The 121,896-nt window shown below is 42.0% G+C and overlaps 1 protein-coding gene across 3 annotated transcripts; it reads left to right on the top strand.

The window, feature by feature from the left end:
* Positions 1-566: 566 nt before the first annotated feature.
* CYRIB (CYFIP related Rac1 interactor B) lies at positions 567-78,082 on the top strand. 3 transcript variants are annotated; one of them, XM_086608841.1, is made up of 13 exons: positions 567-606; positions 36,564-36,642; positions 47,643-47,679; positions 60,590-60,672; positions 66,509-66,630; positions 68,360-68,465; positions 69,565-69,701; positions 70,333-70,410; positions 70,509-70,625; positions 71,729-71,808; positions 72,991-73,117; positions 73,917-73,987; positions 77,256-78,082. In XM_086608841.1, the coding sequence occupies exons 4-13, from the start codon at positions 60,600-60,602 to the stop codon at positions 77,317-77,319; spliced, it is 975 nt and encodes a 324-aa protein (XP_086464967.1). In that variant the 5' UTR covers positions 567-606; positions 36,564-36,642; positions 47,643-47,679; positions 60,590-60,599; the 3' UTR covers positions 77,320-78,082. The 3 variants fall into 3 exon arrangements, with proteins under 3 accessions (XP_086464967.1, XP_086464969.1, XP_086464968.1); XM_086608843.1 differs by lacking the exon at positions 60,590-60,672 and adding an exon at positions 59,480-59,562; XM_086608842.1 differs by lacking the exons at positions 567-606; positions 36,564-36,642; positions 47,643-47,679 and adding an exon at positions 59,528-59,562.
* The last annotated feature ends 43,814 nt before the right edge of the window (positions 78,083-121,896 follow it).

The following is a 121,896-nucleotide window of genomic DNA, read 5'->3' as shown; positions in this document are numbered from 1 at the left end:
GCCTTGAAAAAATAGCAAGATCACCCAGCTGGCTTAAGCAACAATCCGTAATTTAAGTTAGTAGCTTTAATGAGCTGTTGGTGGAGGCTGGGGAGGCGGCGGGGGGTCTCAGCCCCGCACCCCGGGAGCTGCGGGAAGATGGCTGCCCCCTTGGGGGGGAGCAGCGGCCCCTTTAAGGATGTTGACCCACTCGCCGCCTCGCCTGCCCGCCCGCCTCTGTTTCGCTCTCCCGCCCCTGCCCGAGACACTCGGAGTCGAAGCAGGTGCATGCGCAGTGCGCTGGCAGCCTGGCGCGCTTGCGCAGTCACCTGCTGGCCGCCCCCCCCAACCCCCCCCTCCTCTCGCCGTTACATCCGGGTCATCGCACGCCCGCCCGCACGGCCGGTCCCCCGCGGTGCTGTGCAGCGCTGCCCCTCCCCCTCCTTCCCCCCTCCCCCCGGCGCGGGCGGCTCCGGCGCTGTCGCCATCCGCGCCCTCCCCTGCGCGGGGTCCGGTCACGCTGCTGCTGTCGCTGCCTCCGGCCGAGCGGGGGGAGGCGGCGGCTCCGGCTCCCGCGGCGGCTCCGGCTCCCGCTCCCGTCCGCATCGCCGTCCGCGGGGCGGCTCGGTGAGTGCCAGCGGCGCGGCGGGCGGGGGGCCGGGCGGGGCGCCTCGCTTCATCCCCCGCGTTCCCCTCAGCCCGTTCCCGCCGGGGCCCGGCCCGCCCCTGCTGGGACGGGGCTCCCCTCGCCCGCCGCCTCGGCTGCCATCTGTTGCTCTCCGCCCTCCCCGGGCCAAAGCCGGGTCCCCTCAGCCCTCCGCAACTTCTCCGCGTCCTTGCCCTCCCCGTCCCGCCGCCGCTTCGCCCCCGCGGCGCCGTCCCCGCTCTGCCCGCGGCGCCCGGCAGGGCGAGGAGGGGGCTGCCCGCCCGCCTGGCCACCGGCGCCTCGCGTCAGGGCGGGAGGGAGAAGTGGCGGCCGCCTCCCTCGCCTGGGGAAACCATGCTCGTTGCCGGGGACCTGCCCTGTGCCAAACACCTTCCTCTGGGTTTCCTCCGCTCGCCGGCGGGGCTGCTTCTCCGTACCGCGGCGGGTCGGAGGCGGAGGATCCGGTTCGCTCCCCGGTGCAAGTGCGGGCAGCTCCCCTGGCGACTGCAGCTCGGCCGGCTGGCGGCGGGAGCCGGCGGGGGCTGAGGAGCGCCTTCTCCCCGCCGGCCTCCAGCCGGGGCAGCCCCGGCCCCGGCGGGATGCAGGTAGTGCTTCGGGATGCGGGGAAACGGAGTGACAGTGTTCCTGCTTAACCAGGAGGAAACCTCTTGAAGGGACGTCTGCAGTCCTTCAGACTGTAGCTAAAACATGCAGTGAGTTAAGCAGAATGCAGAAATCTCTGCGAATTTGTCCTAGTTAGGGTGCATCCTGCAGTTTCGTGAGCTGTAGTTGTGACGCTGGGACTGTAATTCCAGGTGGGGTTAAGGTGAATTCAGCAGCTGGAACAGGAGTTTCAACCTATTCATTAAGTAGCTGATAAAATCACATTTTAATTGGATTTTAATTCTCTCCTGTGTGAATCAAAAATAAGGACGCGTGCAACTTAATTTTATTTTGTTACTTTTTAATCTGATATCGTATCTTATGTTGTAATAAAATATGAGAAGTTTCATCACAGAAACGTTTCGGATATCAGAGAAATCAAGAGACTGTGTGTCATGAAGATTTTGGAAGGGCTTTTCTTTTTTTCTTTTTCTGTTCCTTTGCATCAGCATCCTGGATCCAAATGTCAGTGACAGTGTGACAGCTGTCTTTCTGCTGTGATAGTGGAGTCTTACTAACATTTAAAATGTGTCATTCTGAAATTCTGATAATGTAGTATGGAAATAGAAATGTTGATAAGCATGTATCAAACCAGTAAAATATTTTCTAGATTGATCGAATAATCTGTGTTCTCACTTCTTACCGTTTCCGTTGTTATAAACTGCAAAGTCTGTTTTGCTCAGACTTTTTTTTTTCCTGTTTACACAGTTTTCTTTCTTGTGGTCTGACTACTTGGACTTTAAATAGATTTGTAAATTAATGATCATACTGTATAGTAGGTTGTGTCAGATTCAAGTATTGGACAGGAGACATTTAGCAATTAACCAGAGGTTACTATTGTCGAGGTTGGAATGTGAATGCAAACATAGAAGGTTCCACCTGACCAATGTCTTCATTTAGCAAGGTCTGGCATACAGAGAGTATTCCGTTGTTGAAACAGAAGCTTTCAGTAGAAGAGTAGATAGCTTTTTATCCAAGTCAAACTGTCAGCTTTCTTATTGCATAAATGAGCTGTCAGAGAGCAGGGGCTGTAGAAAGAAGTGATCCCAGAATCTGTTTTAAAATACCCCTGTCAAGAAGTATCATGGTTGTATGAAAGTAAGGAATGAATTTGATCCCCTCTGTTACACGACTTCTATTTGTTGTCAGGTGTTCTAGATTTTCTTCATTGTTTGCAGTTTAGCTGGGACCACCTGAGGTGACGGATTATTGAAGAGGCTGTCTTCTGAAATTCCCTGCCTCTTCATGTGAAACCTTTCCTGCAGGAACCTGGCTGACTGTAGAAACGTGATGTTAGCCGGTTCTGTTCTTGCATACATAACTGTCCTGAGCCTTAGCTGAGTTTTGCGGGAGTCTTAATGTCTGGATAAAGAGAAGGAGGAAACTGGTTTTTTATTTTGTGTTTCAGTAGTTACATATCTTAACAAAATAATTAATTTTGAAATTAATTGAATGCAATAGCTAAAATAGTTTAGGGACAGCTGTGTGAGGAATTTAATTCAAGGTGTCTGTCATCAGACTTCTAATGGTGCTTACTAGACACCTGGAATTATTCTTGTAAAGAGATGGAAGGGTGAGGGATATTTGTATTGCTAACTGTTACTGGCTAATACAGTCACAAATGACTATGGCTCTGTCGTTTGGAAAAGCAAATGTAGGGACCACTTTGGATTTCTGTAGCTGCTTAAGCATGGTAAATGTAAATGCATGTTTTTTCCCCTCTCTGTATATCTAGGAGAATACAGATACACAAACAGCCTGCAGGACCTTTTTTTTGTTTGTTACTGCCGTCCAGCTGGGAGCATAGGTGGAACTAATGCATACCCTGTAGTAGAGACAGGCAAAAATAAAGCTTATGGGCAAGAAGTCAGTTTTAAACAGTCAGGTTTGTGTGGGTTTATTGTCTTAGGTTTTTGTTTTGTTTTGCCTTTTTTTTTTTAAGAAATTACCTTGATTTACACTAGCATCTTTATCACCTTTGCCTATCCTTCCTAAAAGCTTGATCTTTTATAATTACACCAAGAATTTTAGTCATTGATGTAGACGGGCTTAGGTTGAGATGAATAACTCCTGTTTTCCAAGGTAATGTTAACTACCCTGAAGTACATGATAAATCAATTTTATGAGACTTATTCATCATAAAAATGTTTGAAAATACATCTGCAAAGCTGAAATGTTTTGAGTGTTGTCAAATTGCATCTCATGGACTGTCAAGCAAATGGGTTACTGGCGAAGTGTGCAGTCCTAGCGAATATATGTGCTGAATCCACATGAGGCTTGAATGTCAGTGCCACATTCCTGTGCTTAGTACCAGGACACAGAGGTCATCCTGGTAGTCATTTTGGTCCAACTGAACCCCTCCAAGTCTGTCAGCGTGGCTTCAGAGATGATAAGAGTGAGGGGACTGGGAATATGAAGGAAGTTGTGCCTGGATTGTAAAGAGTTAAGTGCTGGGAATCGTGAAGCTTGGCATTACTTAATAGCTGTGGCACCTGAAATATATGCCTGGGTTAGGCAGAGTAAGATTTACTTACAGTAAATACTTTACAGTATTTTCCAGGTGTAAATGATGAGCAGTTGTGTGCACCTTTTGATACCTTTTCTAGTCCCGTTCATTTGCATGTATCAAGAGCACTTGTAAGTAAATGGATGGTCCTCTTGTATCCCTCATATGTCTTTGTTTAACATTAATCTATGGATACATAACCTTAAGAGTTATTAATATTTTCTTCCTTGGTGGAGAAGTTAACACCTGTAACTACCCAATGTGGAGAAGTCTGCTTTTCCCTTTGTGTGTATGAAGACAGGGGCTTATTTGATTGCCTTTAATTTCAGGATCTATCATAAATTCACCTCAGTTTCCCCCCCCTTCTGTGATTCGGGAATGTTCTCTCAAGTGCCACAAGTTGGCTGCTGCAGCTGGCAGAGTGTTTCAAACTGTCTAAAATTTGCTGAGAGTAACAGACTCTCTTGTATAGGCACTGCTTTACACTGGCACTTCCAGTACTTACTGGCCGTATATGCACTGCAATTACATAAACAGCCGAGCTTGACAGAAACCAACAACAAACAGTGATCAGTTTTAGAACTGACTAGGTGAAGCTGAAAGTATTTTCAGTTGTAGTACTTTCTCCCGTGTTCCTGGTCTCCTGTGGCTTTAATTGCATTCTGCTTTTTAGAAGCGGCGTTTTGTCTCCTCTGTCATGTGGAAGCCTGATGCACAGAGAGTGCCTTCCCCGTGCAAATAGTGAAACTGGTTACAGACAGCATGCGGAAAGGTGCAAGTAAGACGGTGTGTTCTTTTGCCTTCCACTCGTGATGGTTTGAATTTCAAGGTAGTTGTAAGACATAGATGTGAGGTAAAGGCTGACAACATCCTGCTCAGCATGTGTGTGTGTGTATGGCTTATGCACTCACGTCTGTTGTTACAACCTTTCTCATCTGGTTATGCTACCAGCTTCATTTACCCTTGCGACTGAATTGCGTGGTCTTGGTGAGATGTTTAGTAATTTATTTCTGGTTAACTCTCGACATGTTAATACCTACCATGAGATTGATTGGTAAAAGGACTTTTGGTACCAGACTTACTATTTTTGAATGTTTTTACACTACTTTCTCAGCACCTAGAAAAATAATTTTTATGTTTCTAGTACCTGGAAAAGCCTTGGCTAATTTGTGTGTATCGGGAGAGATTGTTGTTTGCCTTATTTGCACTAATCTAAAGTTCTAGTATTGCATTTGGGGAATGAGGTATGACTGACCAAACCCAGTGTTTTTTTTTCCTACTACGTGGAATTGTTGTGTGGCTGTAGGAAAAACTGGAGACTATCTCTTCAACGAAGAGATTGTACTTATGTGCAATCTTCAAGTACATAAAACTAGTTTCCTCTAACAATGTTTGAATGGGAGGATTTATTTTTATTCTTTTACTCCTGTCCAGTGGAAATGCTCTATGGTTTGTGGTCTTGTTTACTAAGTGGTTGGCTGATTCTCTGGCTTATCTCTGCAGTACTTGGGATTCCCAGGTGGTCTCCGTGCAAATAGCATAATTGGGTCTGGGACAGCTTAGCTTGTGAGATTGAGTGCATTCAGTTTGGTGTGGCTGTAGCTACAAAAATAGCATGCCTTGCAAAACAGGCCTCCTGTCTGCCACCCACACCAAAACCTAAAGCTTGATCCTGTAGGCAGTTAATACCTTTGCCTGGAAGGCTGATTCCCATCAGCAGACGCTTTACCTGAATCGGTGACCACCAGGCAAAAAAAAATTTTGTATCGGTAATCACTTTATATATAAGAAAGTGCAGCAGAGCTGCCCTAGATACATTTTTTTTTTTTTAAAAGCACTTTTTACTTCAGACTGAGGCTTAACCGTTCCGCTGTTAGCAGGAGACCACTCTGTGAGCAAATTCTGTTTAACTGGCGTAGTTCAAAAGACTCTCAAATTCAGCCATGAGGCAATTCTGGTTCTCCTTCAGCATCAGATGATTAAATTAAATGGAGTGTTAGCGTGAGTAACTACTTCTGGTGTACTATACAAGGGAATAGATGAGTTCCTAGGAGCCCTAGTTGTAAATTAGCTGACTGGAAAGCCCTGTTTCTGTGACTAGTGGCTCTAGCAGTTTTATAACTTCAAAAGTTTGATCTAATTGCATATGCTTCCAGTCAGGTGTGGCACTGGATGATGGCTGGTTCTCTTTTTTTTTTATTACAGCAGTCTTTAGAGTAACATCCTCACAGGGAAAAAGAATTCTTCCCTTTTGGTGTTGGACAACAAAGGTGTTTGTTTCAGCTTCTCATGTTCAAATCAGTTTGACCTTTCTACTGAAAAAAATACAGTTTTCTGAATTCTAGCATTGCTAGTCTGGGGAAAAAAAAACAGCTGTAAGAATTAATAAGAAATATATTCATAGCTCTTTAGGAAAAAAACAACAAACCAGCACTGTCTTGTTTAGTGTCCCTGAAAGTGAAGCTTCTCAGGCAAAATACGTTCTGGGCATGAAAAGCCATTTCATTTCTCCTTCTTATGTTTGCACCTTTTATGTGCTGAGACATATGGTTGTTTGAAACTGTTCCTTCTCGATGTGGAAGTGAAGCATGTAACCACTAGACTTCATGAGGCTTCCTCTCAAAGATAAAATTGCTGACCTTTTATAAAAACGAAGATCATACAGACAAGGCAGAGCGTTATGTAAGGATTGCTTATGGATAGTAGTTAATTGATTTAGAGTTTAGATTTCCTGCTTCTGGGGAGATGTGGATTTGTCAGCTGAACAGGCAATTGAATTGTAATGATAGTTGTGAAATTTTTTGCTCTGGGTACTTCTTGTGGAAGATTACTTGCTGCTTGTTCCTGGGTGTGACTGGCTAAAGTCATATTCTCCAGAACACTAAAGTATTACTTTAAATGCTTTAACTGTTCGTACCTTTGCCTCTCTGAGTTGAGACCTGAATTCATTTCTTAGCAGTAGTAACAGAGCAACATGACCTAGCTGATCATCTCGGAGCTTGAAGTTCAGAGAATGATCTTACAAGAGCTTTCAACTAGCCTAACAAAACCCATGTTTTCCTATCTTTTCTGAAGTTTCTGGTTTTAGCAATGTTCAAACTTGTTATGGAGAAACTATCCGTTGTTCTGTAACTATAGATTCTTCGTAGACACGAGGTAGAATCATGTCCTAGTAGGGAATTCACTGTAGGTGAGACTGGCAGCAAAGTGTAGTCAATGGCAGTGTAAGAGGCTATTGATTTAAGACCTAATACCTTGAGCAAATAATGTTATATAATATTGATGTTAATATTGTCAGGTTTTCAAAGGAATTCAAGTCAAACTACTTCAGTGGCTGCCAAAAGTGAGGCTTGGAAACACATGTTGTAACTTCAGTCTTAAAACTTTCTGACAGCGCTTCACACAGCTCTAGTGTGTCTCAGCTTTGCAGCAGAGTGATTTTTTGCAGGTCCTATGCCTTTTGCTTTGCTTCTCTCTGTCCCTAGTCCAGAACAGGCCTCAGTTTGACCCCATTACAGTCCTGTGAAAACTCATGCTCTAATAAACATGTATCCAGCCAGGCAGCATGGGAGAAGAAACAGGTTTGGATGGAGAGGACAGCTGAGGTGAGGAGTGATGGCAGTTAACTAGGAGAGGAGAAGCAGCTTGCTTTGAACTGAAAGCGGGGAATAATATTAATTAGAAACCGAGACTGAGCTGGGGACAAGTTGTTCAAAAACTAGCGGAGTGGTTAGGCTGGGAGCTTGTTGCCTGTGTGGAGAGTGTCAGGTACTGAGGGAGTGTGTGGGAATGACGCTGCCTCTCACCCAGCCTTGGGGACATCAAGGGAAATGAGTACTTGCTAGACAAAGAAAATATGGAAAAAAGCTGATGGGAAGAAGGCTGGACAGGAGAATTAAGAGTGGAAGCTGGGATTTCGTAAAGAAGGCAGATATGTCGGTCCGTTGGACAAGGAACTTGGGATGGTAGTAGAGTCAGAAAAACTGTAAGGGAGGGAAATACAGTGAAATAAAACATACTGAGTTTTGTCCATTGCCATCAGTAGCCATCATGTCCTCACTGCTTCTGCTTAATACGTATCTCTAAGTGATAGAAAGTGGAATCGTGAACAAACGGTTCTGATTCTGGCGATGTGCCATGCAGCTACAAGGATGAGATGTCCGGGTTCATCTCCTAGTTAAGAGTTTATACCTGGTCTTTTCTGTTAGACTGCAAAGCAGTGCTCTAAAGTAAAGAAACTGCAGAGAGCAAGCAGCCTTGAATGCATAACTGTATACCATTTCTTCCGTTAGGACCCTTGCTTTATCCTCAGGATGAAGTGGCTGGTGCTCCTTCCATGAAGAAGTGCTCAATAGTTTGTCTTCATTGCTTAACATCTACCATGCACTTGCTAGATTGCTCCAGAGATGCAGTTAATTTCCTTTTGGATAGTCCGGTGCTGCTTTCTGTACAGTTCTTTATTATCAGAATGGTCTAGTGAGATGAGGAAGTGGTTTGCTTCCTATTTTACACGAGGAGCAGAGGCACAAAGAAAAGTTCAGCTAGTTTTGCATGGTTAGAAGTGACTGGATCCTGGGTCTTTTTAGACTAGTTTACATATTGCAGCCACATCCCCATTGAACTCGCTGCTTTTTTCTTGCTATGATTCCGTTTTAATACTATATTCTAACTTCACAGTTGCTTCCTTTGTTGGTTTATAGTCTTTTTCGGACACATATTGGAGAACATGGCAGCGCTCAAGGTCTGTTTTATCACAGCACCAGAACATGGCCACTTCATTTTGTCAAAAAGGCAAAGTTATTTCAAGATTTTTTTCTGGAGTAAATATGTTGCTTTTTCAGAAAGATGAGGAAGGATTAATTCTGGCGTTGTGTGGCTCTCAAAAACTCATGCTGCAGTATTAGTAATTCCCACAAACTTTTGGTATTGATGCAGAAGGTGGTGGTTCCTACATTCCGTAGCTGAACTGCATTCACACAGCTTTAGGGCCAAACTAAAAAAGGCCAGGCTCTCATGTGTTGTAAAAAGACATCTATTTTTAGTGTTTAAATGTTACAGGTAAGTCGAAGTGGTGCAGTTTTATTAACAGAGTGGGTGGGCAATTAATTCCTTTCTCTCCTTTATAGTGAAAGAAGGAGGAGTGAGCTGATAGTTATTTTTCAGTTGGGACTCTCAGTTGTCCGCATTGCTCTGCTTAGCTGTTTAATTTGACAAATAGTTCTGTCCTACTTCAGCCACTGGAAGGGAGGAAACATAAACTCTTTCTGTTTTGTAGAGCCTTGTGGCTTCTCAAGTTTCTCTTTAGAAGAGAAACCGTATCAACCAATGTAGGAAGTATAAAGCTGCTGTTTCTTTTGTCATTAGAATGAAGAACAAAAAACCTTTGCTACCCTGTTGTTTTTTTGAGTTTTGTTTTGCTATTTTTCTTAATCCTCTTACTAACTCATCACTCTTAAGTGTTTTTTTTTGGGGGCGGGGGGGAGCTTCTGTTTAGAGAAATACTATGTATGGGGCTTATGCTGATTAAAAAACTGTATAATATTTAAAAAAAGAAAAGTGTGTTTACTCTTGGGTAAAGAAAAGAGCAGCAGCCTCTGGAGCTGTGTTTTTTTGCCTTTTTGTGCCAGGCCTACTGAATTGGCTTATGTTCAGTTAATATTTGGCTGATCAGCTTTACAGCTGGCAGCACTAGGAACACTTTTGCTGTAGATTAAATTTGGTGGAGACTTACTTTATCTCTAAAGATTTGCATTCATTGGTAGCAGATTTCTTTTTGAGTCTTAAGGTAGAGATTTTTCTCCCCTGTCAGGGTTTTCAGTGCTTGTGATCTGAAAACTCAATCTGTACTCTGGGTTTCTTAGAAGCACAGCTGGCTTCTGATGTGATACTGAGTATGTGACAAACATTACTGTTCAAACTTGAAGAGCTTTCATGTGGAAAAGGACACAAAGATTTTAAACAATGAGAGCCATGGGTGCTGTTTTCTGGCCTTTTGTAGGCTTTTTGTGTGTTTAGTTATGTGTCAGCTCTGCCGACCTTTACTTCTGTGGATGGATTTATGCAATGTAAGTATCTTCAGGTAAAAATTGTAGTGACAATTTATAAAAGAACATGAAGTGCAACATGCTGAAGGATAGCTACATGTGAGTCAGGAGAGAGCTGGGAGTAGCAGCACAAAAAAAGAGAGGAAGTACAGTCATGATAAAACTTTGTTTGAAAAAACAAAAACACCCCAACAAACCAACAGCCACCTGTCTCCAGAGGACAGGAATGCAATAAGGTCATACAGTTCTTATAGTTACTCTGTGTGCGTAGATTTTTGTATGCATGTATGTATCTACAAAAACACTTGTGCACCCACGTACTTGGGTGTGTGTCTGCACGCTGTCAGTGTAGTTAGCTATGTTATGTCTTGATACAAACTGCCCTACTTGAATACTGTATCCTAGGCAAATCGGAGCTAACATAGAACCCACATGAATTCTTAGGAAACTAATATTTTAATTGCTGGCCAAAATACTGAAGTGATATTCAAGCCTCTACCTTGGCATACCGGTGATAAAGGCTTTACTTATGCTCTTGTTCCATCTCTTGAGGATAGATCCTCTCTGGCAGGGGACAAGCATGTGGGCACTCACTCATCAGGGCACACTATGTGCTGCTGACAGTTGCCGGGAAATAAAAAATACCCAGTACAGTATAGTTCAGTTTTCACAATGTGTTGCCTTTATAGCACTGCCAGAATGATTCAATGCTGCTTAATTTCGTGTTGTTGATGTATATGCAATAGTGTCAGAAAAAGAGTTAAAAATCACTTACAACTTCAAGTAGTTTGTGTTTAGCTTCCACAATTATATATCTTTAACTTCCTCAGAGAACGTGTTGTCTTCGATCTTAGTATTTCTGCATTAAAAAAAAAAAAAGAAAGCCTAATGCTTTCTTTAAAATGAAAAGCATAATTGTTGCGCTTAGAAATGGTGTATTTCCTGGTTCTGAATCAGTGCGTTAGAAAAAACTCAACTAAACGTATTTACTTTAGTCCTGGTAAATCGTTGTCCTCGGCAAAAGGGTTGGGTGTTTCATTTTTATCGTGTGTTGTAAATGAGCACAGATTTGATTTAACAGTTCAACATATTTCTTAATGATGTAATCATAAGAAAAATAAGCTATTTTGTGTTGGCACTCAAGTGTATCTTTTTTTCAAGGATAGTGTTTGCTCTTAATTTGAGCTAGTGCTACAACTCATCTTTGGACATTCAGAGAAAGAAAAAAGAAATTGAAGAGTAAGTGCTCTTATGTAGTTTTTTTGTTTCATTTAAAGCTATTTTAGATAAGATATTCTTTTTTCTCCTTGCCTTAGGAGATCCCAGAGTACAGATTTCTACGCTTCATCTGCTGCCCTTCGTTGAAGGAGGGCACCTCATAAAAGTATTTTTTCTTCATCAGCCAGTTATTGTGTGTAACATCATCTCTTCCTTACTTCTGCCAGCTGTGCTCTGCTTCGTAAATTGCTGAGACTGCTGTTACAGGATGGGCTTGTAACGGAAACACGAAGTGGGGCTGTGTCCTGCCTGTGAACGGTGCAGTAGAAGTAACTGGAAGGTAGGGTTCATGTTCTTGTCTTGCATCCGATCAGATAGTTTCACTCTGCTCTGTCCTTTCTAATCCTCTGTTTATTTGGCATCTATGTGGAAAGTTCTTCTTGCTCGTACTTCAGGAAATATCTGTCATAGGTAACATTCTTTGTGTTTCCTTTTGCTTTGACCAACCACATTTTTCTCTGCTTTATTCTCCCCTGAACACTCATAAGAGCAAAATGTTTAGAGTAGCTGCTACTAGTAGCATCTGATTTAGTAGTACAATAGCTCTGGTTATTATCTTAGTGCTTCTTTCTTTTAGTATCATTAATGCTTGTAATCATCTCTACAAAGTCGAGGCTAGAACTGCCTGAAAAGGAAATTGTTTGAATTTTGTCTTAGAACTTCTTGAACTTAACTTTTTTTTTTCCTTTATCCCCCTCCTCCTGACTGAGCAGGTTCAGGGATCCTGAAAACATACTCCTTAGTCTGTTTTTCAGCTCTTAATGTGGGGCCAGTTGGGCCAGAAGTCGGGACAGGTTTTGTTTGAACTGTGCTTTGGGATGGGAGGTGGCTTGTTGAACAGGACATGGCTTCCCCTCCTCCCCCTTTATGCTGTGGTTCTCAGGGTTTCTCAGTGCTTGTAACTGGGGCAGACTGCGTGCCTGTAGTAGTCTGGTTTTCTGACAAATGCTCCGTTTGGTTCTGAGTAAAGTTTACAGTGCAGAAGCGAACCTTTATTCTTTGTGAAGAGCCATGAGCACTGCCTTTCCAAAACAGTGCTTCTATAAGAGGAGGATGAAATTCTCACTTTTGCAGTGAAACTGATGATCAAAGTCAATACTTCAAGCTTTTCTAGTATGATCTGAGTGCAGATAATACCTGTTGAAAGATGCAGCTCTCACTTGTCGGTGTCTGTTATTGCCTGAGGCTTTATAGTGGCATATGTTTTTTAGTTATACGAGAGTAACTCTGAAAATCTGGATGAGCTTTTGTGGTTCATCTTGAACAAGTTTGAAAAAGGTGATCTTCTATTCTTAGACAGATGGATGTTGTCTGTCCACTCCCCTCACCCCACTTCCATTTTGTAGGTTAATTATGAAAAGAAAACTTTTTGGGGAAGTTTGTTTCTGAGATGGTAGCCATGCCCTCAGCCCGGAAGCTTAGCGATTAGTTCCTTCTTTGCTGTAGCACCTGTGCCAATTGACTCTGTACCTTGCAAAATGCCACTGATTTAATCTTTAAATAGAAATGGTGTGGTCATGTTTTTTGAATATACTACGTTGTTGTTACAATAAATAGCTAGACTTCAGAGAAATTATTATGGAATGTGTTTCTGAAAGCTACAGCCCCAAAGCTGTCCCATGCTTAATGAGACTTGCACCTTTTGCAATCGATTTGCATGTATTAGTTTTATCTAAACCTGTGTTTATAGAAAACCGTGGTACATCTTGAGACTGAAACAGTATATGAGGGCCTTTAGCCTATCCAGAGCAGAAAGGATGGAAATGCCTCGTCTAGTCTGTTTGCCTGGTAACGGGATCAGTTCTGTCTGCTTATCACGTGTGTAAGAAAATTATTACATTTGCATTTGTCTCATTGCCCAGCTTCTGACTTAGTGGAAGGCGTGGATAGTAATCCGTAATCTAATGTGTAATAATACAAACATAATATTGATAATATATTACTATAAAAATACATATTTAAACACACAGTATTAAATACTATGTGAGTAACTGTTTCGCAATCTGATAGATGGAGTATGTCATGGAAAGTTGCACTGGCAAAAACAACAGCACCAGCAGAGCTGGGATGTTATTTCATTGTCTTTGTTGACTGAGGTGCTCTAATCCTGATTGCTGCATTGTTCTGATCATACAAGTGTGTAGCACAGATGATTTGAAGAGGTCCATCCGTTTCAGTGCGGTGAAATGAACTGTATTAGTATGTTGTGTAAATAGAAGTATCTGTCCAAAGCCTGAACTTACTTGTTTTAACAATTTTACTTGCCCCAACCTGTGTAGTGGTTGGGCTGTGCAAAAACAGATTTGACGAACTTGTCCAGATTTCAAACAAATAACTTATGGGGTCACAGTAGTTTTAGCCAGGGAACTTGCCCACGTTAACCCAGTGATGTTGGTGTTGGTACAGCAGACGAAGTAAGGCAAGAACTGTTTCTTCATCTGGCAGTCATGGCTTAAAATATAATAGGATAAAAACTTTATTTTATTTGAAGTGCTAGAGAGACCAAAGGAAACAAATACAGATCTTGATTTTATACTGAACTTGCTCTTTCAAAGGGCATTGTCTTTAAAGGTGGTTGAACCTTCTGCTTTCTCCTGTATGTGAGGATTTTGGATTTTTTAATACAGTAATCTCAAGGAATTTATTTTCACTAATTCGCTCCTCATAAACGTTAGTGCCTTTCATTTATCTCTAAAATCCTTTGACAAAGTTGTCTGGCTGTGAAGAGCACCAGATTTTGCTTCTAACAGGAGAAAAGGTGTGCAGTTCTCTTGTCTGTGTCACTGCAGAAAATGAGTCAAAGAATTGAACTGTGGCCTGTGTCAGTGCTGTACGTTCTTTTGAATGTGAGACTTCTCCATTAAAGATTTTTTTTTTCCCTTCTAACATGGTTTGTTAGCTTTCTAAAAGGAGACCTAAGGATGTGACTCAACCTTGCAGAAGGAAGGAAACATGAAATGTAGGCTGTTCTCTTGTTCTGAATTTACAGCAAACCTTTGCAGAGCGCTCAGTATTGTTGCTAAATAAACGCAGAACCGCTGTGCTGTGTATGGAAAATAAAGAAAGCATAGCTGTGCGTGAGTGTTCTTGGCTTTATGAAAAAGATATTGCAGTTAATGACATCTTGCATGTAAGTCAAACAAAAAAGCAACCTATCCCCCAGTTTAATTAATTTCTTTCCAAAGGAGTGTCAAGTCCTGTTCTTCCCTCCCCCTTATTAGGATGTGGGAACAAAACGCTGTGCGTCCTGGTTGGTATGAGATGGGAGTTTGAAATGGTAGATTCAGGTTTACTGACACTGGTGTGCAAACAAATGAAGTGTGGACAGGAGGATGATAATGCTGCTAGTTCACCGTTTTTATAGACACTTGAATTGTTTTGTCGTTTATAGATCTGAATATGATGATTCCTATCATCTGCTGATCCAAAATGAATTTGTGCTCAGTACAAATTCAGAAGCCAAAGTGGTGAGCATCAATAGTAAACTTACTGTTTACAGTAGACTTTTTTTGTTTAAAAGTAGTGTGCTAGCTAAGGAGTAGAAGATGCAACAGCCAAACGTTTTATTCCTTGTATTGTACAGTTAGTGCTGAGTAGACTTTTCATGGTCATAGGAATGCTATGGGGTATGAACAGTGTACTGAAGTACATTTTTTTTTTTAATAACAAGTAAAAGAACAACAACAACAAACTCAAATGCCAAAAAAAGATGCCCACCCCACAAAGCACAACTGGTGGTCCCCTCTGAGCCAGAGGGGAGGCTTGCACAACCATACAAACAGTTCTAGTGACATTTGTTGCAAATGAGGGTGGAAATTCCCAGTACATTGGGTAGGAACAAAAGGTGGTGATGTGACTAAAACATGTGACTGACGACTGATCCAGAACTTCTGCCCTGTGTGCTTACTCTTGATCTGTTATGCTGCTCAGTATGTCTGCAATTGGAGTGATAGGCTAAGTGAAGAAGGGGAGACCTTCAGGAAAGCAGAGATGGGATCGGAGAGCAGGTGGCAGAAGATGGACTTTGTTAAAGGTGCAGCTTTGTTGGCTTGATAACAGATTAATGGTTTGTTCAGATGCTGCTCTCAGAGTACAGTCATCCAGGGCACTAAACTTATCAAGGAATTAAAGAAAAATCATGAAGCTTCTGAAGAACAGAATTTCTCTGATAAAGGCCGAAGAGTTAAAACCAGCCAAACAAACCACCATGCCATCACCGCCTTTTTCTGTTTGTTTGCCGAGATTGAATCTGTGTGGATTTCAAAAAATGGTTGACTTAGTTTCTTGGCTAGTAACTTAACAGACATGCCTGCTTTCTGTAAAATCTAGTCGTAGACCAAACTAATGTTAAGGTGATTGAAAATCTTGGAATATGAAGATGGGATACTAACCTAAACTTTAGGCCTTGATTTTAAGGAAATTGAGAGGTGATATGATAAAGGTATATGAAATAAATGATATAGCACAGGCTGACAGTGAATGAGTAACTTTTTTTTCATGGCACCTGAAGTTGGCACCCAGTTATCAGGCAATCAGTGTAAAATAGATCAGGGTTTGTTTGTTTTTTTTTTTTCCCTTACCACACACCTAATTGGATGGTGGCACTTGCTGTCAGGATGGACTGAAGAGGAGACGATGTGCATAGCTGTCAAATGTGCAGATACAACTTGTAGTTGAGACAGTCTCTGCACTACCTTTGAAGTGGTCCTGAGGATATTTCCCTAAATACCTGCTGTTGGACTACGTGAGTGTTTGATGTGGATGATTTTGGCTGTTCATTCCTTGCCAAAACACACCCATCTGCATTCAATAAATGTGAGTGTAATGGGTAATAGTCTATGTTCAGTGTCAAGATCCTTTAACTTTTAAGGAGAAGGTTCAGGGCTTTTGTTTTTCCTCAGATTTTTAGTAAGTATAAAGGCAAAGAAAATATATTCCAGGAGAAAAAGGAAGGCTTCTGTTACGAAGGGGGTATTCAGCTTTAACACCCAAGTTCATAATTTCTGTAAAAATCAGAACATGTGTGTCCTTATTTTTGTATCTCTGCTGAAAATCACTGTATTTAAAGTTAGTGATAGTACTGGTTGTGATATTGATTGTGAAATTTGTTTTTGACACCAAAAATTTGAGGGAGAAGGAAGTTAGTCTCCTTACCTTGGTAAAGGCCACTAAATGTGGGATTGTGTACTTCAGAAGAGCTGCTTCTGAAGCTGTCCTAAATCAGGGTCTAGTGTCCTTCCTGTGGTAGTCTTTGTTATTAAGATGCTGAGTGGTGGTTCGTTTATCACTCTTCTGTGTGGAATGTGACTTTGTAAAGCTGCTGATGTGGGGCTCTTAATGGATCCTCCAGGTCACTTGAATGCTTGCATCAGGCCGCTAGTTAGCATCTCTTGCTCTGCAAGTCTGGATTTTGTGGCTGAGGTAAACTTCAGTTAGTCTCTTTTGCTACTGTGTATAGCAAGAGAAACAGGTTAATTTGCTGAATGGAAAATAAACAGGTTCTCCCTCCTTTTGTTTGTGTGAAGCTAACAGTGCTAGAAGGGGGAAAGAGAAGGACGGGAAGAATGTACTTGCCGATTAACAGATACTGTAGTTTTCAAACAGGGCTGCACTTAACGTTATTCAGTGTTGGACAGTCTTATTTAGTATGGAATTGTACAATTCCGTGTAAAGATAGTGCTTTACTTATTGTGTGGTTACTTTTCCGTGCCAGTGTTGTTTTTCTTCCCTTTAGGGAGAGTACTATAAAAACTGGATTGTTGATACTGGTCTGAATGAAAGTGAACTTGTTGGTTTTTACGGCTTGAAAGTGGGGTTTTTCTCCTTGCAGGTGTAGTTGAGATTGGTTTTCAGTTACAGTGATTCCTGTTTGTATTAAAATATTGTGTAAACTGACTTTTTTTAGCTATTTTGGTGGCATCACTTTTTCCTGAAGTTAATAGCCTATGTGTAGAGTAGCATGCTGCACGAAAAAACAAAAGCAAATGTGTTGTGAAAGCTACTATCTATAATACTCCCCCACCCTCCCAATTACACCACCACCTCCCACCCACCCAACCCCCTATCTCCATCACGTTCCTACTGTGAGTTTAACCCCACCTTCCCACCCCAGTGCTGACCCCAAGAGCTGGGCGCTTGCTGGATTAAGTTTGAATAGGTGATCTTCCTCTTTCTCCACTGCTTTTCTGGCCTGCCAGGCTGGGGTGGTGGCAGGTCCATCCCTGCATCCCTTCATGGCTCCTGGGGCCCCATCCCAATGGTGTTGAATTGTTGTAGGCTCAGAACCGTGTTGGAGGTCTTGGGGAGCAGCTCTGTGGGCAGTGACAGTGAGCTGATGTTGCACTGCGAGATGGCTCCGCTGGTGCTGGAACAGTCCTGGTGGCTGCCCAAGGAGAAATCCAGTAATGTTTCCTTAGGCAGTGGAACGTCTCCTGCTGGGTCCCCAGTGGCTTGGATGAGGTGGGTAGAGCAGTGATTGAGGATGTTGCTGCCTGGCTGGATGTTGTTGCTGGGGGGTGTGCCCACAGGGGTGACAGTGTTGGAGAGACTGAGGCCTGCAAGCAGCCTGTCCATCTCCTGGTACCTGGGAGAGTGCTCAGAGGGTGCCCAGTGTTGCAGTTGGCTCTGGGGGCTCCCATGGGCCACCTGGGCTGGAGTGGTCTCGTGGCTCCAGGCAACCCACAGGGCAGCACCCAGCAAGTTGACGCTCGTCCACTGCATACAGAAGACCTTGGGGTCAAAAAAGCAGCCACATGGAGGCATCATGAGACCTGTGAGGATGAGTGGGAATTGTGTTCGGCTGGGATGATCCTCCAAGGGCACCCGTTGAGCTGACCCTGATCACTGATGTCCCCCAGCTCTGTGCCAGGCCTGTGGGGAGCTTGTGGCCATGGCGCTCCCCGTGAGGTGAGCTGCTGTGCTGGTGGGACGGGGTTTTGCAGATCAGGGAGGAGACTCGCTTATAGCAGGTGAAATGGGAGAGATGGCCCCGAGTGTTTGGGAAATTCTCTAATTACATTTACTGGGCACGCATCACCCAGGTAAGGGCAGGGATGCTCGCTTGGAATTGCTGAGCCCCCATGCCAAAAATGCCAGGGGCATGGAAGTACTGGGGATGCTGAGGGTGTCAGAGCGGACAGGGGTGCCATACCTGCTCGGAGTGCCCAGGGTGCCGTCTCTGCTGGGGGTGCCCAGACCATGGAGAACGGCTGTTCCTGCCTGGGCAGTTGGTACGGGTTTGTTGAGCCTGAAAGAGACAGGAGTGATCGCCGGTGGTCGCCTCTGCTCTTGCCCCCAAGAGCATCCTCAGGCTGCAGGGGCTGGGTTTGGCCCTTACCTTGGGGGTAGAAGGTTTCAGGATGCATGACCAGCTGAAGCAGCTGGGATATCGGGAGGGCCACGCAGTGGGAGCTGCAGTGCTGCAGCACTAGTCTGTGTGTGCTAAGGGCTCTGCGGTTGCTGGGTCGGGCGTTCTGTGTGAGGGTATCCCAGTAGAGAATGTAGGGGCTCCACGTGTTCTGCCCTGCCCCCAACAGCCTCCCCAGCTCCTCATGGGGAGGGAAAGGGTTAAGTGGGGTGGGGGGGCACCCCAGCTCCTACAGGTGGCTGTGGGTGCTGTGGCTGCAAATGTCTTTGGCTGGAAGCTGTGGTCGTTCCCAGAGCTGTATGATCGTTATTAGTGCGATGTGGTGGAATGAGTCCCGTGGCTGGAGTGCTGGGATGGAGGGCTGCAGGCTGTTTGGGGGTGGGCAGGGCAGGCAAAGCGGAGGTATCGCACTGTGCGTAAGGGAGAGGTTTGATTGTGCAGCCCTCACAGCGATGGTGGTGTTGAGAGCCTCGGGATGAGGATTAGGGGGATGGAAAACAAAGGGTATGTTGTAGTGAGTGTCTGCTACTGATCACCCAGCTGCTATGTAAGCACTAAGGAGTTACTCTGTAGGCAATTAGGAGAAATCTCTGGATCCGATAGTGCTTGTCCTTATGGGAGATTTCCAGACGTCAACTGGTGTTGTGGTTTAGCCCCGCCGGCAGCTCAGCCTCCACGAGGTCGCTCACACACTCCTCCCCCTCGGGGAGGTGGAGAGGAGAAGAATGTAAAGAAAGGCCTGAACGGTGAGACAAGAACGGAGGGATCACCCACCGACCATGGCCCCGGGCAAAATGGGCTGGCTTGGGGACAAATCAATTCGTTAACGGCTCATTCAGAGAGGATAACAAGAAACAAAGCCAGATCTTAACACCTCCCTCCACCCCCTCCTTTCCTCCCGGCTTTACCTCCTTCCCCAGCAGGCACAGGGGGATGAGGAAAGGGGGGGGGTTGGAAGTCAGGTAGCCACACGTTGTTTCTGCTGCTCCTTCCTTAAAGGAGGAGGACTTCTTGTGCCCTTTCTCCCTGCTCCAATGAATCCCCTCCTCATGGGACAGTCCAGAGACTTCTCTAATGTGAGTCCGCAGCCACCTGCCCAGGAGGCGAGCCCCCTGCCTACCCCTCTCTTCAGTGTAGGTCCAGCCCCCATTCGGGCTCCTTTGTCCCCATCCTAGATGGGGCATTTGCAAAGGTGCTGATCGGCTTGGCCCTGGCCAGAGAGGATGGGGGGATCCGACCTGACCAGAGGCCAGTCACTGGTTTTGGAGTGGGGGTGGGGGTAGAGGGGTGGGGTGAGCTTTTTGCAGCTACTTGACAGGGGGCTCTCTGCAGCTCCTCCCGTGCTGCCAAAACCCCATCCTAAACTCAGCGCAACTGGGAATACCATAGTGCTGTGATGAGCAGGTCAGGGAAAATCTTGAAGTTTGTGGAAGATAACTTCTTGTCACAATTACTCAGCCAACGAGGAACAATGCTCTCCTAGACTTGCTATTTTTGAATGGAGAAGGACTCCACGGTCCCCACAACGTCCTTCTCTCTGAATCATTGAGAGATGGATTTGAAGTGTAGGCTGTTTGGTGGATAAGGAATTGACTGGATGGCTGCATCCAGAAAGTAATGGTCAACGACTCAATGTCTGTATGGAGATGAGTGGCAAGTAGTGTCCCTCAGAGGTTCATACTGGGACCAGTGCTGTTTAATATCTTCATCAATGACAGAGTGGAATCTAGTGCACTCCCAGCAAGGGTGCAGATGACACCAAGCTGAGTAGTGTGGTTGACATGCCTGAGGGACAGGATGCCATCCAGAGGGACCTGGACAAGCTCAAAGAGTGGGCTTGTGTGAATTTCATGAGGTTCAACAAGACCAAGTGCCCCAGACTAGGGGATGAATGGATTGAGAGCAGCACTGCAGAGAAGGATTTGGGAGTACTGCTGGATGAAAAGCTGAACGTGAACCAGCAATGTGCACTTACGTTTTCTTGTGATATTATGCTACTAGTGGAAGTAGCCTGGGAAACTGTAGGCATATGTAGTGCTGGCAGTTAGTGGAATATCCTAAAGATCCAAGATTCTGCTGATTTATGTTTCATGTTAAGCAAAAGCCCCTCCCAAGAAGTTAAGCAGCACTTTCTTTTAGGTTCAGATCTGTTTCAGGATAATGTTGCACTTCTGATCCCTTCAGAAATCTGTTACAAATGTGACTTGCCTCTGTGCTGCCGTCGTTATTTAACACCTTGTTTTACTAGCTGTTGTCTCAAAGCAAACTTGGGATCAGTATAGCCTCCCCAGATAGCAGACAAACTGTTTTGTTTCAAGATAATTGGGAGGCTTATCTTTGTAGTGGCTTCAGATTCACAAAGAAACCCAAACCAAAACTCTAAACTGTATCTTAGTGTAAAACTGACATAAATAGTGTGTGTAATGAAACAGTAATTTGGCAAAATAAGTATTTGTTGATGCTTTTTTTTTTTACAACTTAAAAGAATTTTGATTGCTAAGCAGTGGCTTTTTGTGCGTGTATGTAAAGATGAGCAGGAAATGATTGCTGTTCCAACTGTATGGCAGCTTACTGTGCTAGCTACTGTAAAAATAGCTGGCATAGTGCTAGAAATGGTATCTGGGGAAATGTAAAAAATTTTACGTATTCCAGCAAATTCTTTTTGATGTTATCTCTTATTGTACACTGACGAAGTCTTTTTTTCTTTAATATCTCAGTATTCATTAAGCACCGTTGTTTAGATCTGACTTTAGATGGCTGCATCTAAAACTGTCTCGTGACAGTGGGCAGTATTTTTCTTCCCATGATATAGCTGGAAGCTGTGTTAAGTAGAAGGAGTAGGCTCAGCTCTATGAAAGATACAGTGGAAGATTTAAAAAAAAAAAAACCAAACCCTACCACCAACAAAACCAAAACTCGTTGCTAATAAATCTCTGGTCTGTAAAGTCAGAAGATCAGACAGTCTCACTGCGTAAGTGTAGTGTTCCTGGTGACAGAACTGAGCTTTCTGGGGAGCTTCTGACTACTTAACAGTCTTGGTGCTGTTAGTCTCTAAAGGACAAGGCAAATGAGAGAGAAGTTTTTGTTTATTAAGAGTTGGGAGGAATTGTGTTGAATAAGCATACAAAGTGAAACCAAAAGCTGTTTGAGTACTAACAGTAATGTATTGACTGACTTTCATGTATTTTGAGTTGAGGGCTGTGTGTTCTTGGGATTGGAGTTACTCTGAAGCATTGTTATTTGTAAGGAGGATAAAGTCTTCAGAATAAAAGGTTGATGAAAAGTCACGGTTTTGACTCTTAACGTGCCAGCAAGAGAGTTGAGATTATTTTTAATGGTTAGATGGAGAAAAGCTCTAAGTATTTACAGATATTAAATCCTCCAAGTGCTTGACAGGCAGAGCTCCTCTGTTACAGTGCAGAAGTTGATGAAAGTTTGACTCCAGTAAAGAGACAGACTGCTACCTAACCCACAACTACCACTGCTTTATTGGAACCACTTACAGTTCTCTTCTCATTTATATTGTGGCTCTAACTGTGTTCCTGGCATGACAGTCTGCCTCCCCTCCCAATTTTTTTAATGTTGTGAGGTTTTTTAATTTCCCGTTCTTTCTCGTAGCTAACCTTTTTGTGTTCTACAGCAATAAAAGATGTCTTCCTCTCTTCCCTGGGGAGATAATGGAGACAGCTGATAAAGCGGTTAATATTACCTCTGTCTGGTAGCTCCTTCTAAGCTTAAATAAATTTGTATCAGTTCTTGTCAACGTTTATAGTTCATTATGTTCACTTTCAATTTCACATTTTTAAGTCTGTGTATCTCAAGGCTTCTGATGGTATCAGGCTTGTAAAGGAGTGGCAGTAATTCTTACTAATCCAACTTCGATAAATTGTTGTCACTAACAAGTTACTCATGGGGGACCTGAAAGGGTTATGTCTGTAACTGGCTTACGAAATTCCATCATCTTTCCTGCTTTTGGATGGTGTCTAAGGGGAAAAAAAAGCTGGTAATTCAGGCCAGCTGATATTTCTTTTGTGCGGAGGAGAAACAGGCATTTTCAGGTCTGATTAAAAAAATGGATCTTTAAGCTAGGAACCACTTACTATCTTGCAAATACCTACTAAAGGATATCTTCCCATCAAAGTTGCGAAGGCAAATGCCTTAAATAAAAGTTCAGAGATAAATATAATCCTGTGGTCTTTATCATGAGCAATCTCCACTCTCAGCGTGGATTCAGAAATAACATGGGATTGATTGCCTTGATGCCTGCCTTTGAGTTCTGTGCATTTATGCCAATTGATTTAATACTAGTTTTGTACGTACTTTAGGATGTAATGGGAGACTCCCCTCACCTACAAGAAGGTATTTAATTCACACTTTTGCGGTGCTTGTTCGTATATGTACAACAAGATCGCATACAAACTGTAAGAGCAATCTCAACATTGAAAGCATCCAGGAATGGCATTCCTTGATTTTTCCATCTCCTTTCTGTCATGGAAAGGAACAAACTGCCAAGACTTTTCTGCCCATAAAGAATGCTTTTCTGCATTGCTTTGTGAATTGAGCTATATAGAGACAGTGTAAATTGAAGAATGCTTAAAACCAGAAGTACCTTTTTCTAGACTGATGGAGCAGATATTGGATCTTCCTTAACTTCCCCTTTTAGTCAAGTAACAGTGGTAGGCCTGCATGTTGTGGTTTTAATCCCAGCTGGCAACTAAGCCCCACACAGCTGCTCACCCACCCCTGGTGGGTTAGGGGAGAGAATTGGAAAAGTACAAGTGAGAAAACCCATGGATTGAGATAAAGACAGTTTAATAGGGAAAGCAAAAGCCATGCAAGCAGGCAAAGCAAAACAAGGAATTCGTTTATCACTTCCCACCGGCAGGCAGGTGTTCAGCCATCTCCAGGAAAGCAGGGCTCTATCACACATGGCAATTACTTGGGAAGACAAATGCCATCACTCTGAACATCCTCCCCCTCTTCCTTCTTCTTCCCCCAGCTTTCTATACTGAGCATGCTGTCATATGGTGTGGAACATCCCTTTGGTCAGTTGGGGTCAGCTGTCCCAGCTGTGTCCCTTCCCAGCTTCTCGTCCACCCCCAGCCTCTACTCACTGGTGGGGTCAGAAGCAGAAAAGGGACCGTGTAAGCACTGCTCAGCAGTAACTCGTCTCTGTGTGTTACCAACACTGTTCTCAGCACAAATCCAGAACATAGCACCATACTAGCTACTGGGAAGAAAATTAACTATCCCAGCCAAAACTAGCACACCCATTTAACCTTGACACAATACAGTAGTATAATGTTTTGAATAGTTCGAAGTTGAGATGTATAAGAACAAGGGTGGTAGCTGCAGATACCTGAGGTGCTAGGGAGAATGAAGAAGTAAGTTCAAAGTTGATCTCATACTTTAATTTGCCCATGTAACGTTGGACAAGGACATGCTTCTATATGCAGATTTCTCCTAGAATTGTATTATTTTGGCCTGGTCTCTCTTCCTCAAATAATTGTAGGACAGTTTTTTATGTCTTTACTAAACCAAGCGTCTGGAACTGCTTGTGCTCTACCTTCAGAAATGGGAAGAAAAGATCTATGCATGTGGACAGGTTTTGGTGTCTCCAGCTTACAGTAGTGTCTATTTTAGTCTCTGAGTATCTATTTTGTAAACAAGGAAAAGTAGGCTTGGTTAGAATTTTTGAAAGCAGAAACGAAATCTTAAAGGTCAGTCACTTCAGAAGTGCTCATTTTTCCTTAAAATATCCAGTTAGGCATTTTTAAAGAGTAAACAGGCCAGAAAAATATATATATATATATTTTTAATTCCTCGACACAGGGCTATAGGCTAAGGAAAAGGCTGAAAGCTATGAATTTACTTGCTGGGATCAGTGTTTGCAGTAGTGACTTTGAACTGTGTTGCAGCACTGCTGAGTGCTTTACTGATTTGAATATTTCTGATAATGTTTGCACCTCAGAGAAGCCTGTTGAGGATGAGTAAGTGTGCAGCTTGACAGCATGTGAAATTAGCTGGCGACAGATTTAAAATCATGAACAGTGACACAAATAAAACTTATTAAAAACATTGTTAATTCTTAAGCTTTCAAAACACTTTATTGTTAAAGCTTTTGGGAAGCTCTGATTTCTGACAAAATGCAGTGGTAAGTTCTGATTAAAACACTGAACTATTATATTGTTCTCTTATAGAACACGTTTCTGACTGTCAGCTCGTGGAGGGCACTGATGTGGCTGAGTGAAATTTAAGACTAATTTCTGTGTAAACAGAGTGAGTTGTTCAGGGTTCTTTGCCTCACTCTTTAGTTCCTCTGGAAATACCTAAAATGGTGCAAGATGTGAAATGGGTGTCCCATATTTAAGCATTTTATTTACTTAGGACACACAACTGAACTTTGATACACATAAAATTTATAGCATGAAATACTAATTCAATTTAAAGGAGGAGTTTTGAAGCTGCTCTTTTGTATGTGTGAGCAGCTTTATGAGAGCCCAGGGTACTCTAGAGTATAGTGACTCTAGATTGAAAACCTTTTCATCAACAGAAGCATTTAGAAGAGCAGAATAGGTCAGGTATATCCATCAAGGGGGGCTAGTCTCTGGACTTAAGTGCGCTTATCCATTTCACCTTGTGTCTCTTTGGAATTTCCATGTCATTGTGCATAAGCGTGACTTAATGCTACTTGAGTTTGGGTGCTGGGGAATGATCCCTTTCGCCTTATCTCACCAGTGACACAGACGTCTCGGAGGGCATGAAGTAAGTATTCTGCCTTTGGCCTTGTGGAGTGTGGGCTTCTGACAAAAAGTAGAAAGAGCAGCAGTTGGAAGGACGTTGAGAGTCATTGCCTTTAGTTAATAGCTTTTATTGGCTAGCAGAGAGGTTATAACTATGTTTTCTGAAATAAATCTGTTTCAGTGGCTTGGCACTGGCCCAGTGTACCTTTTGAAACAGTGATCCTTGATGTGAGTGAGGGCTGAAACAGCTCGTTCCTATTGTGGGCAGAGTGCTCAGCGGCAGAAACTAAATGTCTGTGAAATGCTGTTTGATAATTCCGTACGATAATCAAAATTTTGATAGTGCATGTACATGGGTTTATGGTAATGAAGGAATTGCTTCCTCGTAGTTGAATTTTCTACTGTGCTTTGCTTTTGGAGTGCTGTGTATGTGTGCAAAGGCAGTGAATGAGGCTCAAGAAACTGTATGACAAATGTGATGTTTCTCACAACTGGCAGGAATTAGTTTTTATCAATGTTTTCATTGATAAAATGTTTACATTGATAATGTTTTCGTTAGTTTTTATGAATGCTGTTTTCCAGTGTCAGTAGGATGTGATACCATCTATGGAAAGTTCTGTATGCATAAATTTACTGCTTTTGAAACCACTTCTTGTGGGAGTGGTAGGTTTCAGTTTCAGGTTTCATAGTTGGCAAAAAAGCACAGCTGCTAAGAGCTTCCTCTCTCACTAGGAATGTGACATGGAAGCCAGAGTTAGAGAGATACCACCTTTCTGAACTAGCCTTGTTCTCCCACTTAGTTACTTGAAAATACTTGGGCTGACCAAGAAACCAAGCAGCTGGTTGTACTTTTCCAGGAGTGGTTTGCTTTTCATACTCTTGGGATATGAGATAGTATAAAATTTGTGGATCCTGTTAGTGGTTTGAGTCTAGCTCTGCATTGTCGTCAAGACCACAAATTTGTCTTTGACTCTAAGGCTTCCCCATGGAAGGAGTTTTTTCTATAAATTTTATTTAAGTGCACCTAGTAGAATGAAGATTATATTCTTACACTCATTTCATCTTAAAAAGTTATCCTAATGTGAGTTTGGTGTTGTCTTTTAACAAGTACAATCTAACTATGTTACATCTTCCGGCACACCTCTAGTAACCCAACAGAAACCACTATTACAATTTGTTGACATGGATGAAACTTTTTTAATCTCAAGCATGTTGTGTTTAACATATACATATTTTCTTTTCCTTTTTTTATATGTTGATTTATAATCTCTGTGAAAGGATAACCTGATCAGCAATTCGGGACACCTGCATGATGGTTTTTTGATTCACAGTAGTCCCAATAAAAGATTTTATGGGTAGAATTGTAATACGCATATTGAAGTCACTGTTTGTTTTGTCCAGGATTATACTGGACTATCGCAAATGGTTAGTGAACTTCTTACTATCTGTAAGGCCTAAGAAGCTTAAGTGTTCAGCAGTAAAAAATAACTTCCCCTGTTTTTCAGGTTGATGCATGACAGTTTAACACGAATATATTTGCTGGACAGGAATGCCGTATGTGACTTTTGGAGTCTGCACTGCTCCGGCAACTTCTGTTCGTAATGCAAAGCCGCGCAGAGATTTCAGTGGTGTTCTGCATGTGTGCTCCACCCAGCGTGTCCTCAGTAACTGCCTTGAGGGTCACTAAACAGCCACTTCGGTGCTTATCCTCTGCAGGATTAATCCAATGCTGCACTTACTGACTCTTGCTGTAGCAGAACTCCAAGACTACACACCTGGCTAAAGCCTTACTGTGCTTCGTGTTGTATGTTTTGCCTCATTACAGATCAAGTGTGGTACAGCGATGTTAATTACCTGAAAGCAAATAGAAAGTCTGTAGGTAAAAACTGACATCACATGCATGTTTCTCTATTTACTGCAACATTAGACCGAGTTTCTGTAGTTGAATAACTCCTAAAAAATATATATTTATAAGCTAGGAACAAGGTTAGTAATTCCCTGTGAAACTCCTTTAGTTTCTGTGCAATGATGCATTGACTATGAGTATATCCGAGTGAAAACCTTTTATTCTCTCAGATCTGGTAGATCTCACTTCTTGTTTTTTTTATACTGTTTTTGCTGATACTTGTATTTTTAAGCAAATAACTGAATTTCCACAAAAATATGACAGGCGAAAGCACAGAAGGCCAACATCCATTTCTAGATTTGGGTGATAAAACATTGAAAAGTTAATATATGTCTTGTTATTAAATCTTTGAAAGCCAGATTAATTTTTATTGAAAGACAAAAAAGCTACTGAAAGCCACTTGATTAGCCAAAGGGATTTTGCATTGCGCTCTATGAAGTTGGCTTCCCTGTTTTAGTATGCACTCTGTGATGCTCATGGCAGTGCCATAAGGCAATTTTCTAGTTTAGCCACACTGACAAGCGTATCTTTATGAATGAGATTTATAGTTATGTAAGTCTTCTCACTTCCTCTGTCTTGTCTTTGTCATATTCCATTGTTCAGAGATTGGTGGTAAATGTCTGCTGTGTTGGAAAGTTCCTGCTATAGGAAGTGCTGCTTCATAAATCATCCAGTTCTTCAGCAACGTCTTTGCCATGTGAGATGACTCTGACAGACTGCATAAGTTCATGAATGGCAATGCAAATAGTTCCATAGCAGGTAGTGTTTGTTCTAGCCCGTGGTAGGCATGACAAGCCTCAAATGAAACCTTGTCTGTCTTGAAAGTCAGCTAGCTTCGCTTATTCCGAGACTCCTTACAGCAGAGATGATATGGAAGGTTTCTGTAGTTGTACTGAGTGAATCTGAGGTCAGGGCGGCTTTAATCCATCCTGGTGTAGCAGATGATTTGACTTCTCTGAGTGCTCTTAACTGTTTGTGTGTGTGTAGTAGCCGTTTCCTCTCAGCAGCCAGACACGTATGTGGTGTACAATTCATCTGTGCATGTGTACCAAATCCAACACACCCTGTAGGCACTGAATCACAGTCCTTGAACAGATGAGTACCCCAGCACCACATGACAGATCCACTTTCTTCCTAGAAGGCATACATCTATGGTGGATGTGTGCGCGCCTTCATTTGTACCTCTTGCCAAGCTGGAACTCGCTTCTGTTACACAATTCACGTAACACTTCTCTGGGTACCATGTTTTTGAAGGGCTCAGGAGCCTCTGCTTTTCATTTTGTTGAACGTAAACCTCGTGGCACTGCCTATGCTCTGGTTGCACGATGCAGTAAGGGCCCTGAGGGTTTCTTACCAAGGAGCAGCCTAAAGCACGCTCCACCTGTAGAGCAAGTCCCTCGTCACATGGTTTGAAAGCACTTCACAGATGGAGTCTCTGATCTAAATTTGGAGGTTGCAGTGGCCAGGCATCTTAATTTCAAGTCTAGTTGCACTTACTAGTACATTTATCCCTGTTATCCTATTATTCTACTACTCTTGAAATTCATGGTCTTAGGACTTTGTCGCAATGCCTGCAGCTATGTGCAGTGCTTGTTCTGAGGATACTCTTGTTGCGTGTGGTTGCATCCGCTTGCAAACTTAATGGCAAGAGGATGAAGGGAAGCTGCTGCGTATGCCTGCCTCTTGTTGGAGTTTTACTTACGTACAGCAACTTTGCGTCTACCAGAATTCTGCTGGGCATGACTCTACAATGTGTGTTTTGTGCTATTATGTGAATTTGATGTAATGCAGTGCCTTAGTTTCGTGTGTGTGTTTAACTTCAGTTCTATGGTTGCATTTCTTCATGAAATTCTGTACTTCAGAATCCGTTAGTCTTCACGTAAGTCTTTCTAGCCTTGTAGTAGCAAAAAAGCTTTGCAGTGAGACCAGTCCAAATAAAAGCAGGGTTTTTTTTTTCTACTTGACTGCTGTTCCAGGGTAAATTTGATTTGAAAAGGATGAACTGACTCCCTTGTTGCAGTTCCTAGAAAATATATGTGACTGTTTGAATGTTGGTGTTTGTTATTTCACTTCAGCAGAAAAATGTAAGACTTGTTCTTAAATGCTTCCTTTGTTTCTCAAAATAGAGAGTAATATAGAAAAATTATTGTGCTTCTATTTTGATTGAGGTTGTAACACACACATTAAACGTAGGAGAAGTGCATCTGGAGATGATGGCATCTGCAAGTACACTTTGAACAAAGATCTTGTGCTATCTCAATACAGACCTAAATGGGAGGATGTAGGAATGCAAGAATGGCTTGAAGTTAGTCAGATTTCCTGTGCAGAAATAGGAGTCCAGTTGCCTTTAATGGCTTGCGAGTGAGAAGCGGATGTAAAAGCTGAGACATTCATGCAGACAACCTTCTGAGGGCGAGACTTCCTACTCAAGGTCTCAGACATAAGCTCTGTGGTATCTTTTTTTTTTTAAGCAAATATTGGATTCTAAAAAGATCATTCAGTCTGTTTAAGCTGAGAGCTTAAACTATTTACACATCAGATAGGGAAAGGGGCTGTAAACATGGCTAGGAGCTGGAAGTAATGCCTGCCTCTCTGTGGACTAGATAACAAGCTTGTCTAAATCCAGCTGATTAGGAAATGTGAAAAAAGGATATATTGACCAACTACCCAGGGCTTCATACCATCTCTCCTCCCTCCCTTCAGAGTTGTTAAATTGCAGACTCTTTTTACATAATAACCTACTGATTGTAGTGTAAGGGAAACTTTAATCTCTGTTTGAGGAGTCTTGAATTCAACATCTGCTTGGGAGCCAGGCTGGTGCCTTGCTCAGCTGAAGCTGGGACACTTGATGAGTAGAGGTTTAAGGGGTGGATCCAGGAAAGACTAAGCACAGCAGAAACTGATGAGAAGGATTTTTTGTGGGATGGAAAAGTCCCTGGGTTTAGTCTTTGCTTACAGTAGACCTTTGTCCAATGGAAATCTTAAACTGTTCGTGGAGGTGGGATGCGCAACTTCTATCCTCTCGTTACAAGCCTTAACTTATTGAAGAGTCTGAGTAGATTGGTCGTACCTTTAACTGTTACACTAGGCTCTTTGAGAGCAGTCCTACTGGCCTTCTGGTTCTGGTCACACACAGAACTTCTTTTATTGTGCCTCTCTAGAGAGCAGAAGAATTAGGACTGGTGTGATGTTTATTCCATGGGAGAATTCCTGGTTTCTACCATGTAATTCAATCCCTTGGTCAGGTGTGGTGTATCCAGGGAGAAACATGTATTAACTGAGATCTAGGGTTGAAAGATACATGGCATCTGGACTTCAGAACAAAGAAAACAGCTATATCTGTTTCTCTTTATAGCTAAAAGTTTGCAAGTCAAAAACATATATATCAATAAGTTGCTCCTGACATCCAGTTGCCAGAATTGTCAGAGCTTTTGCAAGGATTGCGTGTTTTTGACCGTTTGTAAGTTACGTGATCTAAATTTGTTGTCCTCCTTTGTATCAAGAGCAGCCTCGCACCATGAGTAGGAAAAGATTACTGCTGTTTCGGTCTGCGTGTAATGGTACGTACCTGCCCTTTCACCCTGCTATGGAACCTGTTCCATAACTCATCTGGGGGACATCATCTATGTCATGCCTCCTCATCTCTGCGTTGAGTCACTCTGAGGGCTTGAGTTTCTCTATAAGGAGTAGCTCTATTTTAAAGGGGAACTGAAGAAGATATTACTTAAGTTTTTTCAAGTCTTGCCTCAAATATATTCTTGACTGTCCGTAGTCAAACTGTGTGTCTTACACTGAGTATTGAAATGATTGTGATCAGTACGGTTTTACTTGCACTTCCACATTTGTCTTTGGAACAGAGGAATATGGTCGTTGTGTGGTTTAATGGGATAGGTATTTAGCAGTTTTGGTTCTGTTTTCCACAAGAGCTGCATCTTTCCTAGTGCTGCTTTTACAGTAAATACAGGCATAGGTTCCTGTGCTCCAAGAATCTGAGTGAGTGAGAGCTTGAAGGTAGGAAATAGTCTGATAGTAGTCAGAACTGAAGTGTGAGCAAACTCTCATAGATCTGGAGCACATGCTTTTCCCAATTGTAATTAATAAATAATTAAAAAAAGCTGATAAGGGTGTCTTCTAAGATTCAGCCCCTCTGTAATACTTCAGAGTTTTTTTGAAAACCTCTGTTTTTAAGGGAAGTTGTTAAACCATGCAACGCTACTGAGCTCAAAATACCAAGTCCAGTGTTTGAAAACTGAGTTACGGCACTGACAGCAGAAAAAGCGTTGACAGTTGGAAATTCTTTCCATGACTTCGGAGTAACTAGCAGAGGAGAGGCTGATCAGTGTTCTGTTTGGTAAATTTCACTTCAGTGAATGCGTTGCAGTGGACTAATACTTCAAACCTGTGCCAAAGGTTTGCTGTGAGGACAAAGGAAGGTTATATGTGAGTCTTTTCCCTCTCTGTCTTTGCAACTCTTAATTAATTGAACACTTTTCATTTACGCACAAAATTAACTTCTAGTACATGAATACATTTTGATGCTTTCCAGCTTGGACCTGCAAGGAAGGTCATATTAAAGTGCTGTACCTGAGGCTGTTCTGGTGAATGAAATAAAGGAGTAATTTGATGTTGAAAATGATCCGGGTATCTCTTGAGTGCTGTAGTGTTACACAGAAGCAGAGCTGGGCAATCTTCTGGAAGCAAATAGTTTTAACTTTATGATGTGTTGCAGCGTCATTGTTATTAACTGTATGATGTATAGTGGAAGCTCAAACTATCGAGTTTTAGTGTTGCTATTTTCATCTTAAACACTCCGTTTCATTGCTGTCCTGAAAATAAACGCATGAGAACTTACTTTTTTCAGCTGTGTAGAAGTAAACTACTGGGGATTTTTTAATAGTTTTCTGACCACCAGTTCCTCAAATCACAGGAAAATGTCCTCTTTCAACTGAAAATTAAAGTTTTGGCAATACATGTTGGTGAGGGGGGGAAAAAAGTAGTCCATATCATTTTAGTGAGGGATAAAATTCTCAAACAAGTTTTGTTTGCCATGGATCTGTCTTTGCAAACTCTAGTATTTATAGGTTTTCCTATTTTTGTAGGACACTGTATATGTTTTTTTCTGTTTCTTTTTTCATAGCTGCCCTGTTATGAAGAATAGTCTGTCAGAAGCTCTGCGGGGATTATTTTGACTGCTCGTTTTGCGTGCTGTCTTATGTCTGGCAATAGAATTCTTTATAAGCTACCATAAGCCTTCTGGCACTTTATGGATCTTTATGATTTTTCTTCCCACTTGTTTTGTATACTCTGTTTTTCAGACATGTCTTAACCTTTTGATGGGCTGTTGTCAATAGCAGTCTGTTGCAATCTGACATCACCTTAAATCGCCATTGCTGTCTCTTCTGTGCTTTCTATGTTTTGGGCTAAGCAAAGTCAAGCATGGGCAAAGGTGGTGTGTGTAACGTGAATTTAAATGTGGTTCGTATCTGTACGGTGTTGGGTATACTGGCTAATTCTAGCTGGAGTTATTCCTAAATGTACTTTAGACAAACCTTTTGAGTTGGAATAACCTGCATATTAAGTTGTGAAATCTGTGTTTCTCTGGGCTTTTGAAGATGCTGTGTAAGTTACAAATCACAGAGGAAATGAAATGGCATCTCAGGCCACCCCAGATGGTCACCTCGGTAGTGTCCTTGGGAGGCGAGTGTCTGACTGGAGCAAGGCATGGAGCTGGAGCATGGGTTATTGTGTCGGCAGTCGAGGGTTTGTGCAGAATTTAAGGAAATGGTTTGACCTGTTTCCCTCTTCGTCTCAGCCCTGAGTCATCCCTGTTGCCTGCTTTTGAAGGCTTGGAGCCAGCTCCAACACAGGGCTTACCTGGGCTGTAAGTGCCAGTCTTGCTGTAATGGTGGCAAAAACTGGAAAAATATTCAGGATCACTTTAAGCCCCTACCTAAAAACTGCTATATTTGGCAATAAATAGCTGTTTCACCACAGTGTTTCAGGAAACTGTCTTGCATGGAGTATGCTGATCTCAGTAAAACCTGTTAACCCCTGTGTTACTGCTTTACCGTTCTCTCCTGAGAACATAGCCGTTCAATGCGTTTCTCAAAAGCGTTATTCCTTGTAGCTCAAATGAGTGCAAAACTTGGACGCTTGGGAATCAGGGGCCGAGATTCTGCTTGTTGAAACACGTATGCCCCTGAAAAACAGAACACCATGTGATTCACAGAAGGCTCTTTGCGTCTTTATGGTTCATAGTTTGCTTGAGCATAAATTTTGTATGGAGAACAAGATCTAATCAGGTGCTGTACTTCAGAGTTTAATTCCACCTTTCCCTTAAGTGACAAAGCTAATGAAGTAAAGGATGGTTGCTTAAATGAATAGGTGAAGTCTCCCTAATTTACCAGGAACAAGTGGATTTATAGTTTGCTTCCTTCTTTTGAACTCATCATCCTCAGAAAGCTGTGCCAACACAGTGTGTGGAGGGCAGGCAAGGATATCTTCTGAGAATGAGCTTAGCCTGTCAAAGAAACAGTGTTAATTTACTCAACAAAGGTTTATTGAAGTAAAGAAAATTAATTTTTGAAGAAATATTGGCTGAAAGCTAAGATGGCAGCTTAGTTTCCCTCAACTGTGTTATTTATACTGTAGGTTACAGTTTAGAGAACCATTACATAAAAATAAAAAAAGAAAGCTCTCTTGACAGGTTTTATCAACCAGATTAGTTTGGATCATGTATAAGGAATGGTTTCCTTGGAAGCTAGGGAGATCTTCCAAAGGGACCACACGTCTGCAGCTCTCTGTGCGTGCCCCCACTTCGGCACCCCTCTCCTTCGAATGTACGGTGCTGCCCTGTTGCTCCTGGCCAGCACGCCTGTGCAGCAGCCTCTCTCCTCTCCGGTTCCTCCTGTCACACCAGCCTTTATTCTTAGCCCAGCACTGCCAGGTTACATAGTTCCTCTGCATGCAGATGTTTCCATGATCCCTCCAGTCCACTGTACCTATTGCTGTTCTGCCAGATTGACTTTTTCCTCCCAGAATTGCTACTCTGCTGTAGCTGCTGGCGCTGCCTTCCTTTTTCTCACTTGAAGGCCAGTCTGCAGGAGCGGGTTGTTCATTCGCATCAGTGGGAGGAGAGGGAGCAACGCAGAGCTGTGTGGGACTGGAGGGACTGAAGTGTCTCCAGCAGGCTTAGGTACTGCTTTTAGTACAACAAAACCCTGCCTGCTACTCTACGTAGTTATGAGGAAGTTTAAACATTGAAATTTGATGGCAGGATATGTGAGTTGGTCCAGTGGAAGTGTAACAGAAGCTTTCGGTTTAATGAAATGATCAATCATGCTTGAAAAAAATCCATTCTCTGATACTGAATAGGAAGCTTTTCACACCATAGTGTAATAGGGTCGAAGGAAATATTTTTGTTGAGTGTGGTGAGGGAATTTGCACATGTTGCAACTGCATAAATGGTCACTCAGCCAGCAAACTTTCAAATCCTGTTACTAGACTCTAGACAGTGATAGTGCTGCTCTGTTCGGTGACGTACCAAGCAGCGTGTGAGTATAAGACCTTATGGCTTCCATTCAGAAGTTTTTAACTGAATTGTTAGCTTTGTACAGTTGCTTGACAAGAAGACCGTGAATGAAAGGAACTGAAATAGAGTAGTGAAACAATTGTTAAGACAAAGCCTATGCTTTAACAAAGTGAACAAGGTGTCTTGGATGTTCTTTAGTTTTTCCCTTTCTGCAAGAGTGAAACGTAGTGCTTCGTACATTTGCAGGGGAAAACCGTATTAATATGCCATGTCTTAGATGCTGCCAATGAGGCAAGTTGGCAAAAGTTACCATTGACTAACATTACTCTTTTTGGTTTTACTTCTGAACTGTTGCAACTATTTGCTTCAGTGGAGCTGCAAATAGGATCCCTTGACTTTATTTTATCGATTTTATCATTTTATTGATAATTCTTATGGGTCCCTTCCATCTTGAGATCTTCTACATTCTATTTGTCAATTAAATTTTGCATAGTAACTCAGAGTTCTTACCTTCTGCTCTTCTCCTAGCTGTTCTGGTCACAAGGTTCTCTTGTGGGGGTCAGTGCGGGGAATGGCTGGTATCTTTTGATAGTAGTTTTCACTGTGACTAAAATCTTCCCTCAGCCTCGATACTGCATAGCTCTTCCCCTTCCCTCCACCTTTCCCAAGCTGGGGCAAACCAGTAATATCAATGCGTTTTTGATGAGAAATTTCATGCAAAGCAGCGTGTTTTTTGTTAAATGCTTGTTAATCTGGATTATGTGAGGTAAGAGGAGCTGCTGATAGCTGATTAAATACAAATCAGCATTGAATATTTCATGTCTCTTCAGCTGGATTGCAAATGTCATTAACATGACAAGGCTTTTGTACTTCTAAAACAAGTTTATGCTGAAAACAGATGCTTTGCAGAACGTGCTTGACTTTGCTGTAGAAGCAGAAAGAGAATTATAGTTCAAAAAGGGAAGATCACTCTTTAGAAGAAACCTTGAGATGTGAAGTATTGACAGGGTGGACTCTGGTACCAGGAACAATACCTGAAGCAACTGTGGTTTTACTGGAGACAGGTTAAGTGATGACACTTAAGTACTTAAATTAGCTGAAATCCCTGAAAAAGAAGCAGCCTGCAAAACCCCAAATGGAAAGGTTTTATGAACCTTTCACCACAACAGAAGGGTGCTGGTTGTGGCCACTTTATCATCCTATTACTGTACTGAAAAAGATACTGTTTGCTGCATAACCCTACTACAAGTGAGCTTAAACACCCTTCGAATGCTTGCATAAAATCTCAGTGTTGCAGTTCTGTGGGAAATGCTGTTCTGTCTGATCATACAAATACTAATTTTCTAATCCAGAAACTTAGTTTTGAAGTAGAAAATTTAAGTAATCTTAGAGTAAGTCCAGAAAGGTAAAAACTGCCATTGGCCAAATTTGTTTTTAACTGATGAAAACTGTAGCAATGAAGTATTTTTTTTCCTTGTGCGCAATATATATGACACTGTAAATAAAACTTGAACCGAGACCTACTTTTTTCTTCTGCAACTGTGTGTAATTTGGCTCGGTAATGCAGAGATGTAATGCTCTATTTTTTGGTGCTGTAACTATGTGCAATTTAACTCAGTAATGCTGAGATGCAGTGCTCTATTTCTGATGCTTGCCATCATGGATAGCTAATTGCCTTACTGACTCAGAAGTTTGCAAGGATGCCTCTCCATTTGCTTGTAATGCCACTTCCATAAAATCTCAAGTGTTTTTGAAATTGTCATGTTTTAATTTGCATTCCTAAATAATTATGTAGGTTCCTTGGCACTGCAGGATTAACTTTGATTTACACCTGGCATTGGCTTATGTAAGTGAAATACTGTGTGGTGTTTATGTTTAATGGGATTCTTCTGTTTGTTCAGATTCTGAAGACAAGCTGCTGCATCGGCCACCTGAGGAAGGGAGTTCTCGATTAAGACTACAAGACGATTCTACCAACTGGTAAACACTTCCTTAGATGTCTTTGCTTGTAGAATGTTTTATTATTTTCGGTAATATTTTAGGCTAAGGAGTACAAAGGATTTGATCTATTGAAAGCAAGAAGGAGTTCATGCAGAATTTTTATTTTTGTAATTAACTGCAGCTTACCAGACAAAAGGCTCAGTAACAGTGGATAACATGTGGGTATTTAAATTGGAATACAAAGTGATTAAATTCCTGCTCTCACAGTAGGAGGGAAAAGACTAGTCTTTTGTCTGTAGTGGGACGTTAAACGTTATCTGTTTGCCTTTTCCACTGAGACTAATACGATGTGTCTGTACCTCTTACTATATAAAGACTATTTCGCGTGTGATAGTGTGAACACTGAAACTTCAAATCTGATGCTTGAGAGCCTGGTGAGAAAGGAAAAAAAAAACTTTAACAAAATCTAGTTTAGAAGTTGAACATGGCTAAGCGTGTTAATTAAGTATCCAGGTGCTTTGGAAGATACCATTAATGTGCTTTTAGTTATTCTATGGGTGTTTGAGGCATAATTTTCACTGAAAATAATAATAAAACTAAGGATGTATCATAATTCACAGGCTTTTAAAATCAGCTGTAGGTTGCCTGCAGGTTCAGAATGATAAAAGGGTCATCAGTGAAGAACTGTGACCTCTTAGTAGCAGTTTACAAGCCCGTAAGTTAAGATGTTCAGTTACACTGTTACAAGACAATCACAAGAAAACATGAGAATTTAGAATATCTGAATATGTCTTAGCATAGCTAACTCACGTGCACATTGATAGTAGGTACCAGATTTACTGCTGGCTTCTCAAATACTTAATGTTTTAAATGGAGTAGCAGTCTTTGGCATGGGGGAAGACGTTCACAAAGTTGTAAACTAAACATGCATTCTGTTTTCCTCTGTGATTGCATCTTACTATATACCTTCTGTAATGCCTAAATCCTACCCTTCTGTTTCCTACTACCATTTGAGGGACTCAGCTAAGTAAACTTGTGTGAGGAGAGGGTTGAGTGGGGTGATGCAGCTGGGTCTAAGAATGAACATGGAAAGAAGTAGCATCCTAGCCAGTAAGGAAATATTAAGCTTTTATGACTCAAATATCTACTGATGCTTTATTAATCTCCACATACCAATTAATTTGCCTACATTTTATAAGCAATCAAGGATAACTTTTTGAAGTTGTATTGTGTAGCTGTTGCTAATAACCAGAGTTCACAGAGAATATTAAAATACTTTGTTCTGTTACTCTGCCATTATGCCAAACCTATATTAATGATAGGAGTTTTGAAGGCCTATAGTAGCCAATAACATGCATCTGTCAGGAATGACATCATGAAAACAATGTTTGACTTTATGCAATCCTTTTTTATATCAAGATGACTCGTATGTTATAGCTATTTGTGAGCAATTATTTCAAGATCTTTGTTGCCTGGCTCTGTAAAATAGCAGTACCTGACACATGAATGTGTGTGAGACTCCTTCCCAAATACCATTTGAAAACGCGTATGTCTCAGTATACAGCAGAAAGAACCACTGGTGTGTAGTATGTCACAATTCGAGGTACCAAAGCACCAACACAAGTTTTGAACCACATTGTGACTGTCCAATAGTATTTTTTAGGTTAATCCTTTGGATTATTCTGATTGTATAGGATGTGAATAAATAATGTATGTCTTTCACTAAATTCGAGTGCATAGCTTGCCCTGTACAGAAAATTGAAAAGCTCATTAGCCTAGCAGTGAAGGATCCTCTGTCCCTTTCCCTGATTCAGCTTCCCTTCCCACAGCATCATCCCCTCCATCTCTCTCAGAGGGTTTAACAGGGTGGCCATGCTGTCTGAAGCGAGGTAATCCTAGGAAATAGCTCTTTGTCTGCAACTGTGGTAAAGTATTTGCCTTAATTCAGCTTTTCCTTTAGGATCAAGAAGTGCTTGTTAGCTTAGGGGTAGTGCTGCACAAATTTGATTTCACTGTTTCCGGCATTAACTTTGGTCTGGGAAGACATGAGCTAAGAGCTTACTGAGCTCCACTACATTTCTAGACCTGACCCAGGTCTCAGTTCAGGTCCTCAGCTCTGGGAATTTGCTGAAAAGAGAATATGAAATGTGAACACTGTGCCCCTTGGGGCAGAGTGTGTCTGGATCTTGCATGACTGGTACCAAGATGGAAATTAAGCCAACTGGACCATGGTGTGATGCAGAATAGCCCAAATGGTTGTATAAGACATGCCTACCTATTTTATCCAGGTAAATTTCTTTTGGTTATGATGTTGTAGCTGTCCATTAGCACAGACAGTGAAGGGCATGTAACGTTTTAGTGTTCACCCTGTTTTTCTTGTAACAGCTTTTCTTTTTCATTATGTTAATTTACTTGTATGGGATTATTTTCCCAGAGTATCAGTCATTCAGAAAAGATCTTGATAATCATCTCCTGCTTTTGTGTAGAATATCTGATAATTATTCTTTTTTATTTTATAGCTTTATCTCACATGTGCAGCTTGAACTTGTCTGCATGCTTGAAGATTTAAAAATTTTTCCATGCAACTTAGAATTTTTCCCCTATAATGACGATGGGGACATGTTTCAAGCAAAGTGATTAACATGCTTGGAGTCCCTGTTCCAGCACTGATGTTGCAGTGCTTGTGGATTAACAAGTTTTGCATTTTGTGCTAATTTTAAGAGATGAAAACACCTTCAGTATCATGTTTGCAAAATGGAAGCAAATGCATACCTGTCATTTTCTTATTAATTTTGAGAAGGCTTTGTTGTGGCCTGTATAGCTCTTGTAAGAGTAGCCTTTGTCTGGCTGGCAAGTCTTTAAATGTTCAACTTCCTTGTGAGGAGGATCTTTAAAATCTCTTTGTTAACAATGTCAGTGTTTTAGTGCAAATCCCTTAATATCTGCTAAACTTAAAGAGCGGGAAAGTTTGTTTCTAGTTGTCTCCGTAGCTGTGTGCCTACAACAGATAAGTGAAGGACCTCGTGCAGAAGAGATACTGCGTTGAGTAAGGCCATGTTGCATGTGTTGTGGACTTGTATATGGCTTTGACTGGGAAATTGATATAAAGCCAAATGTGCTGCAAGAAATATAAAGCAAGGTTCTGCTTTGTTTTCCTTGATGGTGAGTGTTTCCTCTATTAAAAGATGAAATAGGCATTAAAAAACGTGTAGCTTTTAATGTGTGTTTTCAGAAGGACTTTTTCCATTTGAGGAAACCTATGTAACCGACATAAAGTGGTGAAGTTGCAAATGCTTCTGAGCAATTTGAAAAGCTTTTACCACAGAGCCAACCAGATACCAGCAGTAGGGTAGCACGGGAACCACTGAGGGTAGGAGAGTAATCCATCACAATGAGACTATATGCTGTAAATACATGAAGAAAAACGAATGTCTCTCTTGACAACTGAAACCACTTTTACTTCCTATTTGTGCCACAAGTTAAAAACAATCTCCTTTGGTGCTGTTGCTCTAAATATATTGCTGTAGGTTTTCCTGTAAATTCTATTTGCAGTCCAGCAGAGCTTCTTGAATTGACTTATAGTCCATGTGGAAGTCCATTGTTGAAATGGTTCTTAGTGTATGGAGGTTAAGTACTTTGTGTGGTTTTGACACTCACTGTAAAATAATCTGGTAGAAGTTCTGATGGTTTTACTGATATTCTACCAGCCTACATATATTTTGTATTAATGCTGGTATCTAAGGCAAGAAAGAGGAATAGCTGGTGGCTTTGGGGTTTTTTTCAGGCCAAACTGAGTTGTATCCTATTTATTTGCTGTATTTTTACCTCGAGGCTTGTTCAGCATGACTGATTGTGATAGCATGGGAATAGATTAAGGGGCTAAAAGCTTTTGTGCAGTCCTGTGTTTTTTAAAGTCTAATAGTACATGTTAGCAATCAGTGTAAATAATCTGCTGGTACTGAGGCAGCGTAACGTGGTAACTTAGAATTACTTAAAACCTTGAGTTAAAACAATAGTAATCTGCAAATGATCAGTGACGGGGTGTGGGTTTTTTACTGCAATCAAGCAGAATTCAGTGTAGGGCTCTTTGAAAATATCCTTCCTTTAGTAGAGTAAGTTTAAAAAGAAGTGAGTTCTGAATCTAGTTTAGTGGCTCATTTAGTAAACTGTTCTGCTTGAGACTTCAGCAACGCCGATTTGTTCATGACAGTAAAGCTGCTGTTTTTCTCCACCTGTAAACAATTGCTCAGGACAGGATGAACTGTTTGATTCTGTTTGTCCAATAATCCTTCAAATCGAAGACATTAATTTAAGGGTTGTTTTGACTTTTTGAAAAGCCACTTTTAAACAGACGAGCAAGATACATAAACTTGTCTCATCAGAAAGACATTTGACCTGAAAAGCTGTGCTCGTTGAGACAGGTGACTGGACTTCTGTATTACGTTTTATGTGGTCTGTTCTATTAGGTTAATGTCAGATGTTGCTTATTTCACTTCCTGACTTGCAGAAGCACTTTTAATGCTTGTTAAAGGAAACGTGGAGGTTTTTTGTTGGAGTCCCTCTTGCACAGTGTTGCCCCCTGGTTTGTGCGAGTCGCTACTGCAAAGGAGCTGCCTCTACCAAGACTCGCTTTGTCTGTGGACCTTTGGGAGAAGGAGCTGTAAAGCATACTGCTTAGCCCTCTAACCTGCTCAGCTCTCAAGTCCATGAGAAGCAGGTGGAACAATTTTCTGCTGTTGGTTTCTGTATCGGAAGAGCTTTTCAGGCTTTTAAAAAGCTAGTCTGTGTTCTTTGAAATCTGGAATAAACAAATCCATTGCCTCTGAGCAGCCGAGGTGGTGTCTGTAAAACTTCTGTAGCTGTAGCCTAATCAGCTTAGGTCTGGGTTCATCTTAGCTTTATCTATCAGCGTTTAACTATGGCTTCAGCTCGCAATTTCTGAGACTGTTGAGGGACCAGTTCATGGTTAGAACTCACTAAAACTAGTAAAAAGATGTTTTAGGTGGTAAATTACTCTCTTCCCTGCTTGGTTTTCTTGGGATTGCTCAGAGCTGCTAATATACTACGAAGTGTTGAATGGGAAAGCCCTTCTGACCTTTTCTTGTCTTACTGTTCCTATTACGCAAGTGGGTGAGTATTGCTGCAAACTTCCTGGGACAGGGTATGGTTTCATTTCTCTTCTGCTGATACTGAGCCAGAACTCTCAGTCTTAAACTTTGCTGTATTCCTAAGAAATTATATCATTTGTATAGCTGAGATAAGAAAGCTGTTGAATCACTGGGTTGGTATTCAGGAACACTTTGCAACTGGGTGTTTGCACCATAACATCAAAGGAAAAACAGCAATGCTAAGTAGTCATAGGGAAGTTAAACATGCAAGAGGTAGCAAACGGCAGTATCATTTAATGTTGTAAAGGTATCCACTATCTTTTCCTAGCTTAGGAATACTTAAATTTTTTTTTTGAGAAGTGAAAACCTGAATGCTATGTAGTTCTTCAAAATTCTGCTTATATAATGTACCTGGTACTAAATGACCTTACGATTTAGATTTATGAAAGTTCAAAAGGAATACAGGAGATAAAATGGTACCAAAAATAGCAAGTTCAGTTGTTCGAATAATAGACTATTAGATAAGGGACTTGCTTCAGTAATTCTTGAAAGCTTCCCCCCTCACCCCCAGTAAAACAGAAAGTTGTGTAGCTTGGACTAAAATATCACAGTTCTACCCCCACCCCACTGCCAAAACATCAACTACCATAAACAAACAAAAAACCAACAATTCTCAATTAACCCAAAGAAGTCCCATCTCTGTTTTCCTAAAAGTCCTTATTTGTCTTCAGGTTACCCAACATTTGATATTCTCACTTGCTTTGAGGAGTGAAAAAGTATATTTGGAAATATTTAAATTAACTTTGTTTTGGTTAAAAAATCCCTTGTACTTGGTCTTCAACTTGCAACTTTTTTTTTTCTACTCAAAAGCTTTGACAAGATGAAAAAAAGAGGATTATGGTAGTTCATTTTACTGTTTCCACTAAGCCAGGTAATGGTTTGTTGTGAAAAACATACCCGTAAGTGGATGAAATACAAATTTTCATGCTGATTATTAGTCTCGTGTATATGTGAATATCCTCTTATGCCATACATACTTCTCAATTATCTGTGATTTTCCCTTTTTTTTCTTAAAAGGAGTATATGTATATAACCGTGTCCCCCTCTTGTTAATCTATAGTGCAGCATCTAAACTTCCTCGAGATATTTTCTTCAAAGCAAACCTGATGGCCGTGCTACATTCCTTTTGAAAACAAATCTTCAGACTAAGCTTTAGAGAAACTGAGAATGCTTTGTAGACCTCACTTGGAGTCTGTTGAGTAATTAGTTGTGCTCCAGACTTAGCAGGTGGAACTGGGAGTGCTGCTGGATGTTTGGATGCACAGTATGAAGAGCTGTATGCCACTATAGGTGTGTAGAATGGGTTACTTTGGCATAAATGCATTTTAATCTGTAAATAAAGGACAGAAAGCGTAATGTTCCTTGCAGGGGGGTTGGACTAGATGACCTTTGAAGGTCCCTTCCAGCCCTAACCATTCTATGATTCTATGTGCTTTTGGCAGTTGTCTAATACAGGTTGAGAACTGCCAAGAAACCTTTCATGCCAGATCACTGTTTCTATCATTAAATTATAAACTTAAAATGAATTGGAGTGTAGCAAGTAATATGAGCTACTATAAGACAGCATTGAGAAGTGATATAGGATAGGATTATATAGGATATGGAAGGTGTCCCTGCCAACGGCAGAGGGGTTGGAATTAGATGATCTTTGAGGTCCCTTCCAACCCAAATCATTCTATGATTCTAAATAGGAGAAGACTTAATATAACACATAGACTTTTAAGATACAGTTTAACTTTGGAAGGATAAATTAAAATTAATGGAGAAGAAAGATGTGAGCTGAAACTTTCTACAGTTAGAAGTCAGAAACGTGGTTTTATAGCTGGCAACCGGTTGATTTGCTTTCTTATAAAGAACTAAGGTCACTTTGCAGTGGTGATAGCCTCCCTCTGCATAAGCTTAATCTGATGTTTGATTGCCGCACAGATATAGCAGAATCTTCTTGTAGAATCACTGATGTTGATGTTGGAGTTTGCATCCATTTAGCATTGAACCATGGGTTCATCTGCAGATGCCCTCAAAGTTCCTTTGAAACATTATCTTAGCTCTGACTTATTCTTTGTAGCTTAGACATCTGGTTTTGTTACTAAGGTAAAAATCAAGTCTTGTTACTAAACATTTCTTAGCATTCTCTTTTTGTTACCCACAAGATGTGGGATGTATTTGACTTGCAGTTCTATTTTTAGACTGGACTTGTTTTTTAGGGTTTAATGTGTGCTTCTAAGAGTAACCAATTTTTGGAGTGGTTTCCTCAAACTTAATTTCTAGTCTGTAACCGAAACAAGAGAGCAGGAGTGTCTAAAAATTGCCAGAGCAGTGTAGTCTTTGAGGTTCTGTTCAGCAGTGTGCAGAGGGCAGAAGGTTCATGGACTGAGGACATCTATGCTGTAGTTCACCTCTGGCTCATACAGAGTTCAAGCTGGTGATGCTCACCAAGGGAAATCCTAGTGCCAGCTTGAACTTCAAACAAGCGATTTAAACATTTGCTGTGTGAAAGCAGAGTGGATTGTGTTTTGAAGATGACTGCTAAAGCCTGGGTGTACTCACATGGAGTACATGAATCCTGTGCAAGCTTTCTTTAATAACTGTCGGAAGCTTTATGAAGTAATTCTTTCTGAAGTTTCCTGAAAAGCTGAGGTACCAATCGAGGACACAGAAAGTAATTTAGATTCTGATTGCAAAGTTGTTGTTGATTCTTTCTTACTGCTCAGTGTTTTCAGTTCTTAATAGACACAAACCCCCAAGTGTTGGAAAGCCTACAAAATCACCGTTCTTGTAGCAAATCTTGACTGGCAGTTGCTTACAAGTCTATGCTTGTGTGTTAGAGGCTTCTTAATTATTTTATGAGTTGAAGACATTGGTTTCATACTGGAAGTTAATGGTTAGCTTTTCTCTTCTGAAATCTGTTTTCATGTATTGCCGAGTTAAGCAGCATCAGTTCCAATATGAGGTGGATGCCCAAAACACAGAGCTTATTCAGTGGTTAGCCAGTTAGTAGGGTTTTTTTTCTAGTTTCGTTATCCACAATGATGCCAAGTTTACTTAGCGCATCTTTTATGTTTGGGTACCATTTGACTTGTGTCAGCTACTGACTTTTCCTGTGACAAACTGGATGATGCTTGGTTTTGTTTTCTCCTAAAAATGAATAGCTGCAGTTCAGATGGTTCACTGTCCCTCTCTAATGGCTGTAGATGTTTTTCCATATTTGTTCTCCAACTGTTGTGGTGGTTCTTTGAATTCCTGTTGTAGTTGGCCTGAGGTGTTAGCATATGCTTTGACCTTTTTCTGCTCTGGTGAAGTTAGACTGCAAGTCAAGGTGTGGGGCTATGTGTGACAGAGATTCCTAGGATGGGATGCATTAATCTTTCTGCTGTTTGACTCCACAAAGTGGTATTAAAAAAAAAGCTAAGCAAAATCTGAGAGCTATTAACCCATTGAATAGAAGGTAACTTTCCTGCTCAGAGCTGCTTCTCTCTGTAACATAACGTTAAATACTTGGCTGCCTCAGGTTTGAAATTGAAAAATGCTTGGTTCTGTATTATTCAATTTTCACAACCTATTAAATTATATAGTATACGTGTCTCATCTTCCGTCTGTTGGTACTCTTTCTGTATGAATCGGCAGATCCAAACCTTGAGAATCAGTCAGAAGAGAAGGAAGCTCGGATGTTTTGCAGATCCTCTGTACTAACTGGGAGAACCCACGTAATGCACTCTGAACCTGACAATAGGCGATTGTTCATTTAGATACTCTCGTGTCTGAATTAAGGTGCATCCGGAAGTGCAAAAGTGAGTTGTGTAAAGAATCCATCCCACCATTAATTTCCTGTCTGGCTGTATTAATGGAGGCTCACTGATTATTCCCCACTGACTGCTAGAGACCTGCAAGTCAATTTCTTACCCATTTAGATAGTGCTTTATTATATTGCATGGTGCTAACCTCTAAATTTAAAATATCGTGTGATGTGAAGTCACACTGTATAAAAATCAAATATCTGTCAGCTTGCCACTATAAACCAAGTCGATAGTGTGATCTGAACTGTTCTGCACGAAGGCATGCTCATGGGCACTAAAAGATAGGAATCCAGTTAATGGATTCCTGTGCTAGCCTCTCTTGGCCTGTTATTGATGATAGTCCAACTGACCTATAATTCCCAGCTTTCCTGGTTGCTTCCCTTTTGCCTAATGGCTCTACTAGGCCATTCACTCACTCATGAAGCCTTCAGGATAAGCTACCTGAGCATCAGCACTCTTTTGTTGCAATTGGTAAATGCTTGTGATTGCAGGTGCGGCGTTCTGTGTGGAAAGATGTAAAGAGCTGGGCAGTTTTAGGTTTTTTTTTTTTCCTCTAACAATTTTTAATCAGTTGGAAATTCAGACACTTATGTTTAGTAAAGAACTAATGCTGTTAGGAAACATTCTTTAAAAGTCCCTAGCCGTGCTGCTATAGTGGATTTTTTTTTTTCCTCTCTGTTGCTCTCATATTTCTATATTCTGGTCATTGTAATGAATTTGGACTTGGTTTTGTTTATAACTCAGTGAATTAAGTTGGACTCCCACTCAAAACCATCTTAACGAGACCTCTTGAGTACCCCCCCCCCCCCCCCAAAATAAATCTATTTTTAGGTAGAATTTTTTAGTGTTCTTAAAAGTTTTGTCCTATTTGATTTTTCTTTCACTTTTTCAGGAAATTAGCTTTTTGAAGTCATGTTGGGTCTAACTTTGGTTTTGATTTCTCTATTCACAGTGTTGGTTATGTTCATCCCTGACTTGCAGGGGACCAATGTGTTCCAGTCAGTGTTTGATGATTTTTTTTCTTTTTTTTTGCTTTGTCTCAAAGCACGAACTGAGCAGTCTGTAGTCATGAGGATGGAGAAAAAAAACATATTTAAAATATGCCTAGTGAGAGTGGTTGAGTTTTAGGGAAGTTGCAAAAGCGTTTATGAAGATAGTGCTGTTAAACATCTTTTTGTCCTGTGAAGAAGTTGTCCTGAACTACCAGTGGTTGCCTACAGCTGAGAGTGGAAAGGGAAACTGAAGCCAACTGGCAAAGGAAAAAGCAGGTGCTACTCAAACTTAAAGAAATTCTAGTCAAGAGAGAAGCCTCTTAGAGAGACAGATACTCTAAAAAGAATGGAGAAACAAATTTCTACAGTTGTAACAGTGCCCGACAGTCGTCCTTTTGCTTGTGTTCAGGTCTGCGGGCTGTGAAGAGTTGTTCTCGCTCAGGGTCTTCACTCTGCTTCTTGCCCATGGTGCTGTAGATCTTCAGAGCCTTTACTAGCTAATGTAACACTTATTTCCTATGAAACTTGGAGATAGTGTAGTACTCTGTATGTTCTCCTTCAAACTGTACTATTAATATAATTAATTATTTCACCAACCTTAAGATGGCGGTTAATAATGTGTGTAGCAGACAGAGTCTGTCCAAGAACGCTAGTTTCCTTTAAACAAATGGTTTGCAGTGGTGACTTGAAAATGTCTTCTCTGGAGGTCAGCACGCAAGCCATGAATTTTTTCAAGAGCTGATGTGCGTGGCCGAATTTAGAATCTTGTGTTATTGTCTTTGTTTTTAAAGTTTGTGTCTGCAAAGTGAAATGCAAGTGGAACAGCTTACCACTGGTGTTTTATTGCAGCTTTGACTCTTTAGTAATTTAATTTATTATGTGTTCTTATGAATTATCTAACACCAGCAACCTTTTTTTCCTAGAAACACGTTTGTTGCCAAATAATTCTGTTCCCTATTTATTTATACACCTAGAGATAAAACACAGTTCTGCACTCTCTAGTAACATTGTAACTCTGCGTTACATTTAAGACTTTCGGTGCAAAAGAATGCATTTTTATCATCTCTTTTTTTCTTTTAATGCAGACTGGAGGCCAAGAACAGAGTGCAGCACTGGCTGTAGGTAAGAATTGAAACTTAACCTGCTTAAAAACTCGCCTGACATACAAAAAGCAAAAATTGTAATGTTAAAGGACAGAAAATGAGACTGTGCTGAATATTAGAAATTTTCTCTTCAAGATCTCATTTTCCCCCATTTCTTTCTACAACTTTGGAAATTTGTTGTGTTCACTAGGAAGTCCTGATCTGTAACTGAATTTATGCCTTTCTGTGGTTAAAGATGCTAAACCAGGTTGTAAGTGTTTGGTTTTTTGCCTGCACAGTACCTCATCACACAGCCTGGTAATGATTTTGAAAACTCTTCACCAGAGTGATGTGAAGAAGTCCCATTGTTCCAATAAAGACATTTTTAGTGTGCCCAGAATCTAGTAGTTTGGCCACGTTTAAGAACTTATCCTGGAAGATTGTGTTTAAACTTACTGGAAAAAATTGAATGAAGAAATAATGTTTTGGTGTTTTTTCTTTCTCAGTCTCTTTAGTAAAGTATAACTTCTGTTTCTGAACTAGATGCCTGATACCAGAAACCAGTACTCTGAACCAGCTTGTAAGACTCATGTGGAGGTTTTAGCTTTTAGTTTTGTAACCTGCTACGTGTCATCTAAGCTACTGCATAGAGTCTGTGTGTTATACTTCATGTTTCTTGTGCTGTGCCAGCATAGCTTACTATCTTCTGTCAGACTGGGAAGGTAGTGCTACCAAATGTGAGGTAGGATTTATTTTTCTTCCATTTCTAATTAATCCTCAGAAAGCTCTTTGAATTCTGGAGAGCTGATGAAATTGATTTGTCATCAAAACATTTCCAAGTGCTGTGTCCAAAACTCTTTGAACACTTTTATCAGGAATTAAGGATATATGGCATTATAGATGTGTTACTAAAGTAATTGTCTCTTGTTTTAGAACATGATTGATGTATTAAAATACTTGTTTTGAAGAGTTGCTGGTTTTGAGATTCATATCATGTTTTTGTCATTCTTAAGCGAGCTTATGGCAATGCTGGGTCAGACTAGCAGTCCTTCTAGCCTACTGTCTTGCCCCTCTGGGGTTATGGAATGAGTCTCGGAACTGGGCAAGCATGCAGCAATATTTTCCAAATCTACAATAAACTAATGGAGAAACATCCAGTGCCCGCAGTAGTAGTACCTTTTTCATTTGGTAGCCTTTACTTCTGAAGTCATGGATAAATGTGTTAGCAAAGTTGCAATTTGAACTAGTGTAAACTTTTATTTACAGTGTCGTGTGCATTTGCCAAGGATACCTTTTAAGAGTCACTAGACTGAGTCAGACCATTGGTCTGTCTAGGCAAGTACATGTCTCCAGGAGTCACTATCTTCTGTATGCATGTGTGCACTTGATTTTGCTCATCCTTTCACACCCCTTGCTTGCTCCTCTGTTAGAACAGTGCTGCTGCTGCTCAGGAAGATGTGAGTCATCCAGAAAAGCTAGCAAAACTCCAAAACTCAAGGGGCATGGCTGGGAATGGTACTGCCTGCAGAAGGAGGAAGGGGCTGTCCAGCAAACAGCTACAGCACATGGCAAGAAACTTCTGTTTTCTTTGAAGAAACTGTGAATCAACAATATTTTGGGTTTTGAAGGGAAAATGTTCATAAACTCATGTGGGTGGTGTCAGTTTCAGCAGCCGTAAAGTTCAAGTGTCTGACTGCTCATACTTGACCTTCTCCAGCTGTGCTGAGACAGAGTAGCTGCCCAATGCTTAGTAGCATCTTAAACCAGCGGGGAATCACCAGTGTAAAGGGCTTGAAGGGGCTGGCAGAAGCCCTACCCAAGCAACACTTTCAGTCGGAAGGCAGCAGTAAAATAACAGTGGTAAGGATCTGGAGGCTGTTGAAAACTTTGGTTACGCTTCAGAGAACGGGGCAAACTTAGAATCATAGAATGGTTAGGCTGGAAAGGGACCTTAAAGATCATCTAGTTCCAACCCCCCTGCCATGGGCAGGGAAACCCTCCTCTACACCAGGTTGCCCAAAGCCTCATCCAACCTGGCCTTGAACACTTCCAGGGATGGGGCATCCACAGCTTCTCTGGGCAACCTGTTCCAGTGCCTCACCACCCTCAGAGTGAAAAATTTCTTTATCTAACCTAAATTTGCCCTCTTTCAGTTTAAATTTAAATCCATTGCCTTAACTAGATGTTGCTTTCTGAGTAAGGCTAAAACTTGAAAAAGCTTAATATCCAATAAAACCTGAACCTTCACATGTGAACAGATGCTTAGGGAAGAGTGGGAACAAGAAGAGCATATATTGGTTGTTCTTCTAGTATGTAAGTATTTTCAGGTCAATTGTTTTTCTGAGCCAGATGTGGTTGTTAAATGTATTCAATATTCTTTAATGGCTTTCTGTTCTGCATATGTACTACTTTTTCCCAAGAACTACTTCAGCTCCTTGAGGTGAGATGGACTTGTAGAGTTCACAGATGGACTGTTGCAGGAAATAAAAACTCTGCATGATATTCTGCATATCTGCTACTCATCTTAACAGATTGCAGGTTGTGTAATACCACTGGAGAATAGCAAATGTTCCTACGTATTTTCAATAGGTGGATGAAAATGAATTGTCTTATGATATCTTACATATATGGGACACCTTTGGTTTGATTTTAAGATTAAAAGAAAATTTGAGGTATGTTGGGAGGGATGGAAAATGAGATAAAAGATGATCAGATCAGATTTAGCACAGCTAGAGGAGACTAGACCAATGTGTTCTGGATTTTTTGTTTGTTTTATACTTGCTTTCTAACAAGAAAAACTATCCGGACTCAAAAAGAGTAGTTGATACTATGCCTCATGAGGCTATCTGAAGAAGTAACTGGAAATAACAAAAATGGCCGTAGAACCTTGGTGTTGTAGGAAATCTCCTGTGAAACTTTAAAGACACAACCAACCACGTGGAGACCAATTTTATCCCTTCACCCTACCTAATGCCTGTTTTGTTACTCCTTCCCATCCCATCTGTTTCTTAGAAACTGTATCATTCTGCTAGTCATCTTCTTTTTTGCCATCAGTAACTTGATGTGTTTGATTAGCCTTCTGTATTCTGCAGGCATACTTTGACTGGTGTCTTGGAAAAAGGAAACTCCACAAAACAATCAGAAAGCTATGCTGAAATACGGAAATCTGTTCTTCCAGCTACGTGATTTGGAAGGCCATAGAACTTCCCTTCCTCCTTGGTAGTTAAGAGCTGGTGCATCACTGAACTGAATTCAGAGGTGGACAGTGTCAGGTTCATACACGCAAGGTTTGCGGCTTACTGCTGTGATGTTCCGAAAAAATCCCTTGAGCTAGAATATGTCAATGAGTGTTTATGTCCATCAGCTTGGTGAATAGATGATTTGTCATAATGTTGTTAGTGTTGGATTTGCAAGCCAAGGCGCTGCAGGGGTACGACGGTTCAAAGTAAAAGGAAGCATTTCATTTGAGTTTTGAGGAGGGATGCAGATGACTGCACTCCTTGTCCTGGCGCATTAGATGGCAGTGTTACCAAGGCTGTTTGTCGGAGCCTCAGTGCAGCTTCAGCCAGCTTGGGTACCGAAACCTACGGCAGTCGCGTTCTTGTAGACGAGAATTCAGCTATTTGGGAAGAAAACACATTTCCAAATAGAACTAGACTTGAAGAGGGGTGCTTTTTGCAAGTGAAGTACCAACTAAAAGCTGGCAGATTGATTGGACTAGACACTAGTGAAGTTAGGGATTGAAAATATTTTTTTCTAGCACTCAGATAAAACTTGCAGGTTTCAGGTGAGGGTTTTTTGTTTGATTTTTTTTGTTGTTTTGTTTTGTTTTTTCTTTGCACTGAGATGAAAAGCTTGCAGAAGGACTTACACATTATTGTTGGGTTTGATTTTTTTTTTTGGAGATGAGAGCTTGACAGCTGTTAAATTACAGACTGACATCCTTGAAATATGAAAGTTTCTTAGTAATGTAGTAGTATAGCATAGTTTTAGTAGGCATACCAGCTTTTGAAGAGTAAGAAGTGTTCTTGTAAAATAATAAAAAACAATCTGTAAATCTACTGCATCTCTTGTCAAATACTTTTTTTGCATCTTTATGTACCTGATAAAAATAGAATGTTTTCAGCTTACTTTAATCTTGAAGTCTGTCTTTTTCCAGCCACTGTTTCCGTGATAATGTCACGGTATCATGGACAAAATGCAGTATTTGGCCTGGAGTGAAATTGCGGGTTCTCAGAGTTGTAAGGCACTAAGACAGCGTGAACACATTTGTTACAAGCTTTCCTTTCTCTGAAGATGGAACTGTGAGGTAGTGACCTCTGTTGGAGGAGTTACAGCACTGCAAAAGGCTTTTAAGATTTCAAGCTTTGAAGGACAAAGCAAAGAGTAAATTGCAATTCAAAAATTGTCCCTGAACTAAGAAGAAGAATTTTTTTTTTTCTGGCAGTTGCAATTTAATTGGATTAGAAAGAGCACTACGGAGAATTAAGTTAAAAAACACGTTGAACTAGTATCATTTTGAAAGAGGAAAGCATATCTAATTATTTTTTAGCCCCAGATTCACTCTTGGAAGAATTGTGCAGTTACTCATGGACGAGTAAATCAGAGCAGACTTTTGAAACATAGTCTCTTGCTCCCCTTTTCAATACAAGTTCTGTTTTAAAAATAAGAGTAGTAATCCTTCCAGACAAATTAGATTTTATTCCAGACTGGTGTAGGCACACTTAGTTATTTTATTGTGGCTCCTGTCAAATAAGTTTTTCAATGTCAACTGTGGCACTAAAGTATTCCCGAATTAACAAGGCTTTAAGACTGCCTCTTCTAAGGGAACTGTGGATTCTTCAGTACCTTTCCCTTGATTTCCTCTAAGTGGAAAAATGGACTGAATAAACACTGACCTGACTGTACTTTACAATTCTGGTTTGGAGGAATGTGAGCCTTTTTTCACCAGACTGTTTTTCCTGGCAGACCTCCATTTTCCTGATACGACAAGTTTTGAATTCGGTTTTGTTCAGAAGCGAGACTTTATTGATGATGTGTGATCTCAAAAAAAAAAAAAAAAGTAACTTCAGTTTCAAATAAAAGTTTATTGTGTCAGTCAGTTTAGCCAAAAGGACTGACATCAGAGGCAGCTTTAAGCAGCTTTTAAGTAGCCTGAATACTTAACTTTCCTATACAAAAACGTTTTCAATCTGGCAGTATACATTGTTTTTCCACTATTCAGATAAGATATTGATTGAAGCCCCAGGAATTCAATGGAGTATTGTTTTTTTTAATTTTTTTTGGCTTGTGTATCTTTTAAATTCTTCTTATTGTGGTTGATGTGCAATTAGTGGTTTTTGGAGAGATAACCACTAGGTGTCAGGGGTGGAAAGCTGTGCCCAGATCTTTGCATAGGTTTAGACTGTGAAGTATGTCCTAAAAGTGTGTATAGAAACTGATGAAATCTTAATGTTTGCTACAACAAATTGTGTCCAGCAGTGAAGGAAATTGAAGGAAATTGTGTGTTTTATGGACGGCTGGTAACTGCTGTGGCTCTTCGTGTCGGTGTTTGATTCAGCAGTTAGATGTCAGTATCTGAACTGATACATTTAATATTAATAATGTTACTACAGCCTACGATGAGTCCTGAAAAGGAGACCAACTTATCCAGTCTGTCTTGTTTTAAGCTAATAGCACCAAGCTTCTCCTTCCTAAATCTGAAGCAGATAGTTTCCATGTGTTGGTCTCTTTTCCAGACTAGGAGTGATAACTACTATTTTTTTACCAGTACCTCAATAGCTGTTTCTTGTCTGGACAATGCATTTTATTACTTTGGGATTTTGTTTAGTGACAGATCTTTATTACTTTAAACACCACTAATATCAGTAGTAGGAATTAGAGTGTGTCAGAGGGCATCTATGCTTCTGCAGCACAATCCAGAAGAGAAATAAATGTGCATTAGGCTGGGGAAAACATGTTTGGATCCAAGGAAAATACGATGACTTCTGAAGGGATTGATTCCTGCAATGTAGTTTACAAGCCTGTTTCCATCTCTGCAGCACTTTCTAGGTTTTTAAGGTTGAGGGCAGATGTATTCTCAGTGCTTGTAAAGCTAAACTGCTTCATCAGGAGAGAAAACGACGCTCAATCCAATAGGCTGTTGCTCTGTGATACGGTGTGTTGCTAAGGGCTGCCTTGGATCCAGCTGATGTGGGCAGCCACTTACTGTCTTCCCCTCCTCCCTGTTCATGGCCAGATACTATAGGCAGAAGATGTTCAGTAAGCCTTGAAACAATTGCCAGGCTGATAGGATTATCGTTCTTGAAAAGCAGTGTAGGGAGATGTTCAGCTAGGTTTTTGTTTATGTAGTAACAGTTGGACTTTTAACACTAGTGTCTTTTTAAAAATAGTGGTTTTCACTTACTATTTTACAAAAATATCTCTGAATCAGAGGTTTGTGCCACACATACGTGACTGATAGAAAACTTAAAACTCAATCCCTGGAAGTAAATGTTTGCTCTTTCGTTAGATGTGTTTTCTATATAATGTCATGCTTAACTTGCTCCTTCAGACTCCACAGCATGGATATGAGGTTTTCGTGGACAATTTTCATACTCTGGGCATTTGTGTTCAGTCTTAAGCTTCATTAAAAGTCTTGGAAATAGTGTGTGCTTTTCAAAAAGGTGAGCTGGTGTTTTCTTGAAGCAGGAATTCCTCAGTGGTCACAAACTTTTTTTTTTTTAAATCAGTTTATTTAACTGTTGTTTTTAACTTTTTAACTAGTTTGAAAGCATACTATTCTTCCAATAGAACAAAGCAAAATTAAAAATGTCACTTACAAACATCTCTGTAGTATTTTACCTTTAACAAGAGTAAGTTTTCCAGCTGCTCACCAGTTGCAAGCAAAATCCTTGTTAATGTACAGCTCTTCTTTCAGGTTTGAGAGGGGGTGATTTCTATAGTGCTTGGCTGAATTTAGTTGCATCATGTATTTCTATTAAATTTCCCCTGGGCTTAGCTTATGGGGAAAAAAAATATTGAAATGTGTCAGGGATGTTTTCAGCATGAAGGGCATGCGTGCAAGACTTGTTTTGAAAATATGCCTTTGCTTTCCGCTTGTCTGATCATGACACTACACGCAACATCATACAACCCCATAAGGCTGTAATGGGCCAAATCATTGTAATCAAATGTGGCATTCCGTATGTCTTCCTCTGCAAGTAGGTCAAGTTTAAACCATGTTCTTGGCTCGCGCTCTGATTTCCCATAACCTGCTCCACGTGGCTTGAGTATTGTGCTGGAGCACAGAGTGTGCCAGGAGGGATTCTGAGCAGCTTCACAGGGACAGTCAGTTTTTGGACAGACTAGTGTTTTTTTTCTGCTCTGATTTTATGATGTTGGATTCATTGCAAGAGAGAACTTTGGTGGTCTAAAGTGTGCTTTTGCTGAGTCTTACACTGCCAGTTTACCTAATGAGTTGCCTTTGATCACTGCACTGTAAAAATCTTAAAATCAATAAGACCCCTGGGTGAAAAACCAATTTGCAAGTTTTGAAGTCTACTGTATTCTGGACGAGAATATCACATCAAATTGGACAGAGGTTGACAATCTGAAGCTGTGGAAGAACAAACAGGTAGTGACCTAAACTGTACTTACGGCTGGGCATGTGGATGTTTTGATATTGATGATTGCAATCTGTAAAATCCTTCTTGATAAGGATTACAACTTAAGTGTGGATTTTGTTCCAGTTACCTTTTGACCCACAACTGTTCCGGCATATGTTACCACCCACAAGAGTCACCTCCAGTCAATTTGGCTGGAGCTATTTGGCTCTGAGACAAAGCCCAACTGCAGGATATAAGACTCAGTCTGTAGCAGTGCTTGGTGTTCACTTTGGTCTTTATACAGGCATAAATCTTTCTTGAATCAGATGTGGCAACACACTCAAGAAGGGTGCAGTTCATGCTGGAAGATGTCCTTGACTAGACAATGATAGCTCAACATCAGGGCTAGTTAATTGGAACCACATCTGACTTCCTAAAGCAGCAGTTCTCCTTACTTCAGCTGAAGTTGTGGACTTTCAAGGAAATTGGAAGAGTGCTTGGTAAATCAGTACTGACTGGGCATGACACTGTGGTGGTTAATTACCAACATAAGTCTTCATAGAGCTACCAAAATCTAACACACTGGTGATGCTTTTACAGGGCATCAAATAGCAGAAGAGGTCCCCGAAGATAGCTGTACTGGCTAGTTTTGTAGACTGTTTCTTCTACTGCACATAGATTATCATCATCTTTAATATTGGAGCCAGTAGTGGACCTTCTTTCACGTGTTTTGGGCCCAGAAGGAATGCAAATGACAAGCCATCTTGAACAAAACAAGAACCAGTAGTCAACCTGGATCTGTCAGGAGCCTGAGGCATCTCTGAGCTAGGTTGCTTTACTCTAGATTGATCCAGGTATTCTGCTGACGTAGCAGCCTCTCAGAAAGGTCAGTTTTCATTTTCATCTCTATATAGGGTTCCACCTGAGTGCAACAGATCAGCTCTTCTTGCTGCTTAGCTATACCTTTTGAAGGAAAATAATGTACAGAAGTGTAGAGCCTTCTAACCTGAGCTATGGCATGTTGACCTTCAGCTGCTTCCATGCATCTGGGAAGTTCCACGCTGTGTGTGACACCACAATCTTGTTTCTAGAAGGCCGTTTCAGAGCTTGAGAAGCTGGTGCTTAGCCTCACTGGAAGAGTAAATTTCTGTCTGTTGGATCTTGCATTCATTCCTTTGAATGCTAAGGAGAGAGAAAGTGTCCTCCTAAGAATTGCTAGATCAATTATAGCTTTGCAACTTCTGTCTAACTTGAGTTTTCAAGCTCTCTTTGTAGCTTCTTGTTTGATTTGCAACTTGGAGGAATGATCACTTTCACACTTCTTAAAACACGACAAATCTCCTGGTATTAAGCAATACTTGAGATCTTTGAGTAACCGCTGAGAGTTCATCTTGATAAAGTTTTGAAAATACTATGTTTTGTCCAGCTTCTGCTAGACTTCCATGCACTCCATAAAACCTGAATATACAGTGAATGTTTTGCTGCTAAGAAAGCAAATGTGATCACGTATCTTGTATGCGAAACTGTGACATGACTAAAGTTTGTCAAGATCTTTTCAGTATGCGGAATGCACAAGGGAACAGGTCTGTTAGGGACTTCATTACGAACAAGTGTTCATGCAGCTGTGCATTCACATGAATTGCAATGTATTCCTATATCACATGTTGTCATCTTGTTGCTGTTGTAGTTGAGTTAATCTGTTCTCATCATCTTTGGTTTCTCTCCTTTTCTCAGAGAGGCTGTTCACTGAACTGGTACCATTAGGTCAGTTGCATCTTCTGCTTGAATTTGTTTCATACTTACTGTTTCATTGTAGTGCCCAAACCTTTTATTTTGCTTCTCTGTTAAACTCAATCCTAGAAAAGAAACCATTTATTCTTATTAGCAAACTTTTCTGAGGGATGAAGGTCTGAACGATGGTATTTGTATTGCAGAACTGAATCCCTGACCCCTTATTCATTTTAGGAAGTGGTAGGAGTTCAGTTAAATAATCTGTTCTGCAGTGGTTATATGCTCTTCTGTAAACTCATCTTCAAAATATTTCAACCCTATAAGAACGCCCCTCTCTTGACCTTTAGAAGTAATATTATCCACTATCTAAACCACATGCATGACCCTGTAAACTCTTAGGAGACTGGTTAATATCAAAACAAAGGCAAAACCTACACAGAGGCATTTACTTGGGGTATTGAAAATATTTTGGTGGAGGAGGGGATGGTGCAGCTGAAGAGCTGAAGCATGGCAGTAACTGCAGGTATTAGTTCTCTTCAGGCAGTTGACACCGTTCACAGCTGTGTGTTTGCCACTTGCTTGTTAATGTTGGAACTGAAATATGTTGTAGACTGTTGTGAGATTGGGGTTTGGTTTTCAAAACTGAATCTACAGACTCTATCACCATTAGGCAATTTGTCCTCTTGGCTTTTTATCACTCACCTCTATTGGAAATATTTGTTTAAGAATGTCTCTATTTCAGCTTTTTCCAGATTATGAATGTCCTCATTGTTGGAGAGTGAACCAAGTGGCTTATTCAGTCCTGTGTCACAGAACATGCTTGTGAGATATGGAAAAGTAATTCCTCTGCTTTCTGGTGTTGCTTGTTCGCACAGCATTGATGCACGTGTACCATTTGAAAAGTTCACTAAGCTGTGTTTTGATGGATTAGTTTTTAAGAAAAGTTTCTAAACTCTAATTTAAAACTTCCTTAAATAGTGGGTGTTTCTCATAGGCTGAGAAATCTGATCTGACTTTCCAGAGAACTAAATTCAAGTGCTTAGGAAGCAGGACTTGCATTTTCTTGAGTTTCAAGGACAAAGTTGAGTTGCAAAAAAGCAAGTGCACACCTAGTGATGAAGTTCTATGTGGAGAATCCACTGTGATCAGCTGGATTACACTCAAAGTTGCTTTTCTAAAAATCTAGATTGTTTAGTCATTCTGTCGAAATTGTTGGAGCAAAACCTGAGTAATTTTCAACAATCTGGGATTAATTCCCCCTCCCTTCTCTGGCTTTCGTTGATTGTGTGAGTTATTACTGAATCTTGTGGATCCTGAAAAATAAATCACATGCTGATCTTAGTTTGCTTTTCCCTCACATACCAGTTGCATTTTTCTTATGGAACTCCAGAAATCTTTCAATGTCAACACAGGTTCTGAAAATCTGTTTTGCCAGGCAATTTGTTTTGACTTCACATTGCTTCAGGTTTCTTAATTCCTAATAAATTAACGAATCTTACTGTCCTGCTGCCTCCCTCTAAGTAAACATCGGTCTTCAGTAAAAGTCAAAATCAAGGGGGAAAGAAGAGCATACATTGCTTTAGTTGCACTAATTTGAAACATGGCTTTTTTAGATTTTACACTTGAATCCAAATGTCCGTCCGGCTGTTGATGACTTAAATAATTTGAAATCAGATTTCTGGATAGTGTCTTGTGTTTGTTTTGCAGCAGTGCTCTAGTAAACCCTTGTATTTCAGGGCAGCAGTTCTTAAGTATGTTTTCGGCCTTTGTAAAATACTTGAGGGTCCTTGAAAAGGCTGTCTTATTATGAGATGTAATTTTCATAGTGCTACTGAAGGTATTAATTTCTGAAACTTATTGTAACATTTGAAACTGTTTCGTTAATTTATCTGACCTTGAGTAATATAATGACTATTTAATTTTTCTTCCACTTTCTTCATTTTTTTTTTTAGCTGGAATGTGACAACAAGCATAAGAAGAACTGTTGAAACTTGATTATCTCCCGGTTTTGGAAAAGTCTAACTTTTGTTTAACTGATGACTTTACGTGATTTGACGGGGGAAAAACTGTTCATTGGCCACAGATGACTACCACTAAGAGCCTTTCTGAAATTTGTTTTGGATTATGGAGAGATAGTAAAAAAAAAAAAAAAAATCAGACTTTTGATGACATCAGTTCTATTTGAGGTTGCCTTTGTCCTAAGTGATAACAACTTTGGCTGTGGATTGCTGCAGTTAAGCAAAACAATTGCTCAGTCGTTGTAGGTAACATTTTCTTTAAATGTATTAAACAAAGACAAAAAAGAGCCAGGAATTCAGAGCTTTATTTTTGTCATATCACTCCTCCCTGAGAAGAAGGGAAGTGGAAATGCGCTGTACAGTGCATGTTTTCTACTTCCCACCAAAAGATGATGAATCCAGTGTGCGAAACCCAATGGGAGCCCTGCTCCAGTGAGCCCCAGGCATGTACTTAAAATAAAAAATGGTTATTGGAACTAAATTATTGTGCCATTTTTATTTTTAGGTTTGCTGGCATGGGTAATCTCATTAAGGTGCTAACCAGGGACATAGACCACAATGCAGCACATTTTTTCTTGGATTTTGAAAGTAAGTCTCTCAGCCCTTCACAGCTGGTGCATTTAAAATGGTAACAGTAGGGTTGCTTATACCTGCTACAGTGAAGGCTAGGGGGCTCAGTTGCAAATCTGCAATTTGAAAAAGTTGCATGTGTTTTTTCCATTCCTCTTTTTTTTTCCCCGCCTCTAGTAGTAGCCAAGCCACCATCATGCTACTGTGTAAATTTTCTTTCCTTGTGTTTAATCATTTTGGGTCTCTGTGGTCAGTGATGTCCATCCATCTGCCTGCAAATCAAGTAATCATAAAACGAAAAATTCTGTCAGTATGCCATAGTAATCTGTGCTGAGCAGTTGTTCCCTGTGATCCTATCCTCTGCAAAGTACTAAATCATTTCTGATCCTGGTTTGGTCATTCATGGTGCAGGTAATGTGCATTTTTCTTACATCCAGAAGTCCTAAGTGGAATTGTCTGAGCTTCACAGATGTTTTGGGCGCCTTGTGTGAAAGGTCTGTGGCATACCTGTGTTACCATTTTCTGCACACTGAAATGATGTATCTTGATGCATTTTTTTTTTTCCTACAATGGCTTTCTGACAAAATTATAAGGGCTGACAAAATAAAGCTCTTTCCTTCTGTTGTCCCATCAGGTAAAAATCTGTAGCATGGCTACCATTCAGTGCTGGCAAAATATGGTGCTTGGCCCTCAATATGGTACTCCTGCTCAGGACACTGGTGCTAGGGTGTACTGGGACAGAATTAGTCACTGGCAAGGCCTTCAGTTGGAGTTCTGCCCTTTTCTGCCCTGAAGGGGCAGCTGCGAAGACTTTGGTGATGTAGTCACTTCTTACAGGAAAGCTGCATTGCATCTCTGGGATCACCAGCTGTACGTCCCTGAGGTGGGGGACTCCCTCCATCCATCAGGACAGCAGCCTGAAGGACGGGTTCGTGCCTGATGGAACTCTCTGGTCTTCTTTCCCTCACTGCTTCAATCAACTATATTTGGGCTGTTTCTTCTTATAAAAAGAAAATTTTCTTTTCTCTCATTCTTGTCTTGGCAGGTACCTTAACATGGGGAACCTTCTAAAAGTTTTGACATGCACAGACCTTGAGCAGGGGCCAAATTTTTTCCTTGATTTTGAAAGTGAGAAGATGATTTTATATATCTATTACTCTTTGCCTGCAGTAGACTGCATTTGTCGTGTACTAAATGTGTGTTCTCATTTTGCCATCCTTCCAAAAGCTTTGCATGCCTGAGCTATGGATAATTGTTCAGTGAACTTTTGTAAAAAAGCAATAATCTGTTTTAAAACAACTTCAGTTTCTAAAGTAAAATCTTTATCTCAGGATAGGCTTTAAAATTATATTTTACTGTTGGAATCTGATATGGTTCTAGTTTTAAACCAAAATTAATTAATTTGCTTTTAATCAAAACTTTAAAAAGAATTTGAATTATTAGAAGACTTGCTGGAATTGCAAGGCGATACATGCACCTTAAAGGCAGGACTGAACATGAAACCTGATTGTCTTCACTTCCAGTGTGCCACTGAATGATGCTGCACGTACAGATTGGCTCACAACAGCTATTCATAGCTCTCCAACATCATCACTTTGAAGGTGTATATGTGAACCTTACTTGATTTGGCATTGAAATTTGACAGTTAACCTCATCCCTCCTTAAAAGGAGGACTTTGAGAATATAGAAACGAAATTGCTTGTGGAAAGAAGAGGCGTATAGCTTGTCTGATCAATGCCAAGCGTTGTAGAAGGTTCACATATTGTTAATATTTCTGCTTGTAGTTTTTCTTGCATGATACAGTATAGCCTAAGAATGGCAGGTAAGTGTTGGTGGCTGCTGCTATGCATGTTTAATTACTTACTTTTGGGATATGCTGTTGCTTTACCTAGCTGCACTTTAGCAAGCATAAAATAAGAAAACTAATCTTCAAGTGCGTTTTGACTGTGTAATAAAATACAATGGAATAGCATAACAAAAAAATTGAGGAAGTATTATGATATGGATAATTTGAGACTCATTGTATCTTCTTTTCTTCCCCCAAATTATTTTTCAGTTGTATTTGAAACTGTACCAATTGGTTATCTTAGTTCTAACGTGAAAGTGAATGCTTAGAGAAATATGGTTTTACTTTCATGATGTTTAAAGTTAGAACTTTTCTAAACCTTTATCGTGTACTGTTGATTTTATCAGTTGTCTCTTCTGAATATATTGTTATTGGAAGATGGTAGCCATACAGATTATTCATAAAAGGAAGATAATGAAGGGCTATCTATGTTCAAAAATCAGAAAGCAAAGCTTGTTTAAAACCACTTGAGATCTCACATGACTTAATGAAGTAGGGGGAACTGATAACGGGAGAATGTTGGAGTTATAGAGCTCCATCTTAATCTGCAAATACTGATCATTTAATTGGACTAAAATTATATTTAGCTGGACACAAGAAACATAATTCTAATATCAATTGCAATAAAAATTACTGCTATTTTTAGAAAACATTGATTTTTTTTTTTAAGCTATCAATTTTGTTTTAAATTGCATGTTTTGAGCATGAACAAGATTTGGCATGAGAGTAAGCAGGTTGCTGACATGAAATGTTTACATACAGAGCCAAATTAAGTGACTTACATTATGGCTGAATTGTTAGGCTGTTCTCTGTTCATTTGGACCTTGTCCTGCGTTTGTTTCAGCTGCTGTACTGTGTATCCGTGCTGCTTTCTACTCTGTTTCAGATAGCTTGCCTTGACAGGATCTTGGCTTTGACACAGTCAAGATCTTTCTTCAAGACTTGGCACTTAATCTTGTCGTACTTAACATGGTGTTTTTATGTGGAAGAACGAGTAAGCTCTGTATTACAAACAAATTTGCCAATTTTATGTCACGCCTGGCCCAGTAATACACCGTTTGAAGTCTTTTGTTCTTAAATCCATATATGTCTTTGGAGTGAGCAGGCTTGTCGAATGTTTCTTGCACGATACCATAAAGAGCTAAAAATCTAGTGTCCATAAAGCTTTATAGGAACACAAACTCCAAATTTAGAAAAGTTTTAGACTAGTTTCTAAGATTTTTTTTTTCAGGTATTTATCTTGGTGCTAGATTTCAGCAATTTGTGTGACTATCAGAGTACATGCAAAAAATGTCCTGATAAATGAGATAATGGGCTGTTGGCTTTTCCTTGCCTTAATGCTGGTTAAGTTTGTGTTGTCTGTGGTCATTCACCTTAGCTATTTGAAACAAATAGCTGTCTTAAAGTGACCCTGCAAAGACTCTAGAAGAATACTTAACATGAGCAGAGGAAAACGCACAGCTTTGTAAGGACAATATTGTTAATGTTAAACAGCCCTCCACAACGTGAGAAACTTACAGCTCAACTTTTAAGTTGGTGTTTTTACTGTCACAGTGCAAATCCTTTCCAAATTTACTGATTTGAATAGTAGCTAAAATGCAGAGTACTTTTGGTTGCAGATGGTGATCTCAAGCTAGTGCTTAAAGTATTCTGCGTTAACCTCCAAAGAGCTTGGCTAGGTTTCAGAGGAGCCACAAAGAGCATACTCCGTAGTAATGATGATAAAGATGAATAAATTATTTCATCTTCAGCAGTCTGGGATTTTTCCCCCCGTGCTTGGAGTTTTGTCCGAGCCAGTTTCAGATGTGTTCTTCCCAGGGAAAAAATCTCAGTTTAAATAGTGCTTGCTGTGCAGTATACACTTCTAACCCCAAATTTCTCTCTACTAGTTCTGTAGACTAGCCAAATATTTTTTTAAATAGTCACTAAATGTGCGTGTTCCCCCCATGCAATATGTTGTCATACTTCCATAACATTTAGCTCACATAGCAGCGTGTGTATATTGTAAAAGTCTGCGCTTTTTGTCTTTAGTATGTAACTGTGTGAGCGTCCTGAACTCTGTGTATTGCATCTAGTGCAATAACGTTCTGCTGAAATTTCAAGTTATTTTAAAGATTAACTTCCCCTTACGTGAGGGACTTCAGTCTTTGCTTTTCTTATTATTGGATTAAAAATGGGAAAGTTGCCCTAAATAACCAGGGTTCGACTCCCTTGGCAACAATATCAAACTTCAGGACACCTCAGTGAGCTGTGCTGTCTAAATTACCATATTGGTTCGTTCTGTGGAAAACGTGGCCAGGTAAAGGCAAAGCCTTGTTGTGAAGTTGTAGCAGGAGCTCATGTCCATGGAAGGGGAAAGAGGAATTATATGCCGCCTTCGTCCTGCTGTTTGGATACTTAGCATTGCTGGTTGCTTTTTTGTAGTTGTCAAGACTAATTTGAGTAGTACAGCTCCCTTTCTTGCCATGTGCACTCCGCAGTGAGGAAAATGAGTACCACAATTAGTGATTCTCAAGTGAAAGTCCCGTAGCTTGAGTCCTCAGGTACATACTGATAGATTACGACAGAGTTTAGGAAGAGGGACCTTTTCCTCTTTCTCCATCTGTGAGAGGCTTTCAGAGGACAATACTCTAACCTACACTGAGAAGCAAATGAACCAATTACTCTGAGCCAGGAGGCACTAGGGCGTGAAGATTTTCTATATTGTGGCTTTTATATCTGTCCTAATACATCCTAAATGTATTATGAAGTAAACATAAAAGAATTTAGGTTTATTTTTTAAATTTGAGCTCTTTTCTAAATGCAGAAGAATTACAGATGGGAGAGGAACTTAGTTGGAACAAATCAAGTTTACAGGTTTCTTGTATTGGAGAGGACTAGGTGCGTCAAAATGAAACACATACTGAAAGAAATAATCCAATGCCTACTGGATTTTAAAACATGTATATTTATAAGTTTGTTATTATCAAAACAAACAAGCAGAAAAATGAAAAAAAAAACCCAAAAAATTAATTATAAATCATGATTTTAAGTTTCCTGGATCATTTTAGGTAAATGAAGTCCAGTAGTTGGGCGATTACATCCTAAGTGAAACATGCTAACAGAGGTGTTGAAGGTGTTGACTTGCATAGCCAGCTGTTCAGTGAAGACCGTGTAATTTGAATACAGATGATGATTTTAGTTTTTAAACTTGGAAGGTCATAGTACTACATCTGTTCTGCTTGTTGGTGAGTTTCAAAACGAGGAAGAGGAGTTCTCATGGGCCCTTCTGCTGTACCCACCCCATGCTGAAAAATGAACTCTGCTTACTAGAGAGGGTAAAGAAAAAATGGCATGAAAAATTAAATAGGCAAGAGATGTGCTCAGTGTGAGATGATGCGAGTGACAAGTCTTGATTGCATTATTTAACAACACAATCTGGAATGCTACAGAGCTTCATGTTTTTGGTCTGTGTTTCACTACAGCATTTCATGTTTGTGCATGAACTGCTGCCAGCCAACTGGTGCTTACTTGTCTGCTGTTTTCCCTCATTTTTTGTCTCCATTTCTTACAGCAGTCTTCAGCAGCTTTCGAAATTATAAACATGATCTTTGTGACGATCTGAAAAGCACTGGCCACTTTTACTCGATGCCTAATCAGTGTGATGCTCTTATACTTTTTTTTTACCCGTACTAATTCTTGGTGGTTCTCAAAGTATCACAGTTAAACTATTACAAGGTCTCTATATAGGCATATTTGCTAATAATGCCCACTATGCATTAAACCATTAAAAATGAAAGTATTATGTAAAACTTACAGCAAAATCCAGACAGGCAATGCATATGAAACTTACTTTCTCCTAATACAAACTTTGTTTTCTAATGTTTTTTGCTAGTGCGTAGCACTAGGATACTGTGATTTTTTTGTTTGTTTTTGTTTTAATGTAAGTATGTACTCAACTGCCATCACTATTAAGTGGGAGTTGTACATATGGATCGTGGAAAAAGCACTTTAAAAAAGATATTTTCCAGACTCTTTAAAAAGCACAAAATCATGAGGATACATTGTCCACAGATAGCTTTTGTTTGTCCTTAGAAAAAAGAGTCTTTAAGAGTATTTGTTAATACTCTCACTTTTGATACTAGAGATCCAGGATTAAAATGTCATATTTATTTCATAACGTGTTTTGCCTATGAAAACAGAGGAGATTTTGGGGTTTTTTTTGTAAGAGCTTCAGTAACTAATTTATTTTTTGTATCAATCTAAAAGGAGCTGACCTTATAGCTTCCATCAGAATTTTAAAAGAAAAATTGATTTCATATCAGGTAAACCAGGTCCGAGATATGTGTACTTGGTGATTATTTTTAAAGGTTAAAGCTTTTTGTTGAGTCTTCTCAAAACATACTTCATATTGAATCACGTTTCTTTAAACATGTATGTTTATGATATGATGTGATTTTTGAAGTGATGCTCAAATATAATTTTGGAAAGTCTTTTGCTAATTATAGAAAAACTGGGAGACAATATATTCTTAAAGAGAGGGGGAGAAAAACAAACAAACAAAAAAACAACAAAGAAACAAAACCCACACAAGTTTACACTAGATCTTTTGCAATTGCAAAAAAGAATATGTTTTGAGAGTTAAATATATTTAGAAGTGGAAGATACGGCTCCTTTCCCAACCAGTAGAAGGGAGAGAGGGAAGATGGAAAACCATCTGATATCTGATACAATGTTTCTAGATAACAATAGACGTGACCACCTCCTGTAATAACTGCAGTGAGTGTGTCTTTTGAGTGCTTACCTACGGCTCTTCCATTGAGCTTGTGCTGCACCCAGAGGTGAGATGATGCGATAGTCATAAAGACGACTGGTTGGGATTTCTCCTAACTCAATTTTAAATAAGTCAGGAAAGGTTAAATTCTAGGTGGATTTTTGGGATGCTGAATGAAGCTAAAAGACTACTGCAATGAATACAATCACTCTCCTGGAGTGTCTCATACGTTGTAGTAACTCTTCAGAGAATAAAAATTCTTGATGAGTTGCTGCATGAAAAATTTGTCCCGCAGGTGACGGTGTGCCTATTGAATTCCATATTGTTGTTAAATATATATATATTTAATATGTTCTACTGTTTAGATGCCCAACCTACAGAATCTGAAAAGGAAATTTATAATCAGGTGAATGTAGTGTTAAAGGATGCAGAAGGAATACTGGAAGACTTGCAGTCATATAGAGGAGCTGGCCATGAAATACGAGAGGTGAGCTAGAGCGTTATGATTGTGCACAACCTGTGGTGGTTCGTTGTCTGATCCTAACAAATACTGCTGGATTTTAACTTTGCTTGCAGGAGCTGTTTTGACAGAGCATGTTGTCTATTAAAATTACTGTCTTGAATTTCTGCTCTGGAATGTTCCTTTTTAACAGCAAAACAGGTGTCGCTTGTTTCAATAATATTAATGCACATATGTAACAGCAAATGATACTTCTCAAACTTTTTATGGAATTATTGCTATTGATTTTTCTTTATATTCCCACATAAGCTCTTCTTGAGTTACTGATGAATTTGGAAAGAGCATGGCGTGACTACAAGGCGATATTGAGTAGCGTCAACATCTTTTTGGACGTTAATTGGAGAAGTCTGATGTGTGGTAATCCTAACACAAAAGGCATCTCATTTTCAATCCCTTTTAATTGCCTTTTATTTACTAAAGTAGATGTTTGGAACAGAAACAAAGTTTCTGTACAGCATGTCACTCCATTTTTCCTTTACTTTTAAGAAAGAGTAGAATAAGTAACTCCCTCAGCCCTCTCCCTTTCTTCCTCAGATGCAGCAATGGGGGCTGCTTTGCTCCCAAAGTGAGGAGTTATTCACTGTAACATGCCCTAAGAAATACTATTAGATAGGAGGAGCCTCTGCTCACTCCAGATGAATTGGAAATACTGTACTCATAGCCATTCAACTGTAATTAAAATACCATGAGTTTTTCTTTTTAAATTCATTAAGTAGGCTTAAGAAGAGTAACTGTGTCACACAAAACCCTTTGGAGGGGAGATAGCTTGCTTACTCTTCAAGGAAGGAGCACGTTCAGGGAGAAGCTGTAGGATCAGACATGAATGTGTGTCTCAGCAAGGAAGCCTGCAGCTCCTGTGGAGATAGAAGAGACACGCGTCTGAGAACGAGTAGACACTGCAGGAATGAAACTTTGTAGGGACCAGAGACGAGTGTGCTGCGACCAACAGCCCAGGGTTAACTGAAACAGATTTTGGAATCAAGGACTTGACCATGAAGATGCAGCAGGAGAGTTACGAGCGTTTTTATTTCTGTTTTCTTAGTCTATTTTCAGTTACTAAGTAGTTTCGTTTTAAGGCAGAAGCCTGGAGGGATCGAATCTAAAGCCATATCTGTCCAGGAAGCTTACTATAAAGACAAGGTCTATCTATATGTGTGTATATATATACACATCTCAGAGCTCTGCTATACACCCTGTCTTGGTGGTGCTTTGTGTTGTTGATTAGGCTGTAATATTTAGCCTGAATTTCCCAGCAAATCTATTTGAGGGTTTTTTCTTTGCAAAATCAGAAATTGGTGATAGATACCAACATCAGGATGAGGCTTTGATCACTAAACTTTTTTTGCTTGGAGGTGCTCCAGTAAAGTTGTTGATTTTAATTAACTAGATCTGGTTATGTAAATTTTCTTATTTGAGGGCTTTATTTTTAACAATTTCTTTATTCCCTCTTGAATTTGTTTTCCTATTCAGGATATTTATTTTCAATGGAAGTATTTAGAGCTTTGGAACAGATGTGGGTTAGTACAGGCTTGTGTCTCAACTGGAAACTTCTCAGTAGAATTTGTTATTGCTAGCTCTTCAGACAATTGCCCTGCATAGATTTTTTTTTTTTGCCTTTTCCTCTCTGTAATGTATCAGTTGTTCTTAATCTAAGCATACTTTTTTCTTCTTTTTTTTTTTTTTTTTCTAATTTAAGGCAATACAGCATCCCAATGATGAGAAGCTGCAAGAGAAGGCGTGGGGCGCAGTTGTTCCACTAGTAGGCAAACTAAAGAAATTCTATGAATTTTCTCAAAGACTAGGTAAGTGGAGTGGTATTAACTTGGATTTTTTGGTCTTCATTAATTAGTACATTTGGGATTTTGGTCTTCTTTGATTAGTACATTTGGCATGTTCAGATGTGATCACATGCTAGATCAGCCTCTTGTTAGTAGATAAAGCTCGTAGTGCATAGATTCCTTCCGTACACTGGGTTGGACCTTACTAATGTTGGTGTACCACCTTCTTGTGTGTGAAAGCAAACTTGCTTCAGTGGAGTGGATATCTGAGAGGAGAGAGAGGATGGGAGCATACTTGTCATCCTCTTTCTCTGTCCCTTTAGGGATTCTGAAAAGCGCTAACCAGCTGATCGTTTTGAAAATCAGTAGACTTACTCATTGGGACTAATTTCTGTTAATGCTTCTGACACCAGGAGTACTTAAAAGCGACTGTATTATTCCCTCTCACAAACACCAGAAATAATTTGATCTGTGGAAATGCCTGATCTTGGTTCATGCAACTGCAGTAATGAAGATGGCACTTCATGCCTTTTACAAAACCAACTTGACTGATGTTGTGTCTAAGCTGATAAAACCTATTAGACTTGATTTTTTTTTTACAAACTATCTGTTGTTGCCTCACTTTTAGACAGAGCTATTAGCATAGCTCATGAAAAAATGAGCTCAAAAAATGGAAGGTGTTTGCAGGTGAGTTTGCTTTGTTAAAGAGATGGGGTATTTTTCTCAAGATAAGCAGGAAGTTGGATTATACATGTATCTTAAAAACAAATAAAACATCACTTCTGCTGATAAGTATGTCGCTCCTGAATTCTGTGTTATCTTAAAGGCTGCAGTCTGCTAACACGGGTTATTGAAATATGTTTTACACAAATGTCACAGATGAAGCTTGAATAAAACTTTTCAGTAATTTTTTTTCATGACTGTCAGTGCTTATTAGACCTAGTCTTTACAGCACTTTTTAAGTAAATACATTAACAGTGACACGTGAAGCAATTCATCAAATGTCTTTATTATTAATTACCATGTATTTTGGTAGAAGTCTATTTTAAGTCTAGCATGCAGAGTATCAGATACAGGAAGCAGATGCAGTTGTATATGGCAAAATACTCTCCTCTCATTTAAGAGGCAGGATTGAGAGGTCTGTTGGGAGCCCTGACAAGCACTCCGTATTCACCCACGCAACACCTGGAGCGAGAGCAGGCTCTTGCTAAGCAGTTTGCAGAAATTCTTCACTTTACACTCCGATTTGATGAGCTCAAGGTAAGAACTTGTAATTTTGTAAGCACAAAGGCTAGCAAAAAGAGAACAAGTTTATTTACTGAAGCAGTCTGGGTTGTGTTCTGTTCTAGAATAGGGCATGCAGTAGATAACTCAATCTACTATGCTTCGCATGACCTAGAGTTAGATTAAACGGGAAAGCAGATGAAATATCATATTAGCTTTAGGCACTTGTTACATATCAGTTCTTATTAATCATGTTTCTTCATCCAAATTTGGCATATCTCTTGGGATAATGCTGCTGCTTTTAATGTGTGCACACCCACAGTCCAGCTATTTTCTTGCTGATGTGCAAAGAACTAAGCTGAAATGATATTAATTTGCTGGCCTGATCCTTTGAGTCAAACTAGCAGAGCCATTTTTTTTTCAACCTACTAATTTCAAACTCCTATTTAGGAGATAACTCCTTTTATTCTTCTTGTTAGATCTTGTTCTGAAAAGTCTGAGAATTTAACCAGAGACCTTTGTTCTACATATCACTTCCCAACGCGTCACAGGCCTTTTTACTCAGAAGGATGAATACTTTCTTGTTCTCAGTATTATATATTATGAAAACTTGCCCTTATATTTTTTGTGAGTTTGTCACAACTCTTTTGCTTCTATATCTATATAGATGACAAATCCTGCTATACAGAATGACTTCAGCTACTACAGAAGAACTCTGAGCCGTATGAGGATTAACAATGTCCCAGTAGGTAACCCTTGGATGAGACAAAATGTAATCTTATGCTACCGCTTATCTTTTTCATGTACAGAACAACTAAATTCTTTTTTCCTTCTGTTTTATAGGCAGAGGGAGAAAATGAAGTAAATAATGAGTTGGCAAACAGAATGTCTTTATTTTACGCTGAAGCAACGCCAATGTTGAAAACCTTAAGTGATGCTACAACAAAGTTTGTGTCAGAGGTAAGAGTATAAATTTATGGCTTGGATAGTGCACTTCAAAGCACTGCGGGGCCGGACGTAATTTTGGAACACAAAACTCTTCTGCCAGACTTAACCTGGCATCTAGAAATCAAACTTGTTTCTTGGAGTCTGAAGAAACATAAAATATCTTTCTCTGATGCCACAGAGGTTAGAGTAAGTTCAGCTAGCCACCCTGTAGTTACCTTGCAAAAAGTTAATGAATAGTATTACAACGTTGGTAGTGATAGCTTTCCTCAAGGGAGGTAGGAGAGGTTTTCTGCATTTTGGTGATGGTTTAGAGCAGAAACTGGAGAAAATTGGAAGGGAGACAGCTTGATTCTCTGTGCTTGAAACAGGGAACAGAATGGAAATGTAGCTTCCTTTCCTCCTGCCCAAGACACTCTCGTTTTCGCTGTGTGAAGTCAAATATACTTACATTATCATAGAAGAGAGGAGGAACCTGAACTGGAAAAGTGTTAAAATGTTGGAATACATCTGTATTTGTCCTTAACTACCTCAATAAATATTATTGCTAAAATCCAGTCACTACAAGTATCGTGCTTGTCTTCTGATAACTGTGATGGTTTTTGTCTTATGTGCAAAGAATGCACACTATTTTGTACATAATAATTGTACATTACATGATTAATGCAAAAATACATTGGTCTTTTCATGTTTTTTCCTAAGTTCTGCTTTACACTTGAAATGCCTTGAGAAAAATGGCCTCTTGTTTTACCTTTGAGGTGTTTGTCTGCAACAATTTTAAGTCTTACTATTGCTGCAGATGCAGATATTTGACTATAGAAACTTCTGCCTTTAGAGAACAGGTTAGATGATTCCTTTAAAACTTCCAAAAAGTCTATACTGTCAGTGGTATATTTCTCTAACTATAAACAAGCAAAACTCATGTGGTAGACCCTGTTCTTTAAGTTGTTAATCTTTATTTTAAAGTTACTAAAATCCAGTGCAAGGCTACCTGACTTAACATGGTAGCATTGAGGTTTTTTTCCTCCACATTGACATGCCAGCATATCACTGATTTAAGTTTTGTAGTATAATATTTCACAATAATTGAATGGGAAACTGTTTCTCTTCTTTCGCAGAATAAAAATTTACCAATAGAGAATACTACAGATTGCTTAAGCACCATGGCTAGTGTGTGCAGGGTCATGCTGGAAACCCCGTGAGTATGAACAGTACTGGTATTGTGTATGAACCCTCTCCGTGTTTAAGACATGACTTGTGATGCATAAGGTGAAAGAAATATAATTGGAGTAATTAGGAGCTATGGTGTCATCTTTTTACCAACTTAGTTTTTAACCTTGACATGAAACTAACTTGTCTCATTTTCTTAGCCATGCTAATCATGCAGTCTACTTTTCTGAACATATTAATATTTAAAAATAGAATGGCTGTGAAAGCCAGGCAGCCTCTTGGCACTCTTTATAAATGGTTTTCTTATGTATAATTCAGGAAAATACACTATTTGAGCGTGACTGCCTCGGGCCTCCTGAAAGAGGGCTTGTGGGCAATGCATTGGATGGTACCTCCTTGCAAGCTGGCTTGGCTGGTGACTGTAACAAAATTGCAGCGCCCCTGCCTGGGGAATTGCGAGACGACTTCTAGCCATGGAGGCAGTCTATTGTCTGCTGTAAATTTGAGACGCACTGAGTATCAACAAAAAGTCAAACTAAACTTTGGGATTTATCTGTTTCTTCTGGGTACTGAATAGGTTCCCGTTGGTAAAATGTCTCAGGCTTGAGGTGTGTCTTTTTAACTAAGTTTTTGTCCAAGTACCACAGTACATTTGTTTTGGAGCTTAAGAGCTCCAGACGTAAATATTCTTACTCTTCTTAGGAGTGGTCTGTCCCACTCAAGAAAGAGGTTAAGCATTGTTCATTAAGCTTTATTTTTTATTTTGCCTTTTTTTTTTCCCTGTGTCAGAAGTTTGGGTTGCATGTGTGGTAGAGTGGCATGGAAAGGGTAGGAAGCATTGAAAGCAAAGTCAGTAGGTATAGTTTTAATCTTTTTTTTTTTTTTTCCTGGAAAAAAAACCTCAATACCTGGAATAGTGTAGCAGCAGGGTGCTATCTTAGGTTTGAGAGTCTTTGTTCATCTCCAGATACCGCTGCTTAGAATGGGTTCTGACTTGTAGGCAGGTTATTGAAAGGAAAAAGGAAAAGTCTCAAAAGTCTGTGCGGTTGGTGGGTATTGGGGTTTTTGTTTGTTTTGTTGTGGCTGTTTTGTTTTGTTTTTCTCTGAGGATTTATAGTAGGATTTTTCTTTTTAATCTTATTTCAGGCTTTACTTGTATGTATTCTTGTCTTGTGTTTGATATATAACAATCTGTGTTTTTAAATTACAGTGAATATAGAAGCAGGTTTACAAATGAGGAAACAGTATCATTCTGTCTGAGGGTAATGGTGGGTGTCATCATACTCTATGACCACGTGCATCCGGTGGGCGCTTTTGCCAAAACTTCAAAAATTGACGTAAGCTTTATTGTTACTAAATAATCTTTTGAGTATTTATATTTTCTGTCCCCCAGGTTCCAACAGCAGATGTACACTTTGGATTGATGCTAAATGGATAGTGGTAGCTGTTAGCAAGCCGTATACATAAGCAATGAGAAATACAAACCAGGCCTTCAGATGAGTAAATGGTCATTGTTAGGTCCTGAAAAATCTGTTTTGATGAAGTTCAAGTAGTGTCATGAAGTACTGGTAAACAGTGGTTGTGTCGAAGGACCCACATCAGAATGACTGGAAATGACAATGGCATCTGGCTTGTGCCTCGCTGTCTGGTTAAAAAGCCAGGTTTATCATCCACCAGTCGTCAAGTCTTTAACTTCCTGCTGTTGGTTGGTAGGTCTGGAATACGTGCTGTTACTGTGTGCTGCTTCGGATCGTTTCAAATGGACTATTAATCCCATTGTATTAGTTAAGAGTTTGTCAGTGCTTCACTGGCTGAGCATAATCATTCTTAATGGATTTATGATGCACAAAGATTTTTGTTTACAGTTCCTTTTTTTTTTCAGATCAGTAAAGCAGGGTTTGACATCAAAGTTGCATAGTCTTAAGATAAGCAGAATATTAAGTAGCTAAGCCATTCTGTCCTAAGAAAACGTAATACTGAAAGCTTAATTCCTTTCTAATATCAAGAAAATGTCTTTACACTGCTACAATTTTTAAATATTTATTTTTTCTCTCTGACAAACTGAATGCAAAACGCTTCTGTAAACTTAAAAGATATTAGCATGGAAAAAATCTGTATAATTTTTTTAACTCCTAGATGAAAGGATGCATCAAAGTTCTTAAAGACCAGCCTCCTAACAGTGTAGAAGGCCTTCTAAATGCTCTCAGGTACTCTTATTCTTTTATTTGAAATATTTTTACGTGACTTTTCATAAATTGTCTAGGACATTTCCGTCAGCAGCAAAGTATTTGGTCAGTGTTACAGGTAAAAGGTGGATGTGGTTATTGCGGGCTTTTGGAGTCTGTAGAAGTAAGTGTGACAGGACACATGAAAGACATGGAGCTGCTGGAGTGGTTCCAGAGGAGGGCCACAAAGATGATCCAAGGGCTGGAGCACCTCTTCTCTGAAGACAGGCTGAGAGAGTTGCGGCTGTTCAGCCTGGAGAAGAGAAGGCTCCGGGGTGATCTTATTGCAGCCTTCCAGTACTTAAAGGGGGCCTACAGGAAAGCTGGAGAGGGACTTTTTACAAGGGTGTGTAGTGATAGGACAAGGGGCAATGGATTTAAGCTGAAAGAGGGCAGATTTCGATTAGATATAAGGAAGAAATTTTTCACTCTGAGGGTGGTGAGGCACTGGACCAGGTTGCCCAGAGAAGTTGTAGATGCCCCATCCCTGGTAGTGTTCAAGGCCAGGTTGGATGAGGCTTTGGGCAACCTGGTGTAGCGGAGGGTTTCCCTGCCTATGGCAGGGGAGTTGGAACTAGATGATCTTTGAGGTCCCTTCCAACCCAAACCATTCTATGATTCTATGACAGAGTAGACGTTGTACCTGAAGTTTAAAACTGATGGCCAAGTATAATACATTCTGCAAGCTAACTAGAAGTTAACTGTGACCACATCTACTGACTGAGCCACCACACAAGCAAATGAGCAGCTGCAGCACGTGCAGCATGCATTGCGACTTGTGCCACCTTTCCAAAGCAATGGCTAGATTAGTTTGTGTTGACCGTATCCTCAGCTCCGTGTGGTTTGACTATGGCTTAATTATTTCATTTACTATTAGTGGAACATAAGAGCAGTTTCAGGTGATTTTTGTTTCACAGATGGTTTCAGACTTGTAAGGCAGATAGCTTTTTGGTATGTAGCTAGAAATTGTTCTTTCACAAAGTATTTGTAGGGAAGTACTTTAGGCACGAGTCTCAATGTTTTTGCTGTTGAACAGAGAAGATGAGAAGCTACCAGGTTAATTAGGTAAAGAAAATTTAATAACTCTGTATAGAAATCTAAAAACTGCTAGTCTGCGTCATAAAGCTGTGTCTGTAGTCATGAACATGTTCTTCATACGGGCGTCCAGCATCAGAGGAGTGGCAAGAAGAGCCAAATTGGGATGGGCAGGTGAAGGCTTCATTCTAGTCCTTACTTGAAAAAGTATCGTATTGCTTTGGGAACGGTTAACTGTGGCTGGGGGTTGTTATTCATGCACTCACTTGGAAACGTGGAAGCTTTAGTTTATCTTGCCTGAAAGTGTGCAGTTGTACTTTGTTTTTCTTACCTGTAGTGAAACTGCTTGAATTTCATTTGCCCTTATTTTCGTGTAAAGACGTGGTAAGAAGGGAAATAATATGGTATTGTAAGTGGTTTCACTTACAGAATTTTTTCAGAGTATTAGCTAAAGAGTTAAAAATAAATCTGGGCTTAATTTGCGACTTCATGTGAGTATTTCCATGCCTAAATCATTTTGTTGTTAATCTGTGAACCTCCTGGATGTGATCAGTTTTTGAGATGGCGATCAGTAAAAACACAAGCTTCCAAAGGGAAAATGCTGTATTAGCATTTATTTTCTCACTAATTTATTGTGGTTGCAGCTGCAAACAAACACAGATCTTTCCTGGTACGACATTTTTTTCCCCATCGTGGTTGACACTATTGAAGTACATAGAAAGTGTAGTTCAAGTTCTCACTCCGTTGTAGGTTATTTCGTAGCCAGCAGTGTAGAATCATAGGATCATAGAATGGTTTGGGTTGGAAGGGACCTCAAAGATCATCTAGTTCCAAGCCCCCTGCCATGGGCAGGGAAATCCTCCACTACACCAGGCTGCCCAAAGCCTCATCCAACCTGGCTTTGGTGTAAATTCAGTCTGTGCTGTCATGCTGACCTTTCACTGCACCAACCTGCTTCATCAACACGTGCTTAACAGTCCTGGCTTCATACGTTTGGTTACTCGTTTGGGTAGGATATTTGAATCTTTTTTAAATCACATTTGGAATTGTTAGGAAGAGGTGCAGATGTGAACTTCTACGTGCGTGTGTGCTGAAAGCAGATTCGAGATGATGTCATGAGAAATTAAGTCCAAATCTCAGTCTTTGATTCTGGAGGAGTGTTCAAAGTTCTTGTCTTCTCTCAAGAGATAGGTAATGAATTTTAAAAACAAATGAAAGGTGGTGTGGGTTTTGCAGTGAGATCAGTGTTTGTAATTTGAAATTCATATTAGTATCGTCATCATATTCAGCTTTTTCACATGGGCAGAATAGCAAGTGCAATAACTTTTCAGGATTTTAGAAAACCTTAAGCCTCTTGTTTGAGGAAAGTATAAATTACCAGAAAATGCTGAAATCTGTATTGATATTAATTTCCAAAACAAAAAGTCATTGTATAGTCTTCAGGTGGACAACTGAAATATCACTGCAGTTGTGGATAACAATGAAAGTGCTAATTTAACATGTTAGATTTAAATTACAGAATAAGTTTTTACTTTTAGATTACAGTTAGGGAAGGAAGATCAGGGAAACTAAGCGTACAAAGAAGCCAATGTTGAGGATATGCAGTACTTTCTTTTAAAGTAAGGGCTGACCTAAGTTTTTTGCAGTGATTTAAAAATGTGCTAATGACCTAAGGAATTTTGAAGGAGAAATGGACTGAAATAAACACATATATATACTCTTTGGGTTTAGGAGCACAGTTACTTAACTAAACTGGAAATTAGGCTGAAATGTGATTAAATCCATTCTCATTGAGGGATCTTAGAAAGGTTTGCTCACTGGAAGTTTTGAAGAGAAGTTTCTGAAGCCATGTTTTATTTGAAGATGTTTCCTATGGACATAGACCTCTGAGTTAGTCTTGTTGATCATGAGCCATCACAAGTGGAAGCAGGAGTTTGCTGTGAAGGGGCATATGAGCAGGAAAGCCAACATCCAGCCGAGGCTTATTTGTAACTCCCCTCGGTGCGAGGCTGCTTTGTTATCGTTCTGATTGTTAACAGCGTTTTCTGATCAGAACGTCTGATTTGGGTACTTGGGAACTGCGGAGCGGGTGGTGATCCGTGGCGGAGGGCTTTGTACAGTCAGCTTGAGCCATAAACAAAGAAATTACATATTTTAAGGCAAAGCAAAGTAGCAGCTACGCTCTTCTCAACTTGCTTTTTGTTTCTGTGTTCAGGTACACAACAAAGCATTTGAATGATGAGACTACCTCCAAGCAAGTTAAATCCATGTTGCAATAACAGTTACCTGGAATTCGCACCTGCTGTAGACAGACAGTATTCTGCAATGACTGAGATGCACAGATTTTTTTTTTAGTGATTGCAACTACTATCTTGTTCATTCTTGCTTTTTATTTTTTCTCTTCCTGTTTACCCTTTTTTTTAATCACTTTCTTGTTCTTAAGTAAGCTCAGACTTCTTTTCTGTGCCAAATCAATGAAAATTATCAGTTCTGGAAAGTATTTCTACTTTTCAGAACAGCCATCCTAAGTGGCAGCTAATTATGCGTTGCATTTGGATTTCTCTGTACTGGGGAAAGATTTGTGACTTGAACTAAATATTTTTAACTTGTGGTTTTTTCTTTTTTTGAAAAACTAATATTTAATATTGCTTCTTCTGCATGGCGAGACTGCCTACTTCTGCTATTTAAAAATCCCTTGACGACTTCATTTTCTATTGCAGCTTATTTTCATGTGCAACCATGAGGAAACTAAAAGCAGATTTGTTTAAATTAACTGTGTTTGTACAAAATGGTACCCAACACAAAGGTTTTTTTAAATGAGTAAAAACTGTTTTGTTTAAAAGTTACGTTTGCATTTTGACTCATTTTTGTAAGGGTGTATGTTGTATGTTTAACCTTTAATAACTAACGTTAAACTGTGGTGTGTGCGTAGCAAAATTACGTATGCATGTTCATGTCAAATGATTGGCTGTGGATAAGATAATAAAATCAGCTTTCATTTTTCTAAGTGTGGTTTGATTTACCAGTATTTTGAGTGAGATGTCTTCGTGCTCTTTGGATTTTTACAAAAAAATAAATTTATAAATTTTATATAGTGAAAACTCTGCTGTTTCATTACCAGTGACCACTAGTCTAATCCACGGATTTGAGCCTAGAGTGTGCCAGGGTTCTTGCTCTCCACTCTGCTGCTTCCCTCTCCTCAGAACTATCACTTGTATAGGGTTTGTGGGGAAGAACTTTGTCCAGTCCATATAGAACCCAGTGGATGTTGCTGAAGAACCTGCATCTTGGCTACCCATGTTGCCATCTCGGTACAGTCATCAGAAATGACCTTCCAGATTAGGCTGCCAGTTTGGGCCTTTCCGTACCAAGAGTGGGGAGATGAATTTCCCTCGCTCTACACTGGTGTATACTCTTGTGGATCTAGATATTTTGAACTGTGTCTAAAATCTGGATAATCTTAGCATACTAAACAACGTTTCCTGCTAGCGTTTTATCACAACAAGTGTTAAGCTGTTATAGATTCCTGAAGAAAATAAAGCTTTTTTGGGAGGGGAAGAATTGAAGGGGAAAACAGGAACTGAGAATTACTAGAAGGAACATCTCTGGGAAATGGCACGTTTTGCACTGACAGGCAGGCATTAGTGCACCTCGTGTGTGTGGTGTTTGAAACCTGCCCACAAGCATGAACACCCTCAGCTTTATTTGCTGGACAAATAATATTTTGTAACTTTACATGGCACACCAGCTCCAAATGTAATATACCAGTGTGACCGTGCTGGTTTTCTTGTGGACACCTCTTCTGCACTATCAGGAAAGATTCTCCATTTTATCTTTCCTTTGTTTTTAAAAATAAGATCTACAAAATTTTAAATCATGACGTTTGAGGCAGAGTTTGAAGGATGTACAGGTGTGTATTGCTGGTACCTGTATGTCTTTCTCTGTTAGGCAGGGTCGAGTATTTTTTCTTTCCTGCCAGAGATGCTTAGCAGAGGTCCCTGCTACAGAGAAAGCAATCCATGTGCTGTGCTGGCTACAGGAGCAAAATACTCTGACATGATACTGCTCTCTGGTCCTTTTTGCAGCATCACAGTTGAATCCAGCTGAGAAAGGACAAAACTTGATTTGTTAGTTTTGCTTGGGTTTTTTTTAAAAAAAGTGTGTGGGGAGAAGGCTTTCCCAGAATTGTATGAATGTTACAAACTACACGCCCAGCCATTCTCCATGTATCTGGAAGGATGTAACTGTCCTCATGAGTTTGTTACCCCTAGTAAAAAAATATTTCATCTCAACCTGGTTACTGCGAATACAGTTATCGAATAATAATCACAAGAGGGGCAAATCATACTCCTGTCTGGTGTTATTTTTGGGAAATCAAGCCTTCTAGAGGAAACCTAGGAAACCTTCCTGTTAGGAAGCCTAATTTACAAAGAATAGATTTTAGGCGCAACTTTGGTATTTGACAGTTTTTGTTTCTGATCTCGTTAGAAAACACCTGAGGCAGTAAATCCAGTCCGGGTGCCATTACGGAAGAACTAACCTTATAGCCTGTTTCTTCTTCCTCACTTGCCTCAATGGCTCCTGACTAAAACAACACAATTTCTTCAGTCGGCTCTTTGGGACAGCTCTTCCTTTCTGCTGCCCTGCCAGAATCTTTGCTCTTAAACATCATTGTTCTTGTGGTCTGAGAAGAACTGGAGCTTTCCTTTTTCTCCTCTGGCATTTGTGTTCTGCAGTTTCTCTGTGTACGCAGCTGGGAAAGGAGATCAGAGCTGGCGTGCCGTTGAGTTGGCTGGCCCACCGCTCTGCGAGCTTCCCTGCTCATCAGCTTTCCAAGAGAAGAAAACAGACCTTCCAGTGCACCAGGCATCAGCTGTCCGTGTTTTTGAACTGTAACCACTGCATGTGCTGCTCAGGCTTTGGTGCTTGTGCCTTGCAAAAGCGCTCTTTGATCTTCTCTGTTTCAATTCTGTTTTCTGTAGCAGCGGACAGAAGAGCAGCTGGCAGGCTCAGCACTAAGTATTGGCCACTAAACAACTTTTTTTGGGGAAAATTGCTCACTTTGGATGACATTGCCCTGGCATATGTGTTAAATTGGAGTCTAGGGGTATTGGGCTGGGTAATACTTGATGGTTTACTGTGAGCTGGTACAACCACCCTGTAGCTGTTGTGAGTGGAAGGCCTTCTCGGGATGCTGTGTCTCCAAGTGTGAACCCTATTTCTGTTTCCTTATGGGCCTCAGATTCCAGGCACAGGTGAGTGTCCAGGGTCGTGGGTCTGCAGTGGCTTGCGTGGTGGATGTCACCGTTCGCAGACAGTAAGGTGGCCGCATAGCTTCACACCTGGACAAGTAGCGTGTGCCACCCCACAAGCCCTGGGTTTTTTTTCTGCAGTTCTTCAGTACTAGCCTACTTACTGATTTGGTTCTTAAAATTTCATGTAAAAAGTACACAAATTACAGAAGTGTTTCTCCTAAAAAAACTGTCCTTTCCTGTCTGTATCTTCTGCTTAAAAACCACATCAGGATTTTACTTCGCCAGGAATGCCACCTGTTTCCTGGTAGCTTTATTATGGCTGAAGCAGATCTGGAGAGGGAGATCCTGAAACGGCCTGTTGCAGGTGGACCTGAAGTGTTCCCTGGCAAACATCTCATTCTAGATGCACCGTCCTCTGGCTGCTTTCTCCTGGCTCACAAAGCTAATGTGTCTTCTGCAGCAGGGATGTGGTGGTGACTGCAGGCTGATGGTCCACTAGAAGGATGCTCATCCTCTTTGTCTTCGGGTTTTCTAAACTTAGTGTTGTCTTTCTGTCCCTGAAATGACTGAACACCTGTGAAATAAATGCAAATAACAGTTTATGCAGTCACCATGAGTTTACAGCTAGTGGTGGCATTTTGAAAGTGTGGCTGTGCGGAAACTTACCGCGGTGCTTACTGGGTGCTGCAGACACGTGTGCTGACAAGTCCCCCTGTGCCCTGAGGATGCCATTCCTGGCTGTGGTGATGGGGTCACTTGTTTCTCAAAATTTTGAAAAATGCCTCTTTGCGAAGTGGCTTCTTTTATCAAGCTAGAGAACTAGCTCTGATTTTCCAGGCCGTTTGCTCTTGTTCTTTGTTTTGGTCTCTTTGCTGACCTAAGCTAAGTTTTTCCAGTCCTTTTCCCAAGTCCGGTGAAATGTCTGACGGCGGATCGATAGCAGCAGTTCTCCCTCTCGGGGCAGTGAAGTAAGAACTAGAGCAATCCCGGTATAAAGTTTGTGCTATCAATTTGCGTATGAATTTTGTAAAGAATTGCTATCACATGGGATACTTAAAACCTGGATGATTGCATCCGACTCAGTGCCCTGGATCTGGAGAAGTGATTTGCTTCCCCTTGCTTCAGGGCTTGTGATCCTTTCAGGTTGGTCTCATCCTTCTGTCTCATCCTTAGAGGGTGGTGAGGCACTGGAACAGGTTGCCCAGAGAAGTTGTAGATGCCCCATCCCTGGAAGTGTTCAAGGCCAGGTTGGATGAGGCTTTGGGCAACATGGTGTAGTGGAGGGTTTCCCTGCCCATGGCAGGGGGGTTGGAACTAGATGGTCTTTGAGGTCCCTTCCAACCCAAACCATTCTATGATTCTGTTTCATTGCTGTGATGGTACAAGGGTGACTGGACAGGCTTATCGCTTTGGTCGAAGTACGGCGCAAGGAGGGCGGTACCTGGAGAGCAAATCTGGGCGGGTATAATCTGACCCTGTCTCTTGAATCTGAGCAACGTTCTGGTTCCTTTTTGTCAGCTGTAGCAGTGTGAAGCGGGTGTTTGTAGAGGTGTGTGGGGCAGAGGTGAGCTCATCTAGTTCCTGCAGGGGGTGTTACAAGACTTGGTCAAGAGGTGGAATAAAGCCTTCCAAGCACTGTCGTTATTTCATCAGCCAATGCTTGAGTGCACAGTAGGCTGGTAGCAAGTTACACGGACTTGGTGTGCCACGAACATGCTTATGAGGTTGCCTTTGTGTGCAAATGGTCTTGGAGCTCCCAGGGCCACGCTTACCTGCAGCCTTTCCTTGGCTGCCCTGCTCAGGCACGTTGAGGTGTTTCATGGTTACAGCTTCACACAAGACCCTTAATTTTCCTTTTGGGAAAAAAAAAATCTAATATATATGGAAAGGCATTGGTGCTGTCTGTTATCTTCCAAGTGCTGCTGTGATTCGGAGCGATTGAGGACAGTTTGTGCAACAGGAGTTGGAGAAATTCGGAAGATGTATTTGTCTGCTACCCCCGTAGCAGTCTGCTACCCTCTGCAGGCTCCTGCCCTGGGGACCTACTTCTCTGCTCACACTTGAGCCTTATCCAGAGCCCAACGTGTCACTGCAGGGGTCAGAGGTGTGTGATAAATGAAACAAGAAGTTGCAAGCAGCTGGTGACCATGATGATGAAGTGGGACACTGGAGAGCTGTGCCCCCTCCCGGCTCCTGCCACAGGGTTCCTCATTAGTGATGGCAAATCCCTTTTGATCCCAAAGTTTCTGGATGTGTGTCTCTGTACGTTCTCCGCCTCCTCGCTCTCCAGGGTGTATCGCTGATGCCCTCATCTGCAGAAGTATGGAGAGCTCCTGCTGCTGGTGATAAGTCCTTTATGGCTTTGCTGGTAACCGTGTACTCCATGAACTGACTGAGGCAGAGAAGAGGTGGCCTCTCTAGTCATGGGAGTCACTAAAGACACCCCCAAGTCAGAGCTGGCCTGGCAAGATCATGTATCTGGCCTGGTCGACGGCCCATCTTTTCCTTGGATGCAGGCAAGGAAGAAACTGAGCTGCTTATTTTATCCTGGCTCCCCATCCTCTCACGTTGCATGATTTCACGTGTGCCCATTGTGCCAAAGTGATGCTCAAACATTGGCCGAATGACGGGCCAGTGTCCAGGCTTGGGAAAGGAGTTTGTACATGCATCCAGCTTGTCCCATGCAGCTGGAAATGCACCCACTATGTGAAGGGGCAGGAGACATGCATCCGATTCCAGAGTGGCAGGAGATGTTGCAGTATAAAGCTGATGTCCCCGTAACCAGCTGTGTGACCTCTGGTCAGCATTGGTGTAATTAAAAGCCGTGTGGGAGTGTGTTTGCTGAAAGACTTGAGCTTCAATAATGTGGAAGACTGAACTGTGGTATTTCCTAACTTTTAAGTAGTTGCCTTTATTATCTTCAGCATCCTTACTGTTGTTTTTAAGGTGATGTACTCTACATTCAGCACTGGGCATCTTTGAAATGGCTTGTAGTGCCTGAGAGTGAAATGCCACTGCGAGCCCCGGGCTAGGGGTGCTTTCTGTGTTTATCAGCTGATTGACTGCGTTCTGGCTAGAAGAATGATGATCTAATGCCATGGGAAGGAAAGCTGGCTGATGTCATGAGGAGTTTCCTAACACATCCCTTACGCTAACATAAGCGACTTGCAAGAGAATTGGAAGAGGATGACTCCTTGGGGACATTTAAGTTAGACCGAATAAAGGGCGAGAGGTGTCTGTTAGAACCTTGCTGCACTGAGTCAGGCCGGGCTGACCGACAGGTCATTTCCATCTTAAACTGAAGTGTGCACTGGAAATCAGGCTGACGAAATGTTCCTGTGTGGGCAGTTTGAGGTGTCAAGATTCACAAGCTGGGTGGCATTGGACCAAACTGTCATCCGCAGAGCGTCAATGATAACTAAAAATATAACTTTGGCTGGAGTTGCAGAAAACGCTTTCTTTTGTGTTGCATAAACCAAAAAACGCTCCCGGGAAAGCTGCCGCATGGCAGGAAAGAGAAACCGGCTCCCCTGAAGGTGGCAGTGATGCTCTTCTCAAACGAGCCGTATTTACTGGCTGAGTGCCACTGTTCTTTGAGAGCGACTGTCCCACCCACAAACTCTCCCTTCTATAAATTACTGCAATATTACTTTTCCCTTCAAAGACTCGGTGATCCATTGCTCTCTTTATTTCTCCCCTCATTTCGACACATTAACACAACTTGCTTCATGCTCCGGCTTTGCAAATGAGGAACAATTGATACCGCGGCGTAATCGTGTGTCTGCTTTCCAGGAGGGAACTCGTTTGAAAAACAAATGGCCCCAGACCCCGAAGTTGTGCCCCTGCTGATCTTCGAGTCTCAGAAGAATTTTGAAATATGCTGTTAATCAAAAGCTAATTAAACGTTTTAATTAGTTTTTACAGGGTGGGTTTGGTTGTGGAAGGCGCTGTCTGGGTTTTGGCAGCACGGGAAGCTCTTGCTCGGGGAGCAGAGCAGGTAGAGCAAAGCGGAAGGGTGTCAATCAGTCCTTTTGCTGAAGGACCTTCAGCCTCAAAGGCACCATCATCATCAGTGTCTGTCCCCCTTCACGTCAAGCAGAGATAGCTGTCTCTCATCAGCAAGGCTTTGGGGATGATGCCATTTGCAGGAGCAGCATTGGCTGTATTCCTCCAGCCAAACGGCTGCTCCGCACTCAGACTCACCGCCCCGTCCCGCACTTTGGGGTCGGATTTACTCTTCGGGTCTGAGCCCTGCTCTCTGCGGCCCCAAGCAGCTCCCTGGCGTGGAGATGGCTCATCTGAGGCTCAGATCTGGAAACCCTTAAAAGACAGATCCAAAGCGAGACCAAGCCCACCCTGTCTGCACCAGGGATAGATTTCTTCTGGAGTCGGGGGGAGCTGGAGATCAGACCATGGGAAATTTCTATGGTCTGAGCCTAGATCAGCATTTACAGCTATTGCTATGGGGAGTGCTCTGTGCATCTGTGTGTGTCTGTTATATATCTTTTAAATAGCCTACTGTATCACCAGTAAAACCTCTGTTGCAGGCAAAGGAGGAGCTGATATTGTGCACTGCAGTGATTTCTTCAGTCTGCTGCATCTCTTCCCCCCTGCCCCACCCCCCGCCCCGGGCTGGGACTTTGGCTGCTTTCTTTTCCAAAACTGTGTTGTTTTCCTTCTTTTTTATCTTCTTTTTTTCCTTTTTTTTAAAAAAAAATAATGTCAATAACAACAGACACAGCTTGAGACTACATCCAACGCAGAGAAGTTTCTGGGGTCTGATGAGCCTGAGGTTAGGAATATCCCACACTTGACTTCTCTTGCAGAGGAAGAGTTTGGCTCTGAATCCTCGCCGCGTTTTTGGGTCTGAGCGAGCGGCCGAGGGCTGCGCTGAGCCGCCCGGGGAGCGGCTCCGAGGGGCTGTGTAAGGGGATCGGAATTCGGTCAGTCTGCTCCGCTTCCTCTTCAGAAAGGCGTTGGAGATGGAGGAGGGCTGCCCGCAGCCGAGCGCTGGACTGGTTTTTGGGGCTGTGCCGGAGGAGTGGTGGCTGGTATCAGGCACGTTGAATGCTGCTTCAGGTGCATCCTGATGCTTTGATAAAACAAGTGATTTGTGAGCTCTGGAGCCCAAACGGTGCCCTTGTGACTGAGTTGCTGATTAGATTGAGGGCATCCTTTAAAAGCTGATTTTTGTGCAAGGATAACACGTATGCTGACAAGCATGGAGTAGGCTGTAAATGGGAAAAGCAGACAGACTTGTATTGCAGAATTTTCTGGGGATGCTAATGGAGCTGCATCCGGAGGGCAGAATCTTCCCTTTCTTCTTCAGGAGCAGTTCAGCGGCTCAGCAGTCCTGTCGCCTCTTCTAACCGACAGCCGATTGCCAGAAATGCCCGTTCCTCAGCAGGCAAACAGCATCAGTGCTCCTCTGGTTTCAAACCCAGGCTTTGGATTCAGGCCAGGAGAAAAGGCTGGTATCTCTGTAGTAACGTGACTGGAAGATCATCACCTAGCAGGACTCAGACCAAATGGTGCCTCCCATCTCGTTGGTGTCTGTTAGCACTGCTGATCATCAGGTGCTGTCTTGCTGAGGAAGAGTGTTGCAGGAAAATGCACGGAAAACAATTTGCTTTTTTTTGTACAGGGGTTCATGCAGTGAACAGCAATGCCCAGGATTGGTGTTGCTAAACTTGCCGAGTCCTGCAGAAATCAACCTCCTCCCCCTTACTTCATAGATTTTCATAGATTTCATACATTTCTAGGTTGGAAAAGACCTTAGAGATCATCGAGTCCAACCATCCCTAATCCCCATTAAACCATATCGCTAAGTAGTTCATCCACCCTATTCTTAAACACATCCAGGGATGGGGACTCAACCACCTCCCTGGGCAGCCTATTCCAGTGGCTGACAACCCTTTCAGAGAAGAAATAATTCCTAACATCCAACCTGAATCTCCCCTGACTAAGCTTATACCCATTTCCTCTTGTCCTATTGCCCATCACTAATGTAAAGAGCCCTTCCCCTACCTCCCCACCATCCCTTCTCAAGTATTTATAGGCCATAATCAGGTCTCCCCTCAGCCTCCTCTTCTCCAGGCTAAACAGCCCCAACTCCCTCAGCCGCTCCCCATAAGTTTTATTTTCCAGCCCCTTGACCAGTTTAGTCGCCCTTCTTTGGACTCGCTCCAGGAGCTCAATATCTCTCTTAAAGCGAGGGGCCCAAAACTGGACACAATATTCCAGGTGCGGCCTCACCAGTGCCGAGTACAGGGGCAGGATCACTTCCCTGCTCCTGCTGGTCACACTATTCTTGATACACGCCAGTATCCCATTGGCCTTTTTGGCCACCTGGGCACACTGCTGGCTCATATCAAGCCGGTAGTCAACTTCTTTTGACATCTGCATGCAGCCATGAGAGAAGCTGCTTGGATGGGTCAGTCCCAGCCCAGGCACTGCAATGATTTCTCATCACCTTGTATGCGATGTACTGAAGACAGACCCTCACTCCCAGCTTGCCGGCTCGTGAGTGGATGTGCACAGCCCCAACTGGCTGACTCCAGCAGTTTATAGATAGTGGCACTTCATAGTGGCATCGTCAATGTTTTCTGGTGATGCCATTGCATCCCCTTGTCTGTTGGTCATGGCACTGACCAGTCTCCCTTGGAGTGCTTGTGCTTTCCATGCTTTGGTTGACTCCATGGGCTTGGCAGATGCCAGAGAAACTTTTTTTGTTCTCCTCCTGTGTTTGCTTTTGTTCTCCTCCAGTTCAGCCACTGACTCAGCAGGGTCCCAAATGGAGCCCAAACAGGCACATTGACTGGGTATAGAATCATAGAATGTTTGGGTTGGAAGAGACCTCAAAGATCATCTAGTTCCAACCCCCCTGCCATGGGCCAGGACACCTTCCACTACACCAGGTTGCTCAAAGCCTCATCCAACCTGACCTTGGACACTTCCAGGGATGGGGCATCCACAGCTTCTCTGGGCAACCTGTTTCATTGCTTCACCACCATCAGAGGGAAGAATTTCATCCTTATATCTAATCTAAATCTGCCCTCTTTCAGTTTAAAGCCATTGTCCTTTGTCCTATCACTACATGCCCTTGTAAAAAGTCCCTCTCCAGCTTTCCTGTAGACCCTCTTTAAGTACTGTAAGGCTGCTATAAGATCACCCCGGAGCCTTCTCTTCTCCAGGCTGAACAACCCCAACTCTCCCAGCCTGTCTTCACAGGAGAGGTGCTCCAGCGCTCTGATTATCTTTGTGATCCTCCTCTGGACCCGTTCCAACAGGTCCATGTCCTTTTTAAGTTGGGGGCCCCAGAGCTGAATGCAGTATTCAGCATCTGTGCTGAGGCTCACCTACTGGGTCGGGGCAATCCCAAGCACAAGTACAGGCTGGGCGGAGAATGGATTGAGAGCAGCCCTGAGGAAAAGGACTTGGGAGTGCTGGTGGATTAGAAGCTCAACATGAGCCGGCAACGTGCGCTGGCAGCCCAGAAAGCCAACCGTATCCTGGGCTGTATCAAAAGGAGCGTGGCCAGCAGGTCGAGGGAGGTGATTCTGCCCCTCTACTCAGCTCTCATGAGACCCCACCTGGAATACTGTGTTCAGCTCTGGAGTCCCCAACACTAGAAGGACATGGAGCTACTGGAACGAGTCCAGAGGAGGGCCACGAAGATGATCCGAGGGCTGGAGCACCTCTGCTATGAAGACAGGCTGAGAGAGTTGGGGCTGTTCAGCCTGGAGAAGAGAAGGCTCCGGGGTGATCTTATAGCAGCCTTCCAGTACCTAAAGGGGGCCCAGAGGAAAGCCGGAGAGAGACTTTTTACAAGGGCGTGTAGTGATAGGACAAGGGGCAATGGATTTAATCTGAAAGAGGGTAGATTTACGTTAGTTATAAGAAAAGAAATTTTTTACATTGAGGGTTGTGAGGTACTGGAACAGGTTGCCCAGAGAAGTTGTGGCTGCCCCATCCCTGGAAGTGTTCAAGGCCAGGTTGGATGAGGCTTTGGGCAAGCTGTTGTAGTGGAGGGTTTCCCTGCCCATGGCAGGGGGTTTGGAACTAGGTGACCTTTGAGGTCCCTTCCAACCCTAACCATTCTATGATTCTATGATTCTACTCCCTGCATCGGCACTAGCTGGCCTAGATGGTGTGGGTGTTTCTGCATCTCCTCCTTGCAGACAGAACAGGCTCATTCTTGGTGAGACTATGGCTGTAGGGTAAATCTGACACAGCCTGCAGCACATATATGGCTCTGACCGATATCAAATGCTGCTGTGTGTTGCTGGACCAGCACTTGCTGCCCCAGCACATCTGTTGTGTTGAGATTGTGTATCTGAGGGACTGCCATCAACCTTCCTGGCTGTTAGAAGCATCTTTTGGTTCTTCTTTGTGTAGGACTTGCCCAAACCCAGCCAGTTCCACAACTAACAACTCCTCTCATTCCTGTCTCAGCAGACTGAAAGCAGAAGGGACAGTAACCTGGGTACGTATAGCTATGTATGTCGTGAGACATCTGTATTAAAGGACTCAGCTGAGGTTGGAGACCAACTGCTTTAGCCATTATAAGTTTCCTCAAAAATTAGAAAAAAATGGACCCAAAGCTAAATGGCTGAAAGAGAAGTAAAGCGATCTGTATATAATACTCAAAGTTTCATTGAATCAAATAGTTCATATTGTAAATCAATAAGTTTTATGATCTTTTCTTATTTTCTTTATATAGTTCATCTGTAAAGGTGTTTGAGCTCAAGTGTCCCGTGCTGGGAAACTGTTCTCTCATTCTAACTTTCACATATGCTAGAAAAGCACTTTAACAAATAGTTTGCAGCGTCTAATTTTTGTGTGCATACGTATATGTATAACCTATATATTATATAAATAAAAACCAGATGTTTGTAATGGACAAACTATTAATTGCAGCTCCTGGGGCAGGGAAAAAAGGTAGCTATGGTAATAGTTTGCCTGCAACAAAACATCTGATTTTATATAATAATATATTTCTATAATTTATGTAGAAAAGCAAACATCTGTAGCAAGCAAAGTATAAGTTACAATTGCGTTTCTAGGAATTTAGGAACTGCTAAGCTCGCTCAGACCTGTGAGCCTTCTAGCCCAGGATTTTGACAATGACCAGAATGGGGCAGACCGAGGGTGTTCCAAGAAACCCTGCAACAAGCTGTTAGGTTATCCCTTATCTCAGAAGAGTTTCCATTCCTCCCCTTCCCTCTGTAATTAGAGGTTAGCTAATGCCTCAAATCATGAGAGTTTACATCTTTACTGAGACTTCACTTAAAAAAACCCAACTTTAAATATTTACTGCTGTAACTCTGGTCATGCTCGTTACAATCGAAATGTCTAATCTTGGTGGGACTCCTGCCAAGTTTTTGTTATCCCTCAGCTTCATCCCATTTTCCTGCTGCATGATGAGCTAAGGACGGGTGAGAGCAGTGGTCTGTAGAATGACCAAATAAAGAATGCTGAGAGTTTGGGGAAATTACTGGAAAGCAACAAAGTTTTCCTATATATAGCTTTTCCGTTTCATGTAACTTACTGTAGCAGGAGCAAAAAAGCACAACCACAGGTGCCAACACCATGTTTTGGGATCGTTTTCCAGCCGGTGCCCAAGACCTCAGCTGGACCAGCACCTTCCCCATCCTTTCCATGGGCTAAGGGCAGGTCTCGAGGGCAGAGCTGCACATATTGCCTCACAGGGAGCGGAGAAGAAGACCAACGACAATCCAGGCACAGAGATATTCAGGATGTGGGATTCTGGAGAGCCTGGCCACCGTGTGCTGCGGAACTTGTTCCCTTTGAGGCAGGGAAATCATGCCAGCAGGGAGGCAGATGTGGCCCTAGTAGGTGACAGCCACATTTGGCATAGAGGTGAAGCGGAGTCAGAAGCGGAGGTCAGCATCATGGAGATGCACAGGGGGCTGGACACGTCCAGTGTGCCTGGGGACATGGGATTTATCTGCTTGCATCCATCCAGCAGTTGCCTTCCTAGTAACTCAATAGCAAAATGTCATGCTGGTGCTGATACATGGAACCAAAAAAGCCCACGGCCATGTCCGTTTTCCCTGCGAGCCATAGGCTGTAGCGCTACACAACAAGTGTCTGAGAGCAGCCTCCTTAAAGGGAAGCTGTAGGGTCAAGGTATGAAGCCATGGTGGTTCACATGGAAGATGGAAACTGTAGCTGGCAACTCCTTAGAGCACAGAGCTTTTCTGAGGTCCCTCTGGGATTAGCCTCGTGGGGCCCGGACTGGTTTCTCTGCCAGACACGCTGTTACTCGGATAAAGTAAGGCATGGGGGAAATGAAGCAGGGTTCTGGTGAGATGATAACCTCATCACAGACTCCCTGTTTGGAGTTAGTGATGGATGAGATCCTGCTGATAAACTATCCACCGTGATATTATCAGGATGCATCTCAATGTTAAAAGCTGGTTTGATGTAGTGGAGTTTGGTTTCCTTCTCACTCCTGTCACAGTGATAAGACAGTGATGTTTAGCTGGGATAAATACTCTGCTATATTCCACAGCCTGGCTTAGTTTTTTTTCCTCGTTTGTATTAGTAGCAAGCTTTATTATAAATGTATTATTGTGTTCAGGAGGGAATTGTCAAATTGGCAGTTGAATGGCTCTCTTGCAAGAGGGAAACAGCTTCTTCTCAGGCTGAGTGAATAATTAATTTTAATCTTTAATCTTACATGTTCCTCCATGGTCAAAGCTGCTGAATAGAAGGGAAAACAAATTTAATCTGACTTTGAAAGTCCAGTGACTATTCAGTAAATAATCTATTTACAATGGAGGAGGCCTTGCATTTGCTACAAAAATTCATAGATGCTTTCCAGTGTTGATAGGTGGATCTTCAGAAAGCAAAGCATCTTTCTAAAAACCTAGGAACAATATCAGTATGTGTATTTGTATTTAAGTACAAATCAAGGTACCTCACGACATTTGGTTTAAAGATCGAGCACTCATAGTGCTAGGAGCTCTAGAAAAAAGTAAGAAATAAGAGAGTTGCTGCTCTGGTTGTCAGACCAACAAGATTAGTGACTACATGTTGGGATGCAACATGGAATTGAAGAGACAAACGAACTGGGAGAACTGACTAGTCATAAAATGAAGTTTTTCAGAAAAGGCAATATCCTAATTCATCTAGCTGTTGTCTTGTGGACGTGAATTAGTGGTGACCAGGTATAACAGCCATTGTGGCTTGATTTAAAGGTGGGCAATGTGGCCACGTGGCAAATTTTGATGGGAAGTTTGCCAAAAAGTGGGAAAAAGCTGTGGCTTGGAACAGTCGAGTCTCACAGCTCCCAGGGGTGAGGAACGATCTCCCAGATGCCTTGTGACCTCCTGGGCTGCCTTCTCAAAGACTTTGAAGGTAAAAGCAGACACCTCAGGTCAGCGCTGGAGGGGATGCTCGAGAGCGAAACTGAGGCTGTTCAGGGTGGTGTTTTCATCCTGTCTTAATCGTTGCTTAAGTTCACACTTGTTCTTCAGGCTTCGATTATTGCTCCAGCAGGCAATTCATCCGAATGAGCAAATAGCACCATGCTCTTTTCCTTCAGCTACAGCTGATTCAGATCCTATTAGTGTCTCCAACTACTTGAAATTGCTCTTTGTCGGATTCATTGCCTGATGCTTTCCTGCACGCAGGCGTAGGGGCTGATGCAGCTGAAGTGTGAGACGTTGGCCTTCATGCCCAGCGTTCCCGACAGAGAGGCTGAAGTGGCACATAAACCCGTCCTCATGCATTTAGATGTCTTCATCAGCAGAGAGCACTGTTTGGGAAAGAGACATTTAAAAATCTCTTTGTTGGGTTTATAGGTTCTTTAAAGCCACTTAGTCATTTGATAGCAGGTTAAAATTAGTCCATACAAGATGAGGCATCAACACGGTCTTTTCCCAAAGCTCCTTATTAGCATTGATTTTTCAGTCAGGAGAAGAGTCGAGTAGTGGAAGATTAAATTAATGATACTGCGGTCTGTACGCTTTGCCTGGAAATGCCTGGCATCTTGTACAGGGACCTTATCACACGGTTTTCTATGATACAAAACCTGAAGATTCAGCAACAAGAACACAAAAAGGTCATTCCCATTTTCAGGGTGTTATTTTGACTGGAATGAAAACCATTTTTTCCCTGTGTTTTTCGTTTCACTAATGGTCAATGGTTGACATGACACAACCCTCGTTATTCAGAACTTCATTTAGATAATTTCCTGGTGATTGTGGTCTTTGAATTCATGAGTGTACTTAGAAATAATACATTGATTCTTTCAGAAAAATCCAGTCAGAATGATAATTTTTTTGTTGTTGTTTTTTTGTTTGTTTGTTTGTTTGTTTTTAAAAAAGCCACAGGTGAGGGATTGTTCTGCAAAATGGTGTGCTGAAACAATGGCATGTGTTCCTAGTCCTTGTGTCTTGCTGCTTGGCTGACAAAAGGACTGATGCAACGCCTGTTGAAATTAATGGGACTTTTTCCCTTAGCGTTGGTGGGCAGCAGAGCTCTGTGATGGGAGGAGGCGGCCTGGCCAAGGCAGGAGCACACCCTGTACTCCTTATGCTCTTGGACAGGCAAGGATCCATATGTTGGCACCCTGCAGTATATGCTGGAAGGAATTAGTTGTTAAAGAGATGAAGATAAAAGGGCCTAGATGGCAAGGAGCTCCTCCAAGCACCTAAATTTCTGGCAAGGCCTTTTGTCTTGGGCTAGTCAAACAATGATTCTTGAATGATGCTGAAGCAGGAGTCTCAGCTAAGCTCTCTCGATAGAGAGTGAAAAGAGACAGATGTGTGTCCAGCTTGATTTATCCTGTCCTTAACATCGTCAGATAGACAAGATTAACATCTTTCTGCAGGTATCTCTGTCTCCCTGTGACTACAGGGAGAAGCTAGGTGGCCATGTTTATTTCTTAGATAAGTGAAGTTGTGTCAGGTCAGTCTTGTGGTTTATTGCTGCCTTTTTCTGAAGGGCCACGCTTGAACCACCACAGGTATATAGTATATACTCATGGCATGGACACTTGAGTTGTAAGGCATCTGCAAGACCAAGGAGGTCATAAAACTCTGATGTAAATATATCCTGACATTTTCCATTTTCTTTTTTTCTACTTTGGAAGTAGCAGGGACTGGATAGCCTGAAGTCGGTGTGCTGGTGATGTTAGGTGATTGAACCATAGAGCTTTTTCGAGAAAAATCTGCAGACCAGCTTGTTTTGCGCCAGTGACATCACCAGAACTGTACTCTTGTGCAGAGCTGTAATCACAAACTTCTTAAATGGGAAACTATGATGACAAAGAATTAGTCATGAGCTTTATCTGACAATTGGCCATTCACCAGAGTTCTCCACAGACATTGTTAAATACTGGTTGATAAGTGAAAAGACCTTTTGTGGTTTGTTTGTTTTTCCTCGAAGCATTTCACAGACCCATTTCCAGTTCCTTGCAGCCCATCACTGTTCAATCCATACCTTACAGGCTGCAAACCACTGGTTTAGCAGATATTTGGGAATTGGACCCACGCATTCCCTGAGAGGAGGATCTCAGAGCCTATGGAAGAACTGATGAGTTGGCTTCTTTGAAAGGGCAGGCCTGAAGGTGACCATGGAGGAGCCGCAGCAAGGAGCCAACTCTGTCAGTGGGGTGACGGTGTCCTGAGCCCAACAGAGGTGGTGGCATCTCTGGAGAGAAGGGACAGTAGCTAAGAAAAATTAAAAGTAAGGAGAGTCTAAAACTAATGACTGGATCTCCCCTTTTACTTATTCGTTTTTGCCTCCAGACCCTCCCTTAGAAGGATTATGCAAGTTTCCAAGCCCAAATTTTGCCTTGCAGGAAAAAATGTGTTCAAAGTGGTGTTTCTTGGGATGCTAATGTGCTAGGCTCGGGCCCTTGAGGAAGACGTGATCCTACATCCCTGCAGCTTCATTAGCTCTCCTTCTGCCTTTCCCCGAAACCATGTGTTCGAGCACTGCAGGAACATCATGTCATCGACGCTGCAGCAGCCAGTTACTTTATCCTGTTTGGTGCCATCATTTCATAAATCAGATCAGAAGACGACACTGGGTCATTCTGTCCTGACTGAAATGATTAAGTAGATCTGTGCTATTAACTGCAGTTATCTTCTGAAAATGTCAGACTGCCTGCCAAAATCTTGCCATGAGTTGAATAAGCGTCTGCGGGTGGAGGATTCAGGCTCCGGAGCGGATATGCTTGTACATAACTGCAAAATGAAAACCCAGGGATCGAACAGCCCCCTCTGACCACCAAGTCCTGCATCTTGCTGCCCTTCAGTGTTGTGGTTCTGCACAGAAAACTCATGTGCCCAGCAGTTTTGTCCCAGATTTATGAGTTTTGTCCAGCTCACCATGTAGCCAACAATGATTCCTTCCAGGGATGGAGGAAGAGTTCTAAGGAAATGAAATATGATTTCAAAAAGACAGGACTTTTTCTGTGTATCCACTCTATTAATTCAGTGGCTCCCCCAGACATCTGGCAAGTCTTGTGGCTGTGTCTGAGAGATTTTGGAGAAGGAGCCTTGGCATTGACATTAATTGCAGTACAAGAAAACAGTGAGGAGAAGAAATTGCTGCTTTAAGGAGAGAGAACATTTGCAGCATTGCAAAACGGCACGAGGAGCTTTTACTGCAGGCTGAGATTGGATTAACACCCCTGCAGCAGTGTTTTGAACTACCTCCTGGTTGTCTGGAGGTCGTTCAGGACCTGTCGTCCCCCCCTGCTGCGGCAGTGCTGGCTGTTAGCATTCTTCATCCACAAATGGATGCTGGCTCACACGTCGACCCTTTAATAGTTCCCTTTAGGATCTGAGGACATAAAGCATTAGGAACCTTGCAGTGTTGTAATAAAAGGCACTGGGGATGTTTGGTAAGACAAAGTATTAGAGGTTTCCTTCTGCATAAGTAGTCTGTGTATATGTATATATATGTGTGCGTGTATATATATATGTATATACACACTCACACATTTGCTTCAGGTTAAGCGCATAGACAGAAAGTCAGGGCTTACCACCCTTTCCTAGGTTAGGGAAAGACCATTGACTTTCCTAACACATGAAAACACAACTGATGATGAATTTTGTGTATTGCAAATTTCTTAGGATTACTTTGCAGCCATATGAGGAGACTGCAGAAGTGTAAATGAAGAATCTTTACAACAGAAATGACTTTTTCCTTGGCAGTTGTAAGGCAGGGCTCCCAGGTTTTATTTCTTTTGGGCCTTTAAATGTTATGTTGGCTATTGCACTAAACATCTCTTAACCTCCAGTTAACTTTGTCACTGCAACAGGAATTCCCCTGGTGCTGTGAGGCTGCAGGTAGCAAACCAGACTGGTGGGACAGTAAGATGATGATTTGTGGTGTTTGGTTGGTGCCTGTGTCCTAGACTGTCACTGTCCCAGGACGTTTGTTATATTTACAGTTAGCTTTGCTTTCAGTGGAAGGATTCAAAATTGTGAGTATTTGGAAGAGTGTGTTCACTTGTAGGTGGTTAAAGAAATGGCATGAGGTCATTGTCGCTGAATTCCTGGATGTGATTTAATGGCAAGGTTCAGCTGGGTTTGCTGGGTCACAAGTGGTGTTCCTCAGGGCTCAGTATTGGGGCCAGATCTGTTTAATATCTTTATCAATGATCTGGACGAGGGCATCAATCGCACACCCTCCGAAAGTTTGCAGACAACATCAAGTTGGGCAGGAGTGTTGATCTGCCTGAGGGCAGGAAGACTCTACAGAGAGATCTGGACAGGCTGGATCGATGGGCCGAGGCCAATTGTATGAGGTTCAACAAAGTCCAGTGTCGGGTCTTGCACTTTAGTCACAAACCACCCCATGCAACACTACAGGCTTGGAGTGGCCGGAAAGCTGCCTGGCAGAAAAGGACCTGGGGATGTTGGTTGACAACCGTCTGAACATGATCCAGCAGTGTGCCCAGGTGGCCAAGAAGGCCAATAGCATCCTGGCTTGTATCAGAAATAGTGTGGCCATCAGGACTGGGGAAGTGATCATCCCTCTGTACTCAGCACTGGTGAGGCTGCACCTTTAATACTGTGTTCAGTTTTGGGTCCCTCAGTAAAAAAAAGACATTGAGGTGCTGGAGCGTGTCCAGAGAAGGACAACGAAGCTGGTGATGAGTCTGGAGAACAAGTCTTATGAGGAGCGGCTGAGGGAGCTGGGGTGGTTTAACCTGGAGAAAAGGAGGCTGAGGGGAGAGACCGTATCACTCTCTACAACTACACAATAGGAGGTTGTAGCGATGTGGGTGTTGGTCTCTTCTCCCAAGTAACAAGCAATAGGACAAGAGTAAATGGCCTCAAGTTGTGCCAGGGGAGGTTTAGATTAGATATGAGGAAAAATTTCTTCACCAAAAGGATTGTCAAGCATTGGAACAGGCTGCCCAGGGAAGTGGTTGAGTCACCATCCCTGGAGGCATTGAAAAGATGTGTAGATATGGTGCTTAGGTCCATGGTTTAGTGGTGGACTTGGCAGGGTTAGGTTAATGGTTGGACTTGATGATCTTAAAGGTCTTTTCCAACCAAAATGATTCTATGATTCTTCTTGTTTATAACGGTGTCTGCCTCAGCGAAGAAAGAGCATCTCTAGGAGCACTGCAGCAAAAGCGTCCCAGCTTTAGAAGAAGGAATGGCCATGGGACCTGGGAAAGACGGGGACAGTAGCTCCTCCAGCCTGTTGTGCTAATGGGAGTCTCCCACACGAGGCCTACAGGATTAACCCATCTCTCCAGGTGAGGTTTTTCCATTTGTGACGATAACAGTACTGAGCTATGCAGAACACATTTTTTTCCTTCGGATTCAGTGCTGTACTGGGAGAATTGGCCCCTTGTGGGCTGGTGTCAGTGGCTACAGGCATTTCCCCCCTCGGCATGCTGCAGCCATATGGAGGCAAGGACACACGCTGCTTTCACAGCCGGTGGTTTTGCTGCAGCTGACTTTTTTCCCTTTAAAGTTTTGATTGCCTGAGATTGTACTCAAGCTCAGAAGCAGTGTGGCAGTGATGATCCCTTGCTTGTTGGCCATAAGAATTTATTTGCTTGTTTATCACTCACCCTTGTAATACCTTAAGCACAAGGTCAGGAGAAGAAAAGATTAAAAAGCCTGTTTATAGGCTCATGTAAATACCAGTGACATCAATGGCATTATTCCAAAAGGATCTTAGACCTTAAATTCTTCTATGGAGTTTTAAAATAAATTCCCAAAATAGGACATAGTTTTAAATGAGTTAGTTTTCAAATGTGTTTTATTGAATTTTTGCACAACTTTGATGACATTCACAGGGAGTGAAAACTGTCGTGTCACATCCTCAGCTGCTGCAAACTGGCACGATGCCACTGAAGCCAAAGAAGGAATGATAATTTCCACCAATTGAAGTTTTTGGCATTGTGAAGTGGTGAGGAAGGGCCACAAATGATTTCTTCACGTGCCCCATAGTGAGTGACCTGATGTGTCCAACCTCTGCATGGCAGGTTTACAATTTTCTTTTGCTACTTGGCAGTTTCAGACTAACCCCTTTTCCCCACTTCTTTCTGCCAAAAGTGAAATGCAAGAACTGAGCCAGGTCTGCCTTGCTCTGGATGCATCTCAAAATCACTTGGAAATAATGTTACTGCATTCTAGTAATAGTTGGTGTGGATTTTTTCCATGCACGGCATATGGCTACTCATTATGGGGTTGCTTTTCAGGCAGTTGCAGAGGGCTGTCAGTGGGAGTCGATAGCACTGAGCATCTTAAAGAGTGTAATTAATCTCCATCACAATTTGGGTGATAGATGTTGTGTTGTGAAATATTACGAAGAACCCCAAAGTTCAATGGGAGACCAGGGTACCCTTCTTACATTACAGGTTTTAACAAAGAAATGCATGTATAAATGTATATTTTTATATGGGTTTGGTGTGTTTTGGGGTTTTTTTCCCAATTTTTTTTCCTCTTTCTCTGGTTTATCATGTACATGTCATCTTCCCTAAAGTTCCTGGAAAAGTTTATTTATTGACCATGGAATTACTTTTGACTGTGTATTTATTTCCTTAAAGACATCCACGCACCAATTATTTTTTACTGTTTCCTCCCTTCTATTTCTTTGCTTGCCACAAACAGACTCATTCCCAACGTCTAATATTAGCGATATCTAAGGGTAAGTCTGAAGTTGGTGCAAATGAGGATGAGGCCAAGGGAAATCTGCTTTACTTCAGCCTCTCACCTGATTGATCTGAGCCACCTCTATTTCAACTGTTTGAGGGTTTGTGACATGGTGAAATGTTGCGTGAGAGCTGGAAGCCCTCCAGGTGTCTCTGGTAAGGAAAAGCTGCAGTGGTTATGTCTCTAAGCTCAGGTTGACTTGGGGACCCATCAGAGTTATAGACATGCTTAGCTTGGTTTGCATGAAATAATGAGCTATTTTGCTATATTCAAATAATGTGTACACCATATGCTATGGATGAAGAAAAGGCAGATCATACCAGGTTAAATTATAGCCTTTAAACGTGCTTTCTTCCCTCCACCTGTCCTTCCCCCAAACCAGGAGTCTTTTTCGCTCTCCTGCCCTTAACTTGAGCTCTGTAGGACACCAGCTAAGGGAACATACTTGCTTTGTATGGTGAATTAATGAGTTCAAACGGTCACCTTACACAGCAGAGATGTGTGGGAAAGAAAGCCTGTGTCAATGTGAAACATGTGTGCTCCTGTCCAGAGGACAAGGAGTCTGATTCATAAATCAGGTAAGGAGAGATGTGTGGGTTTGGTAACAACTGTCGAAGTTAAACGGTACATTTTACTCTTTTTCATCCTCGGTCTCCCAAGAAGATCATATTTTTGACTTATATGTTTTTTCTCTGATGCTGACCGGAGTTTAAAGCATCCAGAAGGTCAGCGTGTTCCCATTTTGTGTTGTCTTGTGATTCCCGGCGATGCTCTGTGCACATGAGCACTGTCAGAATCTGCAGGATACGTGTTCGGGGGAGCGAAGGAAGACCGTGAAAGCTGTCTGAGCTGTGTCTCGCCTCCCCTTTGGGCCGGTTGGCTACTTGGAGGACATTAATGCTGCAGTGAGTAGGACATGAGGAAATTCAAAAACTGCTTATCTACACCAGAAGCATTTCCAGCAAAGACATGTGAACTTGTCTTAGTGGAGAGCACAGAGAATACATTGTCCTGCTTACATTGATTGCCCCTTTAAAAAAGTCTCAGTCTGAACTCACAGTATCTCTACATGTCAGGCAGGGATCTGTCTCATTGCAGTGAGCCGCGCAGCCTCCCAAGAATGCCTGTGCACCTAGGCACGGGCAGCTCTCAGGGATGGAGTTAACATGAGTCTGAGAGCCAAAAAATACTTTATGGCTGAGCATGTAGTTCTCAGGATCTCCTCTTCCCTAGCATGGTTTCAGGTTAGTTATTGCAGCTGTAACAGATGCGGAGGTCGAGGTGAACTCCAAACCTGTGATGCTCACCTTACCCATGAAAGCAGATTAAGAAGGGAAGAGCTGGTCTAGGTCAGAGAGAAAATAGGTGGAAAGAAACCTGCCCATTTTGCTAGAAGATTGCAATTCCATCTAATACTTTAGAAATGCCTCTCTTTTTACCCCTGTGTTATCTGTGTTAACAGTCTCCAAGTGTTGCCTTCTGTGCTGAGGGAGAGGAAGACTGTACTGAAGCAAACTGCACTGTGCCTTCTCCCACACCGCAAAGATCAAGCAGGTCCTGCAGAAACTCTGCAGTTCCTGTTTACGCCATACGTGACGTTCCCAATCCCTTCAACACTCGTGGTAGTTTCTGCGGCTCTTCCTCCATAACTAACTCCAACTGGCACAGCTGAGACATCAGCAAGATGAATCCTTGGAGAGCAGCCAGCTCTTGCTTTTATTTTGCACTTGTGTTGCTGATGTCAAGCCTTTGAACAAGCCCTCGGGGCAAATGACTACAAGGAGGGGATTCTTGTCTTGTGGGGACAACAAGAGTCACAGGATCTCCAATGGGATGCGTTTGTTGTGGTCCAAGCCACTGCTCATTTCCTCCAGTGACGCAAATTTGTGTAAACGCTTTCTGGTGGTGGAGCGCGTGCGAAGGGAGATGCTGACCTCCCTGGCATTCCTCTGCTTGTACATGCGCACGTGTTTGCGCAAACCCAGAAATGACAGGTTTGATTCAAAGATGACTGGGTGGGGTGGTTTGGTCTGTGGGCTGCCGGAGGCCTGAACCAGGCGCTGTCAGGCTGGAAATCTCCGGATGAAGATCTGGAAGGAGCGTGGCGTGTGCAGCACCTCACATTGCTGAAACCAGCAGAGGGTGGACATTAAACATCTCAAGCTGCAAGCAAGAACTTCCCAGCAAGGGCTAAATGTTTGCCATAGATGCCTGTAACAGATGTGGGAAAGAAATATCATGCTCTTAACTAGCCTATGATAATAATCTTAACCTTAGAGATAAATACCCTCCTGCCCGTGGTTTCCAATGTAATTGTTAACAGTCTGGTCAAAGCAGAGATTAGGTTTCGTTATTGCATGACATTGAATGTGCCTCCTGCTCTGCAAGGAGAAAAGAAAACTCTTCATACAGAATGGTGCCTACAGTTTTAAGACCTATAACCTGTCTGCTTGTTTGTTAAGAACAATTATTTAGTCATCAATATCTCAGCAGTACCTTCCCCATTTAATAACAACACTCCTCCTCTTTGGTTTTGCTGTAGTTTGTTGTGTGTTTTTCAGGAGTGCATCCAGGGCGGGACTATGTGTGAGAGCAGTGGCAAAATGGTCATTGCTCTTGACTTTCACCGCCTTGCTCAATGCTAACAGCTGAAAATGCACCTGCGTTGCACGTGCGAAAGGCTTTATAATTTCAAGAATACTCTGTAGAACTTGTTATTTTCCAGGTGACACTGATCTGTGCCTTAATGTTCCTGACATCATACGGCTCCTTGAAAGCACCACTCTGTTCCTGTAAATAAAGCAATTCCCACTGTGCTCGAGTAACAACCTGTACAGAAAACCTTTCTGTTTTGGAGAAAAAAAGCCCTTTTCCTCTGTGGAAATTGAAAATTTAGTACATGTAAGTTCTTCCAAAGAAAGCAGATTTCTTTTATTTTATAGATTTCTGCTGTCTTTCCATGTAGTGGAAACTTGCCCAGTGCTTTTTTGGTTTATGGTGAATATTTCTAGACACTATAGGAATAATGAGATTTCCTTGGTTTTATTGGTTTTTATACAGGCAAATGCACACAAACTGAAGTTCTGACTTGACATCCTCACCAAGACATGAGACAACTTCAAAAGCCTATACCTAAGCTAAAATATTTGGCTGAGAGGTTTGGCCTTGCCACAATGCCGAAGTGGACGTGGCTGTGTATCAAATAGCTTTTCCAACAGAAACCTTTACTCTTATATTTGGGAGAGAATGTTTCTACAGAGCCAAAGCACCATGCACTTTGATTTGCCTTGATATGAGCTGGAAAATATAAGTAGAATTAATGTAAACGTTTTTCTTGCCTGACTGATAGATTTCCCCACACATACACTTCAAAATATTGTTTTTTTATTTCTTTATGTCTCAGATCTGATGCTTGAAATAAGTGATTTTTTTTGTCTGATTCCCAGAGGGTATAAAAAATAGATTCTCTGCTATTGTAAATTAATTAAATTACAGATCAGATTGGAGTGTTGCTACAGGTGCTGAAAGCTTTTATCTGCCTTCGTAACTTCTCCAGTCTGGCATGACAAATTTCCTACAATTGACCTACCAGCTTTCCAGCAGCTAAGTATATGACCAGTCATTCTTCTTAGCGAAAATCAGCCAATCCTTTTTTAACATGGAATTAATGAAGTGATGAAAATTTACATCAGCAAAGGATTTATCACAGTATTTTACACACAGCCCTACTATTGAATTAAAGGTATTGAATGGTTCCATAAATACCAAGCATTGTTGATAACTCAACACTTGAAGTCTTAATTCTACCACTTTATAGTTAAGCAGGTAGAGAATAAACATAAAAGAAACATTTTTTTTTCCCTCTAAGTTTAAAGTATGCTTATTTTACTGCTCTAATAAAGAGAAATGATTGCTTGAGCAAAAATTATGATTGTGCTAATTGGTGATCTGAGAAATCTAGGGGTTTTAGGCAGAAGGTTTTCATTGTACGCAATGAAAAGGTATTCTGGTATCCTAAAGCTTTCATCTTTTTTTATCTTTGCAACTTCTACACAGAATAGTCAAGTGTCAAATGCCGATACGCGTACAGCCAAATGGGCCAATGAGTCCTCCTCTTGTCTTCTTTACTGACCCTGAAGTCTTTATTTCACTTTAACGAGTAGAAGCCAGATGTAATTCACATGGCCTGACATCTGACGGATAATCTATCGCTTAAATGAGACCCTGAAGAATATGAGTATCCACAAGGAAAGAACCTGTGCGGTCATTGTGAACCTACTTGACAGTCCCAGAAATAGCATTCATAAAATATATACTCCGCAAGTATTCATTTTTTCAATCGGATGGATGGATGCTGTAGGATGTTGCTATTGCACACTATTCCCAATTATTTCCTAGTGTGTTTTAAAAAAACACATCTGGATTTGTGCTTTTACCATTGGATGTAGGTAGTGTTAGTGTAAAGTAACCATTGGAAGAGAGTGAGAGCACACAGGTTGGCAGTGAGATAAAGACCAGGCACTACCTGGGCTCTAGTTAAGCCAGATCAGGAGACAGTGAGTGCTTCTGCACTAATAAGCAAAGCCAAGTCCCAAATATCATGATAAAATTCTTTCTTCTTGTTTTCTGCCAAGCAGAGAGGGCATATCCAAATAATCCTGAGAAAGTACTGTTCCCTGAACCATGTCCAAATGCAGCTTGGGAGGAAGATGGTTGGCACAGGTCAAACCATGTCAGGGATCCCACCAGCACTCTCATGGTGTGGGCACTCATTGTTCCGTGCTCAAACCTCTTCCCTGACCAGGGTTCATTTGCCAGGATGGATGAAAGGTCGCTAACCATGAATACTGATTTTGGGCACGAGACAGGACTGTTGGGAATTGTAATCGTTCAGAATTGGTGCATATGTTCAAGGGCTTGCTTAAGAATATAATTAGATTTTATGACATGTATTTCTGTGTCCCTGGGAACTCTTCATTCAAGGTCCAGATGTGGACTACTTCTTGATTCCAGAATGATGCTGATATGATGTCCAAACATGCTATAAGAAAAAAGACCAAGTCTTTAATATTCAGAACAACTGAAAGATTCGAGCTTTTTCTTCTTAAGTTAGTGGTTTAAAAAATAGAGGGACTGAGAAACGACAGCCTCTGCCTTCGTGTAAAAAGCTCTGCATCAGACTCTTAATCTCTGAAACAGACACATGAGCTGCCTCTACTTCATCAAGTAACTGGAAGGGATATTGGGGTGAAACTGCTTATTGCAGGCTCTTTCCCAAGCCCCCATCCTGGCTCCTGAGTTTGTATACTCACTTTCTGTTAGCAAGTCAATATTCATCATGATTTCAGGAAAATAAGAGATGGGATTGCTTTTTGGTGTGTTTTTTTCTCCTCCCAACTATCTAGGAGCAATCAAAAGTAGGACAAGCATATCGATTCAAAAGGACTGCTGTTAACTTCCCTTGCAGCACTCCTGACGCTGGGCTTTTGTTATGTGCATGTGCAAATTCCCCACTGTGAACAGCAGAAACGACAGATTTGGGACAAGAACAACTCGATCTCTAATAAAAGTGGGTGTTGACTGCTGGCTTCAGCCAAAAGCCACATCCTTTTGGTGCTCCTCTGTTCTCTTAGCACCTAGATCTGACCTTGATCTGAACTTAGCATAACTGCTCCATGCTAAGAATTGCCTTTCTGGGCCCCTGGTGTCAGCACAAGATATTTCCGTGGCACAATGATAGCTACATGCAATTGTGTAATCTTTCCAAGCCAACAGGGTCATCCACCTTTTGTTGTTAATGACTGTTACACTCTTAAAAACAAGAGAAGGCTGCAGTGGGTTTATTGAACTCACTCATGCTGTGACAAAACAGTGATGCTGAATGTTGATCTCTTGTGACTGGGACATGAGAAATGAGGGTTAGCTCATGAGAACCATTTTGGGGTTTTTCAAGGGAGAGATATCAGCACAGACTCAGCCCTTTGCAGGACATGAAGAGAGATGCTCTTGCATGACATGGTCCTGCAAGGGAGTCCCTGTGTGTGCCAGGGAGGAGAGGCTGTGGCTGTTGGAGGAATGAATTTGGAGTAACAGACTTTGGTGTGCTCTGAAGCTAGCAGGTTTGCTGGGAGAGTAGGCTAGAGTGTTTTTGTCTTGACCTGTGGCAAGCCTGACTTGTACCTCGAGATCGATGGTATGGTGGGTGTAGACGTGCACAAGGTTTTCAATTCTGGATCTAACACTGTTGTGCAGACACCTAACTGGTAAGGCGATATACTCAGCCGTTGACAGCAGTCATATTATCAGGCTTTCTCCAGAGAAGGTTCAAGGTTCAGACCCTTGGATTCAGGGACTCAAGGATTCACAGACCAAACCCCAGCTTCAGGTCACCCTCCAAGATGAAACAGCTACAGTTGCAATCTTCTGAAGGCTGTCTTCTTGTCTTCAAATGCTAGCGTTCCTTATTTTTAAATCTGTACTACCATGAATTAACTCAGAACTAAGTGTCCTATTAGTTTTGCGGTTTTTTACCTTGAATTCTCCAGCTTCCCTGGCCACGCCTCAACCCTGTTTGGCTCATGGAGATTTTCTCAGTCCACCTTGCTAGTGTTAATGCTTGGTTGTGTGGTGTGGTGGTTTGTGTTGGTGGTTGTCAGGCTCTGAGGCAGGTGTGGTGAAGGCCACTGAAGTTAATTCACACAACCAGCACTTGGAGCACGGTGTGTCCTTTGAAACACACACACTTTGCAATGACATCCACAGAAAACACCCTCTTGCTCTCTCCAGATCACTAAAAAACTGGAAACTCCTCCTTTGCAAAGGTCAGAAACTCCTGCTGGCACTTGAGAGACCAAAATGAACAAGATGGATTTGTTGGATCAGATGGGCATGAGTGCCTTCTTGACTGCCATAAAGAGAGACTGGGAGGGCCTGGCAAGAAATTCCCCTACTCTCTCTTGTTTCTCCATGGAGGAAAGACAGATAAGAGCAGATGCCTGGATCAGGAGCCCAGCTTGGGCCAAATCAGGAGAAGGGTTGAGCTCAGATCCAAATTGTTTTCACTCAGGTTTGGCTGCCAATGGTGGATATCTCCCAAGATCCGATGGCTGCACAAGCCTTTTACAATTTTGGCTGGAGATCTACTGGAGATTGTTCAGCTTCATGCTGGTGAAACAGGCCCTTTTCTGAAATGAGAGTACAGAAAGCATTTTCTGAAAGTGTAGACACAGGTTTGGAGGAATAAGGCAGGAGAACGTTTTAATTCAGGGATCAGTCTGGAGTAGTAACAAGTGGTGCAAATAGTCCAAGAAAAAGCTTAGGCTGGAAATGAAAATATTTGTTTCTGTCAGAAAAAGCTGCTCTAGAAGAGATTCCTAGAGGAGCAATGAGCTCATGGGCAGATTTTCCCAGAGCAGGCTTTTGCTCCCCACTATTACTGCCTTCTGCAGCTTTTTAAGGCAAAAGCCTTTGTAAAAGTGATATCCCGGTGTGGACAGCTGTGACAGCAGTGGGTAGTTACCACGACCCAGCAGAGATGTAGTCACATTGGCATAGAGTCCAGGCAATCAGGTGGGGTATCCTCCAGCAAAGTCACCAGCAGTAACACAAAAAATGAGGTAGTGTTTTGTGAAGGGAGAGCGTTTGCTGTCTGTGTCTGTTTGCTCTGTGCTGGGGGAGAGGCCTGTGGACAAACTCAGATAACCCCAAGTGCACTGCTGGGTTAAATTTTTTTGGTTTTTCTGTGTAGTTCAAGACCTACACACTTTGTTGAGTTTTGTCCCTCAGAGGTATCCTTTTTTTTTTTTTTTTTTTTCTTATCCTGGCTTCATTTTCCTTTGGATTATTGTTCAAGAAGGACAAGGAACTGCTTGAGAGAGTCCAGCGCAGGGCCACAAAGATGATTAAGGGAGTGGAGCATCTCCCTTATGAGGAAAGGCTGAGGGAGCTGGGTCTCTTTAGTTTGGAGGAGACTGAGGGGGGACCTCATTAATGTTTATAAATATGTAAAGGGTGACTGTCATGAGGATGGAGCCAGGCTCTTCTCAGTGGCATCCAATGATAGGACAAGGGGAAATGGATATATTTCCAACATAGGATGTTCCACTTAAACATGAGGAAGAACTTCTTCCCAGTAAGGGTAACAGAACACTGGAACAGGCTGCCCAGAGAGGTTGTGGAGTCTTCTTCTCTGGAGATGTTCAAAACCCACCTGGACGCGTTCTTGTGTGATCTAATTTAGGTGGTCCTGCTCCGGCAGGGGGATTGGACTAGATGATCCTTTGAGGTCCCTTCCAATCCCTAACATTCTGCGATTCTGTGATTCTGTGATTGGCCTTTGCCTTAAGTCAGTAGGGCATGATGGTACATAGCTCTCACCTGATTTCTAGAAACGGGTCAGAAATGAACAAAAGCTGTTGAAGCTTCTGTTGACACGGTAATGCTCTGATGCCTGTGGAGATTTGGGATAATGAGATTGGGGCAGGTTGTGTTCATGTCATGCTGTAGGTATCAGTGACATGTTAACCCCTCCCACTCTAACATGCACTTCCCTGTTTGTTTGGTTTTACATTTCTTCAGCATCACTTTGGGTTAGCTATGGTTGCATGTACCTGATGCATACAGTCTCCCCAGCTCTCTGCCTTGTTTAATCTGCTGGCTAAATGCATTACCCTGACATCTTTGCAGAGCTTTCATGACCAGTGCTCCAGAATTCTCACATGGTGCAATCGCTGAAAAGAATGTTCATGAGGTTGGGATCTAAAGCCCCTTTAGGTGGGCAAGGTCTTTCACATGAAGAGATATCCTGGCTCTATGACTAACTGTTTTTGTTTTGTTTTGTTTTGTTTTGTTTTCTTTTTGCCAGGTTGGTGCAGTCCCATGATGCAATCAAGTGGTTGAAATGTGCCAGTCTTGAGCTGTGTTTGAATGCTGTGGGATGTGCTGGGAATCTCAGGGCACAGAGATGCAGAGATACAGTTTCTTTTCACCCTCGATTTATCTTGATGCCTGAATTAAATAGGTAATGCTCATCTAGTAAAAGGGAAGGGAAGAGGAAAGGGGAAAAAAGGGGAAAGGAGAAAGGAAAAAGGAAAAGAGAGGAGAGGAGGAAAGGAAAGAGGAAAGGAAAAATGTTTTAAAAAAGGTGGGATGGTTTTCACTGAATACAGAAATTTGTCTGATTTCTTATTTGCCGTCTGCACATACCAGTAGCTTTGCTAATCTCATCGTGATACTTTTATAGTGTGTACTATTAAAGCGCATGCATTTGATTTGAAAAGGAATATCACTTATTATGGAAAAATTAACCTTACATTAAGGTTAATTTTCTGAGTTCGCCATTTATGTCTGTGCATATCAAGAGAGATGAGAGCATGTATCTCCCAGAACATCAGCAGGAGGCTCATCTCTGCATGGGTGCTGTTACTGCAGAGCTGAAATCCAGCCTCCAGTTTAATCCTCGGGAGTCTTCTAAAGAGGCTCCTCCTCTTTTGCACTCGCTAGGGCGATGTTTGCTGCCACCCTGGGAGACCTGGAGACCTACTATAGAAGGTCCCTTCTATAGGATTTAACATTTGTTATAATTCTTGTATTGGGGTGGTGCTATGACAAGATGCTGCTGGGTACTGAGGGAGAGGAGGATGATGTGGAAACACACCATTTGCAGTGTTAAGTAATTTGGACTGTTACGGGGTTTGCCTGGTCTTGACTGTGCAGGGTCTCATGCAGATTCCCACTGCCTTAGTTTCTCCTTGTTCCTCAAATAACAGCAATCATTCCGCCTACGAATCCGTAGGATTAGAGGTAAGTGTTTAGCAGCATTAATTCATGGTCTTTGTAAGAGCTCCTTCCTTCTTCACCCCATTCCAGAGCAGTTAAACCTTCTCTCTGCCAAAATATAATAAATTGCAGGTCTGGCCTCTAACGATTCCTCGTCCAGGAAGCTAGGAATGCGGGCGATTTATCTCCCAATGATTAAACCTGCAGACAAAGAGGGCGAATTGCCTGAGCTAAATTACTGCCCATGCATTATTCAGCCAGCCGTGGGGAGCTCTGCAGGGGGGACAGGCGGAGGCCAGCAACGGCCATGGCTCTCCGGAGGGTTCCCGTGGGGTGGGCACCCCACACCCGTCCCCATCCCGTCCCCCCGGGGTGTCGCGGGGCTGTAGATGGCAGCAAAGGCTGTGGGATGGGAAGGAGCAGTCGGGCCTGGTTTCTTCAGCTCCTTGGGAAAGCTGCGGGTGTGTGGATGATGGTCTGAGCTTCAAAAAGCAGTGAGAAGAGGAAGGGTGTTCGTCCTACTGTTGGGGACTGGAAGAAGACATGAGAGAGGATCTGTCCTCCAGACAGGAGAGAGGTGACTGGAGAGAGGAGGCCACTCTGCATTTGGGTGTGTTTAACCTTGTGTTTGAGTGGAAAGCCCACCACCCTGTCTGGATTATCCAAACCCCATCTGTGCTGTTGCTGCTGTTGGCTCCTCTATTGGCCTGTGTACAAGGCTGGTGCTGCACAGAGTAGCCCAGAGGTCTTTGCTTTCTCCCCAAGCACACGGGGACCTGTCTGCTGCTCATGGACAGGAAGGGACAGAAGAGGAGGAACAGAAAACCATCTCTCCTGCTGCTCTGTTTCTATAGTTGCTAAACAATTGTTTTCCCCAGCTTCAATTATAGTGTCCAACAATATATGCAGATGTTAAGCATTTCGTTTTAGATGCAAGTTCTGGGGTATCCCTGTATGTGCATCTGCAGTGCCTCAGCCTCTCTGGCTGTTTGACACTTGTCTCCTCAATTGGACAAACAGTCCCAACAGGTGGGACATGGTGCTCTGGGGTGAATTCCCTGATATTTGCTCCTAGAAATGATGGGGACCCTAATTGAGGTGGGGCTAATGATCAGTGTGTCACATCTGACACATGAGGCTGTACAAGACTTCAGGGAGCATTGCTAATGCCCATCCCGGTGTAGGGATGAGGTCTGCTGGCACTCCTGACTGATGAGGCAGCTTTGGTACACTAACCCCATGCTACCCTTGTCCCTTCAGGCTAACCAAGCTGGGAGCTGTCTTATCCCTTATACTGGCAGGGTTGAGAGATGCAGGTACAGGGGAATACACCCAGATAAATGCTCTTCAGTCAGCTCAGATGTTGGCCTTTTGTCCTGACCCTGACCATGGTGTCCCTGGCATTGCTGCTGGAGAGCAGAGGGGATTTACCAGTTCAGCTGCTCCTTTCCTAGCTCTTCCCTGAGCTCTTGGTTGCAACGCCCTAGAAAACTGATCAGGGGCCAGCAAGTGTATTTGATGACATGAAAACCTGTATTTTCCTCTTGGACAATCCAATGAAAGATCCACATTCAGTCTTTGGCAAAATCACCTTAAATCTTTTCCTTTAGGCTCCTTCTGTTCTGTGTGATGTAAGACGAGGGCAGGGGGTGTGCACAAGTGCTAAGGAATGAATACTGCAGTGCTGTTTGCTGAAATAGCGTTACTTGGCAGGCGAAAAATCTGAGTGCAAGCCACCTTTAAACTGTGCCAAGTGGCTATTTTGAGTCTGGGAAATAGGCAATACGTCTAGGGTGTTGAAAGTTCAGGAATTCTCTTTATTTTTATTGCACATACATAATAGAGAAACCAGTGCCCTTTGCTCCAGCAAGACATAAGCAAGTGTTGAAAAGAAGCAGGGTCCTGGCTGATGTCTCTCCACAGTGAAATGCACCTTCTACTTCCTGGTTTCAAAGTATGGGAAAGGGTTTTGACCAGTGATTAGGACCAGGAAGAGTTTTTAATCCCAGAGCAGTGAGGAAAACTACCTGGCTGTGAGTGAACGTGCAACGATGGTGTTGTAGGAAGTAGGTCGGCATCTCTGTGCCAGGGATGGATGACAATCCCAAATGGCTGCTCCAGTGCAATGTGTAGCGTCATCTCCTGTGAGTCAGACCTGCGTCACACTCGAATGACTTCTTCCCCTTGGGCAACCCTTATGTGGCATATCATGTCACTGAGGTTCATGCAGTTACAAAACCCAGCCTAACTGAAAATGGGCAAGAATCAATTTAGAGTCTGTCATTACAGCCCTTCTATAACAGCTTGGGGACTTGCATAACAGTTTCTGGTGTTGGTGTCACTTACATCAGTATCTGTCCAGACTTACTGGAATTATTTGAACTGAGGGTCATGAAACTGGATGGATCCAATTGTAATGTGAGAACAAAAAGAAATGGTATTGCACCCATCAGCTCTGGTCCATGGATAATAGACACTCCTGGTTTGCAAGATGTGGGGCAATTGTTTAATTATCTCGTTGTTTGCTGGGATTATTTTTCCTTTTTATCACTTCTTTTAAAGCAGCATGTTTGAAAACAAGGTTGAAAGAGATGGGATGAGTCTGTGAAGCCCTCATGCCCCGCCACCCCCCCACCCCGTGGGGTATAGACCTTCACCAATAGTGACCCCCAACAGCCATTCTGTGGGGAGATCACCCTTTTCATCCCCATGGCCATAAGGCACCCTGGGATTTGTGTGCTTCTACTCAAAGGGCCTTTGAAGGAGACAGAAAATGCTAAGGGAGAGCTAACAAACGATCCCTCCTGCTCTTCCTTGCCCTCCCGGCAGCCTGGGGGCTGCGTGGCTTTAATTAATCAGTCGGCTCACGCAGCGACACTGACACAAATGGCACCTGCTGTCGTCTTCTCCCACGTAAGTGCCAGTGATGAATGGTGCAGGGTGTGCTGTCCAGTGATTCCAGTTGGCCGAGCAGAGATGGATGCTCGTGTCCCTCTCTGTGATGGAGGAGTTAATCATAATGAAGAGTGAACACGTAGGGCAAGCGGCTCCAGCCCACTCGTCCGAGGAGGGTGCTGTGGGCCAGTTCACAGAGAGCGTTTGCCAGTGGTTTAGAAAGGCACAGAAGGGACCCTGTTATTCCTTATGTGCCAGCAGTTGAGTTTGATGCAGGTTAGTCACAAAGCCCCATCAACCATTCATATACCTTCTAGGACAGGTGGTCCTATGACCCACCACACAGCACGTTGTAAGGTGATGCAGCAAGGACTGTCTCCATGACTGGAGTATCAGAAAAAGGGACGATGCCATCAGAGGGCTACGTACTCCCTGTTATCTAGCCAAGGAGATGTGCAGAAGGTGTGTATCAAGCATCTGCATGGCTCTCAATGCAGTTCTTCCCGCAGAACCCGAGCTCAGCCACTGCTCTTGGTGGCAGTGACTAGTAACAGTAAAAATGTTTTGGAAGGAGCCAGGACAGAGGGCACTTATGCATGAGCCCAACTCTCCTTTTGCAGAATTGTTTCACAGGCATCAAAGATATTTGAGTAACAGGGGATCTAGTGGTGGAAATGACATGGAGGATGGAGGAAGAGGGTAGTGATGGGTCCAAGAGCAGGTCCTGTTTGTCAAGGCTGAGCTCTGTGGGATTTGTCCTGTCTGTGGATGGATGGGGAACGCAAAGTCTGGAGCACAAAGCCTCACTCTCTGGTGCTCAGGCTGGCTGCACACAGACTGCAAAATCTCTGGACTCTCTCTTGGGTCTGGCTTACCAGGTCAAAAGCTCGTGAATGACTTCCACCAAGGGATTCATTTGAGCCTTGTCCAGCCGCCAAGGAGAGAGCTTTTAGTGTCTGCAGTGTTTTGTTGACTGAAAAATTTATATTTGTATTGTTATTGACTTTGGCAGGATGATTTCAGCAACTGCTATTAAGGATCTCATTCTTGAAGTAATTCTGTAGTTATTAAAAGTAATCTTTATAAATGATACTATGCTTCTGCATAATCTCATCCAATTAATCTTACTATATCAACTATGATTTTTTTTTTTTTATGGGGGAATTGGTGCAGAGTTCCATATTCTTTTACCACAAGACGACCCTGAAAAGCCTTCCAGGCACCAACTTTTTTCAGTCTGTGCTGAGCAGTGAGATTTAAGACTGAAAATACATGTTTCTGTCTGAAGTTTTTGACAGTGCAATTTGAATGTGAAGAAGTGTCCAGTCTTTTCTCCTCCGACAACTCATTGTACAGGTCTGTGTGTCAGTGCACCATATGGGGACATTACCCAGACTGGGGTCACCGGGGCGACCTTTACTCATCGCTCTGCCACTGAGCTGGACATGCGGGGAACCGGAGATGCCGTCTGCATGCCAGATGAGATCAGTGTTCCCGATCTTCCCTTTCCCTTTTCTCTGCTTCGGGACCCATTGATCACTGTCAGTGAGTGTCTGCTATGTCTCCCCTGAAATAAAGCCTTTTTCTGTTGTTTGCTGTCCAGATCCCATCAAGGGCTGAAAACTCCTTTTTACTTCAGTGATATTTGGATCTTTTTCTTTGAAGAAGAGAAAAGAAAATACTTGATTTCTGCTCGAAATCCCCTGAAGAATTAGAAACAATATCAATAAAAAAGGTGGACTCAAGAATGATTCATGCTGCTCTAGGCACGCAGGACAGGTTTTGATTTGCAATGCAGGTGTTGTTAGTAAGCAGAGGACTGCGTGGTCTGCAGGCAGTGAGTTAGTTCGCATCCATGGACCAACGTGGTTCTCCTGCCTTCTTCTCAAACCCCAGCTTCTGGCTGCTGTCCAAGATGGGACAAAAGATCTTACACCAGATTAAATGTTCCACATCTCCCCATCCACATGAAACAGAAAGCCCTTTCTTTCCTCTTATTACTCCAGGCTAGAAGTTGTTGAAACTCAAAGCGCTAGGTGTGGGCTGCTCAGGGTTCTATTATTAACCTTCTTTGTGCCGATGAGAGCTGAAGGAAATTTTGAGGTGAGGATGTATACTCCAGGGCATTCCAGAGCTTTGTTACAATGACCCCAAGTTGCTCAGGTTTCTGTTTTCTCTTGCAGCACTGGATTGCTGGTCCTCCTGGAGCACTGCTTCTGGTTGATGCTGATGTCCATGAGTGAAGAAATGACCTTGCCGTCTCATAGGTGACTCCTGAGCAAGCTGACACTCATTTCCAGCCTGCATCACCCCCTTCCAGGCAGTGGTCAAATTTCCTCTCAGAAAGTAGAAACGGAAAGTGGAATGAGATGGTGGGATTTGCTCACGTGTTTTCATCCTAGGGTACACCAGTCCTGTGCAGCTACGTTAGCAGCATCACTTGTGTTTTCAGCAGAGAGACTTTGATATGACTTGACTGTGGAAACTGAACTCCTTCAACCACTGCGGTGTGTCGAGGGGCAGGAATTAAATGACCACTGATGAGGTTTTGTTGCATCAGTTTTGTAGGTAATCAACACTCTTCATAAGCTACAGGGGGGGAAAGTTAAAGGCACATTTGATACTTAAATAGTTGAGCTTTCCTTATTTTCTAGAGAGACCACTTAGAATTAAAATAGCACATGAGTGTAACCAGACTTTCCCAGGGTATTCCCTGTACCTTTGGTTCCCACAAAGCACATTCTGATCTTTTCTCTTTGGACCACTTCTAAAGTATGAGCCCACTGTAAAGACCCTTTATAAATCAACTTTTATGTCCGTGAAAAGATAATTTAGTACTATGGCACACTAACCATTTTGTTCAGGCACTACCACCAGAGCCTCCTTAATGAGTTGATGGAAAATTCTCCCCAGGAGAAGGAAAAAGTTTGAAGAGCTGAAATAACTTGAGCAGATTCTTCCCTTGGTCAATATGGCCACGAGTCACAGTGAGAGGAAAGGCTCTGCCAAAACTTGCTTTCACCCACTGATCCTGACTTCCTCTCTTGCAGACTCCTTCTTGTTCCTTCCAGGGCTGTGATGGATGCTTTGGAGATCCAAAGAAATCAAGAACTGGCACAGTGCTGCCTTTGCTATCACCTCCTGAGCTGTGCATGCATGGGAGTGAAAGATGAGTGTAGATACATTACTGGTTTAAATTTGGACCACTGGATTTGGAAGTCCTGAATTTCACCTCTTTGTGTAAGTCCTTGTAGCTATGTCAAGTCCCAAGCAACAAGGGATTGTCTTTAAGGAGTCTCAGTTTTCGAATTCCTCCAAGTTCTCTATTTGAGACAGGCTTGATTTCCCTGGAAGTGTTCAAGGTCAGATTGGATGGGACTTTGAGCAGCCTGATCTAGAGAAAGATTTTCTTGCCTATGTCAGGAGATTGGACTAGATGATCCTTAAATATCCCTTCTAACCCAAACCTTTTAATGATTCTATGATTTTCATTGGGTTTAAACATCTACAGGTTCTGTTACTGCGTAGGCATGTACTTTTATCCAAACCCTCCTTTGCAATACGTTCTCCCCAGTTTCAAACCTTGGTAGAACTGACATATGGCTCTGCTTACACAAAACCTACTGTAAATATACAGCCACTGCCTTGCTTTCTCCTCAGTATTTTTACTTTGTTATGTTTCCCAGACATACACATTTTAAAATCCCTTGTCACGTTACTATCAGACACAGGGGGAAGTACAGACTGCTGCGTTAAATCACATAGCGGCAACGAGCCCAAGCAATACTCAGTGGTGCATGGATGTGCCAATTAAGAATGCATCCTACTTGCACAGTCTGGATGCTTTTCTCCTTCAGAGAGGTGTGATTGTTTGCTTGCAATTATTTGGTAAGTCTAATGAGGCTGAAAAGAGGTCAGATCACCTGTAAATGTCTTAGAAGTGTGGAAGCAGATGTGAATCTATGTCTGTAAAATTTAATGTTCCAAAGACTTCAAAGTAAAACAAAACAGTTTCCCTGGAGTCTTGACTCTGCAGACTGAATATAAAAATAGTTGTCTCCTAGTCTGCATAACCTTCGGGACTCTGGAAAGAAACTGCCTGCCAGAATCAAAGACTTGTTGCATTCAGTCTGTAACTTGTCAAATCCAATGCTGTCATTTCAGAATAAATACTAATATGCTGTTATTTCTGTTCATTGTACCCTGACTGTAGACATCAGTACTGGAAAAAAACCCCACAGGGCTAATGATATTTTACTTTGGCCACAGGTGGTTTCTACAGAAATTAGTGGCTAAGCTTCCATTGATTTTCCTAGAAGAAGAACCAGGACTCTTGCATGTGTTTATCAATCACAGCAAACTGTACTTTATGCAAGATTGAAGTTACAAAGATTGTGGCTTCCTATACTTTGTCCTGGGAAACTTTCCTATTCCAGAGAGATAAAGGGACTTATATGGACCTTAACCCTTCTTTGAACCGGACCTTCTTTCACCTTGGGAAAGCTGCGATCACCTGAAGTGGAGAATAAGCATAAGTTAAATTGAGTTTGCCCCTTTAAAGATTAAAAAGGATTTACCTTTTTAATGTTGCCTCTTGTTAGTACATTATTAGTAATTATTTATAGCATTGTTATTCCTCTGTGAGTTTTTTTTTAAGCGTGGAATAAACATGTAGGTTGTTGACCCTCCAAAAAGCTTAGCTCCTAGACAGGCAAGTGAATAAGCAGACAATATTGGTAACTCTAGTTTACGAAGAGAGATCTAAGCACAAACTTAGCAAGACCTCAGGTTGACATATGTATAATACTAAGCATGCATATAGTGTCTGCGGCTAGTCCCAGTTCAGGAGGTGCCAGGGATATTTTTTTTTTCCCAAAGGTTCCTGAAAAGATTTTGCATTAACTTCTCTTAAAATCAATAAACTCCAGCTATGGAGCATTTGAAGTTCTGTCTGGATAAGAATTTTTTTTTCTTTTAAATGCTCTTGATTTTTGGCCTGAAGTAGCTTTCCTAATGTCAGGTTGGGTATTAATTTTTGGTAGGACTGGCAGAGGAATCCAAATTCCTGCAGTCTCAGTACCTTGCAACTTCCCATCCTCCCCTTACTTTACACAGATATGAAACAGGGACATTTATACCCATCCAGTGTCCTTCTTGGAGCTTTGTAGAACTGCATTTCACAATGTTTGCAGAGTGCCTGGAAGGTTTCTGGTTGAAAAAGCATGGTATTGGAACTAACACCTTTTTTCTTTCTTCCGCTTTCTTTTTTTTTTTTTTAAAGAGTTATAAATCTACTTGCCAAAGCTACATCCTTCTGTGGCTTGGTCGTTGGTCAGTTCCACATCACTGTGTTCATTATATAATATGCTGATGTGGAAATTGCTGGAAATTATTGCTTCCTATTACATAACTGTTGCTGCGTATCTGATGTGTTTTCTGATGCTCAGGGGAACGGAAAGAGCGATGGATTTAATTGCTGTTACACTTTTTGCAGACCCTTGACAGTGGATCATCATTAGCTTTTAACAGTTGCTCAACATGATTTACTTGGGCTGTCCCAGGTTTTTCTTCAAATATATTTATGTTTAAATGTTCCTTTACTGTCTCCATAAAATCAAAGCTGGTATTTGTCTTTTTGCACAGGTACACTGGAAGTTGTGGAGAGTAAGATCCTCGCATTGCAGAGAGATCTCAGGCAATGGGACCAAGAAACTTAAATCAAGTGTACAAAGGGCTCAAACATGCAATGGAGACATGGCAATTGAACCTACTGAAATGTAGGAGCTGAGCTGCTGTAGCTGTCCACAGCCCTCAAAGCACATGCTCTTGACCTGCTGTGATAGTTTGATGTGTGGGGGTGTTCTGGTGGCAGGGGAGGGGATTTGCTCCCTGTGCCACCAGATCTGAGTCCCATCACCCCCGGGGGGGGGGGGGTTGCGCCAAATTGGCACTTCTGCGAATTGCCCTATTTATGTTGGGACAAAGGGACAGGAAAGGTCTTTTGCCCAGGAACGAGGAGAGAGCAGGCTGGGTGGCTGCCCGGGGCCCGGGCGGCGCCATGCGCTCAAGATGGCGCTGGGGGAGCCGCATGGGGGACTCGGGAAACACCTCGCTCCTGGGGTGCCCGCTGGGCCAAGCTCCCCTAAAGAGGATTAAGAGCTAAGAGAGGACAACCACAACGGCCAGGTCAGTCAAGATGGAGCAGGAGGAGGTGTACTGGAGCTGAAGTTTTCCCTTGCAAATCGGTGTGAAGATGGCAGGCGGCCCCCCTGCAGCCAGGGTGTACTCGGCGGAGCAGAGACCCACTCGCAGCCTGTGGAGAAACCCACGTCGGGAAGGAGATGCCTGAGCCCAGGAGAGGTCGTGGAGCAGGGGATGCACGACGAGGTACTGTTAATAATGGGGCATGGAATGCACGACGAGGTTGTGGAGGCATCTGGAATCCGTGGGACGACCCACGCCGACGTGAGTGGCAGCAGCTCCCTAAGAGGCCGAGACTGGTAAAGCCCGAACTGGTGCAATCCATGGGGAAGGATTGCAATCCTGCGGGCAGGACTTACGCTGGAAAAAGTTTGGGATTTTTTCCTCGTGAGTAGGGGATCCACTGAAGCAAGGGAAAAATGGTGTAAGGACTCTTCCTCCTTTAAGAAAGGAGCGGCAGTAACAACATGGATGAACTGACCTGCACTCCCCCATTCCCTGTCCCCCTGCGCCGCCAGGAACGAAAGGAAATAGGGGGTGGGGAGGTGTTGTTTTAAGATCTGGCCTTGTTTTCTCTTTCTCCTCTCAAGTAACTGGTTTCATTCCCTTGTGTCTCTTGTTAAGTAACTGTTAATAAATTGTTTTGTTTTAAGAAGAAAGCCTGAGTCATGTTTTGCCCGGGACCGTGGTTGGTGGGTGCTCCCTCTCGGTTCTTGTCTCGACCCTCGGTCCAAAAACCACACCTGATGATGAGATTGAGTCTCTTATCTTAACTTTGATAAGGAACATTAAAAAGTTACATTATATTTCCACATATCTGGAAATAAGCTATCATATGGACAGTCTGCACAATTCAGCTGATCACTGATGACTAATGAAGCCACTGTTTCTCAGCTGTGTGCACCAAGCCCTTGGTGATATCAGTACCTGATAGGGCTACTGGCTTCTGTGAAGTGGTATAACGTCAAGATTGTCACAGTGGCAGTCTGTGTTCTCTCTTTTAATGTACTGCAAAACAGCTATGCAGCAGCATCAAACTAAACTGTGCCCGTGGAAAGTATGATAATCAGAGTTGTATGGATAGATTTAAGTTAACTTTGAAGTTGTCAACTTACAGTGTAAGTAATCATAGAATCATAGAATCATAGAATCGTTAGGACTGGAAGGGACCTTCAAAGGTCATCTAGTCCAACCCCCCTGCAAGGAACAGGGATATCTCCAACTAGATCAGGTTGCTCAGGGCCTCATCCAACCGGGCCTTGAACGTCTCCAGGGATGGAGCATCCACCACCTCTCTGGGCAACCTGTTCCAGTGTTCTACAACTCTCATGGTAAAAAATTTTTTCCTAATATCCAACCTGAATCTACCTCCCTCTATTTTAAAACCATTACCCCTTGTCCTATCACAACTGGCCCTCCTGAACAGCCTCTCCCCATCTTTCTTGTAGGCCCCCTTGAGGTACTGGAAGACCGCTATAAGGTCACCCCGGAGCCTCCTCTTCTCCAGGCTGAACAGCCCCAACTCTTTCAGCCTGTCCTCATAGGAAAGGTGCTCCAGTCCTCTTATCATCTTCGTGGCCCTCCTCTGGACCCTCTCCAACTGGTCCATGTCCTTCTTATGTTGGGGACTCCAGAACTGGACGCAATACTCCAAGTGAGGTCTCACGAGGGCAGAGTAGAGGGGGAGAATCACCTCCCTTGACCTGCTGGCCACGCTCCTCTTGATGCAGCCCAGGATGTGGTTGGCCTTCTGGGCCGCAAGAGCACATTGCCGGCTCATATTGAGCTTCTCGTCCACCAGTACTCCCAAGTCCTTCTCCTCAGGGCTGCTCACGAGAGCAGCAATGAACGCAACCAGAGTCTATGCAATAAACTCTTGTGGCAGAGCTCATAGCACATCATCCAGCAAACATTTCATCAATCAAATGCGCCCTGTGGCTGGTGCACACCATTTTGGGAAGAGAGTCAGGACTGATTTAAAGTTTTCAGAGGTGAATAATATGCTGTGTTTGAACAAATATAACATGAATATCCAGTAAAAAGCAAGAAAAATAATTTTGCTGATTAGGAACTGTTAAATACTCTTGGGATATGTTAAATATTAACGAATGAGCCCAGTCAAAATTCAAGACCCTTTGTAGTGTATGTTTTATAAAACATATAGATAGGACAAAGACTGTCTGGCCTAAATTAATTAATACGTGTAAGGCAAAACACCAATGTTATCTTTTGCTACAGGCTTGTGGCATATTGCCTTGCCCAGCCCTGACTGCCAGCTGAAAGGACACAGCTGGGCTGCTGCTGCCCATGTGTTTTGCAGTTCATCAAGTTTGTGCAGCAAATCAAACATATTTCATCTGAGACCTGCATGCACACCTACATGCACAGTGCTCAGGGCTTAGAGATGCTTCAAGTGGCTCTGTGGGATGGTGTGAGTTGATACAGCAGGTAGAAGGCAAGGGGAGCACAAGATCCAGGATGGGCCAGGACATCAGGTTTCAATACCCTGTTTACTATACTGCTATCAAATTTCCTGTTGACAATTATATATCTGAGATCAGCATTAGAAGGTGATTAAGCTATCTGACTGCTATTGGAAACACCTCTGCAGGTATCAATAACACAAATTACTTTTTAGTGTCTAATATCAAATTAATGTAGGCGAGTCACTTTTACTTCTGTCTCTTCTAGTAAGACATAGTTTAAACCGAATCATATTGCAGAATTTGGTGCATCTTTAAAATAAGAATCCACTTTCTGTTGGGCTAATAATCTATGTCACACAATAAGATCATAAGATAAAACCAGATTGGAAGGGACCTCAGGAAGTTTCTTGTCAAACCTCCTACTGAAAGAAGGGTCAGCTATGAGATTGGAGCATGCTGCTCAGAGTTTTATCCCATTGAGTTTTCAAAACCTCCAAGGATGAAGAGAGCACAAGGTCTCTGAGCAGCCCGTTCCAATGCTGAGCTGTCCTCATCGTGGTCTTTTACTGCCTTCTGAGAAGTGTATTTTAAGGGTGTAATTCTGTTCGCTTTCCTCAGACCAGACAGTCCAGTCACTGCACTGGCACTAGTCATCTGAAAAAAAACCTCAGATTTTAGGTAAGGGATAGGTAAGAAGTGTTTGGAGTAGCACAACAAGTCAGCAGGAATATTTGGTGAGCACCTAAAGAACCTCATCAGGGATCTTAAGAGCGGGAATTAAGAAGGTATCCGAGAACATGCTCAAGTGGGTTTTGTTGGAACTTAGTGGCAGCTTTTCTTAATAATTTTTTACAATGTTCATAACTAAAGCATTTCTCCTCATACTTGTCATGTTTATTTAGAAAGGCATTTTGACAGATTGTATCTCTTATCACGCTTGTGTAAGGAACCTAACACAAAAGACCTTGTTCTTGGAGACTTCTATGTCCTATTGTTGTAAAAATAAATAGAACAAAATGCCACACTAGTGCTTTGTATAGGAAACCTTCCAGTCACTTTCTCCCTCACAAATCTTTCCTCTGCAGGTGCCTTAATGAAAGTGAGGGAAACTGCGAGGCTGATCCGTTTGGATTTATAAACATGCTCCACTGGGGTCATGATTCCTCTTAGCGATTTTTCCTGGGCTTTTCCTGGCACAGTCTGACTGCATTTTATGTCAGAGCCAAGAAGCAGAATACTTCTGGTGACTTCTGGAAATGCTGCCAAAATCCCTGTGTAGGAGAAGGTCACAGGTGAGCTGAAAGAGATGGTGCTTCTCTGCTGGGAAAGTGCCTGCCAAGGCTGACCACAGGTCCCCAGGACTTGAGGGCTTAATCCTTTGTGATATAATTTGTGAGCTGCTTTGTGTGGGATGAAGGAAGGAGGACTACTCACTCCTTGCATTTCTTCCTGGAATATAACAACATCATTTCCCAGACTGGCTACCAATGTTGCAGTGAAAGTAAAACCAACAATCCAAGATCAAGACCTGTCATCAAATAAGTCTGTATGAGGAATATTGAAGTAAGCTGGTTTCCCCAAACCTCTTGTGAGCATAAGGAAGATCATCCTCTTAGGAGACTACAATTAGGGAATCTTATCAAAGTATTGAGGGTTCTTCTTGACTGAAGATGTTTCATCATTTTTGCTGGAGTCCCTCAATTTCTATCAGAATATGGCTTGGACCAAATCATCAGTTTTGCAAAACAGAGTTGGGGGTGATACATATACCCCTGTATACGTACCTGTCTGTTGAAACCCTAAGGGCCAGAGGTGGTGCTGCTGATTTTTCAGGTGGGGTTACCCATAGAAATTTTGCCTTGAATAACAATAGTATTTTGTGTCTACTGCTTCTTAATTTAGATTATGTTATTTGTTCATTGATAATTAGTTAAATAAAGACTGGTTATTTAGAATTCTGAAGTAAAAATACTTCTAATGGTAAACTACAGTTCATCTGTAAGTAATAGGACTCCATATAGGAATTATCAAGTATGATGGCTATAGTGCTCAAGACCTCATCTAGAACTACTTTAAATTTATGGTCATATAAACCTCATGATGGTGATGGGATAGTTTATGGGTCAACATCTGATACT

Source organism: Tauraco erythrolophus, chromosome 3 (genome assembly GCF_009769465.1).
Source record: "Tauraco erythrolophus isolate bTauEry1 chromosome 3, bTauEry1.pri, whole genome shotgun sequence".
NCBI lineage: Eukaryota > Metazoa > Chordata > Aves > Musophagiformes > Musophagidae > Tauraco > Tauraco erythrolophus.
Note: the sequence above shows the minus strand (reverse complement) of the source record. Positions and strands in the feature narration are given on the sequence as shown.

Excerpts from the sequence above, each read along its gene's own strand:
- CYRIB (XM_086608841.1), top strand. The coding sequence starts at position 60,600 with ATGGGGAACCTTCTAAAAGTTTTGACATGCACAGACCTTGAGCAGGGG. Across the intron at positions 66,631-68,359 it reads CTGGCCATGAAATACGAGAG|GCAATACAGCATCCCAATGA; the intron begins GTGAGCTAGAGC and ends TTCTAATTTAAG. Across the intron at positions 68,466-69,564 it reads TGAATTTTCTCAAAGACTAG|AGGCAGGATTGAGAGGTCTG; the intron begins GTAAGTGGAGTG and ends CTCTCATTTAAG.